The sequence below is a fragment of the Narcine bancroftii genome, chromosome 9 (genome assembly GCF_036971445.1).
Source record: "Narcine bancroftii isolate sNarBan1 chromosome 9, sNarBan1.hap1, whole genome shotgun sequence".
NCBI lineage: Eukaryota > Metazoa > Chordata > Chondrichthyes > Torpediniformes > Narcinidae > Narcine > Narcine bancroftii.
In genome coordinates, this window is record NC_091477.1 from 51,641,069 (window position 1) to 51,785,247 (window position 144,179).

Below are 144,179 nucleotides of genomic sequence, written 5' to 3' on the forward strand. Positions count from 1 at the left end.
GAGACCACCAGCTTTGCCTGAGGAGACCCCACTCCCAGAGGAAGGTCACCTGAGCCTGAAATGCTGCAGTTCACCAAAGTGGTGGTCATGACAGATGAGGCTGATTGACACTGGATTGTAAGGATTGCAAACTGGAGTCTCCAATATGATCCAATCATGAGGATTAAAACAGCAACCCTCAATGGGAGCCGTGTCAACGCACGCGACGATGTGTCAACGCACGCGACGATGTGTCAACGCACGCGACGATGTGTCAACGCACGCGACGATGTCTAAACGCTTGGCAATAGCTTGCCAAAGTCCAGGCAAATGAAAATTTCATACAAGAGCATGGGCTGCCACCACACCTCAGGAACTATTGGAGGTGGTGGTGAAGGTGATCTCATGGGTTGTCTGTATGGTTGTAGGGAGGTGACTTGATAATCACCGAGGTTAAGGAGGTGGTTGCATCTCCTCAATGCTGGATCTAAAGTAACGTGACATTTTGCAGCAGCAGCAAACTCCCTGATTTATGGGTTGTTCCCAGGGACACACATGGAGTCAGAGATCTAGAACTGCAGGAAGACCATCCTCTCGATGAAAGAAGTCATTTGGTCTGTCTGGTTGCTATTTCAGCATATGAAGTTGCTGGTGAGGGAAGGCTGCTGACTAGCACATTCCAGACTGCATGAGGACATGCCGAAGGGCGCACTGAGGCTTGGCGCAGCCAATGTGAGGGCTCGGTGGGGAAGGAGCACAGTCAAGACTCCTTCTGTTACCAGGCTGGGACCAAGAGAAAACCCCTCAACAACAAGAATGCAGGGAGTAACAACAACAGTGGGGTAAATAGAGCATAGGCGACAATCTTTAATGATAGGAAAGTATGGACACCTCACTAAGGGTGCAAGAGATTTGATCAGTTTGTAAATAATTTAACGTGAATTAACTCTATTTTTGGTTTAAAAAATAGTATGGGCATGATGCATGTTACTTGCACCAGTGGTTGCACAATTGGCAGATGTGGTCTCACGGTCACAATGGAAAGTGAGGAATGGGTCAAATTAATAATGTTGACTTTAGACAGCTGCCAGATATCAGTTTTGATGCCAGCATGTCCGGGACTAATTCAGATACCCGACATTAATATCATCGTTAAAGCGATGGAGTTTTACAATCCTTACACTGTTATCAATGAAAGCACATGAGAGGGGTTCCCAGAAAACATGTGCCAATACTGGCATGACTGAGCACCTCAACAGCATTGCCACTGATATCAGATTAAGTGGCATTGACTTAAATGTAACCGGGATTGCCCACACTCCTGTCATCAGGAGGGATCACTCTTGAAAGGTTTCAAGAGCAGGTACAATTTTAAGTATTCCTGCAATGTCCTGAGAATGCACAAGAATTTGCAGTAATTAGGTCATTTCTTATTTCTTCCCCTCCCTCACTATAAATACCTGGTCTCCAACTGAGACATTGCAGAAATGATGCCAACAGAGGTCTCTTGTGTTTTATGGACTCCTGTGTACTGATTAAATCAGTGATCATTTTATCCCCAAACTGTGAACCTTCCATTTTTACAAAAATTTAGACACATAGCACGGGAACAGGCCATTTCGACCCACAAGTCCGTGCCATCTGATTAACCGACACCCCCAGTAGATTTCAAACAGTGGGAGGAAACCTGAAACCCCAGGGAAAACCCACACAGATGCAGGGAGAATGTACAAACTCCTTAAAGACAGTGCATGATTCAAACCCCGCTCCCGATCGCTGACATTGTAAAAGTGTTGTGCTAACCGCTACACTAACCGTGCTCCCCTTGAATGCTGCTTCCAGAAGTAAAAGTCATGTATATATTGTTCCAAGGTTTGTCCATATTACAGTAAAACCCTTGTTATCTGACACCAATGGGGATCGCGAATATGGTAGGTGTATTTTCGGTGGCCTGAGACTCACTCTGAAAATACTTAACTAATACACCTGCTTTAAGAATAAACAGTTCAAAAGACAAAAGACCGTGCAAGATGTAAAATAATTAGAAAAAAAAACAGTATTGTAATTCTTATTTATGTCAAGTTCATTTTAATTAGGTAATTCCCGTAACTTACAAAATGTAAATTTAAACTTGAACGTTGGTGCTGTAACAGCACTAACCGCCGTGTTAACCGTGCCACTGTCATAATTAACCCCAACTCCCACATGTTTACAGATAAAGCCTTACTAATATACTTAATACTAATAAAGATAAAGAAATAGGGAAACACTTGGGAGAGTCGCCCCAGGGGCGAGTGGTATCAGCGGGCTCTTCATCCTGGACAACACCATTTTATTCAAACACAAATTTATTGAAATGTTATTCAAGCTGCTGTTACAGGTAGGGCATGTCTGGGGCTGAATTTTGCCCTATTCTTCAGCGAAGATTTGTGTGTTGCTTCGGAATATTTACTTTTGCAATTTATAAACTTTTATTTACATTTATTCTTATTTATCTTAAAAAAAAATTCATTTTGCCAATTGCATGAAGTTACCAGTTGTTTGAATCCTGGATAATGGGGATTTTTCTGTAAATGTGCCTCAAGTCCACATGTGCTCATAACAGAGACCTTGTTTTTCCGTTTTTGGGCTCGATGATAGGATGGAAGTGATTGAATTGACCACACCTGGCCAATGGGCTGACTTTTGCATTACACAATGCAGTAAGATTGGATACACTACTTCCTGTTTAACATTCACCAGGAAAAACACTGAGCACATGTGAGCTCAGGTCAAGCTCCAAGGCAATGTTTAAATAGGCCAACACAAATCATTGTGCTAAAATGAAATCGAGAGAAAAAATAATCCAGATCTGTAGTGGGAAAGGAAGGTCGTGGGAACCAAAATATCCAGTGAATGTCAGAGGGAGGAAATAATTCACGACCTATTCTAAGTGTGAATAGCCTCCTTCCCTCACTCATTCTCTCCATGCACTATAATTATGTTTATATTGTATAATGCTTCTAAGCACATTCAAATCAATTCATTTTAAGTTGAAATGCATTTCCAAATGTGTACTTCATTCTACTTTTAAATTTGCTTGAAATGGATATTTAATTCTTGAATATAAATCAGGAAGATTAAACTTTCTCAAAGCTGTTGTATCAATTAAGATCTCTTTGAAGGGCCATTTATCCTTTGGCTTTAAATGGGGTATTCCAGCTTTCTTCCCATTTTGAGAGCACAACAACAACAATAACAACAATCACAGTGCATGTATACAAACAAATTACAGCTGCAAACCCCTGCTAAGCAGAGAACAGAATAACTACTGCTGCCATATAAATCAGATTAACTTGAACTCAGCAACTAAGAAAAAAAGTTAGGCTCCTTTATCAATCGGAGTGCAGACTTGCTGCCACCTTGAGGTAGACATTGGATTCTGCAGGATCAAGTGACAGGAAAAAGCAGATGACATGGCAAAGCAAGAATTACAGTACAATGTAATGGGACATATTACATTGCAGGTTCAATAAAGCATGATCTCAATCCAAATACCATGAAGAACAATTTTTCATCATATTAATTTCATACAATTTCCATAATTACTTTATTTCTGTTTACATTAATTTATTCATTCTTTGTCAGTGGTGTATCTTGGTGTGGCTGGAGCAAGTGAGAATTTCAGTACATCTCTACATTGTCCTTGTGTATCTAACAATGAACTCTCATATTCATTCACAAGTGAAGCACATTGAGTTTATGCCGGCTCATGGCCCAATTCTTGGCTCCAGTCATTTTAATTCTATCCCATTCTCTTTAGGTTCCACACGTTCCATTACCGACTTGCACACAATCAACTTACTGAGCCACGCAGCTCTAGATGTGGGAGAGGAGGAATCACCTGGAGAAATCTGATGCAGTTCCTAGGAGGAAGTGCACCCTGACTACCCCAGAGGTTGGGGATCAATCCTGGCAAGCTGGAGCAAAGAGGCAACATCATGACTTGCAGCACCAGAGATGAAGGGCCCATTGCTCCACCAACTCGGCACCCCAGGTGCACCTCTCCTAGGTAAGCAATAACTACACTTTCTTTTTCTGTGAGTACTTGTGTAGCTTTTTAAAAAATTCAAAGCATTGCATTGACTATTATGGGGTTCTGAAGCCCTGTATTAAAAGCAGGTGCTTTCAGGAACTTCTGGACTGTAGGCCAACAATTTCACTTGCCATATGAAGTTTTAAATCAAAAGACTGGGTTAAAATGTATCTGTGAGGATTATAGAATAAAGTTCAAAAAGCCAAGTACTATTGGCAACTCTGGAAAGGTAAAACAAGCACAGAAAATGGTGGAAATATCTCTCAGGTCAGCCATGAGGGGGAAAAATGCAGTTCAACTCTTGGTGAAGGCCATTTGACTTATTGACAGGACTTAGAATTAGTTTTTATCGAAGCAGACTCAACTGGGAGGAGCATAGAAAGGCTCCGAAGAAGCTGGGCTAGAGGCTGCTACCCATCCTAGATAAGCTCAGCTTTTGTGGACCGTGCAATCTTTAGGGAAACAGATCCAGTCAAAATATTGTTGCAGGTGCCCTGCTCAGAGGAGAATAGGCAGAGAAGTGAGGTGCTGGTAAGCTGCTCTCCAAAAGGAGGAAGTTTGGCTGGAGTCCTGGTAATTCCTGATACCTGTGCAAACAACATATTTCTCTTGTGATGATAATCCACGAATGGGACATCCTCTAATAAGGATGCAAGAATGTCCAAAGGGTTCGGGTCCAGGGCAAGGTAGCCAAATCGCTCCGAGTGGACTACGTACAATGCACTGACCTACTGGCTTATCCCACACACAGACTAGGCAATAGAATGGAAACTAGTTTTCACAACAGGGATGTTCCAGAGTCAAGTTTATGAAGTACTGTCGCACAGCAACGGGCTGCAGCTGCACACTTTCAGTCACCCAGGCGCAACCATGACTTGCCGTGCTGTTCGCCCTATGACCACGAGCATTTCCTTAGGGGGCTTAATATCCCAAAGACATGGGAAGTGGTAGATAAATTGGCCAAATTAAAATGATCCTAGTATATGGCAAGGGGGAGACTGTAAGTGAATGCGATTTTTCTGTTAATCAGCATAAGCTCAAATGGCTTCTTTCTATGTTATGAAAATAAATGCCGGTCTAAACTATTATTCCCTCCCATCTTCTGATTTTAGTTATCATACAAGGAAATTTGAAACTGGTTTTGTCAATAGATATAAGTAAAATAAAGAGAACTATCCCTCGATGTTTAATGTTCTAACAGATTGTCTATGATAAGTCTGCATAGGAGTTAACATAATCTGTTTTACATTGATCATTTTTTAAAATGGTATCCAATCTGTATCAGCTCATCAGTGCTCAGAGTACCAAGAATGTCGGAAAATCATTACTCTTGCTAATGTTTACTTTGGAAACACTGTCTGCACCATGTTTTTCTTGACCAGGAGTCTTGTGTACAGAATTCAAAGGCTCATCTCTGGCTGACAGCCAATCATACTGATGTCTGTTCCACACTGAAAGTTAATTAAAGGAATAGACACGGTTTTCCCTTCCCCCACCCACAACGTCCAGTTCTATTGCTAAAACAACAGTGGAAGCTGCAGTAACAACCTTAACAGAACATTTCATAGCCCACTTTAGCAGCAACATTCCAGGGATGCATCGAAGGAGGAAATGGGAACACATGACACAGCATAGATCCAACCCCAGGGACAAGCTAATAGTTGGTGAAATTGACATAATTTATTCCAGCAACAGGCCAAAAACAATGGACACAGTATGCTGGTTCTCAGCAACCATTCAGATGAATAAAGTGATTTTGGAGAGTTAACTGTTGCAATCAGATGGAATGTGGATGCTGTCAAACTTTCAGTGTGTTACCCGGGTAGTGAGTGTTGACAAATCGTTCCCTGGGATCATAGCCATTTGTTTTTTTTAATTGTGCAAACAAAGGGACAGTTTAAGGTCCAGTCTCAAATACGGTACTTTTGCTCTGGCTTCGCACTCCGCAGAGGCACCAGATCAAACCTGAGAACCATATCTTGTGATGTCACATATGGCCCAACCTCAAGTACCATATTGTTTCATTGCAAAAACCACACTGAGCAATGTTAACAGTTGAAGAGAGAGAATAAGATTCCCCTCTGTAATAACATGTGTGTAATAGTCAAATTTTGTGGACCAATATTTAGGGTAATATTTAGGGGGTTAAACTATTACACACAATACTACTTTTGACTGTGTTAAATACCTGCGTCATTTGGGGCATCGGAAGCTCAGATGTCCATGGTCAAGGTGTTGGGAGCTTGGATGGGCAGTTGGCCGGGGCCTAGGTGATAGGCTGTGGTCAGGGTGTTGGAAGCGTGGATGGGCGGGTGACTGACACCAAGTGGTAAGCCCGTGTTCAGGGCGTCAGTAGCATGGATAGCTGGACAGGTGGCCAGGACTGGGTGGTAAGTCTGAGCTTAGGGCATCAGGAGCTTGGACAAGTGGGCAGTTGGGACCTAGGTGCAAGTCTGCTGATGGGGTGTCAGGAACTCTGATGGATGGGCAGTCGGGGCCTGGGTGAGAGATGGAGGTCTGAAGCTCTGATGGGTGGGCAGCTTGTACCTGGGTGATAGACAGTGGTCAGGACTCGGGTGAGTGGCTGTGGCTAAAAATAGAGGGTTGACTTTCACATGATATCGACTATTATACTATATGGTAAAAGTTCCAATCACTCTCTGTCAAGGAAATAGATTTAAAACAATGTCACTGGTTAGTGCAGTGAACTAATCACCAATTTCAACAATGTGAGTGCCTCCACACAGAACGATGTGCTAGGATTAATGTGCTAGGGACAACTGATAAACAACAATCAATATAGCAATCAGAGAACTGATACTATTTCATCCTTTGAATATGTTAAAACTATGTTTCATCAAAATTAGTGTTCACTTCGCTCTTTGTCCTTTGTATATTCTACTCCCCCAATCACTATTGATCTCAAGCTCCATGTGTTGTGACTACAGACAATGCCCTACTTGTCAGTATTTGAGCCACAGGCTAATTTTTACTCTCTTTGCCTGAACTTCTTGCATAGGAAGTTAGGAAATAAGGGATAATTCAGCCCTGTCACCCGGTTCTGATATTTAGACCCTGACTGATCTCCACCTCCTTCCCTTAGTTCTATAAATCTTGAAATTCCCACTTAACTAAAAACTAGAAACTGGGTCCAAACCTCAGCATCTTTTTTTTTTAATAGAGTTCCCAGATTTGTGCAAAGAATATCAATCCACACACAAAAAAAATGCCATTAGTTTGAAGACTGAGCTGTATTTTCTGATTTCTTCTACCTTTTGATATACTTTTTTCCATGATAACTATTAATGATCTTAAACATTCCACGTAGATTGCATTACATTCTTCTGGACTTGAGTGTAGTCCCTGCAACCTACCTTGCAATTTCACCTTCTAAGTCCTGTCTCTGGTTATCTCCCAAATCCAAGACTGCTAACACCAAGGAGGACATGGGGACCCGGCAAATAGGACTATCTCACCAACAGGTTCCACTCCAAATAGGACTTCATTCTTCCCAGAAATAACTTATTGGCCCTTCATGACCAGAATCCTCCCCACTTCACGGAGGAATTGTCAGAGGATTGAAGAATGTCAAATGTGGTCCCTATAGTTTTTAAAAAAATGGTAATAGAGATAATCCTGGGATAAAAAGCAGAGCCAAAAGTTCAAGAGAGCCGTGATTTTCAAGGGAGATTAGAAAGATGGTTCAAAACAAAAAGGAGACCTACATTAAATACAAGAATGCTTTGGAAATACATGGATTGTAAAAAACTTAAGAAAGAAATTAGGATAGTGAAAAAAAGATGCAAGGTGGCTATAGCGAATAGGGTTAACGTAAATCTGAAGGGTTTTTACAAATATATGAATAGCAAAAGGAGAGTGAAGGATAAAATTGGTCCCTTAGAGAATCAGAGCAGACAAATGTGTATGGAGCCAAATGAGTTCTTCTCTTCAGTATTCACTAGGGAAAAGGATATGAAATCGTGTAGGCTAAGAGAAGCAAAAGGGGTAATTATGGAAAATGTAGGGATTAGGAAAGAGGGGGTATTGGAACTTTGGAGGCATATAAAGGTGGATACGTCTCCAGGTCCCGACGGGATTTTCCCCAGGACCTTGAGGAAAGTCAGGGAGGAAATAGTGGAGGCTCTGGCAATGATTTTTCAACAGTCACTAGAGGTGGGCATGGTGCCGCAAGATTGGCATGTCACAAACGTGGTTCCTCTGTTTAAAAAGGGCTTCAGGTGTAGGACCAGCAACTATAGGCCAGTAAGTTTGACATTGGTGGTCGGTAAACTAATGTGTCTAGAGAGGCAGGGACCAATCAGGGACACCCAACATGGGTTTGTGCAGGGAAGGTCATTTTTGACAATCTTGCTGAATTTTTTGAGGAGGAGATTAGGAAAGTTGATGAGGGTAGAACAGTAGATGTTGTCTATATGGATTTCAGTAAAGCCTTCAATAAGTTTCCACATGGAAAGATAGTAAGGAAGGTTCAGGTGCTAGGTATTAATGTTGGGAGAGTCAGATGAAAGAAGGTAGATGCCAGAGAGTCATGGTAGATAACTGTCTGTCAGGATGGAGGCCGGTGACGAGTGGTGTGCCTCAGGGATTGCTGTTGTGTTCCTTGTTGTTTGTCATTTACATTAATCATTTGGATGACGCAGTTGTAAATTGGGTTAGTAAATATGCAGACAATACAAAAATAGGGGGAGTTGTGGATAGTGAAGATGGTTTACAGGAACTGCAGAAGGATTTGGACAACTTAGAAGAAAGATGAGAGATGGAGTTTAATGTAGATAAGTGTGAAGTGCCTCATTTTGGAAAAAAAAATCAAAACAGGACATCTGAAGTGAAAGGGAGGGCGTTGAGGAACAGAGAGATCTTGGAATAACAGTTCATCATTCTTTGAAAGTGGAATCTCATATGGATAGAGTGGTAAAGAAGGCTTTTGGTATTCTGGCCTTTATAAATTAAAGCATAGAATATAGGAGCTGGGAGGTAATATTGAGACTGTTCAAGGCATTGGTGAGGCCAAATTTGGAATAGTGTGTGCCGTTCTGGTCCCCAAATTATAGGAAAGATATCAATAAGGTGCAGAGATTTACTAAAGTGTAGCCTGGACTGCAGTATCTAAAATACAAAGAAAGACTGAATAGACTGGGTCTTTATTCATTGGAGTGTAGAAGGTTGAGGGGGGGGATTTGATAGTGGTATTTAAAATTATGAGTGGGATAGATAGAGTGGATGTGAATGGGGTCTTCCCCTTTAGGGTAGGTGAGATTGGAATGAGGGGTCATAAGTTAAGGGTTAGGGGGCAAAAGTTTAGAAGTAACATGAGAGGAAGCTTCTTCACTCGGAGAGTGGTGGCTGAGTGGAATGACCTTCTGGAAGAGGTAGTTGCTGCAGGGTCATTTTTTTTCATTTAAGAGGAGGTTGGATGAGTGCATGGATGTGAGGGGGTTGGAAGGTAATGGACAGGGATCAGGTAAGTGGGACTAGAGGAGATTACTTAAATCGGTGCAGACTAGAAGGGCCGAGATGGCCTGTTTCTGTACTGTAATTGCTATATGGTTATAATATTTTTAAGGTAGATAAGTGTAGAGTAGAAGTTGTGATCATCTCATCCATGATTTCAGTGAATGGCAGAGCTCGAAAGACTAGGTGGTCTATTCCTGTCCCTAATTTGTTGTCTCCTTCCACAATTGTACAGGTACACTATCCTTTATCTGGAACCCTTGGGGGGCAGTGTGTTCTGAATTTTGGATTTTTCCAGATTTCAGAAAGCCAGATTTAAGCCCCCTCACCTTGCCTGCCCGAGTCACGCTGACATCTCTCCCCCCCACTTGCCGGATTTTAGATGTCCATATAAAGGATAGGGTACCTGTAGTACCCCTACATTTATTGATTCAGCTAAGGGCCTTCACGTCTTCTCCCAGCAGTTCACTTAATTAGTGAACTTTTATCATTTTGAGTTCTTATCCTGGCTCCATTCGCCCTTTTTTTCTTCCTTTTGTCTGTTTCCACCTTCTTTCCTACCCAGTGATTATCTTTCACCCCTTCATAGCTCACTCCCCTCTCTTTACCTCTGGCTGTCTTTGCTCTTCGATCTGCCCTGAAGCAGGGCTTCAACTCAAAATTGAACTGTCGTGGATGCTGCCTGACCTACTGAGTTCCTTCACCAGTTTGTTTTTAGCTCTTGAATTCAAGAGTGCATGAATCGAGTTATCACACCACAGTGATCAAGGAGTGATGTAGAAAGGACCATTTATAAAATGCAAAGAAAGGGCCAGGTGAAAGCAAAATTATAGGAAAAACATGTTTTTTTAATTTCTTTATACAAACTCCAACTAAATACTTGTTTAAATAGTGTCAATAATAAATTAAAAAAATAACCGTTCATAAACATAACATGGCATTAATATTCCTCTACACATTAATACATTTTGTTACATCTTCTCACAGAAGCCCTCAGGTATTATTCAAAGGGTTTGTGGTAGAGTTTCTGCAAGCCATCAATCAATTAAATTTTGCAAAATAATATTTTCAAGTTTTCATAATTTGTCCAGCTCCTGCTGGATTTGTTAACTCATTCCTCACTGGAAGTGCCTGTTTGAATGGAGGAAGAAAAGTTGCAAATCACCTGATAAATTCTGAGCCAGAGATTTCACCCTGTTGGGCCAATAAAATAGCAGATGGATTAAAACCCCTTCTCTTTCTCTTTTAAAGTTTCCTTTCCTACCTCGGGCAGGCTGCCCAAGGTTCCGGGAGATTTCATCCCCTATTTGATTAAACAACTTTTTATTTGAATTTTCATTATTTCTGCAACTTAAAAAATGAAAATGTTTAAAGAACATTTAACTATACATAACTCTTAAAAAGCTTTCATGAATGTTTGCAGCATGCAAGAGACAAAATGTGCATTGTAGAAGACTTCTGGGCACTAGTAGTAAACTTAAGTGCCAGTTAAACATCAAAGTGTGGAACGTGGGTCAGTATGTCAAAACATACTACAGATCTGTCAGTCCTGTTCAAGTATGTTTCCAAGGTGACCTGATGTGATGGTGTTTATGAATAAACTATTAGCAATTGACTTATCTCCATCTTCTGAACTAAAACATTTTTATCCAGAGGTTGCTGATGGTCTGGAACTTAATGACTGAAAGGATGGGATAGGTAAAAACCCTCACCATCTTTAAAATGTGGCTCATTAACTACATGGTATGCAGAGTTACAGATAAACTTTACGGAATGTAGTTGGTCATTGGAGCTCAGACACATGGGGCTGAATGGCCTCAGGCATTGTAACTATCTATGATTCTATTTCAAGATCGCAAACTGTTGTATCATCTTGAGAATGCAGTCAAAGAGCCTCACCTCAGTCCCTTGTTCAGGGTTGCAGATGCAGCATGAACGGTTCAGTATTGTTGCAAAATTAGACAGTCTATGGAATTGCATAGAATTGTTCAAAGTGGAAAACCTTTCCAAAGAAGTTCATTAGCTCTATTGACATACATTTTGAGACCAGAGTCATCTCTTCCTCAGTCCTGACAGCCTGGAGTAAAATGCACGACAAGCACCAAAGGGCTTATACATGATGATGTTGAGGAGTGGAAGAATTCAATAACAATGGAATGGATTGCTTCCTGCCTGGTAGCAATGCAAGCCTGACATGCACACGCATACAGGCACTCGAGACCAGTTCTCTATCCAAGTTATTCTCATTAATCCCTATACAATTCTTTGCATTAAATAGTATAATTTATGATCTTGAAATGATTTACAGTGCTTGGAGTGACTTTTTTTTTAATGATGGATATGGAGCAAAGATGGGAGATTAAAATACAAAAAGGACCCAGAAAATGAAATTATAGAAAGGAACAAATGTCATTTTGAAAAGAAGAAGCACAATGCAACAAAACGTATCTAGAAAAAGGAGAGGCAGGCAATACATCTTTGGTGATCAGCTGATGACTTTTCCACATTCCATTCTGCTGATGTTACACTTTAGCAATTGTAAACAATGCACAAACCTTGGCCTATTCTTTAAATAGGATCCAGGTCTATCATGTGTAGCACAACTTTCTTGTCTGCAAGTCATGTCCTCTACATTCTCATAAAGGTTCTCGTTTCTAGCAGGTGATCAAATCATTCCTTTCATTTTATTATTCACCCTCATGTCAGTTATGTTTAATATTGCCCAGGTTTCAACAGGATTCTGGTCAGTTTCCTGACATCTGTCTGGGAAAACACTCCAACTGATTCAGCTTGTGAGTCAGGCCACCCTATTACAAAATGTACAAGGATAGGGCCTATGCAGGTCCTCCAGTGTCTGAAACTGATCGTTCCTCCAAACCTCACATTAAAAGAACTATTAAATTAAGCAGCTGGAAATCTAAGTGTCAGTGGGGCAAAATGAATAGCAAGATCCATGCAAATTAAATGAAGTGATGCAAGAAGATCAGAGTAGAACAAACATTTTTACAATTAATGGGTGTTGTTATGCATCAATTACAAACAGGTCATCAATCATTTACTGCTCCATTCACCATGATACTCTGGGAAAGGTGACAACGAGGTTAACAGGACCATGCATTCCTCAAAAAATTAGGTAATGTCAAGTCAACTTAACATTACGTCCACAGTGAAATAATGAAAGGCATCTGCGTGATTTTTACCACTGGTGGTCAGGATTGCCAAAGGCTTCAATCAGAGCCTAGGAACAAGTAGTGAGGAATGAGTTAATAGATTCACAGCTTTGAGGGAAGGACCTAGATGGACAGCTCTTGTATCATCGTAAACTTACACAATGGGTTCACATTAAATGTTGCCACAGCTGCACACCTGGGTCCAGGTATGCTTCTTCTGACGAATGACTAATCTCCCCATGGAGGTCTCATTAGTTTTTTTTTTAGTCCCCAAGTATCATCCAGTCTTCCTTCTGTTCTTTCCAATGACCTAACATGTCTTCCTTGGTCAAGAAATGCCCTCATCAGTGACACCATTGCTGAAGAAATGAATAGAATCCCTGCACAGTTTTAGCTCTGTTAATCACCCCTCGCCAATTCCTCGTTGAGAAATTTAATTACAAATATGTAATCTTAAGTTATTCCTTGTATGATGTCTTCATTCTTCAGTCCTGAATACAGTGGTGTTCTGATAGTGTTCCCCTGCACAGCAGGGATAAGTTGATTTTCTTCACTTTGGTTCCATGTCGAAGACACTTCTTTTTGTGTAACATTCCCATTAATGTGGTTTTCTTTTGCTTCAAAATACTCATCATTTGCAACGCAGTTGCTGTTAAATGCAACAGGTACTGTGACTTGCAACTTCCTTCAACAGGGAGAGTCAAGCAAAATAAATCTCGGGTAATGGTTCTGGCAAAGAAGGCAGACAACTTCAGGTGTAATCCTTGCTGCTTTCCTTCACTTCCATTTGTCCCAGATACAGGGTGATTCAACATGAACTCTTTAGTGATGTGGAAGCATTTTAACCATCCAGTACCCTGTAAAATGTACATTACACAGTAAGTCAAGATTAGACTCTTATGGCAAGTGTTTTCCCCCATGTCCTTAAATTTAAAAAATTTAGACATACAGTACGTTAACTGGCCCATGAGCCCACGTCACCCAATTTACACCCCCCTCCCAGTACCTTTTTGAACCGTGGGAGGAAACCGGAGCCCCCGGGGAAAACCCAAGCAGACATGGGGATATCGTACAAACGCCTTACCGACAGCCCGGGATTCAAACCCCAGTCCCAGTTGCTGGAACTGTAAAGGTCTTGCGCTATGCTACCACTACACCAACCGTGCCACCCTTATTCCTGCACCTCAGATTACTGAATGCACTTTTAGGCAGTACTTAAAAGTATTGTGTGCAATTCTGAATGCCCCATTACAGAAAAGATGTGGAGGTTTTGGAAAGGATAGAGAAGAGATTTACCAGGATGGTATAAGGATAGGTTGGACCGATTTGGGTTTTTTTCTCTTGAGTGTCTGAAGCTAAGGGAGACATGATTGAAGTTTATAAAATGATGTGAGGCATAGATTGGATAGATTGTCACTATGTTTTTCCTAAATGTTACAAACTAGAGAACATGCATTTAAGATAAGAACGGAGAATGTCTAAAGATGTGCGGAGCAAGATAGTCATAGGTACCTGGAAGGGTGCTGGGACAATGGTGGAAGTGGTAATGTTTAAGAGGCTTCTAGCTGGACACATGATGCAGGAAATGGAGGGATAATGGATCACATAAGTCGGAAGAGGTTTAGTTTAATTTGATATCACGTTCTGCCGACATTGTGAGCCAAAGGTCCTGTTCCTGTGCTGCACTATCCCATGAGCTAATAAGATGGCAAGAATTATAGGGTCTCTTTTTACATGACATTACAAATGAAGCAAAGTTCATCTACATCTTGTGTTCCATTTTGACTAGGAATTTGGATCATAATACTACACAGAATTGAAAACTGATCAGGAAAGTTAAAATAGATGTCAGTGATAACACTGTTCAAAATTTTGTGTTCACTGCCAAAACAAATTGGGAATGACAATACCTCCCCTCGGGCTACCGTGAGATCAGATGGAGTTCAGTGGAGGAACTATTTATGAATCACATGGCTCCACCAATACAACTCGAGCACAGAACGTTTACCAATTCATCTAAGTAATGCACCAATTCTTCCCTTTTTCTGCTCTTCTCCAAAACTGTCAAAAGAATAAGTCACTGTGTTGAGCAGCTCCTCAATACTGGTGAAAATCAAGCCTCTCCTAACAGGAAATAACATTTTATATAGAGATATAAGAAATAATGGCTAAACCAAGGAAATGGCTCTGTGGATGGCTTGACTTTGCTACTCTGCTAGAGAGGGAAGCTGATTATTGGCTGTGAACTGTAATAGCTGCACTGGTTACTGGATGGCAATATTTATGAATAGGCAGGAATACTCTGAATCTTAGACAACAGTGTCTGGAAATATTAACCAATTGGAGTTGCTTTGATCTTTGTTACTTGTTGATGGAAAGAGTAGTAAAAAAAAATCTGGACCTGAATCATGTCTGAACCATGTAACTCTGTCAATAAATCTGAACATTACAAAAAGGCTCAATGAAAGACTAACTATTAATATTTATCAGTGCAGTCTACCTGCCATAGGATTTTGTGAAAACATTCTTTGAAAATATATCTGTACTTTTGTAATGTTAGTTGCATAATGGAGTGAAACAGATAAAATAAATTTCAGAGGAGATTTCCAATATTCCACATTGATGAGCAAAGGATTGACTGAAAGGAAGGGACATTAGGATACAGTGTCTGTCCAACCTGACACAAATTGGCAGGAAAAAGTGCCAGGACCTTGGTAAGATTGTTGACAAGGGAATTCCTTGCTCCCCATTTCAGACAAGGTGACATTCTGGACAAGCAATTTGAATGCATTTGCTAAATAAACAGCTGTAGAACTCACCAAACTCTTCCTGTCTAAAAACAAGTGAACAATGATAAAATTTCCACAGCTATTTGTACCAATCATCTGCTCTGATTTCAGTGGGAAGTTGATGACTTCTTAGCCGTCACTCGCCAAAATTAAAGGAGATCAGGAGAATGGTCTGAAAATGTTAACTTGCATCTTTTCCCTGCCTTTTGATTGACTTTCCTTGGAAGGCAACCACTAAAGTGCATCTGTTCTCTTGACCACGATTAAATGTTTCTTCATGATTCATTGACCCGTCCCTGCTCCCATGTTTCAACCTGAAACTGCACACTGGTTCCAACAAGTAGGCAACATTACATCTCTCCCTCCCCTGTGTGAACTGGGCATTAGCAACAATTTCTATTTCCCACCTTGTGAATTGATGGGCTGGTTGTTTTTTTTTTGAGAGACTGATGAAAAGTTGAGTGTTTTACAAAACTTTGAATTATTAATAAGACATGATTTTAGTAGGAGAACCCATCAAAAGAAAAATTCCCCAAAAAGATCATCACTTATGTAGCAAGGGCACAATATTTCACAGCCAATTAGAAAATTAATTTCCTTTATACACAGGGTACTTGCAAAGTCTACATGCTGCCTGTTCATCAGACATCTGAAAGTACACTACAGTAAAAAAATTCTGATATAAATTATTAAAAATGCCAATTTGGTTCCAGAGGTTTTTCCATGTTATGATGGGTAAAAGCTATGATATGCTAATTTAATTCCCTACATGTATAGATTTCAATATAGATTCTGTTGCATTATTTGGACTTTACCAATAAATACTATTCAAATTATTTTGATCTCTCATAAGCAAATGAACAAAGCTTAGAATGATCAAATTAAAGCTTCTTCAGAAAATAAACCTGGCTTGACTGAATCATCTCCATGAATAAATTGGAAAACGTCATGTTCTGTGAAATGTCCAGTTTACTTTTACTGTTAATATCTGGTCATCTCATTATAGGAAGGATGTGGAACCTTTAGAGTGAGTGTACAGGACGCTGCCTCGATTTGGAGAACTTTGGAGGAAATGAGAGCCACAGCTTTTCTCTTCGGAGTGACAACTTAATAGTGGTGTACAAGATAGTGAGAGCCAACATTTTTTTTCCCCCAGGATACCAATGGCCAATACCAGAGGACATCTGTTTGAGCTAAGTGAAAATAAATTTTAAAGAGAAATAGAGATAAGTGGTGAGTGCCTGGAATGCTCTGCCTGGAGAGGTGATGCAGGCTAGTACAATAGGAACTCTTAGGCACCTGAAGAGTTATGAGCTATGAGGGAGGTTAGATTGGTGTGAAGTACTGTATTTAATGGCATATAAGATAGATGGGCATATAAGCCAGGAGGAATATTTTTTTTAGTGTATTTACATGTAAGCATTTAATATTATTGAAATATATAGCTGCAGTATAGCAGAAAAAAAACTTGGAACAAACATGCAACTAGGCCAAGAGGAAAAATCTTTTTAATAATAATATTGCTGTAACTTACAAGAGAAAATGCAGATAGGGTGGTGAAGAAGGCTTTTGGTATGCTGGCCTTTATAAATGAAAACATAGAAATATGGGAGCTGGGAAGTGATGTTGAGACTGTTCAAGGCATTGATGAGGCCAAATTTGGAATATTATGTGCAGTTTTGGTCCCAATATTATAGGAAGGATATTAATAAGGTAGAGAGGGTACAGAGAAGATTTACTAAAATGTTGCCTAGATTGAAGTATCTAGCATACAAAGAAAGATTGAGTAGACTGGGTCTTTATTCATTGGACCATAGAAGGTTGAGGGGGATTTGATAGAGGAATATTTGAGGGTAGGTGAGATTGGAACAAGGGGTCATAAGTTAAGGGTTAGGGGGAAAAGCTTTAGAAGTAACATAAGACAAAGCTTCTTCACTCAGAGTGGTGGCTGAGTGGAAGGACCTTCTGGAAGAGATGGTTGCAGCAGGGTCAATTTTGTCATTTAAGAGAAGGTTGGATGAGTGCATGGATGTGAGGGGACTGGTGGGTTGTGGAGAGGGAGCAGGTAGGTGGGACTAGTGGAGTTCACTTAAATCGCTGTGGACTAGAGGGGCCGAGATGGCCTGTTTCCATACTGTAATTGTTATATGGTTAAAACAAAAGCAGCTTAGCTATAGTACTATAGTAGAAAACATTATATAAAAACAAACTGCTGCCTTTGGTTTCCATGCTAGTCCCACTGCCCCATTCTCTCCCAGTAGCTCACTGTCAGTCCTTGTACTGTTCTCGCTGCTCTGCTCTCTCCCGGCGGACTGTTGTTGGTCTCCCCTGCCCCACTCCCTCCCAGCGGTCGGCTGTCGGTCCCTGCACTAGTCCCAGTGCAGGACACTGGGTGAGTCATCCGACACACTCGCCACCAGCCCCTAACGATAGATGGCGGTGTAGCTAGTGAGCCACGCAGCGACGTCACTTACCATCATCACCCTAATTTCAACCTTGCATAAATGACCCAAGGGATTTTTTGACCCATTTTTTGGGGGGAAAAAAGTGAGTCCTATATGCCATCAAATACAGGTAAGTTTATATAGGATTGTACAACATTATGGGTACTGTGAAATCTTGAATCTATTCAAATTCTCTTATTCATCACGTTTCTTTTTCTTGAAAGAGTAAAAGCAAGTTATCACACTGTGGATATATTTTCTTGCAGCCTCACAATGGAATTGTAATGACTTTCAAGAGTTCTGACAATCTTACATGGCAATATGTGACAGGTTGTTGGAGCTATGATATTCTGGTAAATGGGAATTCCTCATTTCTTTAGTGAAAATGAGAACATGCCCCAACAACTAGAGAAGGGTCTGTCCTTCTCCTGCCCTTTATAAAAAACTAGGATAAGTGATGTGTTGTCTTCCTGACTTCTGACAGGGAAATGGAGAGGTTTGAAAGAATGATCACCAAGGCATTAAAAATGGCACGATGAAAGATTCAGTTGTCTATCAGTCTCGTATCAACAAGAGGACTTACCTTCTTTAGGAAGTCTCATTGACATCAAGGCCAAAGGATAAAGGCAAGGGAAAAAAACAAAAATAAAAACAAAAACTGCAGATGGAAAAGAAATGGAAAGACAGAAGAGCAAAATGTTTAGAACAAATAGAGTATGTGATAAGCAGCATGCATGGAACAATGTTAAAAACACAGCTTACAACATTATGGAGTTATTCTCATCAACAAACATTACATTCTCTCATCTTTGCAGTTAAGTTAAGGGTCTGAGGAACATCAGAACAAACCAGTTATCAATATTAAACACTTATTTCCACACAGTTACAAAGATTTTTTTTTTGTTTTGTTTAACTCTTGTAGCACTTCTTGTTTCTATTTCAGTGTGTTCATCTAAAAATTGGGCTTCTGAGGGGTGATTGAACATGGAACATCAAGCATTGGGTGTGCATTTTGTGAATTTCTGCGTTAAACCCCAGAGAACTCTCTTGGCAGTGATCAAAATATTCACTCTCGTGAATTCTAACTGTATCCTCCACAGCCACATGAAATAGCAAATTCGCAGAATTAGCTCGCCTATATTTCTGGGAGAACTGCAAACTCACCTTCTCCTCCAGATCTTTGATTTGCCGATTCTGAACATCAGTCTTGTCTTCCAGGTCTCGTATTCTCTGGAAACACCAATCACACATTAAATAGACAACTTCCATAAACACCAAGCTCTGGTTTCAAGTCAGTCATTAAAGCAAACCCATCAATGTCTCTTTCCCTGATTTTAAACCCGTGGTTCTCAACCTTTAAGTATGCCATAGATGCTCTGTAATTAGTAAAGGATTTCTTAAGGTGGAAAGAAAAAGGTTGTGAACCAGTGTTTTAATTGTCCCTAAGTGACTCGTTATGTACACTGTTTCATAACTCCAAAGGAAGGAAATGGGATAATGACAATTGTTCTCAAACAGTAACAATTGGGTCGAGAGCAGTGGTTCTCAACTTTCCCTTCCCACTCACATCCCACCTTAAGCAATCCCTTACTAATCACAGAGCACCGATGGCATAGGGATTACTTAAAGTGTATGGGAGTGGAAAGAAAAGATTGAGAACCTTTTAAACCCCCAGTAGAAATTCCATCACCATTGATCAGAAGGTTCAGCTCAGCCACAGTTCAGAAGGTGATTACATTAATTCAAAACAACATGAAGTCAAAGGTAACCAAAGTTTTGGGCCTGAGCAAAATGTTGGTTACCCTTTGCTTCCTGCTGAGTTTCTATAGCACATTTGTACGTTACTGATTTCCTCAGAAACCTGCATATACGGTGACACATACGGTGTGTGGCTGACTGGTTTGAGAAGTTTGCTATACGTGCCTCACCAGAAATGCACGTCTCTGGTTATCAAAGGCTCAAACATTTTGAGGTTGGACGGCTTCGATAGATGAACAACATTTTCCCCTAAATGCACTGGAAAAGCTTATGGATCAAATTAACTCCTCAAATTCAGGTCGAAACCCCTTTCCTCCTGCAACTCACCCACAAATCTCTCCTCCTTCTCCTCCCTGACAGTCAACCTGCTGTTTAAAACCATGCATTCCTGCAAAGTATTGCTTATTTCAAGCCTGCTCACCTGATGTGCTTGTTGCAGCAGTTCCATTCGCTCTTGCAGGATCTGGCAGTCGTACTCCCTGCTCTTCCTCAGCATCTGGCGTCGCAGCTTCTCCACCGCAGCCCGCAGGTCATCCTTCTGCTTCTCAGTCAGTGATTCTCCCAGCTTTATCACGGTGTCCTGCTGGAGTGCATTGTACAGTGTGGCCTCCAGCTCCTGGATGTGCTGAAAGGTCAGGGATCCCGAGGGAAGGGAGAACAAAAAGTCAATATTATTTCTTCCCAAATGGCCATCGAATATATTTGGCCTTTGTTTCCGTCCCCCGCCCCCCCCCCCCCCCCACCCAGTATTTTCCACCTTTGGGTGTTATAATCCCGTTAGTTTTGACTGTCACTTATGTTGCATAGAAGTTTTGAAGCCTGTCAGCAGAGTGGACTTTTCAATATGAATCAATGGACAGGGTGGAAGGACCAGGGTTACTTTCTAGCCCAGAGACATCAACACCTTTTTCAACTGTACCTTCCCGTCCGTACTCCCTACTATCAGCTGGGTGGAGATCCAACATGGGCATGGGCTTGAATCTTGATATCTTCAAGACCCCACTACTTCAATATTCCACTGACCTATCAAGTGGGGACCATGTCTCCATCTACTTTAAGATTTATTCAATTTCTTTTGCCTTAGCATAATACATCAGATACAAAAGCATCCAAAGCTTTCTGCTTGTGTTTATCTGCAAGACATTGCACAAACTTCTGCTGGAATCAGGGATCATTCATGAAGAGATTTACTGCAGAACAAATGTATATAATTAACAGGAAGGGATAAATGAGCTATAATTCAATCATCTGAACTCAAGACTGGTCAAATTTAAAAAAAAGCCTGATTTCCACCCCCCCCCCCCCACCCCACCTCTCCCTGTTTGCAGACATTAAATGAAAGCCTATTGATAAAGACAAGAGCTGCCTGTGGAGCAGGAGCAATAATTCAACCTATGAAATGGGCAGGTGTCAGGCAAAGGATGTGTGATGAGCAGCGGGGAGACTAGCAATTGAATAAAGTCGCTGCTTGAAGATTATAGAGTTCAGATGATTGATCTAGTCCTCTAATTATCCCCTCAGAACCTACGGTCTAAATAATTTACGTGGCTTCTCAATGGAATGAATCACAGTCTTAAAGACAACTTGGCTCATTAGGAGGAGGAGATCATGAACAATGTAGGCACTTTTCTGGAGCCTGTGTAGAAAGGGAAGTACCGCAACCTCTTCCGTCAGTAATCGACGTAGAAGTTTTAAATAACAACCTCTCCATGCAAGCAGAAAAACTGTACTGTATATTTTTGATTTGAAGGACTAAGGGAGCTATTCTTCAATCATCTCAACTCTAATCTTTATTCATTTGTTAGTCTGTCTACACTCCCCAAAGTCAACACAGAACTGCTTAACTTTAGAAACAGGGAGCTTAACTAATTGAGACAAGAATTTGTGGGGCTACATAGGATTAAGTTAACATTGGAATCACTAGGGGGAAATGGATTTTTTTACTCCAAATCTAAATACTTTGTTTTGCCTTTCCATAACATCCATAGGCTGCACAATTGGTGTAGCGGTTAGCACAACGCCTTTACATCACCAGCAATTGGGACCGGACCCGAGTTTGAATATCGTGCCGTCTGGAAGGAGTTTATATGTTCTCCCCACGTCTGTATGGGTTTTCTCCGAGGGCTCCAGTTTCCTCCCACCCTTCAAAAACGTACCGGGGTGTAGGTTAATGGGGTGTAAATTGGGCAGTATGGGCTCGTGAGGTTGAATTGGCCTGTTACAGGGCTGTATGTCTAAATTAAAACGTAAATAAATGGACCCCTTACTAACATATCTCTTGCTTTTTCTTTCTCTGAGACATGTCCTGATGCACTTTTACCAGTGTTTCCCCTATCTGACAGGGCAAAGGGCACTTTGCTCAGTAGGGTCGTACTGTGATTTATTTGCACATCGATGATACCCTCACAAACCAACCAATTAACTTAATTTCGCCTTCAATCAGTTTGCCTGCTCAGTAAGACAGGCAGATACCCAGAGAGAAGCTCCACAATGAGCTAAACCTCAGCAGGGGACAGTGGAGTAACAGGACTTCAAATATAATTTACTTCAAATCATCAGACTGGGTGGTCACATGAGCTGACTGCTTAAGTTCACTTGGCTACCATTTCACACAATCAAATGCTTCTGTGTATTGCACTCACACTTCCAGTCATTAAACGATGAAGATGACACAAGCCTCATCATATCTTCACGTGTAATTAACAATATATTAGTGACACAGTGAGTATTTTGTATTCAATTCAAATATTTTTATGCATGCCTTATAACCTACAGTTTATGTCTGGCCTAACTAGTGGATACTGAATCCATGCATGCCTCCATATTACACCTTCAAATACAATACTGCGAACTTGACGACAGTGACACTTTTACAGAGGGAATAAACCAAATCTCTGAACACAACATTCAGATTTATTGTCAAAGTACCTATAGGATATCACATACATTTTTTTCCTGTGGGAAAGGCAGAATTTCTACTCATCGTCAGTGCAAAAAACTGGACTGAAGAAAAAATACATATACAAAAGAGAGAAATGTAAATAAAGGGCAAACGAACTGACTGCGCATTACAGAAAATAAATATTCAATAATTAAAAGAAGAACAAGATTCCTCACCATGTATGCTTGGTCCAGGGCCTGTTTCCGATAATCTAACTCTTCCTCTAGGTAGCCTTTTTGTTTGCAAAACATATCCTGTGAGAGAAAGACACTTGTTTCAGAACATCCTTACAAAACAAGAAGCATTTTTAATAATGATGTACTTTGGAACCATAATCGAACAGAATTTCCACTCACAGTTTATTGCACCTGGCCGCTCAAACATTTTTTTCAAATGAGGAAAAATAATGGGAACAAGATAATGAGCTTTGAAAGCAATTCACTGGCAGAGACCAGAGATTCCAACCGAAAACCAGTGACACATATGATAAAGGACTCAAGACTATGTATCACTGGCCACCATCATCCGACATGGCCATTACATCTCCAGCAGCAGTTGGCAAGGATACATTAATTTCTGAAATGACTTGAATGTTGCTGCAAGAGGAAGAGGAGAAAGTTCTGACCCTGGTCCTGTTCCCCTTCTTGCTGAAGAGATTGACAGTGATGGAAGGAACCAAGACCAGACTCGATCAGAGATAGTTCCAAACCGCCTTTGACGTTTATGCCAACAAGCAACTGTTCCTTCACTGTGGATGCAGAACTGGAGGCCAGACCCAACAATAGTGAAACTGTGACCTAAAACCATAGTGTCAAAATTCTACCAGACAATTGCGAAACAAAGACTTCCGCAGTTGAAAATTAGTCTAATCCTGAATGGAAGTACAGGTATTACATCCATTTCAGGGCTTCTTCCCTCCTATTCTTCCCTCCTTAACTGCTGCTCATTAGAAGTGTAAAGCCACCTCAATGACATCAGCAATGAGATTTTCAACCTCTCTGATCTCAGAGACATTTTACCTTAGAGTAATTCTTACTAATGCTGCTTTCTCTGAACCCATTGTTATTTAAAGAGCCAATTGGCTCTTTGCCTCAGTCTTTGCCTCTAGGAGACCTCTGACCTCATCACAACTTTATGTAGGTCAAGGTTATGGTTCCTCTCAACTTCCTGACTTTGGGACTGCTGGTACTTACTGCCATATTACATGCTTGATACTCACCACTGAATATGGTGGTCACATTTTCCATGTCCAAGGAAATAAGACTTGAACAATCACTCTCTCAATGTCAGTAAGACAAAGGAAATGATCTTTGACTTCAGGAGAAGGGGCAGAATCCACAACTCTGCCCATATTAATAGTGTTGAATTCAAGAGTTGATAGATTCAAGTTCTTAGGAATAAATATCACCAATTGCCTGATTTGGGACAAGCATTGGTCAAGAGAGCATAGCAAAGTCTTGACTGTCTCAGAAGATTAAGGAAATTCAGGATGTCCCATCATAGTGTGGTGTGGGAGCTGCTCTGCTCAAGATCAGAAGGTAGTTGATGCAGCTCAGAACATAACCAGAGCTTCCATCCCCTCCATCAACATCAGGCAAGAAAAGCCAGCTAACATACTGAAGGACTCATCACCCTGTAGACGCATGCTCTTCTCCCTCCTCCCTTTGGTGAGACGGCTTGAGAATGTGAAAGCACTAACCGGTTTCAAGACAGTTTCTTGCCTGCAGCTATCAGGCTCCTGAATGAACTGATACAGAACTATCACATTGCCCTTGGTGCCAATTGATCTTCCTTTTCATTGTAATCCTATACTCCAAATTGTGCTCATTAGATAATTGTGTGAATGTTAGAGATAACCTGTTAGTCTGCTCACAGAAGAACATTTCTCACTGTACCAAGTATAATGCAACAAAATTCTTCACCCCACAGGAACTGGATCAGACCATGTGCTTCACTGACAACCTCCTGCAAAGACCCAAAGGCTCTCACCCCCTTGCCCGTGGAGGATGCCTCCAGTGGAGTGTTCTTTACCAATTTCTCCAAGAACACTGTCCCTTTCCTCTCCCAATATTGGAACAAACAGTAGGGTGGCCTGGAAGAGTGCTGCACATGGCTGCACCTGCTCAATGCTAGTTGCTGAGAGAACTTGCAAAGTGTCAGTAAGGTGATGTTAGTCTTAACATTGGGTTCAGGATGAACTTAGTAAATCTGTTTCGCAAATTTTCCAAATGATACAGGAACTTATCCATTTATGCAAGATCCTCAGGACCAGACACTTTTCAGTATTTAGATTATTCCAGATTGTTAAAATGGCAGCGGTACAGGTTCGCGCAAAACATAAGCCTTTTTATAGAGAGACACCACATTGAAGCCGGCTCAATGAACAGAGTGGTTCCAGCTGCATGGGAGGTTATGGGTAATGAAGATGGCTATTGATCCCACATTAAAACAAAAAGAGGCTCATCTCTCCAGTCACCTCTGTGCCCTTGTCTGCCTCCTTCTGGTCCGGCACGGCTGCTCGCTTCCCGCTTGCCAGCCGAGCCATGTTCTCGCCTCGCTCTCTCCTTGCTTTCCCACTGGACTTGTGTTGCTGCTCTCTCCCCGCTCACTGCCTGCGCCGTGTTCTCTCCTCACTTTCTCCCCACTCTCCGCCCAAGCTGTGTTCTCTCCCCAAGCCACATTCTCTCCTCACTTTCTCTTAACTCTCCGCCTGAGCTGCGTTCTCTCCTCGCTCTCTCCCCGTTCGCTTCTCAAATGCTCTCTCCAGAATACCTGAATATATATTGTATCTGCAGAAAAATAAATCTTCAGCTTTTGGAGGTTTTCAGTTTTCAGAATCACAGATAAAAGGATAAGGACCTGTATTCTGAACTGCAAGCAGTTTTCAAAAACAGTGAAGTGTGACTCACACAATGCTATTAGTCAGGAGTAAAATAATTTTCAGCTCTCATTTATATTCCCAATAAACTTCCAATAATCAATACCCTCTTATCTGACAATACCAGTTGTCCAGAATCTGACTCATCAGGTTCTCATTTCCTTGGTTTCCTTTAAGTTCCTTCAGTCGTTTCACACAAATACACCCCTTTAAACTTACTGGGGTCCTGTTTCCCACAGTCCCTGTTACCCTATTGGTTTTGATGGAGAATTATTGGAATGTAATTAGAAGTAATATCCCAATAATCTATAAACGCAGTATCACTAAATTCCTGAGAGTGCCTGATTATTGGAGTTTTACCATTTTAGCCAGAGCGATATCAGTTCAAATTGTTCAGTCAGGCACAATAAAAATGTTGCTACTTACCATCTCAATCTCCAAGTCAATCATTTTCTGATGGAGAGCAGCCTCGGTGCCTTCAATCTGCTGTAGCCACTTAGCAAACAAGAAATGTATTAAATAGCATTTACACAATAAGCCATGAATCCACAGCTGGTGAGGGTAGAGTTCACTATCAGTTTATCACTCAGCCATCAACCATAACTTTGCTTATCTGTTTATTTCAACTTAAAAGTGGCATTGTAATGGCTCAAAGCTTCTCCACATAAACCCCTTCCTGAAATCCCACATTTAGATTCTCAGCTTTTTGGCAATTGTTTGGATCTTGGTAAAATTTTCCTAAGGATGGATGATGTGTTTTCATTGTGGCTAACTTGAACTGGGCACCATTTAGAATGAGCACCGCCTCTCAGATTGTCCAATAAATCAAAAATGGATAAAATAACATAGCCTGATTTGAAATTATATCAAAGTTCAGTATTTTAATGAATATCCGTTGTAAACCTCCAAGCTAATTCCAAACACAAAGTGCGTAGTGAAGGAGCAATGAATTCAAAGAGGCACCTACTCCTTTCCCTTATTTTTTGAAGCCATATTGCAGTTTGTTCAGTGTGCACTGCAGGCACAATGCACTGTCCTTTTATACACAGCAAATTGAGCAGAAATTCCAAGAAATAATGGCATTAAAAGGGAGGCAAGGAACTGAGAATAAGGCGATGCCTTTGCCATCATTTGCTTTAGCATTGGAGAACATCAAATTCTAAGTGTGCCATCCATCAAAGGACATATCCACCTTCATTCTTTTCACAGTCGGCCATCATTCATCAAATGCAGCTTCTTTAAAGGAATGCAGTGTGCCAGAAAACAAAATGTTTGGCAAGCCATTACTGCCAGAGAGTTATCCAAGGAGACTGACCTCAACAATGGTAATAGACAAGTTGTCAAACATCTGTACTTAAAACAGGGTCAAACAACACAAGGAATAGATTGTCACTGGAGAGAAAACCACAGGAACCACTTATTAATTCGATGAGGCTTTATGCTCCTACTAATGAGCAAATTGAATCTTATGCTTCATCGCTTTTAATGACCTTGAGTCATTGAAGGTACAGTACTTCCAAGCACAAGTTAAAGGCCAATGTTTTCAGCAAAGCCTTGTCCTGTAACAACCATCTCCTTATTTGTACGAATGTGGTGACCTGAGTGAGGCAAAATTCACCATTAAACTTATTACAACTTGTTCAAAAGTAATTAGGATTGATGTACACAAAGTTTAAAAGTAATGAAAATATGCCTCAGTTATTCTGAAAATCTGAATGCCCTTGTTTGCCTTCTCCTGGACAATTGCTCTGTCCGGTTTCCCACTATTTTGACAGAAGTCACGCTGATGTACAGTTTTGTAAAGTTCTCATGGAAATGTCACCAAACTCTGTGTTTTCTTGCTTGGATCATCACCAGTTTCTTCTTTTGGGCTGAATTTTGTTAACAGATTATTTTCCACATTAAACTCTAAACTCCACTGACCTTACAAAAGAACTATGGCAGCCAGAACAAACAAACCACGCTCATGATTATAAGATTTCCTTTCCTTTCTCTGTTACAGTTACAGACCAATTATCATGGTCAGAATTGAACTATTAGAATTGTTTTCACCATGGGAAACTAATTGGCAGAATTAGTTCCCAAACCAGCCTCTAATACACATCCAATTAAAAGGTGGCAGGCCTCACATCTGGGTAAAGTGTCTTACATGCAACGTGTTCTGAATTAACTCAGCAGAATTCCAAGAGCCCACTGGCCCACGCCGGGTATCGAGATTTTGAGAGATATTAATTAGCAATTCCAGAGCAATGGGCAAGATGCAGAATGTGACATCATTTAAAACTTTGGAAGGGCCAAGTTCTCTCGAACCCAGAAACAGGTGCAGCAAAGCACAAGGAACTCAAACGAGAAAGTCTGCTTCCTGCTGATGGTTCCTTTGCTTGACTGTTAAGTGCAGGCAAATCTAACTTCACTCTCAGAGGGCAGCCCCACTTACCTAACCTGATCACCAAAGGTGACCTGCACCACTCAGAGCGAAGAAGCACTCTGCTAACATTATTTCCAGTCTGTTGTTTGGATCAACACTGCCGCAAATAAGTACATTTAACAGCACTCATCTACTCATAGTCATACACGTAGCATGGGCCCTTCAATCCAACTCATTCAGACTGACTAACAGGCTGGTCCCATTCACCTGTATTTGACCCATAAATGGTACTTCTAAACCCTTCCTCTCCATATTTCTGCCCAAATCATTTTTTGAATGTCAAATGTTGAATATTGCACAAAAATGTTTCATAAATAAAATACCATTGAAAATAGAGGTAAAAGCCTATTTATTGTATTGGATGAAGCGGTTAGAGGTGAGAGGTCATATGATAAAACTTGCAGGAACACTTCCAACCAGAGCTCAAGAAACAGTTCCACAGTAGAACCACTGGAGAGCAGCAGATCATTATTTCTGATATTTCCATTTTGCTGCATGAGAAAAGACCCCATCTGGGTACAAGCAGTTGTCCGTCCTATTGCTTTGTTTCTGAATGTAAAACTGTACAATAGATTCTCAAATTATTGGAATTTTTCAACCAAGGTCAACACTGAGACAATTTCTTATGGTGCTGAGGAACTGATAAATGGGAAGGGCCTTCTCATTGGCAAAGGAGAGGAGCAGTGAATAAGAACGGGGAGGTGGGGGGGAGGGGGGGGAGGGGGGATGTTGAACGAGGAGGATGGTCAGTGATAATGAGGGGGAGGCATTTTATCACCAGTTGTAGAATTTTACCCTCATTTGATGGAGAGTTGAGACCGAGTTTACCTCGACAAACACAGTGTATGATCTAATTCACAGGTCACTGGGAGCTTAGAATGTTTCAGATGGGCAGTTATAGAAGCAACTTGTATTTCCGCCAACAAGTATCAGAAGGATTTGTGTTTTGTGTTCAGAGATATTACAGACCAGAGAGAGAGAAAGTGAGAGAGGAAGAGGGAGAAGAAAAAAAGAGCCAGGGATAGGAGGTGAGGGGAGTTGAGGGAGATGGGGAGTGAGGAATTGGTAAGGGAATGCGAGTGGTTTTCACTGGGAACAAGGGGAGAGGAAGGTTTTCCCCTGGTACAGAAGGAGGTGGTATTCATCATGAACAGGCAGAGGGAAAGGATGGGAAGTGGGAGTGGTATTCATTGGCATCGGGCAGGGAGTGGGGGTGGTGTTTACATGGAATAGGGTGAAAATGGGGTTCACCAGGAATGGGCAGAGGGAAGGGCATGGTGGTTACTGGGATTGGGCAGGAGGAAGAGGTGTTGGGTAGGGGAGGGAGCAGTGTTCATCAGGAACAGACGGGGAGGGGGTAGTGTTCAGAGGGAGCGGGCAGAAGGAGGAGGTGTGGTGTTCTCTAGGCCTTTTCACACCACCATATTTTCCCAGGAACCCTCCCATGAACTAGTGGCAAGGATAAATTTTGTCCAGGATAATTTCTCCGGACCACCCTCTCCCTGCATTCTAAATCGGCAAATGGCCAAGCAGGGGAGGCGGCATGATGTCAGTGCTTGCGTGCTGCGATACCGCTTGTGGCCATCTCCACATTTGCTCTGCAAATATCTGTTCTTGTTTCTTCAGTGTTCGCAAGATGCCATTCAAAATTATGCTCACGGTACTTGCCTGCCTCGTTATTGCAGAGCAGAATTGTCGAGTCACTGTCATTAAACTAGTCTTGTCTGCCATTACTGTGTAATCCGACTTCCGGTAGTACATCCTGTGAGTGCACAATGCATCACTCACTACCTAATCACTGGGGGTGGGATTCCCCCATAATTTGCCAGGGAGGGAAAATTCCAGGGAATTTGGACCGCGGTGTGAAAGGCCCAGGTGGCCTTGTCCTTCTGGGAATTTTACTTAGGTCCAAGTAGGGTCACCGCTCATCAGCGATGTGAAAAAGCCTATTGGGAATGGGCAGTGGGGAAGGAAGTACTAGTCATTGGGATTTAGCGGGGTGATGGGGGTGGTGTTCAGAGGGAATACACAGTGGTGAGGAGGTGGTGTTCACCAGGAATGGGCAGAGGGAAGGGCGTGGTGTTCACTGGGAACAGGCGGAGGAAGGGAAGGTATTCACCAGGAATGGGAATGTCCCACTAGTGTAAAGATGTACAGGTATTCACCTTGCTGAAATCAGTCGTGGACAATCAGTCAGAGACCGTCTGGCAGGTAAACCGAGAGGCAGGGCTTGTAGAAGCTTTTAAAAGGTGGGAAGAATGGGGAGGCAAGAAGAGACCAACATTCCCGGGCATAAAATTGGGAAAGTGGAAGGTGAGGACAGGGACCAGTGAAATGGGAGAAGTCACACTTTGAGGAGAAGGAGCAGATGAGTTAGTGTTCAGTGAGAGGCAAGGTCATGTGAGTAACTGATGAATAACACTCCAGGTGGCATCGCTGTTCAACTGGAGGGAAATAAGAGAGGTTGTTTGCTCCCATGTGAAGGTGAGTGGTAGAATCAGGAGAGAGTTAATGAGAACAAGGTGCAAATAAAAATAAAATGGGTTCAGTGTGAATGGTGGGTTATTTGTTGGCGTGGAGTTAGTGGGTTGAAGGACCTGTTTCCGTGCAGATTCTTCAAGTGTTCAACATGGCCCACTAAAAGTAACAATGAGGACCCTTTTGGAAACAGAACTTCAAAGGGTGAATCATGCATAGTTTGCAGAAATGAGCACAAATTGTGCATCTTTGACAGGCTGAGATGTGTTCCCTCTGAACACTGCTCAGAGAACAATACTGTAGGTGTCATCCAGCATTAGACCCCCAGGACCAGGCCTGCTCTTGCGCACATTTTGCCATGGAAATTAGGAGTTATGGTTGAGGATGGGAATACCTTAAACCGTGGCAGATTTTGGAGACCCAGGAGTTCCACAGATGTTGGATTCTGGAGTAAACTCCAGTGTGCTGGAGGAGCTTGTGTGTAGGTTTCTGTGAGGGGCACTGGATAGAGTGGCAACTCTCTGTCTGCCCTCACGTTAGATAAAAGTTAAAGAATTTCATGCATGTTACATTTAAATGTAATATTACATGACAATGAAAGCTTTACCTTTACATGGGACAATGAAGGTGCTGAAATCCCCTGAAGCTAAACTCAGTCTACTGAAGGGACTCAGTGGGTCAAGGGAGAGAAGGAACGGTCAACGATTTGGGCAGGAACAAGGGTCAATGAATACTTGATTCTTTCACTCATGTTACCCGAGCCACTGAGCTCGTCCAGCAACCTGAGCCTTTCTTCTCCATTTCCCCACCCTCGAGCAAGTGCTTTGTCTTGAAACATCGACCATTCTTGGTCTCCCACTGATGTTTTTTTGAGCTGAAGACTGCCTCCAGCAGATGGTGTTCAGCTTCAGATTCTTTGGAGCCATTGCTGATGAAGTTCATCAGGGTGAGTTGCAGGTGTCAACTCAGAATAATGTTTATTGATAGTGCAGTCAGATACAACTTTCTTATGGAAAGAAACAGGTCTACAGAGAAGTGATTGATTTACCTTCTCAGCCAGAGACAGGACGGTGCTTGCCTGGATAATTGCCACTTGCTCCTCATTTCGGAGATTCTAGGGAAAGAAAAAGAGGAAATAAAATACAACTCCACTCAAAAGACAAGTCATCGTTAAAAGAAGTTCCCACAAAAATACATATGATGCTGGATACCTTTTGGTAAATTAAAATAAAATACCAGGCCTATTGTTTAACATCGCAAATAGAATAGTATTTTGAAATGCAACCAACACACTCTCTGATGGAGTCAGCCTCTGGCCTTTATTAATTCAAGTTGATGGATAGGATTGGAGTTACAGCCGGTGATTTTCTCACAAATGCTGGCAGTCATTGCAGTCCCAAAGCTCGGAATGTGCTGGATTTTTCCTGTCTTGAATAAATACCATTTACAGCAAGCACACAATACTCTTCATGGGAAATATGTCAATAGCCGCTTGCTCCATCAAATTAAAAACTCTCGTCAACTTGCCGGATGGTTTGGTGCCCACAGCCGCACAGGGCAAATTCAATTTTCACTTTCATTACTGGATGAGTAGCTGGGCTTAAACAGTACAGGTCCGAGTATTCAAAAACGGGTTCCAGGTGACATTCCCAACATCATTACAACTTTCATTACAACCACTGGTAATGGTGCTTTAGAGGGGAATTTAATCACCGCACACTGCAAACTGGGGGAAAATTAACACCCTCATGGAAAAACCATCTGCTGTGTTCCTGGCACACACAGTCGCATATTGTACAACCACAGCTACAAATTACACCTGCATGCCACAACAACCCATGACCATATGCACACAAGATGGTACAGAAGTATGTATACACACACACACACAACACACACACACACACACACACACACTCACACACACACACACACACACACACACAGTCAGAGAGATAATTGGCAAGCACTTTCTCCACAATTCTAGGGAAAGGATGCAGTGGAAAATTTTCTTTGTACAATCTCCCACAACCCCCCCCCTCCCCACCACGACCTGCCTAGCTACGCTGGGGAATGACGTGATAGAATGCCTGAGAGGACTTCCAGCCTGCTGATTCCCAGCTCTTAACCGTGGCAAAGGTTGGAAGTAAATCAATGATTACCCTGCCCCCCACCCAAGGAAGGAGTGGTGGATTGGTTTAAGGAAACAGAATTGTTCTTTATAACATCAAACGATATACCAGAAGAAAATATCCTCCGGCACACCCGATGATGAAGAGACAAAAAGAAGGAAAAATCTCGTCAAAACGTTCATCAGTTTTTCTTTTTTAAACCATTAAAGGTTCTGTGGTTTGGATGATTTTCTTTTGTTTTCTCAGGAACAAATCTTCCTGTTCCTGTTCCAAGGTAAGACCTTTATTGTTGGAATTAACAAACTTGTTGGAACCAGTTACAGGTGTTGTATTCCTGCAAAATCCAGATTTATTTTTTTATTATGAAATATTGAAGAAACAAGACTGAAATTAAAATTGTCAAAATACCAACTAGAATTTGTTTAAAATTGCATGAGCAGTGGCAAGGAAATGTATTGCAGTCATTTGGAAATCAGATACCCATCTGAGTAAGGCATGATGGAATGCAGAAATTCAACATTGCATCCCTTTCGAAAAAAATACACTTAATTTAAGAAATAAATATGCTGTGTTTTTACATATTTCGCACCTATATACCCAAACATTGGGTCTGAATTTATAATGTTGGGCTTCCTGTACCTCTGAACCCATGAGAAAACTCCTCTAGAAAGTATTTAAAGATATCGGTAAAGTAGGTATGAAATCCTGAAAGTCCCTTCCTTCTATATTTTACTTTCATACTGATTATTCTGAGGGGTTGAGGGGAGGATTTGGGGGGGAGAGGGGATTTTGGGTGGGTGGGGCTATGTACCATCATGTATGTAGTTTTAGATTGCTATTTGTTCATATTGCATTAATATATTGAAATTAATCATACATTTTTGGAAACATTTTAAATAAAACATTCAAAGATAAAGGGACAAAATTCCCCCTCTGGAGTGCAGTGAGGCTTCTGGTTTTGCATTGGTGCTGGAAACATCTGTATCATTCTCTGTGTGTTTCAGTGCTCACCATTCTCAGTCTCAATGAATTCAAAAGAGCCAAATACATTCCTTGAATCTCTCATTAGCTGTATAATTATTAACGCAGCACTCCAATGCCGTTCTGAAACTGTGTATAATGAGCAGAGCCCTTGCTGGAGGAATCATTATCCACAATCATCTGCACCCGGTTTTTTTTAATGGATGCTTTTTTAAAAAAAAAGATTTGTTCACTGTGAAGGTGCCAAGAGCAAGGTTTACATCATAGTAATACACGTACAATTGCCAGCTGCCCTGTGTGATTCCTGTTCTCGGCATGAACAGCCCAGTATCATATTGTCATTCCATGCAATGAGCCACCTTTTACTGATGGCTGGTCATTTTAGTTTCTCAACTCCCCTTACTTTCAAAAAACCACCTGTGACTGTGCTGGTGTGGAAAACAAATGTTGACAAAGTGGCTCAGATATCCAGGATGATTCTGTTTCCAGAGTGGCTCCCAATCATGATGGAGGACAGGCAGGGGACAAGTAGCATGGGACACAGTGTTGTCTTGAAACCTTCACCAACATTATTTACTTGATTCAATTAATAGGTTTCTAACAGGTTATAACTCTTGTGACACAACATCAAAAAAAATTTTAAATGTGTCAAATTATTTTTTGAAAAATACAGGAGGCAAAAAAAGTTTCCGGTGGTCTTATTTGAATTCCCTCCCATTCTAGATCATCGAACACTACAGCATAATGCAAGCCCTTTGGCCCATGGCATCGTGCTGACCCCTATATACTAATTTAAAAAACTAGACCCTTCCTATCTGATAAACCTCTATTTTTCTTTCATTCATGTGCCTTAGAGTCTAAGGTTCCATCCTCCACCACCATGTGGCAATCCATTCCAGGCACCCATAAATCTCTCTGCATAAAAAAACACCCCTGATGTCTCCCCTAAACTTTCTTCCCTTCACTTTGTAGCAATGTCCTCTGGTGTTTGCTACTCCTGCGCTAGGAAAAAGGTGGTGACTGTCCATCCTATCTATGCCTCTCATCCTTCTTGGCTTCAAAGAGAGAAGTCCTAGATCTGTTAACCTTGCCCCGTAAGACTTATTTTCCAATCCAGGTAACACTCTGGTAAATCTCCTCTGCACCCTCTCCATAGCTTCCACCTCCTTCCTATAATGAGGTGACCAGAACTGAACACAATATCCTACGTGTGGTCTCACCAGCGATTTATAGAACTGCAACACTACCTCGCAACTCCTGAACTCAATACCCCAACTAATTAAGCCCAGTTTACCATTGGCCTTCTTAACTGTCCAGTCAACCTGTATGGCAACCTTAAGAGATCTATGGATTTGGACTCCAAGGTCACTCTATTCTTCCAACTCCCCCGCCCTCCCCTCACCTCCAGCATGGCAGGAATTCAATGGCACCAGCTACTTAGAAAATATTAAGCTATTCTGGCAAAGTGTGAGGCTAGACAGTGATTATTGATGTGTCACTCAGCAGTTCCAGAAACAATCTGATCTTCTTTCCCATCAGCTTGGCACTGGAACTGTTTTAGACACTCCACACCAGCTGTATACATTTGGAAACAATCCAACCCTGCATCACACCCAAGTTCAATCTGATTTATATTTGCCATCTATATTTTTATATCAGGGTGTTGGAAGGATAGGGGGAGAGCAGTAAATGCTCTGTGATCCATGTGTGTATCTGACCTGATGAAGAGCCCGGTCCCAAAACTGTAATTTATTTTTACTTCCTATAGAACCTGCATGACCTGTTGCATTCTCCAGCACTTCCTCTGTGTAGCCCAGTTATTGGTAGCCCCTTTAACCAATATCACCTGGTGAAGAGGATCTAAGTGGTTAGAACAGTATGTCTGGGGGCCAGGAGTCTTATCTCCATAAGACTCTGGGCCATTGCTGTTCCACATTCCCCCTCACCCCCTCAAACCTACATGGATCTACACTCTTAAAGTGAATGCATGGATTTAGAGATGTGCTGTGGGGAGCTCAATCTCAAAACACTATTCTGCATCCAGATGCTAATGAAGTTTGCCAGGTAACAGTTGCTGGGTACCCAGGTCACCATTTCTGGCAAGAATACTTGTTCCTGTAAATTCAGATGCCCATTGGGAAACAGGAGAAGGTGTGCTTACTCACTGCGCAACCGACTATTGTGGAACAAACCCCTGCAGAGAAGCACATGGCAAACTTGAGGCAGGTAAGGAGCATAGGAGTCAAAGGGAAAACCATCCCTTAAGAACTTGTACTTATGAAGTTTTGTGCACATACATAGGGTCTGCAAATGAAACAAACTTACCCCATTATCTCCAAGGATATCCAGCTGTTTGATGAGTTCGTGGATGGACACGTCCTGTGAAGTAAATTAATCCACAGGTATTTCGCAGGTTAGGTATGGCAAAAGTCAACTACAAATCAAGCAATGCAAAGTAACAGTGAATTATATCTTAAATGATGAGTGTTTGCTTTCAATCAAGCATAATCCTTTCAAATATAGCACAGAGATAACAGGTTATGGTGAGAATGGAAAGAGGCAAAGGGATAATGTTTCTGTTGCAGTCAGGAACCTCAGTGACAGATTAAAGGCCACACGGAGTTAGATTCACAAAGGTGGAGGAGGTGTAGAGGCTATTGCAGACTTCTAAAGTCTGGACATACAGCAATGTGAAGTTAATCCTTCTATAGACATCAGGGTAGAGATGCAAATTAAACCTCAGAATGCCACAGGCACAGAAATTTGGTAAATATGTTAGTCAGAGATAGGCTGTCGCATTATTCTGGTCCTGGATTTGAATTGAGCATGGTTTAAATTCAAGGCTTTCTTCAACTGGCAGCAGTTCCCAGCAGGCAAGGATACCACAAACAGTTCAACAATAATTGCAAATCTTAGACAGGCAAGCACAAGTGATGGCAGAATAAACCCTGGTTGGGAGCATTCAGAATACAGCAGTTAAGAGACTCCTTGTGTAGGTCTCCAGCTCCTGACACTTCTAACCCACACTGATAACTCTTGATAAAGGGTTGAGAGACTACTCCTGTACTTGGGTTCCTTTCACTGAAAACGGCTCTCAGGAAATGAGAGGTCAATGGTAATTATTTAATTAATATATTTGCGGAATAACTGATCGTTCTTGTGATTCAGACAGCATCAGCTTGTTGGCATTTGCCTCAACTCCAAAGCTTACTTTTATAAATAAAATATTTTTAAAAAAACTCCAAAGCTTGCTGCTTTTGTCTACATCACAACTACCTTTCAAACTCTCAAGTCAGACAATTTTACGTGAAATCCTGAGATGTGTGATGAGGGGCTGTATAAGCGTCTTCTTCATTGTTCTTTCTCAACAGACACACATTTGATTGATACAGAGAAACATTAAATGTCAGTGGATGAACTTGAATGTTCAATTGTCATCTGTCAAGCAATCAATGATGCAACCTACACAAACTGTGTGTTGGGGCAATAGGTGTTCTTCTTTTGGCAGGACTGGAAGAATCCAATTATTTTTGATAAAGGAGAATCAGAAATTCAAGGTAGCAATTAGCATACATTATCAGACAGGAAGGCCTACAAGTAGAGGCAATTCAAGACATCCAGAACTTTGAGGGATGGGTGACAATCATATTTCTGGGGAACACAAGGAAAATTAGAATACTAAATGCTTGGTAAACAAATTCTAAATTAAACTGGCCATCACAACCTATGCCAATTTAACCTCTACACATATTCCGAATCCATTTAGCATCACAGTTAAAACTAAGGTTTTGTTTCTAAATATGGACAATTATTTAATATTTTTTTAAAAATTTCAACATACAACAGACCATTTCAGCCCTTGCTGCCCAATTACCATACAATCCTGGTACATTTTTGAATGGTTGGAGGAAACCGGAGCACCCAGAGGAAATCCACGCAGATGCAGGGAAAACGTGCAAACTCCTTACAGACAGTGTGGAATTTGAATTTGAACCCTCGATGGCTGCCACTATGCTAAATGCACCACCCTTTCTTTTTTTTAAAATTTCACATCAGTAAGTATGTCTGTAGACAATGTGTGTATGCATATGTATGTGTATCATTTAAATACACATTTCACACCCAGCAGAATACATGTCTAATTTAATTTGTTAAGTGTGGGAGGAAGGCAGGGACACACAGGTTGGTGGTACAGATAAATACATGAAGGCTCTGGTAGTGACTAGGCATGATGCCAGACAAAAGTGTGGGAGGGCATTGATTGACAATCACTTTGTTTTTCAGCAAGATTGGTGGTGGTTTCCAGGCAATCATCAGGGAAATTGGAATAGGATGACGGGAGGCACAGACAGTTGAACTGCAAATGACATTTGGATCATATCGCCTGTGACAACTCTTAGCTAATTAATCCAAAACCCATCAGAAGGCTTGTTTCTCCACAACCCTGCATGGCCACCCAAATGTAGTGGGAGCCCACAGATCCAGCAGTGGTGATTATAGCATTGTACGTTTATGATACAGCACAAGAGCCCATTTGCTTGGTTATGCTTATGGAGGTCCGAGAAAGAGCCATCCAATTACATCCACACCTTTTCTTTATCCCCAATGGCCTGGAAATAGTTCAGCCTCAAATATTTATTCAATTCCCCTTTAAAACCTAGTGTTAAATCTTGCTTCGTCCTTCTAGATCATAAACTTGAAATGTGACAAACTGACCAGAGCTAAGGCAGTAAAATCTTAGCCTTCACAATGATAAACCTGAAGGAGACATCTTGCAGAGATTAGACATAAAGAGAATTTATTCTTTAGCTGTGGGGAGGGGTGAGGGGGAGGTGCACACACATCTTAAAGGTGCAATAATGTCCCTATTCAATCAGTAATATTCTGCAGATTAAAATAAAATTTATTTTATGATTAATAACAAAGAACTGTCTCTTCCTTTGGCTTGTCTCATTATTTTTCTTGTAGTCTAATTCTCTCCTTTGCTGTCGCTCACCTCTTGCTTTTCTTCCCAATCTCCCTTTCACTGTGTTTGCTTAGAACCTTTCAGGTCTCTAATATTTTGCAAAGATCATCAATCTAAAGCAGCTCTCCTCTCTCTCTCTGGATTCTGCCTGTTCTTGTATTTCATGATAGCAATCTTGATGCCATTTTCTGAGAATAACTGTTATTTTTAATCGGATTTGGACATACCTTGACACCTTCCTGCATGCAGTAGATCTGAAGAGCACTCACACCATCAGAGAAAGGTGTGATCTGGAGGTTAAAGGCAGGAGACCTCCTTTCCCTTTCCTGTAAATAGAAAGGACATAAATAACACATGACTAAGCATTTGGGCAAGTTCAACAGTGCCACATACATGTACAAGTTCATGCTTTTGATGGATTAATCTTTGATGCTTGCAATGTCAGGATAGTATTAAAGAGCTTTTGCAACCTATTGTCAAGTCCTCAAGATGAAAGGCTAAGATGCAATTAATAACCATGAAAGCATCTCGTATAGTTCAGAGTAAATCATTGCACATAATGCAATGCTTAAAAAAACATGGTAGATGCAGGCTTTCACAGTTCTCAAGTCAACTTGACAAGGATATGAACCCACATCTTCTTTTACTGTTACATTCTGAGACATCTCAATTTCTGACATCTAACATCACTGTGTTATCTTTGACCGAAGTTCAGAAGTTTCACTTATGACTAATTTTCTGCCTGCCAGAATTATAGCTCCATACACTCAAGATGGACTGGGACAGTTCATCTTTGCGGTTCTGGGTGGAGTTGGAAATTCCACCCTCTGCACCCACCTTTTATCAGTTAGACTTGCATTCTCTTTAGGCAACATGGCCAAATCCTCAAGTTAAATTAATACTAGGGCTACTGTTCTGTGAATTATGTCAGCCAGGTGCAAAGCACAGGTATGAGATGGCAAGGAAAAACTGAATTTCTCAACTTGAGATTTTCCAAAGCAACCAAGTGCTGTATAGAAACACAGCTGTTATTCTAAGAGAGGAAATTTGCAAATTCTTACAAATAGGATGCAAGATTGACTAATTTTGAGTATACTTCCATTGTTAGTTGATTTAACAAATGCATATCTGAGATGCAAAAGATTGCATACATAAAATACATTTTTTTAAATGAATTGCAAGGTGTGTGTGTCACAGATGAGGTCAATATTCAGTGCATATTCCTACAAGCTGTGATTGCATGGTTTAAAATATATTGTGGCTGTGTTAAACTTCTATCTACATAATTGCACTGCCTCTGTGTCCCACCTCATCTTGATTGGGAATGTTCAATTAATGCTGGCCTTGTCAGCGACAGGTTTATGTCAAATTCAGAGGGAAGCATGATCAGAAGAAGTGACCAAAGTGTTTTTTAAAGATATTACAAGGGCTTGATGGGGTAGAGAGAATCCATTCCCTTCGGTTAGAAGAATCTTAAATTCAGCCACTCACCTAAGCACATGGAACAAATTACAATAGCCCATTAACCCAGTAACTTGGACTTCTTGGGATGTGGGAGCAAACCTGTGAAGAGTCATGGCTGGAATACGTGAACACGAATCAAGAGAGTACCGCTCTCAGGTCAGAATTCAATCCAGGTCACTGGAACAGCAAGGATGCCACTCAGGTAGCACCACTATCCCCCTCCTTACCCCCTCTCCCATCAAAAAACAGATCCTTGTGGACTTAGCCCGAGACTTGGACTTTGCAAGACAAGCTTAGAAAAATGGACAAACATAGAAAAATAGAGCCACGGTGGAGATTAAACGTTGTCTAGATGAATAATGGAACAGATCCAAATGAATGTCACTTTCCTTTTTCTAAAGTACCTTATTTGACATTTATATTATGCTTTTAGATCTGTACCAGTGGAGAAGGTTTTAACATTGATGTGTTCCATGACTGGACGTCCCTCTAAGCTCTCTTACAACTTCACCTTACCTCCAGTTCCAAGATGCGGAATTCTAACAATTCATTCTGATCCCGAGAATCCTGAACCTCTTGTTGCAACCGGTTTAACTCACCATCCAGTTTCTCAATCTGTAAGGTAGGACATTCAAAATTAAAAACTGATGACTATCCTTAGTAACCTAGCCTCAGAATGCTTCAGGCAAATTATTTTGGCAAGTGTGCACCAACTTCCTCACAGAAATAAAATTCAATGGAGGAAAAATGGCAGTAGCAAGACTTTTTTTGAACTTATTTATCTATCCTATAATATGTACAGTAAAATCCCTGGTATCTGGCACCTACGGGGTTTGGAAGATGCTGGATAAATATATTTGCTACATGCTTGAGATTGCATAATGCGTGATTGGTGAACTAACTGCTAGGTGGCACCAATTTTAAACTTCCATATTTTTTACTTATTTATTTTCTGTGATCTTTTTGCCAGTTGTTTGAATACAGGATATTACAGAACTTATGCTAGATGGCGGTTAACACTAGGGCAGCATGGTTAGTACAGCAGTTAGTGCAATGCTGTTTCAGTACCAGCAATCGGGATTCGAATCTCGCTCTGTCTGTAAGGAGTTTGTACGTTCTTCCTGTGTCTGTGTGGGTTTTCTCCTACCGGTCAAAATGCACCAGATGTTGTAGGTCAGTTGGGGGTAATTGGCATCTCAGGCTCCCCCAATAGAAACAGGCTGCTCTCATTCACTTTCACGAAGGAAGCAACCCTTCCATAATATCATAGTTTTTAAAAGCAATAAACTGTCTTAAAAGATGCATCTTCAGTCAGACTACAACTCTACTTTTGTTCTTCCAGCAATGAACACTTTTGTTGAACCTTCATTGATGACTGGCATCACTAGGGGGGTATGAACCGCACTGGGTGACACTATCAGACTGGTGGAGGGGGGAGGAAACACTAAAATGACAGGTTATAAAATTTCTATGCAGTGTTTCAGCAGTAATTTGTTATTTTCTATAAAAATATCCCTTAGAACAACAAAAACATTTTTCGTGAGCCCAGCTTACATGTATCAATATACCTACAAGACTAAAACTCAATGCTAATTTACTTTTTGAACCTTCTAATGTGCTCTGATCAGAGCTGCCATTATTATCCAATGATACTTTGAATCACGTGGCTTTGTTTACACGCGATACAAATATACACTGTTATTTTCATTACTGCTGCATGTATTTTAAAGGTATAATTTTAATTTTGCTCGTGGTTTATCTCACTACGATTGCCATTACATTCAGTGATATACGAGAATTACAATGTACGAGCAACATTAGTGAAAAAAACATTAATGATGATTCTGCATCGTCTGTTATGGGAGGAGCTTGGGGGTGGGGTGGTGGTGACACCATGATTTACCGCACTGGGTTACACCAACCCTGGTGACGACAATGTCATTGATTAATAGTAAATATCCATGGAGCATCTTATTGAATAATGAAGCCTTGCTTTAAACTGAATCATGATGAAGCAAATTTGCAGAGCGTACAAGCTCTATCACCTGCTGAAGATGCCCTGTCAGCTCACTGGACTTCAAAAAATAGTCACTAACACAACAGATAATCCATGAAGCACGTTTTCTGAACTTTGTCTAGCTTATCCTTCCCCCTGGGTGTTCCTGATTTCACCACCTGCATTTCACACCTCTCAATCACATCTCCCACCCCAACCCTCGCACCAGTTGCATTAAATTTTATCTTGAATTTTAGAGATCCAGTACAGCAGCAGGCCCTTCTGGCCCACAAGCCCACACTGCCCAAAATACCAATTCACTGACAATCTCTTACATTTTTGGAAGGCGGGAAAAATTCAGACTGGTGAATACATGCAAAAACATCTTCAATTTCATTCATCTAAAGTAACAAATCCATATTATAGATGCTAACTCCTCTTGGATGTTTCAATTTGGATTCATCCTGACACTCAGGTGACAGCTCAGAGCGGATCTCTCCATAAAACCCAAATGAAGGGTTAGCTCTTTTTATTGAAGAGTTAGAAAAGTTAGACCTGAGAGAGCACCACAAACGTCACACACACATCCAAATACACATTGCAAGTTGAGAAATCGCTGATTATAATGATAAGTTTATTGTCCTATCCATTGCTCCATGTACATAAGCTCCAAAATTCTCGCAAGCTCCAGGCGAACATGCATTTAAAATTTAAAAACAACTCATTTTAATTAAAAAGACAGTAAGTACATAAGACAAAGGGATAAAAATATTCAGTGATCCTTGTGCAAAACAGGGATTTGCATTTGTGCACAGTCTGTAGGTGGTGTCAGATTGTGATTAGTGTATCAAGGGGAGCATCTGGAAAGAAACTGCTCTTGAGCCCAGAGGTGCTGGTCTTCAGGGCTTCTGTACCGTCTGTCCAAAGGTAGCAGTGAGAAGAGGGTGGTGGGGGTCCATTATGATGTGTTGGCTGACTTCTTGAGGCAGCATCCCACAAAGATGTCTGAAGGGATTGGATGGAGAATGTGAATAAAAATACCACGAGTTGGTCTGAAAATGAAATCCTGGCTCAGAAAATACAGTGGAACCCTGATTTAATGTGAACCCAGATATAATGCGATCTGTCAGTGGACCATGATTTTTTTTCCCCCCTCTTTCTGGAATTTAAATTGTTTTCAGATCAAATAAGCTTCACACTTGACGCGATCAAGAATAAAAGTTAAACCCAAGTTTCACGCGACATCAGCATACCTGAATCAACACTTCGTGGCTTGAAATCTCTCGAAGGTAAGTTACGCGCATTTCTTTGGAAAGTTGAGGAAGAGGCGGAACTAAAGGCCAAACGCATGAAGACAGCCAAAGATGTCACCCTCGATGACTCCCTGTATGAATGATTCATTCAAGTGCGCTCAGAAGGCCTTCCAATTTCCAGGCCTCTTCTCAAATCTCAAGCCGAGAAGTTTGACCAGCCAATCAATGGAGAAACTTCACAGTTCAAAGCTAGCAATGGATCGCAAGACTGGTTTAAAGAGTGTCATGGGATTTCTCAAGTGTTCCTGTCTGGAGAAATTCACTCAGTCCCCAGTGCCACCCCCAATGAATACCTGGTAAAACTAAAAACTCTCTTAGAAGAAAGTTGGATATATCAAAGAACAAGTGTACAACTGTGACAAAACAGGCCTCTGCTACAAGATGATCCCAGACTAGCAAAGATAATGTCCATCAACATGAGGAGTTCAAACAACGCAAAGATTACGTGACATTGTTTTATGTTAATGAGACTGAACACACAAGTTAAAACCACTCATGATTGGCTGTTTCCACCATGTCAACATGAAGTTGTCACCGTTCAAGTACACATATAACAGTAATGCTTGGATGACCAGTGTCATCTTTGAGGATTGGTTTTACGAAACTTCTCTCTCTGATGTCCGCACTCATTTGCACACGCAAAACCTAGAACCCAAAGCTCTTCTTTTGCTTGACAACTGTCCTGCCCATCCACCAGTTGCCAGTCTATCAAGCCGCGATGGAAAACTGAGTTTCTTACCTCCCAAAGAGCACTACACCTAAGATTCAGCCCCTAATCAGGGAATCATCTCCGTGTGTGTTCAAGCAGAATTACAGGTGTGAATTAATTCATAGAATTGTAGACAAATCAACAACGCTGGAAGAGTATCTGAAAAGCATGAATGTTAAGGAAGTTTGCCACTTGGGTGAGAAGGGCTGGGTAGCAGTCAGCTCCTCGTGTATGGAAGAATGCTGGGAGAAGGATCTGGGTCCAGACAATCCACCAAGGAAGATAATGATGATGACCAAGAATTCTATAACTTCACAGATGAAGAGGTGGGTGAGGCACAGAGGTTGTTTCAAATTAGCAAAGAGGATTTTCACTGATGATTACTGCCCAACCTATGAGCATCTGATGGACTCCGAGATCGTCCTTAACGTTATTATAGAACCAGTTCCCAAACCACAGGAGGATGTCAATGAGGAGCCTCCTCCCCCAATTGTCTGAAGCCTATGTTGGCTGGAGACCCAGGACGTGGACCACATAAAAATCCTCTGGCTCAGAAGCATTTTGGATTTCACTCGCAGCCAGTGACATGCTGCTTTCAGGCAACGAATATTCGATCGTTTTTTTAAGAAATAAAATGATGATTGTAAGAAATAAAAAAGATGATTGTACATGTGTTCTTTATTTTTTTGAAAACACTGTTTTTCACAACCTTGCTTTTCTCATGATCTGAATTTTTGATCCCAAACCATTGCGTTATAATGGGGTTCCGCTGTACGTTTTAAAGTAGATACAAAAGGTTCTTGCTTGATATTTCTACTTTTGAAACTTTTTTAGACTTCTAATTAGTATTAAAAGCTTCATATCATTTTCTCAATCACTTGCTTCACAGCAGTAAAAAAAAATGAAATGAAGGACTTCTAATTAAAGACCTAATTACAGGCTCTAATGTTTAAAACCATGCTTTAATTTGTAATTACTATTGACATTATTGTGGATTATTCATTTTGATTGAATGGGTTTTGCCAATTTTCCTGTACCCTATTTCCAGTGATCTGCACAGTAGGAGCCACTTATTCTGCCTTACTCTCACAACAAGTCGACCTAGCTTCATCATTATAACAACAGCACATCCATGGTCAGAAAAGGATTGTGGAGAAAGAAGTCAGAAGAAAATGCAACATGTTTACAAGGTACGATACTCAATAATTGGAATGGAGGTCATTATTTGACAAATGGATTGAAGTAGTGAAGTAGTTGATGAATTGTTATCCAGAGCTGTGACACAGCAGGTAGTGCAGGTGCCTCACATCTTTGGAGACCCAGGTTCAATCTCCTTCCCCATGCTGTTTGTGTGGACTTAGCACAATCTCTCTGCAACTGTGTGAATTTCCCCTGGGCAGTCCACTTTTTAAAATTTAAATTAGAAATACAGCATGGTAGCAGGCCCTCCGGCCCATAAATATGACACCCAAATGCACCAATTGACTAATTAATCTATCAATGCCGTGAGTCAGGAACATGAGTGGAAATCACATGGTCAGGGGGAGAATTCACAAACTCCTTACAGACAGAAGTAGAACATGAAAGTCTGCAAACATCACAGTTGAAGTAAAAACGCAACGCTGGAGAATCTCAGCAGGGTCAATCAGTGCACTTTATATAGCAAAGTGCAGTGCACTGTTAGCCAGAATCAGACACACACAAAGATAGAGACTGTACAACAGACTTTAATCCACAAAGACTTTCACAGACCCAGGCTGGCTGTGGCTGCAGCAATTTTGAGTGAGGCCTCAGGAGGCTTATATACCAGAGGGTGATTGACACCCGACCGGGTGGGGCTTGATCCATTCAGGCCAACTGATTGACAGCCAGCCAGGTGTTGTCCTGTCCCCTTACACTCCTGCAGGTACAGAGGTTGCCCCCTGCAGTAGGCCAGTGGTTCACCACAACACAAAGATAAGGAATCATAACCAACATTTCAGGTTTGAGCCTCTCATCAAGATGTGAAGGGTTCAAGCCCAAAATATTGGTTGTGTGTCATTATCTTTGCGATATAAAGAACACAGTTTGACCTGACGAGTTTCTCCAGAATTGTGATTTTACTTTTTCTCCCGTACAGACAGTTCCAGATTAGAACCCAAGTTGCTGGCTCTGTAATGGCATTGCGCTAACCATTACTTTCTTCCAACATTCTCAATGCATGTGGGTAAAGTGGTTAACTGCAGATTATAAATGACCCTCTGTATGTGGCATAAAGATCAGGGTAGAGCTAATCTGCATGAAAGATAGACTGGCAATAAATGGGGAAATGAAATTCATGGGATTGATCTGAGAGACTGCATGGACCCAATGGGTCAAATGGTCTCATAAAAAAAAGTGAGAAATACATGGAAATACTAAAGGGGGAAACAAGCTGAAAGAAAAGAGGCTATTTTGCAATCTGGTGAAGTAGACGGAAGATGTTATAGAGTTTTTCGAGGAGGTAACCAAGAATGTAGATGAAGGAAAGGCAGTGGATGTTGTCTACATGGACTTTGACTAAGTCCAACATGGGAGGTTAGTTCAAAGGTTATGACACTAGGTATCCATGGAGAGGTTGTCAACTGGATTCGCAATTGGTTGTGTGGGAGAAAACAGAAAGTAGTACTGGATGGTTGCTTCTCAGACTGGAGGCCTGTGACTAATGGTGTGCTTCAGGGATCCATGTTGTTCAATGATCTGGATGATGATGTGGTAAATTGGATCAGCAAATTTGCTGATGACACAAAAATAAGAGGCGTTGTGGACAGCGAGGAAGATTTTCTAAGCTTGCAGACCAACTGGAAGAATGGGCCAAAAATATAACAGATGGAGTTTAATGGAGACAAGTTTGAGGTGATGCAATTTGGAAGTATAAACCAAGGTAGAACATATACAGTAAATAGTAGGGCACTGAGGAGTGCAGAGGAGCAGAGAGATCTGGGAATTGGGAAACATTGTTCCCTGAAGGTGGTGTGCAGGTGGACAGGGTTGTGAAGAAAGATTTTGGTATCTTAGTCTTTATAAATCAAAGTATTGAATATAGGAGTTGGGATGTTATGTTGAAGTTGTTTAAGATATTAGTGAGGCCAAATTTGGAATATTGTGTGCAGTTTTGTCACCAAACTACAGGAAGAATATCAATAAGATTGAAAGAGTGCAGAGAAAATTTATTAGGATGTTTCCAAGTCTTCAGGAGTTGAGTTACAGGGAAATATTAAACAGGTTAGGGCTTTATTCCTTGCAGTGTATAAAAATGAGGGAATATTTGATAGAGGTTTACAATATTATGAGAGGTATAGACAGAGTGGATGTGAAAAGGCTTTTTCCACTTAGATTGGGGGAGATAAATATGAGAGGACACAGTTTTAAGCTGAAAGAGGAAAGGTTTGGGGGAACACTAGGGGAAAGGTCTTTACTCAGAGAGTGGTGGGAATATGGAATGAGTTGCCATCTGATGTGGTGAATGTGGGCTTGATCTTGTGTTTTGAGCATAAATTAGATAGATACAAGTCTGGAAGATTATGGAATGAGAGAAGGTCAATTGGACTAGTGGAATAATGGTTGGAACAGACTAGAAGTACCGAATTAGTTCTAAGGTTCAATGTGATACAATCTACACATAGGCACTTTGAAAAGAGAAAAGATCAGATCTGACACATCAGTTATATATCTTTACCTCCACTGGGCTTGCTAGACCTGCTGAGTTCATTCATCATTTCTGTGTTCTTACAGAAATGAGGAATGTTTGCAGACTTTTGTGTTTCACTACATTGAACCTCCATCCTAACTGCTTTGATCAAATGTCAAGCTGGAGACTACAGAAAATTTGTGATTAAGCTAACAGTCCAACTCACCAAAGCTTAAAAAGTGATATGGAAGAATTTTAAAACAGACATCCAGAAACAATTCTCACCATGAGTTTCAGAAATACCTTATCCAGAAGTTCCTGATTTCTTTTTATAAATAGTTGTTTTTCTTCAACCCATTTTGAATCCTGTATTCAAATAAAAAGTTAGAAAGGCATGAGGGCAGTAGACCTTCATTTTAATAAATCTAGGACAAGGTCATTTACGAAAATTGGGGTTCACAACATTGCTTTGAAAGGTTTGTGAGAGCATCATTTAATACCCTCACAGTAATGGTTATGATACATGAAGCAAATCTGTTAACCTGGTGCATAGATCCAATCACATAAAAATTATAACAATTATTCCAATGGTAGCTGAAATCTCTGGAATCAAGTAAAAATAAAACCAAACAAACGTGGTTTACCAAAAATAATTATCCATGATACCTGCTGAATTAATTGTCTTTTTTATGGAATGAGATCCAATGGAAGCTGGCAGGCTCTCTTCAGGGCAGCTGCCCATAGCTTTAATATACAGTAGTATTTGTAAATTAAAGCAGCTGATTTTAACTGAAGTTAAATGCAACACAATTTCTCATGGCATTGGCATCAAGAATTGCATTTCATGCACAATTGAAACAGGTGACTGTTAGCAACCAGGGAAACTGCATTAAGCAGGGTGGTTAGATTATTTAACTCTATCTCATTGACAGGATTCCCAACAGTAGTCCTCAAGGACAAGATAGGTAACAGCCTTTTGCGCAAAGGGGCAGATGCATCAATATTTGGGTCTTCCGGCCTCGCCAGCTCATACTCGATGGGGTGAAATGTGAAGCCGGTTGGCACACAACAAACTGAGCTGCCAAGCTCACTTCAACAGTGCACAAGAACTCTTCCCTATGGCTCTCAGTCTGATCCACACTTCCCCTCCTCCTATTAGAAAGCACAGGGCCATGGTCAAGCAGCACAAACCTGCCTCTGCTCAAGGGCCTTTTCCTCACCATCTGCATATGTGGCCTCAACACACACCCTTTGAGATTAAGGCTGCTATAAGTGGACACGAGTGGAAGCTCTATGGCAGGAAGACTAGCATCTGGCAGAAGCCGTCAATGGGTTCCTTGTCACAGACCCAAGTGGCTGCCAGCCTAGATTCATAGTGCCAAGTCATCTGAAATTTATGCTTAATGATTACAGACCAGGCAGGGATCTGGGCAGCTAACCAACACCAATGAATTCTCTGAGATAACCTAGCCTGTGGCACAGTCCAAGCCATGATACACTGTGTGAATTGGTGCCCGTTGATCAAACTGTCTCTATCCATTACACATGGTCATAGAGAATATTACTGCTTGGTTCTGTGAACATGCAAAATGTAATGCACACCAATGTCTTTAGGATATTCTATGTCATATCATGGGATCATTTAGAGCAAGGGGAAAAAAAAATTTCTGTCAAAGCTCGAAGGTGGGCCATTAGTGTGTTCAACACCCTAATCATTCTACTGATCTTGCTGTTCTTCCACATGTGAAAAGGTAAGGTAAGATAGTTCACATCAAAACTGCTCAGTTAAGAAACAATGGAGCCTTTTAGAGGCCCGGAAGAATGTGTTGTGTGCAATTTTCTCAGTTCACACCAGGGATAATGATTTATGTCACCATCTCCTGACAAAGATTTACAAATACAACCAGACAACAATTTATGCATGAATGCTACACTTAATTATCCCCCCCCCCCCCCAGTATAAATTGTAGGAGCAATTGCACTGAACCAAGAGTCCAGACCTATGGTGATCTCTACAGGTGTACTGTAGAGATCATCATGGTTGGTTGCATCAATGTCTAGTGCCAATGCAAGCTAAGGACAAGAAAAAACTCCAGAGGGTTGTTAACTCAGTCTGCGACATCACGGGCAGCAGACTTCACTCCGTCAAAGACATCTACAAGAGGTGGTGTCTTAAGAAAGCAGCCTCTATCCTCATGGTCCTCCACTACCCAGGCCATGCCCTCTTCATTCTGCTACCACCGGGAAAAAAGTTCAGGACCTCGAAGACAAGCTTTCAGCGGAACAAGGACAGCTTCTTCCCCACTGCCATCAGATTCCTGAATGATCAATGAACCAAAGACACTGCCTTTCTATGACTTTTCACACACTATTTTTATTTAAATTTTTTTGTAAGGTGGCTTATATGAATGTTTGCCCTGTGAGGCTTCCACATAATGACATCATGCCACATTGTGATCTGCTCATGACAATAAATTCTGATTTGGAATTCTGATCAGCATCAGTCAGAAATATCAGACTGTGTGTTCTCTGTTTATATATGATGCTTGGACTCTTACCTGCCCTTTCTGAGCCAAGGCTTTTTCGAGGTCATCAATTTTAGCTTTATACCTGAGAACTTCTGTTTGTAATTGTTCGTGAGCCTAATAAAATTTGGAAAAATATAATTAAAGCTGAGTGTAACATTCATCAGCATAGAGTACATAATAACTGACTGGAATCCATTTTCAAAAAATGTGTAACTATGTATCAAAAAATGTGTATATAATTCAAAAATTTGTACCACAGTAATTTCAAGTTTTACCTCAATAGCTCGCTTATTTGAAATTTGAGATTGTGCATTAAAAAAATACATTACAAATTAAACACATTAGTAGAAATAATTAAAGTTCATGCAACTTTTAAATTTAAAAGTAACACTGCAAGAGATGTCTTGGAACAGAATACATCATTATGTTAACACGCAGATAGATCTACAAAAATAAATATTTACTGCTTTATCCTACTGCCCAGCAAAACACTTCTTATCCAATGAACTCTTCTCTAGATCAGTCATTCCCACACTACAGATAAGCAAGGCTTCAATTTTAAAAAAAATCTACAGCAAAATCCATTTCTAGATATTATTTTAACTCGAGTTTACTTTTGATGATGCTGGCTGAAAGAATTACTCTAAATCTCCCAGCCTTATTTCAAATATTGCCCTGGGCTTTTCAATGATTTTTTTAAAGTTTATTATAACAATGTGTAACAGCTACAACACAGTGCAAAGTATCCCAAGGCATACACCAGCCTCCAGGCACAGTGTTCCTTCATCCCATTGACCCATTCATCCAAGTTGTGAGCAAGGGTAACCCTCAATTTCAATGCAAGGTCCCAGTCAACTGACTAACTTATCAGAGGAAGTTTCCATGTCAGGTACATCATGTCTAGACCAAGGCTGTAACTCATTCAGCTCTGACCCACATCACAAATGCGACATATTTCCAAGCTAACTGTCCCATGAGGTCTGCGAAGAGGACCATCAACACAGGTGCACTTCTGAGCTGTGTCAAAGCTGGAGTGCGATTTATCCTCCAATTACTCCAACTTTCAAAGCAAAATCTGATGAGTTAAAATTAATATGCTGAGCTGAAAGCCAGTGTTTAATAACAAATGTGCATTTCCAAACAGCTGTATTCCCAACTCACCATTTTAAACAGCTTATTACTTGAGCAAATTATTGAAAACTTACCTTTGCTTCCCGTTCGGCATCCAGGATCCCTCCTGTCTGCTCCTGAAGTAATGCATAAGCCCTTTGGAGTGCTTGATACTCCCTCGTTAACTGTCGGAAACGAAGCTCAGATTCTTCAGCTGCCAGACTCTTATGGTGAATAAAACATGAATTAGTCTCGTAATATAATGCCCTGAAATCATTGCTTCTACTGCTAACAGGAGGTAGTGTTGGAAGAGCCTTAATGCTTCCTTTGTACAATTGGTAGAAGGTTTCCAAATCATTTGTGCATCAAGCAGAGGCCTGCAGATTGGATCAGAGCAGAACAGTGTAGTTGTATAGGACATTACCAAACAGTCCATGCCCCTTGGCCTACAATGTGACATCAACCTGAGCTTAAGAAAGCCTTTTAAGATAAGGAGTGAAAAGGAATGTGAATAAGGGATTGTACAGAGATGACTGTAATGGTTAGGCTTGTTCACCTGCTACGTCTCAGCTCCAACTGATCTGGGTTCAATCCTGACTTTTGGTGGCGCGAGTGTGGATTTTGCACAATCTCACTGTGACCATATGGGTATCATCAACATAGAACACAGTACAGGCACTTTGGTCCACAGTGGAAAGCCGACCTAATAACCTACTTAAACAACTGCCTCGAATTTCCCAACTGGATTACCCTCCATCTTTCTCAGTCCCATATACTTATACAATAGTCTCTTGAAAGATCATATTGTTCCTGCCTCCACTGTCATTGCCAGCAGTGCAGTCCATACACCCACCATTCTCTTTCATTCCCCCTGTACTTACTCCCAAGCACCTTAAAACTATGTCCCCTCATGTTAGCAAATTCAATGACCTCTGCCCATTCACATGATCAATGCCTCTCATCATTCAATAATGTTTGGTCAACCCTCACCTTCCATTGGTCCAAGGAGAAAAGACCAAGTTCACACAACCTATTCTCATAAGGTATGCTACCCTGTCCAGGAAGCATTCTTGTAATACAAATGTTAAAACATTATGAACATGGTAATCAAAGAGAACAAGGCTGTTTTTTTTTATATCTGGACTTGAGTGCACGAGTGTAAGATGTCAGTTGTATCTTTGTTTTTACAACTTTACAAAAATCAAGTACCCAATGATGTGATCACTCTTCCCCAATTTCTCTTTGCGTTCTTTAACCTGCAATGAGCCAGAAGGGATTCGGCCTGAAAAATTGGCTATCCATTATCTTCTATGAGTCAAACACAAAAGTCTACAGGGACCTTGATTGAAGTAAAAACACAATGCTGGAGAAACTCAGCAGGTCACACAGTATAAGTTATATAGCAAAGATACATAATCAATGTTTTGGGATTGAAGGGCTGAAGCCCAAAATGTTGGTTATGTATCTTTATCTTTGCTAAAGTGTATACTGTGTGACTTGCTGAGTTTCTCCAGCGTTGGGTTTTTCCTTTCATTGCCTTCTATGGATGTTGCTGCTGAGTCATCTCGCTCCTCCACCACATTATGTGCTGCACCAGTCCATCTTTGTTGAGAAAGTTCCACAGAAAATGTAGTGTTGATGCAGGAAGTATTTGTTTAATAAAACAGCCTTTTGTTTGGTATTTCCAGTTCCCACAATCTCAGAGAGAGATACTGAAACCATAGAAACTAAGACACAACTCTTTGAGCATTGGTCTGCCCACATCCAATTATGCACAATTCACCCTTCAAAGGATGCATTTATCTTGGTGAATGGATAGATCAGTGCAGTTCATCTCCAAGGGGTAAGCCATATGAAGAAATTATGTAAATTTAATATTCCCCACAAGTGAGAAAGGAAATAAGTTATATGAAATGCAGGTGTGGTCAAATCAAGTCAGATAAGCATCAAAAGATGCTGTAAACCTGAAATTAAATTAAAAACAAAATGTCGCAATTACTCAATTGATCAGATGTCATCTGCAGAGAGAAAAAGAGTGTTCACGTTTCTGGTCAATGTTCTTGAAATGTTACAGTTCTCATAAAAGGCCAATGGCCTGAAACACTGCTCCTTGTTCTCTTTCCATTGGCAATGCTGACCTGCTGCTTACTTCCAGCATATTTTGTTCTTGTTTCATGCCTGGTCTGCTTCTATCCACATATTCCTCAACTGAAGGCAAAGGGAAACAATTTATGACCTGAGTGAAGATTTCCAGCAAACGTTACTTTAGAAGTCATTTTTCTTGAAAGGATTCTGTGCCTCGTGAAGTCTGCTGGGAAAATACAAAATGCTCAACATGCACTTCATAAATCAGTCTGCAGGTACATGAATCTTGATTCATATCAGGCCAGAGATCAGTTAATTTATTGTGCACTGGTCAGTATCAGGCTAACCAAGCACTTTGCTTATGTGTGGGGAACAAACAAAAATGGCGACGCTGCCGGAGCTGCTGTCATGGTGACGCCGCCACTGGTGCGGACCAGGGAGAGCAGGGAGCAGAAACACAGCACTACTCCACAGGGTCCTACTGCCCGGTTCTATAATGAGGGCTCCAGTACAGGCTTTAAACAGCCTGATAAAGGAGCCGATTAAATCCTCCAACCTCAGGGTCTATAAAGCAGTACCTGAGCTGGATAGGATATCCTGAGGATTGCTGATTCCAGCTGGATGAGCGCAGGTCAGCATAAATGGAGAGAACACCACATTTCCCCCCCCCCACCCCTATTAAGAAGGAGAAGCACAGGAGATTACCCTGGTAGCGAACCAAGGAAGAGCTCACCGGCTGAAGGATCCACACAGGCTGTTGAGATCTTGCGGTCGAAGGACTCACAAAGGCTGTGGGCTGTTTGAGACTGCTCGTGGGAACTAACTAAGATTCAAGAGAGTGCTGAGGGCAAGAATGGCTCCCGTACGGCCTTGGGTGCAGAAGGCCTCCTGATCATGTCAGAGGTTTGGATCGGGGGCTTGGGCCTACTGATGATTGAACTGAGTCTGTGTGGTTCCAGAGGCTAGTGGAGAACAGGAGGCAAATCCATGGACTCTCAGTGACTCTGAATGAACTTTCTTTTGATTCTCTTTCTCCTGTTGTTAGGGGCTCCAGGCATTGCTAATGTTAACTCTTCGTTTGCCTCAAAAGCTGAAGTATATAATGTATATTGCATTTTTAATGGATTATTACGTGACAAAATAAATTTCTGAGCTTTTGATTTATTTAAAGATTAAACACTATGAGCAAATTATCTGTCAAGATGAGCTATTTAGACTCCACGACTGCATCCTGCGGTCTATTTGCAGGTGTCAGGTTCCCTTGAACCGATAAAGCTCCCAATTGTGTAGACTCATTATTTCAGGTTCAAAAGGTAATCAGTTATAATTAAATGAAAAGATTTCTGGCAGTTTTACTTGTATCATTTTTCAGGACATCAGTTCTAAAGTTACCAGCTCAGTGGATGAAGACTTAAACCAGGCTGGAGACTGTATTGTGGGATCGTATTGAAAGTACAGGTCTGGGAGCTTGGGTTTGCCATTGGATTGGACAGGAGGCCGACCGGCTGCAGATGTTGGAGGAGAACTAGAGGCAAATTCGGAGTCTCTGAAGAAGCTCTCTTATGCTTTTCATTCTCTTATTGTTTGGGGGCACCGGGTAATGCTGGTGGCACCTATTTGTGTGTCTTTATGGCTGGCAAATGTTGATGAATTTTGTGTATTTCTACTTTTTGTGCATTAATACATGACAATAAAGGAATCTTGAATCCAAGTCATGGTGAAGACAAGGAGAAGCTGATAGAATGCAAACTGCACTTAACATTAAGCATTTATTCCTCTGGACATTGTTAGCAAAACCATCCGAAATCCCTGATTTCTCTTGAATTCAGTCGTTTTCTATTCTGTCACATGTGCGGGTCTGGAATCACATGCAGGTCAGATAAGGCAAGGAGAGCAGATTTCCTTCCCTGAAGGACGTCTGTGACAGATATCAGTTTTTAATGACAACCCAATGGACTTTCTGGTCATCATTACCAGGATTAATGCGCATTTTTTTGCCATTAACTAACTTACATCTTGACTGATTTCAATGTGTACAACTATGAAGCCATCCAATTTAAAGCTGTAAAGTGACTTACAAATGGTGAAGTGCAAGGAACTAATTAAAAAGTTATGAACTGGTGCAGCAAGTAATCAGCAAGGCTGTCAAAATACTGGCTTGTACACATAGAGGATGAGAATACAAAATGGGACAAAATGATTCATTAGCAAAACAAAGCCTTGTTGACTGCTTCTGGAGCACTAATAATCAGTTCCCAACACTTACGGAAAGTTATCTTGACCTCAAGGCAATTGCACTGGGTAAAGTTCAATAAGAGGTTAAGGTGATTATTCCCAGAATTGCAAAAGTTATGAGGTGATAACAACTTTCAAAATACCTGTATTAAGATGAACTGTTACGATGGGTTTCTGTTGCTTATTAAAGTCTAAGGCAGTGATTTTCAAACTTTCTCTAACCACTCACATCCTTTAAGTCATCCTTATGCCATCGGTGCTCTGTGATTAGCAAGGGATTGCTTAAGGTGGTATGTGAGTGGGAAGGGAAGGTTGAGAACCACTGCTCTAGACCCAATTGTTACTGAAATATTTGGCTTGAGAAAAATTGTCATTGGCCCATTTCCTTTGGAGTTATGAAAACGTGCACATAACGAGTCCAATTAGGTGCGATTAAAACAGTGGTTTTCAAACTTTTCATTTCCACCCACATCCCACCTTAACAAAACCTTACTAATCACAGAGCACCTATGGCAGAGGGATGGTATGTGAGGGGAAAGAAAATGTTTGAAAACCCTGGTCTCAGGCTAGCAGGAATAATCCAGTAATTACCTCGTTGAAATGGGGTTAGGAAGCATTGATCCAGAGACAAAATGGAAGAAATTTTGATGCTTGGCCAATTATTCTGTTTCGATCTGAAATTACCCATTCATCAATTGTTTTACAGTATCTGGTAGAAAATACTGAACGCAAAATATTTGTCATCTTACTGTAAGAAAAGAAAATAAGGTAGAGCAGCTAAATGGTTTATCCCTGATCCAGAACAGGATAAACATAGTGGCAGTCAGTAATCTATAGAACATGAGCAATCAGAAAGCAAATTGATCGTGTCAAATATGCTGCAGGTGAGATGAAGCCTCGGGTCAATGACATTACCTCACCTCATCAAGTGAAGTCAAGCACAGAACCAATGGTTGGCAGCAATAGGGAGTGTTGGTGATAATGGAAGATGGAAATTTCAACAGTAAGGCTTAAGTGACTTTGCTCAGTAAATATGAAGTGTTTTTTTTAAGAAGGTAAAATCAAAAACCATAAAGGAACTGAATCAAAGGCTCAGTTTTTGTAGTAGTTGTCAGAAAAATTATTGGCACTGACCACTTCATGAAACTGGCAGCAATTTCACCAAGCATTAACATGGAAATCACGAAGCTGTGCTTACTTATTCAGTCCGATACCACAGGCTGCACTGTTTGCAGCCTTCTCCAGAATTAAATAAAGTACACAACGGGAATTAATGGATGAGAGTACGGAGTTTAGTGGTCCTGGGCATAACTCAGAGTACAGTCACTGGGAAGAATGTAGAGAGATGTATGTGTTCGTCCCCAATTCTTCCTTGCTCTGAGACAGTCATACTTCCTGATTATTTATCTTATTAAGAATAATAAACATGTTTCATAAATTTTCAGTCCCCAACTTAGACAGGATCATCCTCAAAAATCATCCTTGTTTTGTGAACAATCCCAGAGACTCTGGTGTTTTGAAAAAGCTCTGTATGATCTCTGTGCATCAAATGGAAAACTCTCTAAGCATAACCACACAGTTAGATGGATTGGTTTGGTATTAGGATGGTAGATAATTTTACTAGAGATGTTTAGCAAGTTTCCTCTTGCATGCTACTTACCCTCATTCTCATACCTATTCCAAACAGCTGATTAGCTTGCTAGAACATTCCAGAAGGATAAATCTAGTATTGTGGTGGGTCAGAAGTCATGCTTCAGTCAGACTGGGCTAGGATAATCATTTAGCCTTCCCTCTTCAAAGATTAATAGAGATTAATGCGGAGAGCATAGTGGGCATAGCTGCTAGTGCAACGCTGTTACAGTGCCAGCAATCGGGACAGGGGTTCGAATCCCACGCTGTCTGTAAGGAGTTGGTACATTCTCCCCAACTCTGTTTGGGTTTTCCCCGGGGGCTCTGGTTTCCTAGCACTGTTCGAAACATACTGGAGGTGTAGATTAATTGGGTGTAAATTAGGTGGCACGGACTCATGGACAGAAATGGCCTGTTACCGTGTCAGTAAGTCTAAAAAAAGAACCTGCTGGGTTTTAACGGCAGTCACATTTACTACAAACAGTTAATTCCATCTGATATTCTGAAAATGTGATGGTAGAATCAACTTCTTGTTTTCTGGATTACTGGTTCAGTAATATAACTACTGCAGTATGGAAGCCATAAATGTACAAAGCTTTGATTTATAGCTGACAAATGTGGGGCAGAAAAGTGAAAGAAAATGGGCCAATTCGTGATGGTGATCCATTAGTCTTGCTGCATAACTCAAAATGATTACATATATTACCTCCGTCCTCGATATAAACAAGACTGCTTCATAATTTATAACGTGGCTTGACTCGTGCTGAGAGTCGCCACAAAGATTGAAGATATTTGCAGATCCATTTTCCGCATTCAAGTGTCACAGGATAGGTTAACATTCACTTCAGTTGCCCTTGGACTTGGTGTCTTGCTGGCAGCTGGGATTTAATCTGTGCCAAACTGCATAAGCATGGAAGATTTCCTTTCTGAAAGAAAATCAGCTAATCCAATCGAGTTTTTACAGCTACAGTATTTTCATGCCTACTGTAACTAATATCGCATTTCACTGCAGAACATGCAATTGAAATTAGAAATCACAGCAGCTTCCCTGGAAGATCTCAATTCATATGTCTGCATGATCAATCAGGCCCTCTGGATTGCTGTGGCAGTTGTTTTATCAATATGCTTCCATGCCCATTTAGTTCTGAATTATGCTGTATGATTTGGTTTTAAAGGACATGGATTTGAAACAGAAGTTGATCTCCATTCACAATCAAAATATCCCTGGAAGAACCTGGACCCATTGCAATTTGGTATCACCACAACAGGTACCCAGCAGATGTGGTATCGCTGCGTTAGTCTTCTGGATCACAACACCACGGATGTTAGCCAGTTGTTCATTGACTGCAACTCGGGGTTCAACACCAACACAATAACAAAATGCATACTCAAACAAAAGGATCTGGTACTTGATCCTCAACTTCCTCACTGGCAGAGTCCAATCAATGTGTATTGGCAATATCACCTCCTCGCTGACCATCTACACAAGGGCACCACAAGACTGTCCCTGCTCTCTTCCAGTACATCAATGGTTTTCAACCTTTTTCTTTCAACTCACATTCCACTTTAAGTTATCCCTATGCCATCGGTGCTCTGTGATTAGTAAGGGATTGCTTAAGGTGGGATGTGAGTGGGAAAGGAAGGTTGAGAATCTCTGCTCTAGACCCAAATGTTACTGAAATATTTGGCTTGAGAAAAATTGTCATTGGCCCATTTCCTTTGGAGTTATGAAACTGTGCACATAATTACATGGAGGGGAGTGGATTGGAGGGGTATGGACCAGGTGCTGGTCAGTGGGACTAGGAGGGTGGGGATTTGTTCTGGCATGGACTAGTAGGGCCAAATTGGCCTGATCTGTGCTGTATATGGTTATATGGTTATAATGAGCCAATTAGGTACAATTAAAACAGCGGTTTTCAAACTTTTTCTTTCTACTCACATACCACCTTAAGCAATCCCTTATTAATCACAGAGCTCCTATGGCATAGGGATTACCTAAGGTGGTATGTGAGTGGAAAGAAAAAGTTTGAAAACCACTCCTGCACACTCATGATTGTGTAGTCAGGTTCGACTCCGACTGGAACTACAAATTCGCTGAAGACACCACCATTTTTTGGCTGAATAACAGGAAAAGATGTTGCAGAATGGAGATTGAGAATATGATAGGGTGGTGCCAGAACAATGAATTTGCTCTGAATGCCAGCAAGACCAAGGAGCTTCAAAGGTTCATTTTAATGTTATGGAATAATACAAAAAAAATGTAATATACATGATATACTTCAAATTATGCTTGCTGTGGGGGGGCGTGGCAAGATGGCGTAGGGAACAGACGTGCCTTCCAGACCTCTCCTGACTCTGATTTATTGTTTTGTCTTTAAGTGCCCGTTAAAGTTCTTTTAAAAGTTTATAAATAATAAGAGGTGTTGGATTAGTGCCTAATGGTTTATATGCAAAAAAAAAGTAAAAGAAAATATCAACAGACTGTTAAAAAACTACATTTTCCGAAATTGTCTGAGCCTACTTGTTTTCAAGAAGCCAGGACTCAGCGTAGAATGGATCCAGAGGAGGACGTGCAGAGTTCGGCATTGAAGCTCCGTTTTAAGCCGGTGAGGCTCTCTGAAGGTCGCACTCAACAGCTTTCAGAACAAGGGGCTGGACGGGTGCCAGTGTTTCGCACGGTGGCCACTGCAGGTGTTGTTGCTGAGGCTTTGACAGTTGAATCAGCTGGGGCGCCACCAGCTGGAGAGTTAAAGAGCTGTCATTCGACTGCTACAGTGGTGGCGCTGCAAAATGCATCTTCAATTACAACGGTTTTTCCAGACATCGATTCAGTGAAAATGATTAAAGAGATTTGGCTTAAAGATAACCCTGATCTTCAGTCTCCTGGCATTGCTGGGGGGGGGGGGGACTTTGAGAGGGATTTTTATACGAAGTCAAACTGCTAGAAAAGATACTAAATTAAGGGAAAGGACAGAAGATCCCGTGGTCTCTAAGGAACAGCAAGACCCCATTATGCCTGAATCTACTTCTGTTGAAATGTCTGTTAAGGATCTTGAAGATAAGATATATTCTGTATCGAGTCACTTAGCTAATTTTGTGAACCTGTTTATTTCCAAGTTTAATGCGATGGCAGAAGTCATTAATGGAGCTTTTAAGCTTGAAACCATTGAAAGATTTGAAATGTGTGATCAAGGTTTAGTCGATGCACAGGAGCAACTGCAAGATGAAAATAGAATAATTGAAACATTGCAGATCCAAAATAAAAATTTAGCAAAGAAGGTTGATTATTTGGAGAATCAATCTAGACGGAACTACGTGAAGATTGTTGGTTTGCCAGAAGGCGTAGAAGGACCAGATCCAAGAAAATTTTTTACTGAATGGATTCCACGAGTGTTAGGACTTGATAAATTCCCTGAAGGTTTAATACTGGAACGTGCTTATAGAGTTTTAAGAAGAAAATCTTTTTCAGGACAGAATCCAAGATCTGTTTTGATCCGTTGTTTAAACTATTGTGACAGAGAGACAATTTTACGTATGGCTATTAGAAATGCCCAGCAAAATGCATCTCCTTTGATGGTTCAGAATAATCCTGTTTTCTTCTATCAAGATTTGAGTCAAGAAATTATGTTTCAACGACACAAATTTAATTCTGTGAAAGAACGGTTGTGGAAAAAAAGACATAAGGCAACATTCAGGTATTCTGCGGTACTGAAGATTTTTTAGGATGGAAATTAGCCAAAGTTCTTTGACAATCCTAAAGAGGTTATGGACTTTGCTCAATCTCTACCAATCATGCAGTTTCAGGAACGATGTAGTCCTTCAAGGTCTCCAAAGAGAGTAGAGATGTAAGGTGGGATCCAGTTTTTTAAAAGAAATGGAAGCAATGGTGACTGAAGTGGTAACGTTGATTTAAAAAAATAAATCTTTTATCTTTTTTTTTGAGAAGAGTTTAAATAGTTTAAATAATGATGATAGTTTACCTCCGACCTGTTTTTTTTTCTTTTTAATTTTTGGGTTAAGAAGTGAAGGTTTTTCTTTATTTTTTTTTAAATAAATAATTTTTTTTAACTCTTTTTGTTTTCTGATTGTAATTGAGAGGGAATTAGGAGGTTTTTTTCTCTCCATTTTTTTTCTCTTTTTTGGGTTTTTTTTTCTCTTTTTTCTTTCTTTTTTAAGAGGATGATGTCACAGAAGATAATAAGTCAAAAATTGAGGATGTTGAATTAGATGAAGAGGAAGATGAGGGGAAAGGTGATAAGAAGAAAAAGAAGAAAATTAAGTACAAATACATTGAAGGAGAAGAGTTTAATAAAATTAAGTTAATTTCGATAGAGAATTTTGAAGATGTTATAAATGAAGAATATGGAGAATTTTATAAGAGTTTGAACTTTTTTCTTTTTTTTCTTTTTTTTATATAAGGGGAGGGGAAGGGAATAAAAAAGTTTATCTGATTGTTTTTCTAAGGGATGTTTTTGTTCTCTCGATGAATTATAAAGGAAACTTGGTATTAATGGAAATTCTGTATTTATGTATTATTAATTATGATTTTTTGTATAACAGATATGTGGTTGATATATGATTTTAATATTTGGACTTAGTTTTAAAGTGGATTTCATTTGTTAAATACATGTATTATGTTTGATTATACATTATTTTAGCATTATTTTAGTATTGATATTTTTTGTTGTTGTTAGTAATTGTTTTTGTTGTTAAGTTTTATCCTTTTTTTTGTAAGTGTGGTTTTTTCTATTTTATTTACAACATTGTTAATTAATTCTTCACTCTTTATTTTGGGGGGAGGGTTGGACTAATTTTAAATTAGATGATTAATGTTGTGTTATAATTATTGGGGGGGTTAATTTGTGTAGTTTAATGATGTAGTATTCTAATTTTTATTATCTTATTTTTTTATTATTTCTTTAAATGTAATTTTTATTTTATTCATGTCATAAAATTTTAAATAAAGGTTAAAAAAAAACTTATGCTTGCTGTAAAGGCAAACTAAGTGTCACCATGAGCAATGCCAACGCCCCCAGTAACAATTTTTTATTTTATTGTAAATTTAGGCATACAGCACAGTAACAGGCCATTTTGGCATGATTCCATACCACCAAATTTACACCACATTAACCTACACCCCCCAGAAACCGGAGCCCCCATGGAAAACCCACACAGACATGGGGAGAACAAATAAACTCCTTATAGACACCGCGGGATTCAAACCTCGGTCCCGATCGCTGGTGCTGTAAAGGTGTTGCACCATCCACTATCCCAACAGTGCCGCCCAAGGGAAAGAGAAGCAAAAGAACACACTCCCAATCAATCCATTGGCAACCTGAGTTCCAGATCCAAACCTTCTGATATTTTATTGTGGACTTGAAGAAGGGGAAGTTATGGGACATTACAGAGGTGGAGAGGGTTTGTAACTTCAAGCTCCTGGATTCCATTTTTCAGAAGACTTCTCCTTGTCTTCTTTAATTTTATTTATGTACAACAAGGTAGAAGCCAATTTTGTGCCATGCTGCCCAATTACACCCAATTATCCAACAACCCCATATTTTTTGGAGGATGGGAGGTAACCAGAGCACCTAAGAATTATCCATGCAGGTCATGGGGAAAATCTGCAAGCTCCTTAGACAAGTGCCGGATTCATACCCAGGTCACCGGTGCTGTTTTAGCTTTGTGCTAACTGCTTCTTGCGACAGAAATTAATGCTATTGCCTCTCCACATCAGGAATCTAGATTTGAATGGCACCTCTTGCATAATCTGTGTAGGATTTGCACATTGCCCCAGTGTTTCATGTGGACTTTCCAAACAGCACCAGGTTTCCTTCTACAACTCAAGAATGTGCTGGTGAATACAATTAATTCAATGAAATAACCCCATTGCATTGGTGTGTGACAAAGTAATTAAAAATGTTGTTAGTGGCTCTATGGAGTGGGAATGACTCGGCATACAAAGAAACTATGGGTGAACTGAATTGGGTATTTTGCTTCAGTCTTCACCGTGAAAGACAGCAGTGACGTGCCAGATATTCGAGAGAATCAGGGGGTAGAAGTGAGTGCAGCCACTATTAAAAAAGGAGTAGGTGCTTGAGAAGCTGAAGGTGGATGTCACCTGGACCAGATTGACTCCAACCCAGGGTTCTGAAGAGGTAGCTCAAGAGATTGTGAATGCTTTAGTAGTTATCTTTCAGGAATAACAAGTCAGGAATCATTCCAGAGGGCTGGAAAATTGCAAAAAGCACAAGATAAGAAATGATAGGCAGTTAGCCTGATTTCAATGGCAGGAAAGATTCTAGGGTCCATTATTACGGATGAGGTTTTGGAGTACTTCAAGGTACAAGATTTTTTTTAAATGGCCAAAATCTGCATGCTTTCCTACAGCCGAGATCTTGTCTGGCAAATTATTTGAAATTCTTTGGGGAAGTAGTAATGAGCAGGACAGACAAAGGAGAGTCATGGATATTGGTGACTTGCATTTTCAGAAGGCTTGTGACAAGGTATCACATATAGGGCTGCTTAGTAAGATAGGCATCCAAGGGAAAAGAGTGAGCATGGATAAAAGATTGGCTGACTGGCAGAAGGCAAATAATGGGAATAATTAGGTCCCTTTTTGGCTGACTGCTGGTGACTAGTGATGTTCTGTAAGGGTTGGTGTTCATGTTGTATGTAAATGATTTGAATGACTGCATTGATGGCTTTGTGACCAACTTTGTTGATAACACAAAGGTAGGTGAAGTTATAGGCAGTACTGAGTCTGCAGAGAGTCCTGGACAGGTTGGAAAAATGGGCAAAGAAGTGGGAGATGGAATATATCTAAGGGATATGCATTTTCATAGCACTTTGGTAGAAGGAATAAAGAAGTAGACAATTTTCTAAATGGGAAGAGAATTCAGAAAGTGGAGAACCAAGGGGACAGGAGAACAAATGTGGATTTCCAGGTTGAGTCAGTACTAATGAAGGCAAATGCAATGCTGGCAGTCATTTCAAGAGGATGAGAATGTAAAGGTAGAAGAGAAAGGCTGAGGCTTTACAAGGCATTGGTCAGACCACATTTGGAATATTGTTAGCAGTTTTGGGTCCAATATCTCAGGATGGATCAGCTGGTATTGGACACAATCCAGTGGAGGTTTACGAGAATGATCCCATGGATGAGAGGGTTAACATATGAGAAATGTTTGATGGCTGTGGGTCTGTACTCACTGGAATTTAGAGTATCGAAAGGACTTGATGGAATGAATGTGGAGAAGATGTATCCAATGCTGGGTAAATCTAGGACAAAAAGCCACAGCCTCAGAATAAAAATACTGTACATCCCTTGAAGGGAAATTTATTCAGTCAGAGAATATGCATAATTTGTTGCCACAGTTGGCTGTGGAGGACATGTCATTTAAAGCTGAGGTTGATAGATTTTCGATTAGTAAGGACATTATAGGGAAAAAGCAGGAGAATGGGATTTTGAGGAAAAATACATCAGCCATGATTTAAACGATGGAACAGACTTGAAGGGCCAAATGGCCTACTTCTGGTGCCAAGTCCTATACTCGAGCCATGTGGAAATAAGAATGGGGCTGATGGGATTGCTATGTTGGTACCTGGCAGAGACCCAATAACCTCCTGTGTTATACTAAGTAATGTACACTCTTTCCCCATTTAGCCTGCATGACGTGAACTGGGCATTAAAGTGATCAGTAATCTTTCCCTGAACTGGCCATGAAAGCCAGTTGTACTCCTCAGCTGAAACAAAATGTGATACGCAAATGGAATGATTCAAGGTGGCTTCCCCCTCCCATCTTCTCCAGGGCAGAAAGTAGTGGTGTTTTTCAGCCTTTAGAGAGCGAGTGCCATACTTCTCAAAGCTTTCCAGCTAAAGTTTACACATACAGCATGGTAACAGTCCATTTCAGCCCACAAGCCCATGCCACCCAATTAACCCACAACCCCCCAGTAAATTTTGAATGGTGGGAGAAAAGGAGAAAATGGAGCTCCCGGAGAAAACCCACGTGGACATGGGGAGAACGTACCAACATCTTTATAGATGGTGCGGGATTCAAACCCAAGTCTCGATCGCTGACGCAGTAATAGAGTTGCACTAACCACTATGTTAACCGTGCTGCCCCAATAAAAATGGGTATTCACCACTTTTATTTAGAATATTATACATAAACAAAAATAATCTTGTTATGTATGCATGCAGACTGGGAGATGGTTTCATTGAGCTCCTTTGTTCTGTTTGTTGCAATAACGGGGACCTCCCAGAGGCTAACCACTTCAATTCCACACCCCATTCCCATGCTGACATATCTGTCCATGGCCTCGTGCACTGCCAAACTGAGGCAACCCGTAAATTGGAGGAACAACATCTAACAATCCATCCAGGGACTCTCCCTCCAGATCGGATTAACATTCTATTTGGCCCTTCCTTGTATCTCTTTGTTTCTATCCCTCTGCCTCCTTTCCTCTAGCTCTCCACTCACTTCCCTCACCATTCAGATAGCTACCCCCTCCCTCTACATCTTCGAAGCTGTTTTCTCTTCTGCCCTGCCACCATATCCATCTATGATCTCTTGGCTGTTAGCCTGTGCTGCTTTCCCTGCTCCTTCTTCCCTTCAGGTGCCTGTCTGCATTTTGCTCATACCTTGATGAAAGACTCAGGGATTTGCTTCCTATGGACAATGTGTGACCTGCTGACTTTCTCCAGCACATTTGTGCATTGCTTTGCTATATTTGTTACAGGGTTTTTAACCAGTACAGAGTACATCATGACTTTTTTTTCCCCCCGAATCACCAGGAAAGGAAAGACCATCTTTCACAATCCAGCAATTTGCCGTAAATGTAATCCACACACCCAAAACAGATGCTCCCTGTCGCACTGACAGAATTCTTCCCATTGTCAGTCTTTCCAAAATATCAGCATGTAATTTCTCAGACCGTGCAGCTCATCAGAATAACCAATGGTTGTACCTGATAAGATATGATTTAACAACTTGGAGAAATCCTGGACAAGCAGAGAACGTGGTATTTTGGTTTGTGACTATAAACGTCACAATCTTTTGCATTGCAGTAAACTCTTGCCACCTTCATTACATGTCCAAACAAAATATCAGTTGAATCTAGTCATCTACTCACTTCATTCAGATCATCTTCTGGTGTTGCTGGTGTCCTGTCTGTTCTGTAAGAGGCCAATGAAGATGTTTCCGAATCCATTGATTCTTCATCAAAACCGAAACAGGTTTCTACGACGTGTCTCTGTAAGGAGATGTATTGAGATGAAAAAAGTGATAAATATCTATTTCTCAAAATGGATGCAAATACAAGATTAAAAAGTAAGTGACATAGTTTATGTCTGGTTATGATTAGGTTTTTTCCTCCCATGGATATGGCTGAAATTATTACACTTCATCGACACACTTGAATGACCTTAACACTGCACACTTTACAGGCATTTGAACTTTACAGGCATTTGAAACTTTGCTCATACTTTGCAAATCAAAAGGAAATCAAAAAGATACTGTGAATGCTGGAAATCAGAATGTGGAACAGAGAAATGTTCGAAGCTCTCTGTAAGTCAGACAGCATTTAATGAATAGAATAGGTACCTTACAATTATAAAATTGCTTATATGGATGAATGGATGACATTTTTTTGGATCTCGACAAGGGACAATGGGAACCAGCTATGAGAGAGGGGTGGAGCGAGTAGGATCCAAGCAGTTAAATAGGCAGTGGAATCAGTAAGTGCTCTTTTGGATCTCTCCAATTAGGTCCAGCCAATAAATAGAGGGGAACACCAGCTGAGTGGGCAATGTGGAGCAGCCGATGTGTGAGTGGCTCAGGTTAGGAATGGGACTTTGAAGCTAGCAAGGTTTCAGCAAGCAGAGGCTAAGATGGTCGTGTGGGAGTTGATGTAAGTAAAGGTAAAAAAAAATACAGCAGATACGTGCGCACGCTATGTGCATGCACCATGGTCTGGAAAAAGTGCTCTTTCATCTGATTATATATGTACAGTCAGATATTAATAGACTTTATTAATAGTACATAGAAATATGTGATCATGAGAAACATTATTGCTGATATTTTTAGTTAACATTCCTCAGTCTGAATACCAAAGAGAAGCAAAATTACATTTCAGGTCAAAGACTTTTTTGTCAGAGGAGCATTGGATCTGAATCATTAATTTTATATCTCTTTCCACGGTTTCTGCTGATTCCAGCACATTCTGGCTTTATTTTGGGTTTCCAGCATCTCCAGTTTTTTTTTACTTCCACCCTCTAATAATTCAATTTGGTGAATGAATACATGGAGAATGAAGTTTAGTACATTTTCTGTGATACATTACATCATCACAGTAACAAACTTTGCAAGGAAATTTTGGAATAAAGAGGTTAAAAGCCATCCCTCACAGAGCCAACCAATACGATTTACCTTGATATGTTTTGTATTTCGCTTGTGCCTCTTGCGGCGAAGAAGTCGTTCACGGTCCTATAAAGACAAGATGATCAAACAAAACTGAAAGTGGACCCCACAGAACAAATAGCGGCTTCTTGGAAATAATGCATCAAAGGATTAACAAAAATGAGAGGCAGAGAGTTTTATTTGAAAGGAATATGCCCTGTTTAAACAATTCATTTGCATGCATTAAATTGTAGAAATAATTTATTGCTCTATTGAAAGAAAAAGTCCTTCAATAAAGGACAAAAGGACTAACAGGCTAACACTTGCATTTGTGTCTTCATAATATTGCATAGCTCTGCATTTATGACTGCTAGGGGACCTCGCCAGCTCTGCACTGAGTGTGTCTGAAGGTGCAAACCAAATTAATTTCCGTAGAATGTTCCACTTGGATGGATTTTGAGAGGCGTTTGAAATGTGTGTGCTTTTAGTATTCTCCCTAATTACTCCACACTATTGATTCCTACAGGTTCTTTCTTCTTTTTGCAATGATATGTAGCATTTTTGCACAATACCCAATGAATAGAGCAAAAAATGTAGTTTATTCAATGGTTTAGTTCAATGTATTGAAAACGCAAATGTTTCTTTCAAAACAGAATAGAATCCTCTCTTACTCAAAGTTAAAATTTGGCCAAATGATAATATGTTTTGCCAGCATGGGCCCTGTTATTACTTCCTTTTTTAACAGCTGGAACTCTTTGCTGGAAATTCCACCCATTTCATGTCTGTGGTCCTTCCCTCTAGCCGCTTTCAGGTATGTTCTCCACCAAGAATGCACTTGCAGAAGTGGATGCAGAGCTTTAGAATCATTGTTCAGATGACAGCCCTGAAAGCGCTGCACTGTCCACCTGAAAAGGACAGCTGGATGGGAGGCGTCTCGGAACGCACTCCGGCTCCTGCCTACTGTGGCTGTACTCCTGCCCACTGGCATGACATCATTTGAAGCACGACAAAGGAGAAGCAGAGGAACACAGGACTATGGCAGACCCGGAGCAGGCAAGAGAAATACTGATGATCGTTTCAGCCTTTCTCAGTGTTCAGAATGAGATACTCTGCTTGCACACTGTGTTTCCAAATTTGCACCAAGCTTCTCGGGCTGACAACACCACTACAGTGTCATCAGCCCGCCCCTTAGCAGTTGCTTTCAGGCAGCTGCATTCAGATGCCTAGGGGGACTTCAGTGCTCCAGCGATTATCCCTCCCAGAGGAGGGTTGGAAAGTGCTCCTTGGAGGCACCTCCTGCTCTTTCAGGTGGTTACTCCAAGAGCCGCATAGGGGAAGAATATGTGGCTTTACATCAGGGTATTCTGGCCACCTGAAAGAGCCTTCTGTCAGTATTTCAGGATTGGGATAATTTCCATGACAAAGGTGAATGTTCAAGTCTGTGTTAAATGGCTGCAGCAATAAGGCACCAATAATTGTAGCTATCGGCCCCTGACTAAAATTGATTGAATAGATGCAGCAACTATTGATATTATAAAGGTGTACAAAGCCAACCCAATGCCAAACCAAGTCATATTGTTCACGTATGCAAATCTCATGCATTCATCTAAAATTCCCTGATACACTTTTCTTCAACCTGAGAAGTGAGCAAAATGTATATTGGCTACCGCCCACTAGCACAACCTTTTACTGTGATTACATGATTTGAGAAGCTGGTCGTGGCCAGAATTAACAGGTACCTAAGCAAAGATCTGGACTGCAATTCACCTATCATCACAATCGCTCCACACCAGATGCAATATTGTTGACTCTCCAGCTCTTGATCACCTCGAAAATAGCAATTCATACATACGGCTGGTCTTCATCGACGACAGCTCGGCCTTCAATACCTCAGTGCTGATCAAGAAGCTACAAACTCAAGGCATCTGTGCCCCACTCTACAACTGGATCCTTGACTTCCTCATCGGAAGACCACAGTCAGTTCGAACCAGAAACAATGTCTCCTCCTCGGTGATTATCAACACAAGCACACCCCAAGGATGCGTGTGCTTAGCCCATCGCTCCACTCATTATAGACTGTGTGGCCAGGCACAATTCCAATGCTATCTATAAGTTTGCTGATGACACCACAATTGTTGGCAGAATCACAAACGACAATGAGGAAGCAGACAGGAGGGAGAGAGATAGGCTCGTTGAATAGTGTAACAACAACAACCTTGCACTCAATGTCAGCACAACCAAGGAGATGATTGTGGAGTTCAGGAGGAAGTCAGGGAAACTCAATCCAGTCCTCATTAAGGGCTTGATAGTGGGGAGGGTCAAGAACTTCAAATTCCTGGGTGTCAACATTTCCAAGGATCTATCCTGGAACCTCCATGTCAATGCAATCACATGGAAGGTTCACCAGAGACTATAGTTTGTGAGGTCTTCAAGGAGGTTCGATATGTCACCAAAGACTCTTGTAAACATCTACAGATGTACCATGGAGAGCATTCTGGCTGGTTGCTTCACTGCCTGATATGGAGGCGCCAACTCTCAGGACAAGAATAAACTCCAGAAGGTTGTTAACTCAGCCTGCGAGATCACAGGCACCACATTTACAAGAGGCGGTGTCTTAAAAAAGTCTCCCCTATCCCCAAAGACCCCCACTACTCAGGCCATGCCCCCTTCATTCTGCCACCATCAGGAACAAGGTACAGGTGCCTAAAGATGAACATTCAACAGCACAAGGACACCTTTTTCCCTGCAGCCATCAGATTCCTGAATGACCAATGAACCAAAGACATTGCCTTACTTTTCGTGCACTATTTTTATTTGCACTATTATTTTTATTTCTTTATAATAATGTCATAAGATGGTCATAATATGAATGTTTGCACTATGACGTTGCTGCTAAACACTGAATTTCATGACTTGTTAGTGCTGCAGACTAATGTTTGCACAGCTTGCTAATGGAAAATATCTTTTCAAAATTGTCCTTGAAATATATGTGGTAAGGGTAATTAAATAACTGATTTTGAAATCAACTTTTTGACATGCAGATAGATATTTCACAAGTTCTTTGGAAAAGTATCACCTGGAACAATAGCTTTTGTGAATCAGTTCAAGTGGAATAGGCTCTAAGTCAACAAGTGTGATAAACAAAATCTGGTAGGAACAGAATGGTAATTAGAAGTGGTGAGAAAGATTGTGTGCAATACAAATCCGATGGACTTTCCTGCATTGTGCCTGACTGTATGGGGTTGACTGTCTGCCCACGATGTCAATGAAAATTGGCTCAGCAGCATCACAGAATCATATTTATTTTTCTGCCGCGGAGATATAGCACGAGAGACAAATGTTCATCACCCACAGATGGGTGGTTCCCCCATCAATAACAGAATAATGGTGAGTGCAAGAATGGGTTGGATCTGCTGCAGATCTGGAATATACTGCAGCTAATCAAAAGCCAACTACCCTTCTTGACAAATCCCAACCCCCCCACCCCCCCAGGGATCTTACTGAGCTTCCCACTAAGGTATTGTTCAGCACTTGTGGCGGCAGACTGTCTCCACTCCCAGTGGTTCGAGCGAAGTCGACGTGAAGCGGTGCACACTCTCTCCCTGTGAAGCTTCATTTAAGCAAAGCAGGTGCTGAAGAGAGTTGAGCGTTGATTGAATTAATGGTCACTTTATTACAGGAAGGATGTGAAAGCTTTAGAAAGGTTGCAGAGGAGATTTACCAGGATGTGGCCTGGATTGGAGAACATGTCATATGAAGCATGAGCATTTCCCTTTGGAGCGATGAAGGGTGAGAAGTGACCTGATACATTATGAGACGCACAGATAGGTTGCACAGCCAGTACCTTTTTCCCAGGGCGACAATAGCAAATACCAGAGGACATTTGTCTAAGGTGAGTGGAGAAAAGTTTAAAAGAAATGTCAAAGGTAAGTTTTTTTTAAAAATGCTTTGAATGGTGGATGTCTGGAATATATTGTTGCAGGTGGTGGTGGAGACTGGTACTACAGGAACATTTAAAATACTCTTAGATTGGTCCATAGATGTAAGAAAAATAGACGGTCATAGACTGTGAGGTAGGGAAGGATTAGATTGATGTGGAGTGCAATATTTTGGGCCAAAGGATCTGGACTGTGTAATGTATGGTCTCATAACATGGTGTATGTTCAGTAGCATGAAAGATATTATGAGCCATGATGGTGTTAACACAGGATGTGTAGAAAAAATTTTCATCCAACTTCCAGGGATGAATGTAATGTGCTGCCTTCCCCTACATTGCCTGTCTCTTCCACTACTCCCATCCCCTCCCCTATGTCCACCCTTGCTCAGCTCATGATATATCTGCTAGTTTCCCCAGTCTTCAGCCACCAAGTCAGAAAGACCCCAGGCTGTGCAAACCTTTGTGCTCCAGAACTTTCCCAAATGCCATCAGCTGGTGAACTTGGGCAGCATGTTGCTTATCAGCAGATATCCCAAATCCCTCAATAACCTGAAACCTGAAAGTCACAGAAGCCCCAAGTACTCACCCTAGTCAAATCATCAATGATATTTTGCTGTTCAAGGACTTGAAGCTTTAAAAATTCGATTTCTTGCTCTTCATGAACTTGATCGAGGTCATTCAGGGAGCGCAATTTCTTCAGTGGCTGATGGGAGACAATCTTCTCTTTCTTCAGAATGAACGAAATTTAAAAAATGCATCAATGGGAAATTCTATCACAAGTAATCCTTTGAGAGGCAATTATTCTCTTTATGTTAAAGAACACAGTCAAAAGGCCATCACAGTTCACAGACCATAACCACCGGCTCTTCCACTGTATTTCAAGTAATGTTTTAGGATAATGAAAGAATGTGCACCAGATACATTATTAATATATATCTTCAGCTTCTCCCCTCTCTCTCCCTACTACTCAATGTTATTGCTGTGACTTTACCCTGAAGAACTGCCAAATATGTCCCTACTTGACGCTAGTCTTATCTCATAACAATCCCTTGGTGTAAAATACAATTTGCTTTCCTTCCAGTTCTGGAGGTTGTGGGCCAACCAATGAAGGCAATGAAAAACCTTCCATGACTGAAAGATCAGCAGGTTGGCAGTTTGTGAGATGGTGGACTCCTTCTGTCAATTATGCTGGGCTTCTGTGTGCTCCTGACACAAGGGCCTGAAGTTCCTAACACCATCCCAAATACTCCTTCACCATTTAGAGTGGAGATGGGCCAGAGGTTCACGGGAGTCAGGGAGCAGCTTGCATTGATTCAGGTGAGATTTGAAAACATCTTGAATCTTTGCATCTGTCCACCTGGTGATCTCTTCCCAAGACAGAGTTGCAGTGTGCCTGTTTGGCAATCTGTCATTGGGCAAGTGAATGATGTGCCTTGTCCAGGAGAGTTGTGGATCAGCACTGGGAGTGTTGACCTGAGAGAAGACAGTAGATTTAGTCAAGACAGCTTTGAGGGTATCTTTGAGATACCTGCTGTGAGAAGTTCATATCCCAGACTCATGCTTAGGTGCAGGGATCACAGCTGCTCAGCAGACCTTGAGTTTTATATTGGGCCTGAGGTTTTGATCTTCAAATAATTCTATATCACGTGACAAAAGGCCATGCCTGGGCATTGAAAGGTGATGATGAGTTTTATCGATTATATCTGCTTTCACTGAGAGCTGTCTCCCACAAGATTGGAAGCAGTCCAGGGTCTCAAAGTTCAATCATTTTTGTTGAGGGCCAGTGTTGCACAGTAGTAGCTGTCAAGCACCAAAGCCATGATTCTCCGAGATGATTTGCTACCCATTTGCCTTTCCTTCATAGGCAAACAGACCAGTGATAAGATCGGAAAAATGTGTGGAGATAATTGTGCAAGTGATCTTGTGCAGGATTGAAAAAAAATGCAACATCAATATATGTGCTGGGCTGATCTAGGAACACTTATCTTCCACTGAACCCATGCCATGCACATTCTGCACTTGAATAATGACTTCACAGTACTATGATTTCCTGCAACAGCATTTTCTCACTTTAGATGCACAATGTTATAATAATGGCTTGGCTTCGCGGACGAAGATTTATGGAGGGGGTAAAAAGTCCACGTCAGCTGCAGGCTCGTTTGTGGCTGACCAGTCCGATGCGGGACAGGCAGACACGATTGCAGCGGTTGCAAGGGAAAATTGGTTGGTTGGGGTTGGGTGTTGGGTTTTTCCTCCTTTGCCTTTTGTCAGTGAGGTGGCCTCTGCGGTCTTCTTCAAAGGAGGCTGCTGCCCGCCAAACTGTGAGGCGCCAAGATGCACGGTTTGAGGCGTTATCAGCCCACTGGCGGTGGTCAATGTGGCAGGCACCAAGAGATTTCTTTAGGCAGTCCTTGTACCTTTTCTTTGGTGCACCTCTGTCACGGTGGCCAGTGGAGAGCTCGCCATATAATACGATCTTGGGAAGGCGATGGTCCTCCATTCTGGAGACGTGACCCATCCAGCGCAGCTGGATCTTCAGCAGCGTGGACTCGATGCTGTCGACCTCTGCCATCTCGAGTACCTCGACGTTAGGGGTGTGAGCGCTCCAATGGATGTTGAGGATGGAGCGGAGACAACGCTGGTGGAAGCGTTCTAGGAGCCGTAGGTGGTGCCGGTAGAGGACCCATGATTCGGAGCCGAACAGGAGTGTGGGTATGACAACGGCTCTGTATACGCTTATCTTTGTGAGGTTTTTCAGTTGGTTGTTTTTCCAGACTCTTTTGTGTAGTCTTCCAAAGGCGCTATTTGCCTTGGCGAGTCTGTTGTCTATCTCATTGTCGATCCTTGCATCTGATGAAATGGTGCAGCCGAGATAGGTAAACTGGTTGACCGTTTTGAGTTTTGTGTGCCCGATGGAGATGTGGGGGGGCTGGTAGTCATGGTGGGGAGCTGGCTGATGGAGGACCTCAGTTTTCTTCAGGCTGACTTCCAGGCCAAACATTTTGGCAGTTTCCGCAAAGCAGGACGTCAAGCGCTGAAGAGCTGGCTCTGAATGGGCAACTAAAGCGGCATCATCTGCAAAGAGTAGTTCACGGACAAGTTTCTCTTGTGTCTTGGTGTGAGCTTGCAGGCGCCTCAGATTGAAGAGACTGCCATCCGTGCGGTACCGGATGTAAACAGCGTCTTCATTGTTGGGGTCTTTCATGGCTTGGTTCAGCATCATGCTGAAGAAGATTGAAAAGAGGGTTGGTGCGAGAACACAGCCTTGCTTCACGCCATTGTTAATGGAGAAGGGTTCAGAGAGCTCTTTGCTGTATCTGACCCGACCTTGTTGGTTTTCGTGCAGTTGGATAATCATGTTGAGGAACTTTGGGGGACATCCGATGCGCTCTAGTATTTGCCAAAGCCCTTTCCTGCTCAATTACAATTGAGTTACAATTACAAAATTCATATAAAATTCCAGATGTAAATATGATCTTACTAGTTATTTATTCATTGATCATTTTATTTATTTAGCAATACAGCATGGTAACAAGCCCTTCTGACCAACGTGCCATGGCACCCAAGAACACCCCTAAACCAATTAACCTACTAACGCTGTGCATCTTTAGAAAGTGGGAGGAAACTGGAGCACCCAGAGGAAACCCATGAGGTCATAGGGAGGACGGACAAAATTTGCCTAGACTGCGGCAGATTCCAACCAGGGTCATTGGCGTGGTACTAGCGTTACACTAACCACTACACACTCCCTGATGCTGCAAATATCTGGCAAATGTTTGGGCATTTGACTTTTTACTCACTTATCCCAAAGAAGTGCAGGTCAGTAAAAGAATTGTTTGCTGTATTGCACTCCACTGTGAAGGCAAGTTAAATAACCCCGTGTGCTCAATGTAAGGAATAGTGTAAATGGTGTTGTGGACATGGTGGTTGCATTAGTCTGTGATTGCAAATGATGTGGTTGCATCATTCCAATTGAGATAGATGTCCCGACACAGCATTTCTCACTTGGTTCCTTAGTGTTGCCTCCTCTGCTCCAGCTGAAGTCCATTCCACATATTAGTTCCATTTTCATCAAGAAAATGAAATAGGTTCATTTTTATGGCTCAAAAGCTGGGGATGTCTTGCCTTCTTCTGCTCATTAATTTTTTGGAGTCCCCTTTTCTGTACAAAGTAATCATACGACACCACAAGGCCATTTCCAGGGTATGGCTTTTCAATGAAGTGTCTACGCTTATCCAGTCTTTTCACTTCCTCGCCAGTGTCCACATCTCAGTGGTCAGAACTTGACTGAGGTACTTGCTGAGCTGAGAACTGATTAGCCTGGTCATTTCCTCCTGCTGTCATTTGACTATAAATTCAAGAACCCCTTCACCAAAAATCATAATTCAATTAGCTCATTCAAACAGTTACACTCATTCTCATAATGCTACCCATTGGATGTGAACTCCATTTTAGTGTTAGTTTCAAAATATTTAGCCCACACACAAAATAAATTGAGATATTCTTGCTGATACAAACTTAACTAATGCTTGCCATTTTCTGTACAAATTTCTTTTTCATGTACTACATGAGAAATATTAATGAACAACACTATTAACCCATTGCTCAGATAATGGTTACAATAGTAAATTCAAAACTTTGTGCATTTCAATAATAAAAACAACTGCACGGGAAAATTGTGGACATACTACACACTCTCAAAGTCCATGATTCTCTTCTGTTTTCTGACCTGTGAATAAATGGAGCACTCTGATTTTATGTGGTGGTGCATGCTTGCACGCACCACACGCCAGGATACCAGATCACTGATTTTAGAGCAAGCATGTTTGATGCATGGGTGGCACTGGTTACTCCTGCAGAAGGAGACTTTTGGAGGAGTTGCTTGGCTTTCTGTAATATTCCTCAGTTCCAAAGTCACTTCCATTTTAGATAAATTGATACAAATCGCAACAACCTCCTCCATTCTCCTACCATGCACCCGAAGTGTCTGCATGCCATCCTCAGTTTGCAAGCTTTATCTAACTGCCCAACTGATCTGACACCCAAATTCCTGGTAGCCACTAATTTTATCCCCCACATTCCTTAATACCCAATAGATTTGCCTCCTGATCAACCCTGCCAATCCTTCATCTAATTTACTGCTCCTTCAATTTTTATGTCACCTGACTATCCCTCCTGATCCATCACCCAACTACACCAACAGTCACCGCTGCTGCATCTGCCACACCGCCACTCCGATATCCTCCACTGCTACATAACCCATTCTTGCTTTTTCACTAATTCTCTACCCCTCCAATCCTTCATTTGACTTCATTGATCTGTTGCTCATTTCCCTCCAGCTTACCAATTTGTTGAGCCTCACCATATCCATATCTTGGACCCAATCCACACAAATTTTCCACCAACACTCCCCATCCTCTCAAATCAACTATCTGTCACTCACCCTCCACTGCTCAGTCACACGAAGTCACAGCTCGTGGTCAGCATCATTGATGCACCTTTACAACTCCTACAATTCTCACTTCTCCATAAGAGATAAGAGAGAACATATGGCAAGCTTTTTTTTTGTTTTCATTGAACAAGCAAGTCCATGTGTGTGAAAGGAGCAGGACAAGATGGATGTTGAAATGTTTCCATGAATGGGAGAATCTTGAACAAGGGAACTTGTTGCAGATGTAGGGGTGGAGGGGACAGTCATTTTAAACCGAAGTGTGTAGGCATTTCTGCTCACAAAAGTTTCAGGAAAGCTTTACCCCAAGAAGGATGTGGATCCTGGATTATTCAAGAGGGGCAGATGAAGTTCTGAAAGATAGAAAGTGGAATGTTTTGGAGAGCTGGCACAGAAGAGGAGTTGAAGCTCAGGGTAAATTTGCCATATTAAATGAGAGAAATTCAACGAGTCAGGCATCAATCCATGGAGGAAAATTAGTAGCTGACATTGCAGATACAAATGATAAGAGACTGGAAAAGGGAGTCAAGATCAGTGGGGAAGAGCAAGCAGTTTATGCGGGCAGTCATGTGTATGAATGCTGGGTGGGACATATAAACGGGCAGTACAGAGTTGTGTTTTTAAAAAAATGTAGATATACAGGACTGTAATAAGCCATTCCGGCCCACAAGCCCAAATACACCAATTAATCTATAAGCCCCGTATGCTTTCTTTCAAAGGTGGAAGAAAACCGGGGTACCTGGAGGAAACCCACCCATGGGGAGAACTTACAAACTCCACACAGACAGAGCAGGACTCAAACCCAAGTCACTGGTGCTGTAATACCTTTGTGCTATCTGCTATGCGTATTTGGGACTCGGGGGAATATGAGGTTGGAGATCTCCTGAAGCAATGAAATCTGTTTGGATGACAGTAGTCACTGACAGATTGTGATGCAGTGTTGGGTTGAAGAGGTATTGGGAGTGCTGCCAGTGAGGTAGTGGTCAATCCAGCAGACAAAATAGCACCATTTGTTCAGACTTGGGTGAAAACAGATTGTGCTTTGGCGATACTGGCAAGCAGTCTGTTGTTGATTCAATTTAGACAGTGTGCGGTAGTGTGAAGTAGATGAAGCTTGACCTTCCTTGTGATAAACTCCAGGATGCTACCTTTACACTATGGATATGGCCAAGACAGGCAACAGTCTCAGCTTCTTCATGAATGGTCAAATTCATGAAGAAGCTGAGACTAATGTACTTTCATGCATCATTAGCTGTATTATCGGTGAAAGGTGCAACTGTAAATAAAAGAAGAACAAAAGTCAGGCCCTTGGCAATTAAATACTGAGGGAAAGAGGTCACTGCTGGAGATTTGGACAAATGACAAATTAATCCAAATGAAGTTAAATCCAAATGAAACAAATTAGGAAAGCCACAACATGACAGCAGCAGAATTGAACCTTCATAGGGTGATCTCATGAATACAGGCCCATTACTGGGACAGAAAGAAATGGTTAACCATTTTAAATATCTCAACAAAGTTAAAGATACCTTTGATCATTTGTGTGATTTGTGATGGATGGAATTAGAGCTGAAGGGTTCAAAGTGCAAGAGAAGGCCAGTGCTGGAAGGGCTGAATTGGGACAAAAGAAGGTTTCAGTGGGAGTTTTGAAAGGGGAAAGGATGAATATGCACTTCATAATTACAGAGAAAAATCTGCTATCTTTTTATCAAAGGATCAAAACCAAAGACCTTCAATATACAATATCTATATTGGGAATATAGATAAACCTGTGGGTAAATTATTCAGGTAAGAGGTCTGCTTCACACTCTTTAATTAATTGAAATAAAACTTACTTGGACAGATTTTTAAGAAAATAGAGATCCAATTTTACAGTCAGAAACAGGATGGGGAGGATATGTGTAATTTGACAGGGAAGGGGGGTGTCGCCCATTAAACATCTATCTGAGTCTGTCCTCAGGAAGGACAGGGAATACTGCCTAAAGGCAATTGAATAAAATCCTCATGGGGAAATAAGAACTTTTAACCCAGATCTAAGGTGGGAAATCACTGTCGCCTTTGTAAGGAGTGTATCAGGTCAGACGAGGAGCTGCTGTCAAACTGACAGGATACAAGTCTGAGAATTTCAAACCCTTGAGTATAAGCCTCCCAAACAGAACCCAAAAGACAGCCAAGGTAATAATTTTCTCTCCCAATGGGTGTAGGGGAAGCAGCTGTTCTTCCTACAAGAACCATAAAGAAAACCACTTTTTCGGCCTGGGTTGTTCCTTCTCTTGCACTCACCCTCTTCAAAGTTCTCTCAAGAACTCTTCCATGTCATTGACTGTTTCCATAGTCCTGGCAGCGAGTCAACCCACAGGATTTAAATGGACCAAGCCAATGCTCCATTATTCTATATGCTAACAAGATCAACAGCCCTTCTTTCCAAAATCTGCTTGGGGCACGTGGTGGCTTTTTGGAAAATTGGAATGCATCAATTAATTTTAACAACTCAAAATAACTGTAACCAGAAGCTGAGCAAGGCTTGGTTATTATTTTATAGGAAGCTGTAGAAACAAAGGCATGTCATACTTGGAAATTACCATTTCTGCATTTTCTCTGGTAAGCACTTTGAGTTTCTCTTCCATGCGTTGCAAAGACAGAGTCAAATCATCATTTCTCTTAGACAGGCACTTGTTCTTCTCCAGGAGTGGTTTATATTGTTTTTCAGCTTCCCGAATTCGCTTCAGCTGGAAATACAGGGTCAAAATTAATTTTGTTTGACCTTTTGTCTTGTGACTGACACCTTGCACAACTGTTTGCTGTCTTCAGGCAACTGATTGTAGAATCATGTCAAGTAGTCACACCCTTGGGTCTAGTCAGTCAAACAATAATAAATTACAGAGAGTGACAATATTCAGCCAATATACTATTATCCAATTTAAAATTTCTCCATGTGAAGTGCTAATACAGGGCACACACATTGGAAGTAAATAACGTTTAGATGTGCTTAAACATAGAAATTAACTGTGGTGTTATTTACGATCATAACAGTCTGACTGCCAGGTCAAGACTTTGCAGGATGTTTGTCTTTCCGTAAACCATAATGGGTCAAAGGTCACTGCATTGAAGCTAACATCCCACACTTCATCAAATCTGCTGTGGGCACTGTTGTCTGAGGTCAAGCAAGCTCAAATGTGATGTGGCCACAGAGTGTCATAAACTGTTTTCTGCAAACCTTGCATAATTTAGGTGGGAATACATTGTGATTGAATGAGTCTTCAAATAGATCCTGGTTCAAGAGGAAGAATTCTTAAGTTGCTCAGAAAATGGCTGTTTGTAAATAATCAACCACAAAGGGTGCAATGTGGATATTTTACTTGGGAATAGTTTTATTGATATCCTTATGTCAAGGACTTTTGACAAACATCTGCTGTCTCCTCCCTTTAACTTAAAACACTTACTATTTCCCTCCAATTTTGCCATTGCAGAACACATTACAGTAAGCTTTCCAGATACATAATTGAAATTAACTTTGTTAATTGTTTCTGATATCATAATTTGTTAAAATATTTTTTTTCTGTTGGATTTGGAGCAGTCAACAGACATTTTATTCACATAAAATTCTACAAATGTCCGACACAGAGGGAAGCCATTATGCTCACTTGCAGTTCATGGTCCAGAACTCTGCAAGATCTGACTTCTGAAATGGCCATTCCGGCCTGTTTTAAATGCAGCAGGGTTGATTTTCCCTTCGCCCTTACCACGTATGATATTCTTTCCTCATGCCCTTACGGATCCATCCACCATTTAACTTAAATTGATGACCCTGAGTTACTGAGGAAATAGGTCATTTCTGTTCACTTTAACTCAAATAGTTCTGTACATCTCATTTAAATCTCCTCCACCCCGACTCTGATTCCTTTGTTCCAGAAAAAAACAATGAAAACATAGACTCTACTCATAAGTTATCATACTCCACTCCTGTAAAGAATATTATAAATTTCTCTGCAGTCTCTCTGGTCCAGTGGTATTTTCCTACATAACACACTATCTGTGGCCTTAATTAGCACTTTGTATATTTTGCGCATATTCTCACTACTCTTGCAGCCTATGCCCCACCCAAGAAAGATGTGCATCCTGTATGGCTGCATTAAGTAACACGAGGATGCTAATTTGTGCTGCTTCCTGCTCCAGAGTGGAGCAAACAAGTTCCTTATGAAAGGTTCAGGTTGCTTTAACCTCCTACAGATTCTGCATGACCTGCTCAGCTTCTCCAGCACATTTCTGTATTGTACTTGACCCCAGCATCTGCAGACTTTCTTATTAAATTAATTGCCTCTGCCCATTTCCACCCTGTTCACATTTTCAACAGTCTTCACCTCCTTGATCTTCACCTCAGAGGATATAAAGTACATAACCAAATCCATTCCAAGCTACAGTCCTTGACTCTTCCTCTACACCTCCTTCATCCCTGCTTCCTAAAAGGACACCATTCCATTCTCCCACTTTCTCCTGCTCCATTGCATTTGTCCTAGTGAAAGCACAGAACTGATGAGGAACTCAGCAGGTCTCGCAGTGTCCAGGGAGTTAAAGATATGCTGGTATCACCGTCGTTTTGGGCCCAAGATCTTCTTCAAGATATTCAGCACCTGAATATAAAGGCTGAGGAAGAAAGGAGGAAAGGCCGAAGGGATGTGCACAGGCCAACAGACTAAAGGCAATAATTGGATTTAGATAGGAGGACAGGAGAGGGATATATATTGTCAGTAATATATCTTTACCTCCTCTGTGTGACCTGCTGAGTTCCTCCAGCATTTCTGTGTTTTTACTGCAATCACAGTGTCTGCAGACTTTCATGTTTTACTTTATTTGTCCTAGTGAAGACAGATTCCATACTAGAGCTTCCTTTACCCTTAACCATGGATAGTTGTCAGGGTTGATATGTTTGCTCCATACCCACACTTCTTCTGTAATCCATTTACACACCACAAGAGTTTCCGCCCTTTCCTCCTCCTACCTTTTTATTCATGCACCTGACTTTTTACACATACCTGATGAAGGGCCCAGGTTCGAAATATTGGTCACCCTTAACTTCTTATGGATGCTGCACGATATGCTGACTTTCCCCAGCAAGTCTGTGTAATGGACTCGACTGCAGACTTTCTTGTTAATCATTATTTCCTGTGTTCTCACCTCCCAATTCTGCTCCCTTCAATGGGAGGCCACTCAGTACATCCTCCCCTCTCTTCCCAACTCTCCAAAGGAGCGATTCAATCCAAAACTTCTTGGTTTTCACAGATCTCCATTGACATGCACTTCCCCTTCCAATGTCCCTTCTTATGCATGCATAAGAAAGACAACATCTGTTCTTTTACCTACTTACCATTGAAGGAGCCTGAAGCATTGAATCCCTGACACTTCCTCCATGTTTGTGTTCTGCATGCAGTGATCATAAAAACAACATGACAATTGAGAAGTTGCTCTCCAAACTTTCTTCATGCAATCTGCAAGGGATACCTCAATCTCCTAGTTGCCTGTCATTTTTTGTTCACCATTACATTCTCATTCTAACCTTTTCATTGATCTCTTCTGCTGCTCCTATGAATCCCAATATAGAAGAAAGAACAATACAGCACAGTACAGGCCCTTCAGCCCTTGATGTTTTGCCAACTCGTGTATTCCTTCTTAAAAATTAACCCTCCCTATCCTGCAACCCTCTATTTTTCTTCCATCCATGTGCCTCTCTTAAATGCCCCCAATGTTTCAGTCTCCACCACCTTTACCAGCAAGGCATTCCAGGCACCACAACTCTCTATGTTAAAAAAATAACTTCCCTCCCTTGATTTTGTACCTATATCCTCTGGTGTTTGCTAATCCTGCCCTGGGAAACAGGTGTTGGTGGTCCACCCTATCTACACCTCTCATAATCTTGTAGACCTTTATCAAGTCTCTAGACCTTTATCAAGTCTCTGCTCATCCTTCTACACTCCAAAATGAAAAGACCCAACTCTGTTAAACTTGCCTCATAAGACTTGTTTCCCAATCCAGGCAACATCCTGGTAAATCTGCTCTGCACCCTCTCCATAGCTTGCACATCCTTCCTATTATGAGGTGGCCAGAACTCAACACATTAATTGTGGTCTCACCAGAGATTCTCTTAGGTTAAAAGGTCTCTCTCTCTCTCTCACTCTCTCTCTCTCTCTCTCTTTACACTTATTTGTATCCTACCATTTTTTTCTTGCTTTCATTTACAGAGCCCATCTAGATTACCTCACACAAAATCTGGATTGAATTTCACTGCTATTTAGGTGTCAACTCAAAAACTCCGTTGACATATCAGAAGCTTCCTTCTTCACCATTGATTATACTTTCAGAATGTTTACAATTAAAAGCAAGGGGCTCAAAACAGAACCCCACTGCAAACATCCTTCATTCATGAAATTCCCTGTGACGACTACTTTAGCTTTCCACTTCTGCGTCCGTTAGATCCTGTATAACATTCACAATTAATTGGCATAGAACTTCATAAAACAGGAAATTAAATCAAGACATCACATTTCAAATTAGGGTTTTGCTTGAGCATAAAATTAGAATTTGACCCAACTGAATCCAAGGACACTAACATCATCATATATAACCCAAATAGAACCCAACATTTATTGTCAGGCTGCCTGGCTCAGACCCTCAACAACATTCCTTGTTAACTTCTCAAAAAAAAAATCAAAAACAACTTCTTTCTTAACAAATCCACATTACATGTCTTTTGCATATCCCATCCAAATGGCCAAACTCCTAGTTTCTTCTAATGTATGTTTCAATTAATTTACCATTCTCGCATCCCGTAAATATATAATGTAATAGAATCATAGAACACCATGGCCTTGAAATAGGATCCTCGGCCCAACTATTATTCTGCCTAGACCCACTGACCTACATCCAGTCCATATCTCTCCATACCCCTCTCATCAATGCACCTATCCAAATTTTTCTTAAATGTCAAAATTAAGACTGCATTTACCATTTCATCTGGCAGCTCATTCTACACTCCTACCACTCTGCGTGAAGAAGTTCCTCCATATATTCCGTCTAGCATTCTGTCTTTCACCCTTAACCTATGTCCTCTAGTTTTTAATCTGAGCTAACCTCAATGAAAAAAATACGCTTGCATTTATTCTTCCTATATCCATCATAAATTTTTATGCCTCTGTCAAATCTCCTCTCATTCTGCTATGCTACAAGGAATAAAGTCCTAATTTGACTTTTCAATGTAACTCAGTTCTTCAAGTCCCAAAAACATTCTTATAAATCATCTCTTCTGCACTCTTTCAATCATATTGATATCCTTTCTGTAGTTATGTGATCAAACCTGTACTCCAAATTTGGCCTAATCAAAAATATGCTAACTCCTATATTCAATACTGATTTATGAAGGCCAAAGTGCCAAAAGCTCCCTATACAACCTTATTTATCTATGATACCACATTCAGGAAATTAGGCACAGTAAACTCCATGTTATTTGAAATTCAAGCAACTGACAGCCTCAAGTAACTGTCAAAAAAGAACAGCGAGGAAAATAAATGGGTAAAAAATAAGTTTTAAATTGGCACACCTCGCTGTTAGTTCACCAATCAGACAACATGCAATCTCAACCAACCACAAAATACACTTATCTGGCATCTAACAATACCTATAGATGCCAGATGCCAGGTTTTTTTTAATCGTATCTGTATTTCCAGATCCCTCTGTTCTACCGCACTCTTCAGCGCCCTACCATTTACATACATGTCCTATCTTGGTTTGTCCTTCCAACGTGAAACACCACCTCACATTTGACTACATTAAATTCCATCTGCCCTGTCCCATTTTTCCACCTGGTTCAAATCTCTCTGCAAGCTTTGAAAGCCTTCCTTGCTGTGCACTGCACTCCCAATCCTTCTGATCATTAAAACAGCTGAGAGGATCATTGCAGATTCCTTTTACAGATGACATTTAGTGAGATGGCTGTCTAAAGGGGTCCCAATGAATTGTATAAGATCCTTTTCTTCTAGCACTCAGTATCTTCAACCCATTAACAGCAAAAATATGCACAGGAGCATCAAAATCAGGACCACCAGTCTGTGGAAGAGCATTTTCCCCACAGGCTGTGAGAGTGATAAAATGTATCCTGTAACCATAACAATCATCCCAAATATTTAAATATATTTATTTTGATTACACTGGATAATGAAGATTTTGGTACTTGAACACTTTTGGGAGTATTTTATGGATTTTGGGCAAGAAAATCACATTTAAATTTTCCTATCATACACCATTTTTTAGATATAGCCTATTTATTTGATTTCCTGTCACATTTTAAGTCTACAAGTATATTACCCTCACAGCAAGCTGTTTTGGTCAGTCCAAGCATGCCTGGGCATGAACTCAGTGCAAGTGCTATGCAAAAATTGTCTTAGACTGGGCATGCTTTGTCAGGATAGATGCAGACAGACTATAAAAGCAGCCACATTTATAGAAGCTGTACATTACATGGATATAGATTGAATGCGTGTTGATGCATGTGTTCTTCAGGCAATAGCATAGTGAGTGTGCATTTATTGTCTTCAGGAATATTCAATACAGCAGAAATTTATTGAAAATGTCATAACAGTTGTGATACATTCTGTTACATTTGTGGCAAGTATGCGTTTAAGACTCAAAGATGCAGCATGACTGCACTTATTAAGAAAGCCTATGAGCTCTGTAATGATAGTGTTCATGATTGCAGTGCAACTCGTAATGCCTTACTGTTTGATTAGACTTGGCTGCCAGCAGGGGGCTAACACACAGAGCAGGGCACTACAGTATGTTTGAGCTGTAATGGAGGCTAGCAGCCTCATGGCATTCCTTATTGTGCCATTTTCAACAACTTTAAAATAAAGAACCTTTTCCTTCAACCATGTGTTGTTTAAGAACTCACACATACGAATACAAGATGAAACATGGTGTCAGAAGGGAAATACTTTAAAAGGAAAATCTAAAGTCAGCAACTGATCAGTGAAGAGAAGCTAACACAGTGAAAAATAGATTACATCGACCAGTGAAACTTCTGCTGACAAGTGATGTGGCTGAAAACTGGAACAGATTTAAACACCATTTTGGATTGTATTTAGTGCCAGTCAGAGCTAATGAGAAAGGTGATAAAGTGAAAGCATCAGTTTTCTTACATGTCATGGGTAATGAAGCCCTAGAGGTGTACAATAACTTCACATTTGCTGCTAAAGGAAACAAAATGAAATTGGAAGAAAATAATGGAACAGTTTGAGGCATACTGCATACCTAAACATAACATGATGTTTGAGAGGCACAAATTTTTCACCTGTATATAGAAAATGGAAGAAAGTATTGATCAGTATATGACTGAATTGAGAAACGGAAGCAAAATGTGTGAATTTGGTGGACTAACTGACTTGATGATAAATGACAGACTTGTGTTTGGTATTCCAGATAATAGTCTACTGGAAAGATTACTAAGAGAGCAAAATCTAGACCTGGAAATAGCCATAGCACTCTGTAGAGCTACAGAAACTGTAAAAATGCAGGCAAAAGAACTGTTCAGTGAAACTAGCTGCAACATGATTCAGTGAGCAAGAATAGACATAAACTGTTGAAAAAAAAGCTCACCCAAGAGGAAAGAGAGGTGTGACCAGCGAACAAAAATGAAATGGACAATTGAAAGCCATGTCGTCAATGTGGTACACAACACCTACCAAAAAAGTGTCCAGCATATGGTAAAACATCCTGTATGCGCAACAAAAGCAACCATTATGCACATTTTTGTAGGAACCAAGTGCAACAAAGCAAGGTTCATGCAGTAGATAACAGGGAAATAGACAAATTCTATGTAGATTTTGTGACTGAAAACAAGAAAGAAAACAGAGACTGGATGTTGAGATTAAAAGTGAATGACATGTACATTTCAGTTAAATTGGATACTGGAGCACAAATTAACATAATATCAGAGACTGATTTTAAGAAGATTAGACCCAGACCAAAGATGTATGGAACAAAAGTGAAGGTGACAGGATATTCGTGTACCGATATACAAGGAGAATGGATGGTCAAAGTGAAACACAAGGACAAAGAAACTGAACCTGGTAAAAAGAGTCCTTGTTGTGGAAAGTGAAAGGGAGACAGTCTATGATGAACTTACGAAAGGGTCTAGGCTGCCGTCAAGGAGAACACACGATCAGAGTGGATAAACATGTGCCACCGATAATACATACATGCAGAAAAGTTCCATTTGTGCTTCAAAAGCAACTAAAGGCAGAGTTGGACATGATGGAAAGCCTGAACGTGATTCAGGAGATAGATGAGCCAACTGAATGGGTGAGTTCACTTGTTATTGTAGACAAAAAGAATGGAAAGCTTAGAATTTGCTTGGATCCAAGAGATCTAAATAGAGCAGGGGTGTCAAACTCAAATTCACGGAGGGCCAAAATTAAAAACTTGGACTAAGTCGAGGGCCAAACTAAATATTTATTGAAAATTTTCAACAACATCTGCATGTTTTCTCTTCTTTCAACATATGTAATGTTAAACTTTAGGATATAACTTTAGGAGGATAATGTTACAGGTCAGGAGTAGGTAGCTCAAGTTCACCCTTTGCTTGACCTGAGGGAAACATATTTGGTCCCTGTGGAGATGTAGTCAGCATTCACAGGCTGTGTCCATTTTGGCCTGCATCAGGACTCAGCATTTCCTGCTCACTCCTCAGGCTCTAGGCCTCTATTCACCCTCGACCCACCATCCCTCTACCTGACCAGTCCTTTACCCAACCTCTACTCACCCCTCACTCCACTCGCTCTGCCTCTACCCACCCCATCCTATACATGCCCCTCTACTGCCTCTCCCCTCAACCTGTTCTTCCCTCTACCCGTCTCTCACCCTCTAATCACCCCTCCCCTACTCGCCCTGCCCCTCCCCTTTTACCTCTTCCCTATCCACCCCTCCTTCTACTCATCCCTCCCTCTAACTGCCCCTCGCACCACCATAACTTCCCCTGCCCATTACTCCTCACCTACACTCTCTGCCCACCCCTGCTTACCCACCCACTCAGGCCCAGCGCGCTGCCGATCAGCCTTTGCGGACAGCCACCATCTCTCTCTTCACGTGCAGGGTTGAACCAGCAGTCCCTGGGGTCCGTGCGGGTGCAAGTGCTGAAGGCCGTGGCGACTGGGAGAAGTGCGCTCGTGCTGTGGAAGGGCCATCCGGTGCCAGTCGCGCGGGGCTCGCGCTGCCCGGGTGCCGTGTGCAGCCTGCCATGTCCGTCGCGCCGACAGGAAATCACAGGCACTCGCCAATCCGCCACACCGCTCGACAGGTGGGAGAAGTGACTGGTTGTGCAGGGAGCCTTCCAACTGGCTTGCCGGCTGATGACATCGACAGACTTCTCGTGTTACAATTTCTCGTGTTACAATGGGGAAGGATGTGCAATGAAGGGGGAGGATGGTGGGGGTGACATTACCAAAAAACAGCATCGGCTCTCGCTGCAGGGCGGGCCACCTCTAATACATTTTTGAAATGATCTTGCGGGCCAAATATAATTATATCGCGGGCCAGAGTTTGACATGTGTGAAATAAAGCAATAAAAATAGAACACTTTAAGTTTCCGATGCGTGAAGAAATCATGTCACAGTTTGCAAATCCAAAGTTTTTCAGCAAGTTAGATGCATCATCAGGCTTTTGGCAGTTAAAATTGGATGAAGCAAGTAGAAGACTGTGCATGTTCAACAGTTAATTTGGCAGATACAGATTCCTAAGGTTACCACTGAATCGCCTCAGCTCCTGAAATGTATCACAAAACTATCCATATGGTCTATGAGCGCCTGGATGGAGTTGTTACCTCAATGGATGACATCATGAGAATGGAGCATGATGAGAGACTAAGGAAAGTGCTGGAAAGCAAACCTGAAGATGAATAGAGAGAAATATCAGCTCAGGGTGACAGGAGATATTATTGGCAGTGAGGGCATCAGACCAGATCCCAAAAAGGTGTCTGCCATTAAGAACATGCCAAGGCCACAATGCAAAAAGGACGTACAGAGGTTTAATGGAATGGTCAACTACATGTGTAAATTCCTATCCAACCTCTCAAAAAAGATGGCTCCATTGAGAAGACGAACAGAAAAGAACATTGAATGGGAGTGGAATCATGAGCATGAAAAATCATGGAGTAAACTAAAGGAACTGCTCACAGAGGAACCAGTTCTGAGGTTTTACGACCCAGCGAGACCCATCAAGATATCATCAGATGTATCACATAGTGGGCTCAGTGCAGTTCTTCTGCAAAAATATAATGACTGGCAACCCACTGTATATGTGTCACCCTCAATGACAGATGCGGAGACGCGATACGTTCGATTTGAAAAGGAGCTGCTCAGCATCACATACGCCTGTGAAAGATTTCATCAGTTTGTGTCAGGACAAGCAATCAGTGTAGAGACTGACTATAAGCCCTTGATTGCATTGTTCCAAAAGTCATTAAATGAATGTCCACTTAGACTACAAAGAATGATGATTAGGCTGCAACACTATGCAATGAATGTAGCGTATACTCCGGGTAAGCTAATGTACACAGCTGTAGAGCTGTTGACACGAGAGAGCTTGAAAACACCAAAATGGATGAAGATGTGAATGCCTTCGTGGACATAATCACAAGTACACTGCCCATATCAGATGCAAAAATGGAGCTCATAAAGTCAGAGACAAACAAAGATGAAACACTGAGACAACTTAGAAAAAAACATCTTGGATGGATGGCCCAACATGAAGCAAGACTGCTCACCTGACATTTCAGAATACTAGGAATGCAGGGCAGGGTAGATATAATCTACAAAGGAAGTAAAATCCTTATCCCAAAGAGTCTGAGAAAAGAGATGCTAAAAAGGATCCATGGAGAACATCTCAGAATCAAAAAGTGTTAGAAAAGAGCACGAGAGGTGATGTACTGGCCAAGAATCAACAATGATATAACAAATGAAATGTCAAACTGTAAAATATGCCAGAAATATCAAGGAAGCAATCCTGCAGAACCACTAAAGCCACACCCAGCACCATACAGGGCTTACCAGAAGGTAGACGCTGGCCTATCGAATGTCAAGGGAAGGACTATCTTGTAATCACAGACTATTACTCCCTGTATCTAGAGGTGCGTAGACTGAACACCACCACTGCAGATGCTGTAATAACAAGTATGAAAACCATATTCTCCGACATGGCACGGCAAGTGAGGTCTTCACAGACAATGGGCCCCAGTTTTGCTATTTAAAGTTCCAACAGTTTGCCCAAGAGTGGGACTTTGTACACATCATGTCAAATTCTTATTTTCCACAGTCCAATGGTCTAGTAGAAAAATCAGTACAGTCAGTGAAAAGACTGATAAACAAGGCAAAAGACAACGGAACAGTCTTCAATCAGGGCATGCAAGTTTACCACACAATGCCACTCAAGTGTGGTATGACACGAGCACAATTCCTTATGGGACATCGGCTAAGATCAAACCTACCCATTCAGGAGAATCTCCTCAAAACAAAAGAGGTGGAGAAAGTGAGGAAATTCAAAGAACAACAGAAAGAAAAGCCAAAGTATTATTTTGACAGAGGAACAAAAAACCTACTGGAATGCTACACTGGTCGCCAAGTAAGACCAAAAGACAAAACAAACTTATGGACTCAGAAGGGAACTGTCCTTAGTGAAGTCCAACCAAAATCATACACCATTCAGACAGATGAAGATGCCGTCTGTGAAGAAATCATCGAGGCCTTCAAATGGTACCAGCCACAGTAGATGGAAAGACGAATACTGTTGAACAACCTGAATACACAGCTGAGAAGACATTGTCTGAGGCAACAACTCAGATTCAAGGACAATCAAGATATCGTCAAGACATGCGAATCCTCCCAATAGACTCATTGAGCAAATTTAAAGATTCCTGTTATAGAATGAAGTAGTGTTATCTTATTCGCTCTTCAAGTTTTAGTGTATGTAAATGTGAACACACAAAACAAATTTAAAAAATGTTAACAATGTAGAAAATAATGCAAATGTGTTCTTGGTGTTAAAGATAAAATTGCAGAGTTATTCAAAGAAAACATGTGAGTTAAAAGTAAGCTACTTTTGTTTTAAGGAAGGGATATGTAATTATAGTGATCGTGGTTGCAATGCAACTAGCAATGCCTTACTGTTTGATTAGACTTGGCTGCCAGCAGGGGCTGACACAGAGAATGGCACTACACTATGCGAGATCTGTAATGGAGGCTTGCAGCCTCATGGCCTACTTCATGGTGCTGTTCATATCAACTTTAAAGTAAGGAATCTTTAACTTCATCCATATATTGTCTAAGAACTCACACATATGAAAGATGAAATAAGCTCTACTTTGGTTGTAAAACTGGTGACCAAGACAAACTCTGGCTCTTCACATTTGTTATGTCATGTGTGCAGTCAACCTGAGAATACCATTATGCGATTAAACAGACTAAATGTAATAAAAGTTAATTTAATGTTTCTCCAACTTCCTACATGATACAGAAAATTTGAAATGATCTTTGTAGTCAGCTTGAAGCTTTCTATCATACTACTATTTTTTTTCAAGAAGGGAACATTTAAAAAAAATGTGGTCAAGTGTTATTTATGCAATCTTTATGCGCTGTATATTGTGTGCTTTTGTGTGTGCACCATGGTCCAGAGAGATGCTGTTTTGTCGGGTTTTACATGTTCATTCAGATGATAATAAACTTGAATATGAACTTTAATTTGATCTGCAAACTTGCTGATCCAATTTACTACATTATCATCCAGATCATTAATATTGATGACAAACAGCAGTTAACCAAGCACCCATCCAGAGTCATGTGATGGAGTAGTGGCCGGTAGGGTAAAACCAGCCCTCTCCAGAAAACAAAGAAAAAAAAGTCAAGAAAAGACAAAGCTTAACAAATATAAAGTATAAGAAATAGAAGATAAAGTTGCAGAGAAGAGAAAGAAGATGGCACCGAAGAAGGAAGAAGTAAAAACAACGGGGAAAAAAGAAGAAACATCACCGGAAAAGAAAGAAGAAGGCCTTACCTGCAAAAAGGAACAGGGAGCCTGGGTGGAGAAGAGCGTCCAATCTCCGAGGTTGGTGCTGGCCCCGTGGAGACGCGACCCCCTGACCAGTGGACTGCAAAAATTGCTCTCTGAGCCAATCAAAAGTGCGCAATCAAAGGTAAAAGGAAACTCCGATCGGAGGGGGGCTCAGCCGAGGAGCAGGCAATCACAGTGCGACCAGCTGAGGGGTGCCCGACACCAGGGCTCTCAGCTGGAAAATGAGGAAGGTGGCAGGAGAGGGAGTGAGGAACCAGGCGAAGAAGAAAGTCGACGGTGCGAATGGCAAGAGGAGCAGCAGCAGGAGGCCCAACTAATGAGCAGCCCAGGAGGGGAGGATCAACAACAAGAGGCCAAGCAAGAAGAGGCCCTACAAAGTGATACAAGCAACTAATCAGGAGAATCAGAAGAGACACAGATACAAAGAAGAGAAGAAGAAGACACAAATACAGGTACAGACACAGAAGAAGAGGAAGAAGAAGACCAAGATCTTCACAGAGAAATAGAAGGTAAAACAGATGGACAGAATATAGATAAAGCCTTTTTTGAAGAACAAATGAGAGCATTAAAAGAATGGTTGTCATTAGAATTTAGTGCAATTAAAAGAAAAATGAAAAAAATAGAAGATAAAATGCAAAGTTTAGAACTAGTCATGACAGAAATAGGGAAAAGAGTAGAAACTGTGGAAGAACAAGAAACAGCTATAGAAATGGAAGTAAATGACTTAAGAGGAAAATTGGAAGAAAGTGACAAAAAAATTACAGAGACACAAGAGTTGTTATCTCAGAAAATTGATATGATGGAAAATTATAGTAGGTGAAACAACATAAAAATAGTGGGCCTGAGGGAGGGTGAAGAAGCCACAGATATGAAGGAATTTATAAAAGGATGGATCCCAAAGGTCCCGGGAATGACAGAAATGCAGGAAGAAATGGAAATAGAAAGGGCCCACAGAGCATTAGCTCCAAAACCACAGATACATCAAAAACCAAAATCCATCTTAGTAAAGATTTTGAGATATACGACAAGAGAAAGTATACTGGAGTGGGCAAGGAATAAAGTTAGAGAAGATAATAAACCATTGGAATACAAAGGTCAAAAAATATTTTTTTACCCAGACATAAGTTTTGAACTCTTAAAGAAGATGAAAGAGTTTAATACAGCAAAATCGATTCAATGGAAAAACGGTTATAAATTCATGTTAAGAGATCCAGCTGTGCTTAAAATATTTATACCCAGGGAGCAAAACAGACTGTTCTCAGATCTGGAGGAAGCACAAGAATTCTCAGAGCATTTGCAGGTTAGAAGGAGAGATGAAGAGATGTAATAAGAATGAAGAATGGTGATAAAGTATATATAAAGATGTAAAAACAATGTAAAGAACTAAAGAGGAAAAAGAAAGGGGGAGGAAGGAAGTAAGGGGGGGAAAAAAGGGAGAGATTTGTTATATGTGTAAAAAAAATGTTTTCTGGGGGTGTTGGGGCGAGAGAATAACCATCACTGTGAAATCAGTTGACGCTTGCGAGCAAGATCGCAATCCAAATTGGAAGGGGAGTTGTGGTTGCTCAGCAAGGGATAAGGAGCAACTCAGACAGGGGGGGATTTTGGGGTTAAGGTAATATTGGGTATGGGAATTGTTGGAGTATTTTATGTTTTAAATGTGTTATCATACATTGAGTTTAAAAAAGGAAAACTGAGAGATGAAAATGGGAAAAAGAGTGATGGAAGTGGTGAGGAAGCGGAAAAGAGTTGTAAACAAGATATAAGATGGCCACGTTGAACTATATGACTATAAACATTAATGGAATACATAACCAAATTAAAAGGAAGAGGCTATTAAATTTACTGAAAAAAAAATAGATATAGCATTTGTGCAGGAAATGCATCTAACATATTAAAGAGAGGTTGAGGTAGGGCACGTAGCGGCAGCATCATATAATTCAAAAGCTAGAGGTGTAGCTATATTAATTAATAAAAATGTACCAATCAAAATAGATGAGGAAATAATAGATCCAGCAGGGAGGTATGATAAAGTGTCAGATATACTCAGAATCTTGGAATTTGCTCAATATATATGCACCTAATGAGGAGGATCAAAAGTTTATGCAGGATATTTTTTTGAAGATTGCAGATACACAAGGAAATATATTGATAGGAGGGGATTTTAACCTTAATTTGGATCCAATGTTGGATAAAACTGGACAAAAGACAAGCAAAAAGAATAAAGTAGCCAAATTTATGGTTAAATCAATGCAGGCAATGAAACTTATGGATATATGGAGGAGGCAGCACCCAAGGGAGAAGGAATACTCATATTATTCGAGTTGGCATAAAACATACTCAAGGATTGATATGTTTTTGTTGTCAGCCCATATTCAAGGGAGAGTTAGGAAAACTGAGTAGCTAGACTACTATCTGATCATTCACCCCTGTTATTAGTAATAGAACTGGAAGACATCCCACCAAGAACATATAGATGGAAGTTAAACTCCATGATACTTAAAAGGCAGGAATTTAGAGAGATTATTGAATGTCAAATTAAAGCATATTTTGAAATAAACACGGAATCAGTGAAAGACAAATTTATATTATGGGACGTAATGAAAGCCTTCATTAGAGGGCAGGTAATAAGTTATGTAACTAAGATGAAAAAGGGCTACAATCGTGAAATAGAGCAGTTGGAAAGGGAAATAGTAAGTACAGAAAATGAAGTAGTAAAAAGGGATGATATAATGAAAAAGAGAGAATTGGCGGACAAAAATTAAAATACAAAACATTAAAAACATAATGAAAACAAAGCAAAAGTATTATGAACTGGAAGAAAAAGCACATAAAATATTAGCCTGGCAACTTAAAACAGAACAAGCCAAAAGAACTGTACTGGCATTAAGGAAAAAGGACAAACAAATTACATATAACCCAATAGAGATTAATGAAAACTTTAAGAAATTTTATGAACAATTATACCAAACTGAGAATGAGGGGAAAGATGATAAAATAGAAGACATTTTAGCTAAAATTAAACTGCCAAAATTTCAAGAGGAATTTAATAACATTTATTAACATTTGAACAAATGAAGTACAAATATGGAATAACTCATGGTATAATGTTTCTATATCACCAGCTGAAAGCTTATTTAAAGGATAAATTGGGATACAGATTGAGATTACCAGAAGGAAGCAGCTTTGAATATGTGATTACAGACACAATGATAATTAAAAGATTTATAACTAACATATACATTAAGCTGCAAGATAAGGAAAATGATGAAATAAGCTATAAACCTAAACAAAAGTGGGAAAAGGATTTAAACATAAAGATAAAAAATGAAATATGGGAAAAGTTATGTTCTGGAACTATGAAGAATGCAATAAACACAAGGTTACGCATGATACAGTATAATTGGTTACACAGGTTATATATCACTCCTCAAAAGTTAAAAGAATGGGACCCAACATTATCAGATAGATGTTTTTGGTGTAAGAAGGAAATGGGAACAACAGTACATGCAATTTAGGCATGTACGAAAGTGAATACAATTTGGGAAGATCTAAATCAGATATTAAATAAAATCACAAAAAATAACATACCAAAAAATCCAGAGATCTTTCTTTTAAGTAACATAAGAAGTAATGAATTTGGCCTCAAATTGGATAAAGTGCAAAAAAGATTCATTGTGATAGTCTTAGCAGTAGCAAAAAAGTGTATAATGTTAACTTGGAAAATGGAAGAGAGCGTGAGAATACAGCAATGGTGCATAGAAATGAATAAATGTATTTCATTGGAAAAAATAACATATAATTTAGAAAATAAACACATTATTTGAACAAATTTGGGAACCATACATGGAACATAACATGGAGAGATTGCCTCGGACATCCACCCAAAAAAATGATAAGAAGACAAAACAATTTGATTCAGTGTATAAAAGCAGATGATGCATTTTTCTTGTTTATTTTTCATTGTGTGAAGACATTGTTTTATAGTTTTATTGTATTGTATATGTTGAACATTGGTCTTGGAGTGGGGTGGGAAGTGGGGAGGGAGGGTAGGGGGGGGAAAAGAGAGAAAATGCCACTGTGTATATTTAATGAGAAACGTTTGTATATATTTAGGTTGATATGGTTCTCAGTGTGAAAAATAAAAAATTATTTAAAAAAAATCAAGCACCCATCCTTGAGGTGGACCACTAATTACAAACCTCCAATTAAAGATCCAATGATCCACTATCACTCTCTGGCTTCTCCCATAGAGCTAATGTCTAATCCAATTTACTACCTCACCATGAACACCAAGCAACTGCACAACCTTCCTGACCAACATCCCATGCGGGACATTGCCAAAGGTCTTACTAACATTCATGTTGACAACATCCATGGCCTTTCTTCCATCAATTTTCCTGGTAACCTCTTTGGAAAAAAATCTAAATGTTTTGTTATACATGACCTACCATCCTTAATATTGGGATTAATTTCTTTGGGAGCATTGTTTAAACTAGTGGTTCTCAACTTTTTTCTTACCACTCAAATATCACTTTAAGAATTCCCTATGCCATAGGTGCTCTATGATTCGAAAGGGATTGCTTAAGGTGTTATGTGGGTAGAAAGAAAACGTTTGAAAACTACTGATTTAATTGCACCTAATTGACTCGTTACGTGCACGGTTTCAGAACTCCAAAAGAAATGGGCCAATGACAATTTTTCTCAAGGAAAATATTTCAGTAACAATTGGGTCTAGAGCAGTGATTCTCAACCTTGCCTCCCCACTCACATACCACCTTAAGCAATCCCTTACTAATCACAGAGCACTGATGGCATAGGAATAAAGTTGAGAACCACTGGAACAATCAGTCACATTTTTCCTGTAGTCATATACAAAATACAGCTCAACTGTCTGTTGAAGTCAAGTAATCTTCCCCGAATTAGGATCGCCAGCTGATTTCCAGAGGCTCTTCATTTTAAAAAATTGTGGCCAGAAAGGAGAGAAGTTGTCCAGCAAAAAAGTCATTTGATGTTCATCCGTATGAATAAAAAGAAAAGACTTCTCTCACAGCTCTGTTGCCATTAATGTCTCACATGACATCACAGCCTACAATTTCTCAGTTACTTGGGATCATTGGTTAAGAATGGTAGGACGGACTAATAGGGTCTTCCTACAGGATTCTGAAGAACAGTGCCTGAGGCAATATCGCTGTGTGATAGAGCATAGAACACTACAGCACAGTGCAGGCCCTTCAGCCCTCAACATTGTGCTGACATATATATTCCTTAAAAAAATAAGTACTAAACTCTCCCTTTATTTTATTTCCATCCTTGAGCCTGTTAAGAGTCTGTTAAATAGCCCTAATATTTCAGCCTCCATTGCCATCCATGGCAAGGCAATCCAGGCACCCACAGCTCTTTTCATAAAAAAAAACTTACCCCTGATTTCTCACTAAACTTCCCTCCTTTCACTTTGTACACATGTCCTCTGGTGTTTGCTATTTCTGCCCTGGGAAACAGGTGCTGGCTGTCCACCCTATCTATGCCTCTCATAATCTTGTAAACCTCTATCAAATCTCCTCTCATCCTTCTACGTTCCAAAGAGAAAAGTCCCAGCTCTGCTAACCTTGCCTCATAAGACATTTCGAATCCAGGCAATATCCTGGTAAATCTCCTCTGCACCCTCTCCATCGGTTCCGCATCCTTTCTATCATGGAGATAAACAGGAAATTTTGCAAACACCATGATTTTAATGCAACGCACAAAATTGCTGGTGAAACACAACAGACCATGCAGCGTCTTGAGGAAGGAAAAGATAAGCATCGTTTCAGGAAAGAACCCTTTGGTAATGTACGAACAAGAGGCAGCCAGGTGCCAGAATAGTGTGTGAGGAGGAGATGAGAGGAGGGAGGAAGGCAAGAGGATATTTGTGGTGGGGGTTGAAGAGAAAAAAGCTGGGAAGTGATATGATCTCTTACCTGTTAGGTCCTCCTAATCTTCCCCTTCCTCCCTCCTCTCCTCCTCCCACATTTTGTTTCAGATGCCTATCTGTATTTTGCTCATAACCTGACAAAACATTAATTACCCTTTATTTCCTACAAGATCTGTTGAGTTTCTCCAACACTTTTGTGCATTGCATCCCAATGTAAAGAGCTGTCAGGGCAGCATGTTGCCTAGGAAGTTACAGCAAGGGAATGCTTGGTCTTTTGAGAACCTTGCAATGCAGCCAAATGCCCCTGACTGCAATAATCATGTTGAGCAAATGTTAAAAATAAAGAGCAAAAGGAAAACCCTAGCAGCAGCATCTGTGGAAAGACGAGCAGAGCTAATATTTCATGCCCAGAGTACCATGTCAGAAAGAGCAAAAACAAGTTAGTTTTCAGTAGCTGGTGGAGAACGGATGGGTAGAACAAAGAGAATCTCACTGGTGGGATGAGACCAATGTAACAGTTAGATGCAGATCATGCTACTTTGATTCTGTTACAATTTGAAAATAACAGGGGTGTGGCATATGTCCAGCAGGCCAGCCTCTCCCAATAGAGAAGGAACAAAAAATGAATTTCTAGTTGAGAACCTCTGAATTTCTGCAATGCAATGGCAAACTGCAAAATGTCCCCTGAGGCACATCCCAGCCTAAATGCATAGATCCTGCAGCTGTGGCTTCCATGTTATGAGCACTGCAGGAATGCAAATTCATCTGTAGTTACATAGCAAAATAGGTTCAGGAGTAGCCTTTTTGGCCCTTCAAGCCTACACCGCTATTCAATATGATCATGGCTGATCAGTACCATTTCCTGCCTTCTCCCCATACCCCTTGATCCCCTTCGCCACAAGGGCCAAATCTAACCTACTCTTAAATATTGACAAGGAACTGGCCTCAACTACTTCCTCTAGCAAAGAATTCCACAGATCCACCACCCTCTGGGAGATGAAATTTTTCCTCATCTCAGTCCTAAAAAGTCTCTACCTTATCCTTAAACTGTGACCCCTGATTCTGGTTTTCCCCAGCATTGGAAACAACCTACCTACATCTAGTCTGTCTAAACTTTTAAGAATTTTATATAATTCTATAAGATCCCCCCTCAATTTTCTAAATTCCAGAGAATATAAGCCTATCCAACCTTTCTTCATATGCACGTCCTTCCATCCATGGTATCAGCCTAGTGAATCTTCTCTGCACCCCCTCCATGGCGTGGATGCCCTTCCTCAGATAAGGAGACCAAAACTGCATGCAGTCCTCCAGATGTGGTCTCACCAAGGCCCTGTAGTTTAAAGGGCTTCAGAGTTGGCAGATAAAATTGCAAACAAACCCAAGAACGTGCCAAGCTATCGAAGCCAGAGTCATCCTCGCTCACAGAACCCTTACCCTATGATCCTCACGGACCATCGTTGTTGATACCTGCAACACATGACAACTTGCTGCTCACTGCCACAAAACCTCCACTCGAAATATGGAGAATCCTTGATTTTTGTGCTCTTGCACACATCGCTGAAGCAAAGTTCTGCCACATCTGTCCTTTACACAAGGAGGCGACCTCCTGAACTTACTGGTTTTCAGTAGGCTGTGTGGATTCCTCTGCTCCCTGGGAAAATGTTTTCATTCCTTTCCCATGGTTGTAGCTTGCCAACAATCCCATGTGGAGCCATAGACTCAAAGCCGAGAAACCAGCCCTTCATGCTGACCTTCAAGTACCTATCTATACTTATGCCATTCACCAGCACTTGAGCAACAGACTACTATGGCAATTCAATCATTAGGATGTTGTAAGAGTGCTTGTCAACACCAGTTCTCGGTCAACAACAACATTTCCCAGACAGTGTGTTCCAAATTCCAACACCCCTCTGGGTGGAAATGTTCTTCCGCAGAACCCTTGCTCTTCATGTTAAACTAATACCCCCTGATCTTGAGCACCACTGCCAGGAGGACTTCTACCATGCAAAGTACGAGAAAATGCATTTATGAACTGGGAGAAGGACCAGTTCACTTGAGCCCCCTGTCAATCAATAATATAACAGCTGGCCTGACACTAAACTTTGTGTTCCCATCTATGTTACATAGACAGAGATCCAACACACATCATGCCACACTGTCACTGGTAGCTTGTTTCAACAAGCTATTTCTTAGCACATTTTATGGGCTTTTGGTAAGCCATGTTGTCATATTTAATTTCTGAGCTACTATTAACATGTAATGCAGTCATTCCTCAGCTTGGTAAAACCCCTCGTGCTTTATGTTTACCGTGCTACTCCTGGGTTGTGCTACATGGTGGGCACAAGATCAAGGACATTCAAGAGCAGAGGTGACACTTGCCCAAGTTAGAGATTAAACTTGGCAGCACATCAAAGGAGAATATTCCCACTGAACTTAATCAATAGGCTTGGTCGGCCTGTGGTTTAGCCAAATGCTCCCCATCTTAGGATGTCCACAGATAGCTTGAACCTGGGAATAACCACACTTCACGATGCAATAGTTTCCTGAAGCTCAAGAATGAATTTGTCTATGGGTCAGATTCACTACTGGAGGATAATGGCATAAAATCTTAAATCCATTTTAGAGCTTCAGACATAAATTCCTTACCAGTTCATTCCTTTCATCCACCAGCAATGTGTTCCTATCTTCGAGTTTCCGAATTGTTGAGTTAAGATCTGCAATCCTGCGTTGGTTTCTCCGCAGGTCCTGGGTGAAAGAATGAGATTAACTGTGTGCAACGTACTTAAGTTCAGTGAGTGCTGATAGGACCAGCCTTCGGCCATCAATGGCTATTCACTGCTTTGTTCAGCTCATTCCAAAGCAAGAACAGCAGCTAAAGGCAGAAAATAAAATAACAATTTAAAAAAAATGAAAACAAGTGTTCGTTTTAGAAACTGCAAATTGCTTTGGATGTAAAATAGAAATGCAAGATGCTGAAAACTCTCAGATCAGATGCAGTCATCAAGGGTCCCTCATCCATGGCTGCTGTCTGCCCCACTGAGTTCTTCCAGCTTCCCTTTGCTCAAGAACCCGGGATCTATAGTCCTTTTGTTTCTAATTTAATCTCCAACTTTTGGTGGAGAATATTTATAATTAAACAAATTATGCTTTTAATTATTTAGCGATATGTTCTAAATTGAAATTTAGACATAGAGCACGGCAACAGGCCATTTCGGCCCATGAGCGCCATCCAATTTACACCCAGTTTAACCTACAACCCTCTGTACATTCTGAACGTGGTCAGCTCAGACTTTATTGTCAGCTGATAAGGAAACTTAATGTTCTACCTTTGCCACAGAGAGAAAGATAAAGAAACATGGAATAATGCAGGAGATGCAAAAATTAGTAAAGGTTCCATTATTGTCACATTTACAATGTAACCTACATAAAATTCTTTAACTTTGTCTACCGTAAGGAAGACAGAGAGTCGCCACTTTGTCCAGCACCTCTCCCAAAAATGAGGCCCCAGCAAGGAACAAACTCATAACCCCTGGTTTACAAGACCAGTGCTCTAATTACTAAGCTATGGAGCTATAATGCAGCAAAGATTATTAAATCCTTTACAGAGAAAAACAAAGTCTTTACACAGAGATATCTAAACAAAGAAGATTAACTTTTGGAAAGGACTAACTAATTCTTCACTCTGAATAATTGGCATGTTCCAGAAGTCCATTGATCATTTTTTTTTGCTGTGCTTACTCTTTCAACTTAACAGACCTTTGTTTCATGACAGATACAGATACAACAGATAGTGGAAATGAGAATTTTTTTACAAAAACACCACATTTGGGAAACTGACGATATGTAAACATAGCATTCATTAAAGATGGAAGACCTAAATTGAATGAAAATAGTACCCTTCACATCTGCGGGATATCCTGATGCAGGGAGTCCTGTAACTGATCCTACCCATAAAGACAGCAATGATCTTTTTAGCTTCTATAACTTCCTGTCAATGCATGAAAATGTAACAGTTGCCCTATGCACAATTAAGAGTAAATGAATAAAAACTCTTCTCCAGTCAGTTGTGATTTATTTTTAATGCTAAGTTTAAAAGAACTCTTTTCATTGTCTTGAGAATAACAGGCAATGGTGGGAAACTTGCACTTCCCTGAGTCAGTATGTAGAACCACAGTTTTAACATTTCATCTCAGAGTAGGTACACTTAACCATGCAGCATTCTTAACTCCACCACTGGCTGAGAGGTGCTGGCATCATTTCTGTAGGAGCTTCAATTCTGAAAATTGTGGAGAAGTTTCTCTGCTGTTATCTTTCTCGGTCAATTGGACCATGAATCATGAAGCTGGGAAAAGGGCTCCCACTGGATCACACTAGAAGGAATGATGTGCTCTCAGTGTGAGTTCTGTCTCACTGATTCAGAGAAAGCAGCATTAACCAATGAGCCCAGGTGATGCTATTAAATTTAAATTTAGACAGAAAGCATGGTAAAGGCCCTTCTGGCCTATGAGTTCACTTACACCGAATTGACCTACAACCATGTACGTTTTGAAAAGTGGAAGGAAACCACGCAGACACAGGGAAAATGTACAAAATCTTTACAGACAGCATTGGATTCGCACCCTGGTATGCTCACTATATCAGTTGGAAGTTTGTACAAAACATTTTCTTTCACATGCACATTATGCTCATTCAGAGGGCTTGGCTCCTGCTACTTTGCCATTTGAGTATGTAAATTTGTCTGACATTTCACTGCAGTGCTGAGGAAGTGCAGTGAAATGGTAAACAAATCCCCCATCTCCCTGTTCAACTGAATGTAAAGGTTTTTTTGTGAAATAAATTAATTCTGCATGATGCGGGACAAGACTCTTTCCTCCGGATGTGGCGGTAAACACAGATTACTCAGTTATAATTTATAGAATCTTGTTAACTGCAAAATACCCATTAATCTCACTCAACACCTGAGTTTAAGAGCTCTTACCGGACTACCTGGGTGATCAGTGCTATCCCGTGCACTCCCCGGAACTTCCCGTTTTGGACTGCTGATGCCCATGTTGCACTCTGCTTCCTTTACCAGGAAGAGTTGTTCATCCAGAGCCTCCTTCTGTAGTTGAAGCTTTTGCGTATAACCAGTTTGTACCTCCAGCTCCTTCTCCAGGGAAAAGATTGTTCGATCTTTAGCTTTAATCTCATCCATCTTGAAATGCAAATCAAAGCAAAAATAACTTTTAATCACCAATTGTCTCCTTCTGTCATCACTCTGTACTGAATTTGACCTCAGCCAGCTCATACAATACAAACTTTTTGCTGGAATTTATTGTCTCAAGAACTGTTATCTCTTTTCAACCATTAAAGTTTTTTTTCATAAACAGAAATGTTTTATTGTAATCATTTTTATTTAATTTATTTTAATAGAGAACACATATTTATAGAAATCTCTCGGCAACCTTTGCATTGTCCATTTGGTTGTTTGCATGCAGAGGACAATATGGCTCTTGGTAAGCTGCATAATTTGTTCAGTCGTGAGAGTTTGGCTGGGAGATGACAAGTTTAGGGTTTAATATGATTGCCTTTCATGGGTCAACTAGTACTTTTGCTAATGTCTGGCACTTTCTGTCCTTAATTTGGACCCTTTGCATATGGAAGGTATCCCAGTCACAGGGATGCTTCGAGCAAGGTAGAAGAGTTGGCTTCCAAGCAGAGTATGTAATTTTCTAACAAGACATGGATGAGTTCTTGAAGAAGAAAGCCCTGCAGGGCTGAATGCCTCATTCTGTCTCCTAATTTATCGACAATCTTGCATTAGAATTCAAACCAATATCTGAGCATCAGGAAAACTGCTTGATTGCCTTTCTGCCTTTTTTAGTGAATTGACAATTTAAATTTAAATTTAAGGCTTACAGTATGGTAACAGGCCCTTCCACCATAAGACCCCATGCTGCCCAATTACACCTAAATGACCTACAGATCCTGTACAATTTGAACAATGGGAGAAAAGTGGAGAAACCGGAGAAAACCCACAAAGGCACCTGCAAACTCCTCACAGACAGTGCTAGATTAAAACCCAGATCATTGGCACCGTATCAACATTGCACCAATTTTGTGGACAGTAAGTGAAATGTTGGAGCCTCAATCTGCAGCTTTCTCTCTTTGAAATTTGCAGAGTAGGATAACTGCTAACCATGCTGGGCTTTTTAGTAAATTGTAATGCTTACCTGACCAAAAGAGATTGAGTCTGGAATCTCCCAACCCCAGACTGCTGTCATTCCAAGGCATACACTTTCTCATTAAGATAACTTGGCCCTGACCAATTAATTGTTCTGAAAAAAATCATTTCTGGTGGGTTGTTTCCCCCTTATAATAAATGTTTTTAATCTGGTTTACAAAGGTGTTGCACTGGTTAAAAAAAAATATGCCGTATACTGACCCCTATGAAATGAATACAGTTCATGGAAGAGATTGACATCTATTCAAAATGAACACACAGATGTGTGTGAACGTTTTACTCCTTCTCATTACCATTCATGTCCATATTGGGCAATTTTTCATTTTTAAGAACCACAAATAAATGGAAAATAAAATAGGTCTGGACACCATGGGATAGTGAAAGGAAGAAGGCAAAACAAAAGAATTGACACTTCACCACCCATTACTTGGTTTCGAGTTAAAAAGGAACAAAAAAAAACATCAGCCACCTTGAAGGTGAGATTATGCACTGCATATTCCAGCATGAGCTACATTTCTGTGTCTTAACTTATACGCAAATATTGGGAAGCACAAGGTTTCAATTCCTATTAAAATCAATTATTGATTTACCAATTCTGGTAAAAATTCATTGTAACTTCTCATTTGTTTTGTGAAATGCATTGTGGTCCATTTTTCATTGGATAATTCTTTTTCACTGATTAAAAGAAATTCTCTAACTGGAAAATGTTTCTTCTGGAAGAGTCCATTTTGATTCGCAACAAGCTCTTTGAATGTAAATTTAACATGATTCATACAGTAAAACAGCAGTGGCAAAAGGTATGAATTTTTATTATGACATTTTGTCCATAATTGTTAATGTAAAGCAATGGTTCTCAACCATTTTCTTTCACTTACATACAACTTTAAGTAGTCCCTATGCTATAGGTGCTCTGTGATTAGTAAGGGATCGCTTAAGGTGGTATATGGGTGGAAAGAAAATGTTTAAAAATCACTTTCTACCTCATTGACTCGTTATGTTCAGGGTTTCATAACTCCTAAGGAAATGGGCCAATGACAATTTTTCTCAAGCAAAATATTTCAGTCACAATTGGGTCTAGAGCAGTGATTCTCAGCCTTCCCTTCCCACTCACATCCCACCTTAAGCAATCCCTTACTAATCACAAAGCACTGATGGCATAGTGAATAATTAAGGTGGTATGGGAGTGGAAAGAAAAAGGTTGAGAACCACTAATCTAATGATTCAATGTGTACTACTGCCAAATTGTCATCTAATGAGGCATCTACTTTAGTACACAAAAAAACAAATCCAGTTTTATTGGGGTTCATCAAAGGTACATTACTTATTTAGTAATTTTAATCTCAACATGGTGAAAAATGTAAGAGGAAAGTGAAGGAGAGTTCTTAATATGTGGTATGGCATCTCCAAATGTACCATGCAAACCTTCTCCTGAAACGACAAGGATATAGAATATGTCCTTGATTGGTTGTATTCATAACACAATGGTCAGTAGAATGTGGATCCATTGTTGGTTTATTTCATTTAATCTCAGGTTATTGATTGAAAAGGGGATGTTCCTGCCATTACATTTCAATGTGGATAATTGGAAGAGAATCTAATTATGTTCAACATCGCAGTATTTTTAAATTAGTTATGCCTTTGAAAGTTAAATATTGTACATTTTTTTCTATGTTCTGTTTAGCTGATCCCAAATGAAAGGAACTTTCATTTATTATGAATGAGTTATTATGAATAACCGTGAGTTATTCTAAATCTCTTTTGAGCATCTGAACTGAGAGGTCATTTGTCAGTGAATATGCTGTACAAATCAAAAATTGTAAATGACAAACCAAATCCTACTCTACAAATTTCAAAAAGAGAAAGCTGCAGATTGAGTGCTCCAACCTTTCACTTACTGTCCACAAAATGTTAATTTTAAAATCTTGCTATTTTCAATTAAGAAAACCATCAGGAATAACTTGCGCTGTCACTTTTAACCATGAAAATTCATCTGTCTCTTTCAAGATTTGTCCAGGTTACAATATCCTGGATTTAAAATGGAAAGGAAACCCATTCAACACCCAACAGAACATTGGTGCCAGTCATACCCCTGAAAACAGTGCTCACCAGCCTGCGAATATCTTTCTCAGACTCCCATTTGATTTTGGCAATGGCCTCTTGATGGGAATGATGCTCGCTCCTCAAGCTCCCAGCTTTTATCTTGTCTGCATGAATCATATTGCTAAGTGATTCCTCCACCTGTTTCTTGGCCGACTTCAGTTCACTCATTTCCTGCAACAATTTAAGGCGCTCAGAGTCAAATGCTTTCCGGGCCTCGTCCCGAGCTTCATTAGACAGGGCTGTTCTTACTTTGTCACTGCTGCCATCACGCAATGCATTGACAAGAGACTTCAGCCGCTGAACCTCCTGGTCTTTGATCTTGATCGTGCGCGCGAGCTCCTGATCGTGTTGTTTTATTAATGTCTCTCGAAGAGACTGGAGTTCCTTCATTTTATCCTCATGCAGTTTGCTTTTCAAGTCCGTGATTGTTGCCGTGTGTTTGTGCTGCTCTTGCTCTCGAATACGCTTCACTTCATGTACCTTCTCTCGTTCAAGCTTACTCACCTTGAGGCAGAATAACACAGAAAATTAGAATAATAAAACCAAAAGAATAACACCTTCTCTCCAAATGTGTACTTCAGTGGGAAAAAAAATGCAAGGTTAATGATCAAAATGATTAGCGGCTGTAGTTTTCATTTACATTCCAAGACTTTCTGATAACACTGGACAATGAAAATTTTTCTTCCTGAACATTTCTGGGTATATTTTATGGATCTTGGGCTGCTACACATGAAAATCACCTTACATTCTTCCTATCAGGTAGCGTTTTTAAGACATAATGTATTTTTTGTGATTTCCTGGCATATTTTAAGTCTATTAGCATATTGCCCACAAGGCAAGCTGTTAAGCATGCCTGGGCATGTTCTCAGTGCAGGTGCATGGCACATCTGGTCTTATGCCTGGGCATGCTTAGTCAGGATAAATGTAGACAGGCTATAAAAGTAGCTCACATATACAAATGCTGTGCATTACACTGATTATAGATTGAATGCACATGTTCTTCAGGCAATAGCTTAGTGAGTGAACTTAACAATAGGATTTATTGTCTTCAGGAAGATTTAATAAAGCAGAAGTATCTTATCAATGTCACAACAGCTCTGATACATCCTGTTACATTTGTGGCGAACTTTCACCAGAGCACTGAAACCATGGAAAAGTAGTATCAGGGCAACTGGAAGAGATCAATGCTGGTTAACTATTGTTGGGCATTGACATGAGAGACATCAAATGCTGAGTACAACAAAAATCAGGGACAAAACATTTTTAGGTTAGTTGAACTAATGCAATGTGTCAGTATAATTTTGCAATAAACATGCTAACTTCAATGAAAGTTAATAATTCTCCAACTTCCAACATGATACAGAAAATATGAAATTATCTTTGCGTTCAGCCTAAAGTTTTCTATCATAATTTCCAATGTAGTTTCAAGAAACAAACAAAAATAACAAAAAAAAAATGTTTTCCAGAGTATTATGAAAGGTCATTTAACTCCTTGGGCCTTTATAAGCTCTCAGAATATTCCCATCAGTTCCATTTCTCCATTGATTTTCCTGTAACCTATTCATTACTAAATGCCCATCAAATCCTGTGCCCTACATCTGATTCTCCTCACACTCATCTATAACACTGGCAATTAACCCACCAACCCACATGACTTTGGACAATTTTGGACACCAACTTCTCACTTTAATGCTTATCAAAAGCATCAGCTTATGGACTATACATTATTGTAGATTTCCTTTGCTCATCTTGGAATCAATTGATGAGGCATCACTCACCTTGCATTTCTCCTGATGAAGTTCTATTTGTATGTCAGTCAGCTTCGTCCTGAGATCTTCATTAGCGGCCTGTAAGGCAGCTATCAGGGCCTCAGGCTTTTCAGCCTTCCCACGCCCCTTCTTAGACATCTTCAGTTCTTCCCTGTTGCACTTTTTAATTCAAGAATAAACTGCCATTTTATTTCAGTGCAAATCCATTAGCACATTCTGCATCACATTCTCTGGCTCCCTCCTGCCACCAGCTGGGCTCTGCAAAGCCTGGTTCACAGATACCAAAGGAAATGATTCAGTTAAAATGACAAAGACGAGGCACTTTATTCCCATGCATCCAATACAAAACTAAATTTGTCAACATAGTTTGGAAAGGCAAGAAGATAGATAGGCATGGAAATCAGCAGACAGAATTAACAAATAATTTTTTTTTAGATACTTGCAGATCAGAATTTTTTTACGTTTTACCAAATTTTCCCATTGCTTGTGAATCTAACATGCTGGAAGTAATTTTCATATTACAATCCTCCCAGAAGGGTTTAATAACCTTTATATAGGATATGCTTTCAACACCGTGTCAGGTTTCCCACGATAAGATTATGAGAGCATGATCTATAGTTTTTTATCTGGGATTTGATTCTTAAATTAGTTAACACTTCTTCACTACTTGCTTGATATTCTCTTATTCAGTTCAAGGTTGTACATTGGACTTGCATGTCTAAAGACAAATTATCCCATGTATTTCCTGATCTAAATCCCTGATGGGACAGATGTAACGACAGGAAAGCAACATTGATGCCCAAGTTTTTGTCTTGTTGAGCTCTGGAACGTTATTTGAGGGAGGTTTTTTGTGTTTTGTCAATAATATTATGTGTTCATCTTGAAGCTAGTCCTTTAATGGCTTTTTTTGGAGTGTTAGATGATATTAACAAGCTATTTTCTTCATCTGATCATCAAGTCCTACTATTTACAACTCTTATGGTAAGAAGAGTTATCCTGCTGAGATGGAAAGATCCTGTTCGACCCTGTTCATGGTTATATCATGTCATGTCTTGCCTTAATTTAGAAATAATCAGGTGTTCTGCATTGTCTTTTTATGGATTATTTTTGAGCTCATTAAATCTGTTTGACTTGATCGCTGAATGTATTTATTTACGAATGTAGATTTTCCTTCAGCTAGCAATGTTTTATAGATAAGCAAATCTATACTACCTTTAATTTTACTTTAAAACATCCCAGGTTTTTTTTCTGGTAGGGGGTTAGAGTTCTTTTCTTTGTTTTTGTTTTGTCACTCTGACAACATTGTCTGGAGAAGGGGTCTCTCGCTGTTGTTTTATTTTTGGAAATGTACATACATTCTTCATACTTGGTAACTTGTGTTCTCTATGCAAATTTGATAAACTCAATAAAAAGATTGAAAGAGAAAATTAACAAAACAAAAATTGAGCCTGTGTCAAAAGTCATGAGAATATGTACTATTTGTAGTTACATGATACCTTGGAAATCCAATAATTTTGATCCAGGGACTTGAGGTTTGATGGGAGCAACGGCTGTTCTACATTATAACTGGTTACTTATATGGTTCTTCCCTCTTTCAATTGGTTAGAGCAGGCAGTTGCATGTAGCAGCGTAACTGAGGGACATGTGTGACAAAAATAGCAGCAATTTAGATTGATGCTACATCAGCTCCTGGGCACTGTTTATAGTCAAACGGCAAATGGTTCAGAAATGTGTTTTTGGTTCACCTCAGCAAAGCAAGACTGAATTTACTCTGAGTTTCTCCTCAGGTCACATAGGAGACACAAATGAAAAGGATTAAGGCATCACATCCACCAGAATTGCTGACGATAGTTTGGAAGCAGCTGGAGGTGAGGATCAGAAACTCCCCACCAAGAAGGGCAGTGGAGGCAGAAATATGTGCATTTTGATGTTCTGTAACCCAGGAATCAAGGAGTTGGGGCATGGTGGAAATAACACAGAAGCAGTGATCCAAACTAAGACTACCCTCCTGTTTGTAAGTTTCTGCAATTTTTGCCCTGATTAGTTCTCCTTTATTCTATGTATTCTGAGCTCTTTCATACTTCCTTCATCAATGAACAAGCCTTACTACCTTGTTACCAGTGCTGAAATTCAAGGTTTGACTCCAACCACTCAGATGGAGAAAGGAAACAGCTGCAAGTTAGCCTCCATTTTCTACAGCATCAGAACTGGTTGTTACTTTGTTGTCACGGCAGTTAATTCTGCAACTCCTTGTACGACATCGCATTGCAATCTCCTCACCACCAGTATTCCAAGAAGAGGCCTCATTCAAGGGGAATAAGAGACGAGTAATAATTCTTGGTCCACTGGCTCTGCTCACATACTATATTTTTTTTTAAATCTAGAATTGTAATATCTCTTAATGGAACAACAAAGGATATCTTCAATGTAAGTGATTGTTAATTCCAGTAACTCTGCACTCAGCATGCATGTTGAAGAGTTCTCATTCCATGGCTGTGCAAATCACTAACTAAAAGCATTGCAAACATAAATAAGACCAAAAGAACAGGAAATCCTCTTCCATCAAAATTTTCTTAAATTAGCCTGATTTTAAAATGGAAAATGATATGTAATAATTATGGATATAAAATTGCATTAAAAAATAAAGCTGCTTCTGTTGCAGGCAAACTGAATATACAAGGTGAGCTTGTGTGAATCAACTGATCTTACAAACAAGCAGTTCCTCAATTATTTCTAAATTGTACAACAGTGGTGTTACTACCAAGTAGTCTTTAATCTCATCTCCATACCTTCATCCATCCATATCCATCCATTTATTCAATGAAGAAGCAATCTTCTGTGAAAATTAATGAATAAAACTAAATGTTAAGGTCTATTTTCAAGTCGCATTTAACAAATGATTTTGTCTGTCTGCTTTGAGAATAACAACAAGGTTCAATATTCCAAATTACATTACACAATTCACACCACCAGTTGACTCTCTTTGCCCAAACATGGGCAGCATTCATTCATCGAAAATGAAATTCTTCAATTGAGATCAATAGCTTTGAGAGTGAAACACGAATGTCTGCAGACGCTGTGATTGTAATCAAGTCACATAGATGCTGCAGGAACACAGCCAGTCTCACAGCATCCATAGGAGGAAAAGGTGTATTTCCAACATTTTGAGATTGAGTCATTTGTCAAGGTATGAGCAAAAATAGACAAGCGTCTATGTTAAAGGCTGGGGAAGAATGGTAGGGAGAGGGATGCAGACTAACAGACAAAAGGCATTAATTGGATATAAGAGGACAGGAGTGAGGAAAGAAGAGAATTGATTTTGGCTCCGTGAAGTGAAACAGGGAAAAGGGAAGAGTGAAAGAGTGAGAGAGTAAAGGAGACATGGGGAAAGACAAGGGGGGGGTTGTTCTAACTGAAACCAGAAAGGTTGATGTCAATGCCATCTGGTTGGAGGGTGCCCAGAGGAAATATGTGTTGATCCTCTAATTTGAGGTTTATCTTAGTTTGGCAGCACATGACACCATGGACAGACACATCAGCAAGGGAATTGGGCAGGGAATTGAAATGGGTGGCCACTGGGAGACACACCCTATTGCAATGGACAGAGCTGATGGGCTCAACAAAGCGATCTCCCATTCTTCGTCCTTTATCTCCAATATACAGGATACCACAACGAGGGCACCAGATGCAATGGATGACCCATGCAGATTCAAAAGAAAGTGTTGCTTCACTTGGAAGAAGTGTTTGGGGTCCAAAATGGTGGTGAGGGTGCAAGTATGGCTGCAAATGTAGCACATCCTGCAGTCACAGGGGTAGGTATCAAGGCTGCAATTAGTGGGAATGGATGAGTGGACATGGGAGTCACGGAGGGAGCAGTCCCTGCTGAAGGCAGAGAAGGAAGGAGATGGGAGGATGCGTTTGGATCATGCTGTGGGTGGTAGAAATAGTGGAAGATGATATGTAGGATGCAGAGACTGGTGGGGTGATGTCTGGATAAGGGAATCCTGTCCTGGTTGAGTGTGGAGGGCAGAGGGAGCCAGGACAGATGTGCGGATAATTGAGGATATGTAGTTGAGGGCCGAGTTGATGGTGGTGGAGGGGGAGCCATGTTTTTTGAAGAAGGATATCTCTGATGATCTGGAATGGAAGTCCTTGTTCAGGGAGCAGATCAGCTGAGACAGAGGAATTGGAAGAAATGGAATCTTTACGGGGGCAGGATGTAAGAGTGTAATTAAGGTTGTTGTGGAGTTGGTGGGTTTGTAGAAGGAGAGTTTGTCTCCTGAGAAGGAAACTGAGAAATTAAGAAAAAGAGAGTGTTGCTAGAGATGGATCAAGTGAATTTTAGGTCGGGGTGGAAGTTGGTAGCAAAGTGGATATAGTCAAGGAGCTCATCATGGGTGCATGAATGAGAATCAAAAACCAATGTAGCGGAGGAAGAGTTGAGGGGCCTTGCCCACGTAGGGTTGTAGCATATCATGTACCTTAAGCTCTTACAGACACTGTGAGAGATCCTCCAGCATCTCCATGGATTTGAAAGGTTTTCTCCTCTCCCTGAAGGAAAATAGTTGGCTCACTATTTGTGTGCAATGGTCACACCTCAGTTACCATCAGCTCTCCCTTCTTTCTGCATGGCCAAAAAAAAATAACGTACAGCATTGATGCTGCAGAGAGGTCAATAGCAATAATCCCTGAATTACTATTCAAAAGCAATTATCAGCAAATCAAATAAATTTAAGCTTGAAATTGAACAAAGTGTTTTGAATTCAGATAAAACAAATACTTTATATCTGAAAGTCACAATTTATGCAATGGGCATAAGAGTCTGGCTGACTCTTTCTGTCCCTCGTTCAGGGACAATTAAAGCCACTAAATGGCATTGTCACCCTCCCCTAGATCAGCTACAGTAGCAGAAACTAACACCTTTGCAGCAAGTACCTCTCACACAAGGACATTTGTCTACTCACGTGTAGGGCAACTCAAATCTGGCACATTCAAGCTTCATTCTTTTAATCAAGCACAATGCAAATTCTTATTACGAGATTCTAAAATTATGCACTTTCGTGAAACTAATAAGCTGATGGATATCATTAATATCTATTGGAGCAGACATATTATTATCAACTTCAGCCATCGCCATCCACTCTAATACCCTTGAGATGTTATCGGTGAGTTATAATCTTGTACCATTATGGTCTGCAGTGAAAAGGTAATCACCTCCAGAATACTATTAAATAGTGATCCCCAGAGTTTTGGCCTGGGGGTAATAAAGGAAACTCCAAGTCAGGAGATGCAAAGGATGGAAGGAAACTTACAGGCGATGCTGTTTCCTTAAATTTGCAGTATTTGAACATCTTCGGGGTTCAGGTGCAGAACAGGATGCTTCTCAGAAAACCTTGTAGTTTAAGCAGTATCTTGGGAAACAGTCAAAGAGTCTGCAGACACTGGGGTTGTAGTGCAAGACACAAAAGTGCTGACGAAACTCAGTATGTCATGTAGCATCTATAGGAAGTAAAGGGTAACCAATATTTCGGGCCTGAGCCCTTCATCAAGTGGAGGCCATGGTCAGACATGTTGGTGTGGGAATGATGTTTGGATATCCAACCCCTATAAAGAAGCCTATGTCTTCTTGATGTCGAACTACCAAGCTCTTCACTGCTTACCACACTGGCAACTTTTGTTTCATCCACGAAGAGGACAGTTCTATTTTGCATTCTAAGGACCAGTGCCAATCCCTGGCACTACCTTCCTCGAACATGAAAAACAACCATTCACCATCGTTGTCTGGTTTCTGTTCTTAACTCTTTTAGTCAGAGTTCACTTTTGCTAATCTTCTATTTAAGTCAGACTTCACTGAGCACTGTTTGAACATCCATTTCATTGACATCTACTGGACAACTACAAGACTCTTTATTTACATTGCTGCCTGCATTGATGTTGCCTCATCCACCCACAATAAGCTGATCTACTTTATCCGCTTGCTGCCAACCTTCTCCCCAAACTCAAATTCACTTGGTCCATCTCTGGAAACACCCTCTCCTTTCCTAATATCTCCCTCTCCATCTCAGGATACAAGCTTATGACATTTTATGCAAACCTACCAACTCCCTTGGGTCCTTGCTACCACATCCCAGCTTGCTTAGCCATGGCACACGAACCATGGGTGTAAAGGGTGGGACCAGTACTGCGCACACTGCACTCCACCTAAAAGCTCCTTTGTGCAGGCCCGAGGACAGGTCCACGTCCTTCCCCTCAAAAGATGCACACCAACTCCCACATTTACCTCCACTAGACCTCTATTCCTTTCTCTCAATGCCTCAGCCTCTTTCATATCTGTTCCCAGGATATGGTCTTCCATTACAGATCATTCAAGATGACCTCCTTCTTCAAAAGATCTGGTTTTCCCTCTACCGCCATCAATTCTGACCTTACCTGCATCTCCATTTACCACACATATGTGCTAGCCACCTCAGCTCCTAGAAGCAATGAGACCATCTGCCTTGTCCTCATCTACCATCCCACCAGCCTCCGCATCCAACATGTAATCCTCTGCACTTTCTGTGTCCAATAACACAATCCCACCACCAGACACGTCTTCCCATCTCCTCCTCTCTCCACCTTTAGCAGGGACTGCTCTCCCTCCATGACTCCTTCGTTCATGCCCCTAATTGGTACCTACCCATGATCGGAACACTTGCACCCACACCTCCTCCCTCACCACCATTTGTGGCCCCAAAAAGTCTTTACAAGTGAAGCAACCCTTCATTTGTGAATCTATGGGGATCATCTATTGCATCCTGTGCTCCCGTTTGTGGCCTCCTTTACATCAGAGAGACTGAATGTAGTCTGGCAGATTGTTTTGTTGATCAGCTCTGATCTATCCGCAGCAAAGGCGGGGATCTCCCAGTGGCCAACCATTTCAATTCCGTGCCCTACACCCAAAAAGATATGTCTATTAGTGGCCTCATGCACTGCCAAACCTAGGCCACCCACAAGTTGGAGGTGCAACACCTAATATTGTCTGGGCACTCTCCAACCAGATGGCATTAACATCGACTTCATCGAAATCTGTTAGGGCATTCCACATCTCCATCCCTCAGTATCCTTTCCTCCTGCTTTTCACCCCCTTCCCTCTCCAGAGAGCTATCCTCTCCTTCTATCACTTCTCAGCTTTTTTTCTCTTGTGCCCTTCCTCCTTGATCTCCCCATGACCTCTTGCCTGTCCTTGTCCCCCAGCGCCTGCCTGCTTTTTGCTCACACCTTGATGAAAGGCTCAAGTCTGAAATATTGGTTATGTATCTTTGTCTTTGTTCCAAAAGACTCTTTATTACCTTGTCAATAAAACTCAAATCGGGTTATTCAAACACAACTGGCCTTTCACAGACCAGTTTAATACACAAAAGTGCTGGAGAACCTCAGCAGGTCACGCAGCTTTCTTTCTGGGAATGATACGTAGCCAAAATTTGGGGCCCGAGCCCCTCATCAAGGAAGGCAGGCACTTAAATAAAATGGTAGAGGGGAGGGACAGAGGGAGGAGTGCAGGCCCACAGACAAAAGGTGCATATGGGTGGGGGGATGGGGCACAATTAAAATAAGCTGGCGAGTGATAGGGCGAGCAGTTAGCTCTGTAAATAGAGAGGGAAGTGAGTTATTTTTTGCCGGTTGCCAATTGCTTGAATTCTAGATATATATTTTTTGTTGATTTGCAAACAAATGAATTAAGAGTTCTTCTCCTTGTGTTCCCTGAGATGTTTATGGGCCCGAAGGTGCATAGAATGGTGCTTCTGTATTCTCAGAAGCCATGGGTATAAAATAGCATTCGGGTTACTGCAAACTGCTGAATCACTCACTCGCAATTTTAAAAGTGCCTTGATAGCCATTGCTTAGAATCCAAGAAAAGCAGATTTAATAATGGAGAAGCAGAGGCCCCACTGAACTCATGGGACTTCTTCAGCTACAATAACAGGTTATAATTGCTCCTGGATATCCAGCTGGAATTATTCAGTGGAGACAAGAAACCCTGTCAAGTTCAAAGTTCAGCATGTATTTCACAGTATTTGCACCACAATCATCTCAATGACCACAGAATAACCTGACAGGTCTGTGCTTGCACAACGTTTTGATATCTGATGTGATTTCCCTCTAAAAAACATGGGAGTCTTGAGATTTCCCCATCCCCCCCCCCACCACCCCTCCCCCCCGCTTGTTTTCACAGCATGAATTGGACGGCTTGGTTTGCATAACAGTTAGCACAGCACCATCAGCGTGGTGCCAATAAGGGGTTTGCACGTTCTACCTGCGTCTGCGTGGATTTCATCCCGGTGCTCCAGCTTCCTCCCACCCTTCAAAAACTTGCAGGTTAATTGGTGAATTTGAGGGTACGGGCTCATGAACTGGAAGGGCCTGTTTCTGTACTGCGTGTCTAAATTTAAATAAATAATTCCCAGACAATGACATTGAGATGGCACCAATCTTATAAATTCCAGGAACAAAAAAGAATTCATTAAAAATACTTCATTTAGTCAATAAACTGATTCCTTGGAAAAGCAGGCAAAACCATGCAACTTAGCAGTCAATGGAATTTAAAATGGTTTTAGCTTGCTTCTCAGTGAGGAGCTGCCCCATCTAAAGAATAATGACCTGAGAAATGTTCATAACTGTGCATAGAACTGTCAATATTTCCTCCAGAGCTCGAAGCTTGGGAATCTCATCAGGAAGTGCAACTTTTAAACTTCCTGGACAGCCGTTGTCCTGCTGTGCTCCGAAGTTAGATTCCTCAAGGAATCCAGCTGCCAAATGCCATTTCCTGCACATTTTCAACAGTGCACTGAAAGATGCCATTGTTATGAGCACAGAGGACCCCAAACCCAGCAGCAATAGATATTCACCAAGACAAATGGTCACTTAAACAAAAGTTGATTTTAATTATCTTTAAACATGAAAACAGAATCACACTTTAACTTGTTACTATTAACTTAGCTAACCTAACTTAACCCCCTTCTAATATGAAGCACATGTGTATGTAATGTGTGTGTAAGTTGAGATAAGTTATTTGATTCACAGTCCAATCTCACTTCTCATTCCTCCAAGTTTACTGGTTGCAGGCAATTCTTATTCTTCTTTGGCTTGGCTTCGCGGACGAAGATTTATGGAGGGGGTAAAAGTCCACGTCAGCTGCAGGCTCGTTTGTGGCTGACAAGTCCGATGCGGGACAGGCAGACACGGTTGCAGCGGCTGCAGGGGAAAATTGGTTGGTTGGGGTTGGGTGTTGGGTTTTTCCTCCTTTGCCTTTTGTCAGTGAGGTGGGCTCTGCGGTCTTCTTCAAAGGAGGTTGCTGCCCGCCAAAATGTGAGGCGCCAAGATGCACGGTTTGAGGCGATATCAGCCCACTGGCGGTGGTCAATGTGGCAGGCACCAAGAGATTTCTTTAGGCAGTCCTTGTACCTTTTCTTTGGTGCACCTCTGTCACGGTGGCCAGTGGAGAGCTCGCCATATAACACGATCTTGGGAAGGCGATGGTCCTCCATTCTGGAGACGTGACCCACCCAGCGCAGCTGGATCTTCAGCAGCGTGGACTCGATGCTGTCGACCTCTGCCATCTCGAGTACTTCGACGTTAGGGATGAAAGTGCTCCAATGGATGTTGAGGATGGAGCGGAGACAACGCTGGTGGAAGCGTTCTAGGAGCCGTAGGTGATGCCGGTAGAGGACCCATGATTCAGAGCCGAACAGGAGTGTGGGTATGACAACGGCTCTGTATACGCTTATCTTTGTGAGGTTTTTCAGTTGGTTGTTTTTCCAGACTCTTTTGTGTAGTCTTCCAAAGGCGCTATTTGCCTTGGCGAGTCTGTTGTCTATCTCATTGTCGATCCTTGCATCTGATGAAATGGTGCAGCCGTGATAGGTAAACTGGTTGACCGTTTTGAGTTTTGTGTGCCCGATGGAGATGTGGGGGGGGCTGGTAGTCATGGTGGGGAGCTTGTTGATGGAGGACCTCAGTTTTCTTCAGGCTGACTTCCAGGCCAAACATTTTGGCAGTTTCCGAAAAGCAGGATATTTAACATTTATAAAGTTCACCAAGCTTTGGTGCTTGAAAGGTAAATGGTTACCATCCCCACAATTGATTCCTTTTTAATCAGCCAGTTCAGTGTCTTGCTGATGAAACTTGGCCCTTCAGGGTTCTTCAGATGGTAACCTCTTTCTTTCAGGTCAGAGTGACTTTTCTGTTTCTTTTATTTCAAGTGAAATATTAGGCAGCCAGTCCTCTCCTATTGAAAGAACCACAAGGGCTTTGACCCGGCAAAACTAAGCACTCACAACCAGTCTTCCAAATGGGGTTTCCACAAGCTTGCCAGCTTGTCCTGTTCCAGTCCCATTTGCTGCTGCTGACTGTAAAACTGTAGAACTAATCTCTCTTTCTCTCTCTCACTTACAGAGAAAAAGCCTGTTTTACTATCTCTCTCTCTCTGCTTGCAAAACTACATGACCCTCCTAGAACAGCAAGTTCCACTCCAGGCAGAATGTGGCTCCAACAAGTTCTTTCATCTGTTGAACTTTTTGTAAACAACAATCCATTAGTGAAGTCTCCTGAGCACTCTCCAAAGCTCTGCAAAGGTTCTGGGACTGATATGTTCTGCATTAGCAGAACTCCAGTATTTTAAGTAATATCTATTTTAAAGTGTTTGTATATGACCTACACTAGCAAACCCTACCCCAATTTATCTCCAAAAAACATATCTATATTCTGAAACACCATCCAAACTTGTGCCAGCTTAGACCCATGGTAGGATCAACAGTTCCATTCATTTCAATGGAGAACAGCTACCAGTGATACAGGTGATATTAAGTTACTTCAGTCAACATATTAAGTCATTATTTAAATATTAAATTATCGAGTTTTTTCACTTTTAAAATAATTTTGAACAAAGTGACTAAATATCTGTGCAGTGACTTATTGAAGACTATTCAATACAAGTATGAGAACAGCATATGCTTGAGAACGGAGTGTAGGTTCCTCAACACTATCAGACAATTCTTCTACTCAGTTTCTCATGAGTTTCAGCTTCTCAGGTGCTTGCAAATTGAAATTGGTCAAAAGTGTCTTGATGAAACAATAACAGACAAGTTTTGCTTCACAAAAGGTTCACAGACTGCAGCGAGGAGAAGTCCTGCCTGAAATACTCTCTGCCCTCCTCTCTGTACCTTATCATCCTTGCTTTTATGATCTGAAAATTCCCCCTTTAGGTGTCTTAAATCTTTTGCCATCTTTAAAAAACTTCTTGAAAACTGATTTCTTTCTTTGAGCTTGCAGCCACTTCTTCTCCCACCCCCCAAGTGATGTTTCTTTTAAAACAACTATACCTTATTAGCTGCACTACTAATTTATAACCATGTGGAGGCATCCATTTTAAATCCAACTGAACTGCTATAAACTAGTCTCCAACTCCCTCTAGTGATCAGGAGGATCACAAGCACTCTATCATTACATCCCCTTTCCTTGAGATGTTTATTCTAAAAACATGACATACTAGTACAGTGTTCATTTCAATTTAAAGTTCAACACAATGTAAACACAAGTATCAGCAGCATCAACTTTTTAAGTGTGCAGTTCTTTTTCTTTTAAAGATTCATTCTGTCAGGTGCTTTGATAAAATGTGTGGATTTTCTTAACACAGGTGCATGTGTCAGTTCTGCTGGTCCACGACTGTCTCACACTAGTGGTGTAGTGTTTCCTCTGTTGCTGTGCTGTGCAGGCTGGATCTTCTGCACTTGTCTGTTCCAGCATCTCTCTTGTGCTTTCAGTAGGTTTTTTTCCTATTTCTCCTCAGTATTTGACTGACTTCTGTTCTGACCATGTAGGATCTTGGATTTACTTCGCCAGAACAGTGGCCTTTTTGTTGGAATCTCTGTATCCCACTCTGTCATGTTGTGCTAGTGGCCCTAAGCTTCTCTCAGACTTGTTATAGTTTGCTTTTTGTCTCCATTACATACACTTCTGTTTCCATTCAACATCTTCGATATCTCTGTTGTTGTTTGGGTCTGCAGAGTAGGGAAGACTTTTACGTCCCATCAGAAGCTCAGCTGGTGACAATGCCATGTTCAAGTGGTGAAGCTCTGTAACTCAATAGAGCTGGATACAGTTCTGAGCCTATTAGTGGTTTCTTGAGCAACTATTCAACACTCACTGACAAAAGGCAAAGGAGGAAAAACCCAACACCCAACCCCAACCAACCAATTTTCCCCTGCAACCGCTGCAACCGTGTCTGCCTGTCCCGCATCGGACTTGTCAGCCACAAACGAGCCTGCAGCTGACGTGGACTTTTTACCCCCTCCATAAATCTTCGTCCGCGAAGCCAAGCCAAAGAAAAGAAGATTTAACACTGTAATCTCTTTTTGCTGCTTTCCTGTTTAACTGTAGATGCAGAAGATTTGAAGACACATGACAAAAATCGTACTCTTCTGCAAAGTTCTGGAATCCTCTACAGCTGTAGCATGGTTCATTGCCACTGTAGATAATTTGATGATTTCAATCACTTGCAAAGATCGATTTCATATACTTGTTCACACAAGGAGCGGACATGCTAGGAAGCAGCACCATTTCCAGATAGTTGGATAGATACCATAAATATTCGTGTATAATGCAACCCCCCCCCCCATTTTTGAGGGAAAAAATTTTACTCCCCTGTATAATGTGACCCCTCCCACTTTTTATTGGCCCAAAATCACCATGGAAGGGCCAATTTGACAGGTTGTGGAAGAAAAATGATGTGCTGAATTAAATTACAAAATCTCAAAATAAACGTAATCCTCACCTGCCTGAGTCGCTCTGCTGTCTCTCTGCCCACCAGCCTGCCCGATTCGCGATGTCATCTCTCACAACCCCCCCACTCACCCGCCCGCCCTGCTGCACAAGTCACGATGCGACTACCGCCCGCCCAAGTTGTGCTGCCAATTACCGCCCGACCGCATGAGTCACACTGTTGACCACCTCTCACCCGCCCGAGTCACGCTGCTGACTACCACTCACCTGCCCGAGCTGCCCTGCGAGTTGCAGGAAAAAAAATTTTAATTCTACTCCCGTGTATAATGTGACCCCCCCTTTTTTCTGAGGGGAAAAAGAGGGTAAAATTGTTCACATTATACATGAATATTTATGGTAATCAATAACCAGCAAATAATTATTTCCATCCATGTGGAACAGATCAGTCCCAACTTTCTGCCATGGTTCTACTGATAAATCAGTTATTATCATGGGTTCCTTTGGCTGCTTTGCATGATGTTCCAAACAGGTCTTGCAGCTTGAATTCATCCTGTCGATGTCAGCATTTATCCCTGGCCAATAAACAGCAGTTCTGGCCCTCCTCTTGCATTTTTCCATTTCAAGGTGCCCCTCGCATCTCATGTCTCAGTGATTGAGGAATGACAATTCTGCACTGAGTAGAAGCCAATTGACAAACACTCAGCTCAGCTCTGATGTGGTAGTATGGCTGACATTCACCTCTAGGCCATCCTTCATTCAGATTCCTGATCACCTTCTGTGGAACTGTGTCCTTTTCTGTTTCAGCTGCAAACTGCTATATGTGTCAGATATGGGAAGAGATTCAGTGATCAGCTACACGTGGAGATTCACATCTGTCTCTGTGGAACTCTCATTGTGTGCTTCACTCTGGGTTGTTGCCCTGGATAACGCATCAGCTAGCACAATAGGTTTCCCTGTTGTGTATACCCTATTAAATAGGCTTAAGTTTTGCTTTGTCCCCAAGTAATGAGTCATGTGCATATGGGGCTACTGCACACCTGAGGTGGCGCTCTTTATCTTTAACTGTCACCTTGAGTTTACATGTACCTTTCGTATCACTGCTCTTTCCATTGAAGGCTTTGAGCTGCACAGTACTTGCATGGATGTATAGCTTGATCTTCATTGTCTTGATGTCATGCTCACAGATCAAATTGACCTTTGCCCATGGGTCCAGCTTGAAAGGAATATTTGTTCCAATTGTATGTAATGACTCAGTTCACACTGGTTGTTGGTTTAGAGTTAAGAGTTAGGTGGCAAAAGTTTTGAAGTAGCATAAAGGGGAATCTCTTCACTCAGAGAGTGGTGGCTGAGTGGAATAACATTCTGGAAGAGGTGGTTGCAGCAAAGTCAATTTTGTCATTTAAGGAAAAGTTGGATAGGTATATGGATTGGAAGGGATTAGAGGGTTATGGGCAAAGTATAGGTAGATGGGACTAGAGATCACTTAGATCGATACAGACTATAGGGGACAAGATGGCCTATTCCTGTACTGTAATTATTATATGGGAAAAGTGCAGATAGGTGGGACTAGAGATCACTTAGATCGGTATAGACTATAGGGGACGAGATGGCCTATTCCTGTACTGTAATTGTTATATGGGCAAAGTGCAGATAGATGGGACTAGAGATCACTTAGATCAGTACAGACTATAGGGGCCAAGATTACCTGTTTCCGTACTGTCTTTGTTTTATGATTATATGGAACTACCATGCCCTCAAAAAGTGCTTCACTGAGGGAAGTTTCTTCTATAGTGTGTACAGGGTGCACACTTATACTTCTGTTTTGTTTCCCTGTGGAAAAACATAGCTTTGAGTTGTGATTCTGCCCTTTGCATTTATTACAGACTTTTCCATTGGCAGGGCATAGTTTTGGTGGATGTTGAGTGCCACAGCCTTTACAATTGAATGGCTCTCCATCTTTTTGTTAATTCCTGTATCTCGTTTTTGTTTGTGTATGTGCCCCGACACTGTGGCTATGATGATGGTTTCATTTTCATTGGCTTTTGCACTATCACTTAACTATTTTTGCATGCTGCAGAGCTAATTCACTGGCATGACATATCTTCACAGCTCCAGCTAAGGTAAACTCTGTCTCTCATAGTAATCTCTCTCTCATTTTCCTATCCATAATTCCAAACACAATTTGATCACTGATCATTGAATCTTTCAGCAATCCAAAATTGCCTGTTCTTGCTTTTAATTTCAAGTTAGTTAAAAAAGTATCAAAGCTCTCTCCCTGCAGCTACGTGCGCAAGTGAAGCACGAACCTATTGAACATTTCATTTCTCTTTGGTAGACAATGTTCATTAAATGTCTCAATAATCTTGTCATACTGGCCATGGTATTCTGCCTCGGCAAAAACAAATTTATTGAACACTTCTAGTGCTTGAGGTCCCACCATGATAAATAGCAGTCCAATCTTCTGTGCATCAGGTTTGCTATCGAGTCCAATGGCTCCACTTGTCAACATTTCCAGTCAATTTACAGCATCAGGATCCTTCACACTTTCCATTCCTTTGCTGATTATGATTGATACACATTTATTGTAATAAAGAAACTTGGGTTCTTTTAAAACAACTATACATTATGAGCTATAGAATTCATTCATGACTGTGTGGAGGCATCCATCTTGAATCCAACTGAACTGCAACAAACTAGTCTCTGACTGCATCGAGTGATCAGGAGGATCACTAGCTCTCTATGGTTACACCCTGCTCAGTTTTATCCATACAAGTGAAATCTACTGCTGTGCTGCACATCCGTATCTCCAACTCAATGCAACCGCACTGTTACCTGGAAGATCTAATTATATGCTCTGTCCACAATTATAAAAACTCTGTTGAGTTGCATCAAGTAAGAATTTCAATGCATATGAACATTATTCGATGGATGTGACAATAAATTCATTATAATTTTCCAAATAGTTTGTCCTTTAAAAAATAAATATTTCAGATATCTTGTATTTAAATCTGAATTGATACATTTCTAATTAATTTTTAAAAAAATCAGGGGTCATGGGAAAATTCAGGAAAAAAAAAACAGGAATATCAGATTAGCCATGATCTTATCCAGGGGTCAAATAACCTGTTCATGTTCTTGTTTCTTTGGGAATTAGTTAATTCCTTGAATAAACCCTTCCTTAAATAATGCCTAAACCCCATGGTAATCCCAACATTCTTCCTCAGACTGATAACTCAAACTTCATATTATACATAGCCATAGCACACTACTGTTTCAAATGACGACCACCAACAAATTATCATGTGTTGTCAAACCCCCTCAGTGTTTTGGGTACAGTGATGGTGCAAATGATTAAATTTCTGGAACAGTAATCCAAACACCTGAATTCAAATCCCACCCCAGCAACTGTGGAATTTTAATTTGAATTGAATTCAGACTTCAGATTATTGTCAGAGTACATACATGACATCACATATAACCCTGAGATTCTTTTTTCTACAGGTTAGGCAGAATTACTTTTTGGTAGTGCAAAAAAAAGTGTACACAGCATATACATGTAAACAAACAAAAGAAATGGAAACAGATAATGAATGTAAGCAAACTGACTGTGCAACACAGTAAAAAATTTAAAAATCAATAAAGTGCGCAACTAAGAGTTCTTAAATGAGTCTCTGATTGAGTTTGTCATTGAGGAATGTGATAGTGGAGGGGTAGCAGCTGTTCCTGAACCTGGTGGTGCGAGTCTTGTGGCACCGATACCTCTTTCCTGATGGCAGCAGTGAGAACAATGAGTGTGCTGGATGGTGTGCGTCTCTGCTGATTGCTGCGTTTCCTGTAAATATTTTCCATAGAGGGGACGGATTTGCCTGTGATGTCCTGGGATGTAACCACTATCTTTTGAATGGCTTCACATTCGGGGGTATTGGTGTCCCCGTACTGGACCATGATTCAGCTGGTCAGCACACTTTCCACCACACCTCTGTAGAAATTTTTCAAGGTTTCTGATGTCATATCAAACATCCGCAAACTCCTGAGGAAGTGGAGGCGCTGGCGTGCTTTCTTCACGATGCCATTAGTGTGCTGGGTCCAGGAAAGATCCTCTGAGACAGTGACTCCCAAGAACTTAAATTTGCTCACCCTCTCCACTTCTGATCCCCCAATGATCACTGCATCATACACCTCTGGCCTTCCATTCCTAAAGTCAACAATCAGCTCCTTAGTTTTGGTGACATTGAGTGCAAGGTTTTTGTTTTTTCCAATTGTTGATTATCACATGTACCAAAATACAAATTAAAAACTTTGCATACCATGCTATTCAGGAAAGTCAACATGCCCACCTACAGCAGGTAGTGCAAAAATTTAAACAAAGTGTTATAATAAAACAAATCTTAAGATTTATCTTAAGATAAAAGTGTTGGGTGTGGTGATACGACCACCAGCCTACTGCGGTGGGGGGAGGGGGGGGAATATCTCTGTACCAGCAGGAAGACCTGAATAAACCACCTAAGGAGTTGACTGTGCCTGGCCGGTTGTCAATCAGCCAACCTGAATATAAACCTGAGCCATCCCCTCCTGAGCCAGTCACACGGTAGCCACCAAGTCATGAACTGGTGTTCAGACTTTTACTGGAATAAAGCCTGTTGTACAATATTTGAGTTTTGTTCTAGCTTGCTACTACGTCAGTGCACAATTTATTCCAGTAAAAAATTTAAAGAGGGACCACGGAGAAGTTTCTGATGATTGGAAACATGGAGATCGACCCCTGACACCCAGATGCCCAAGTACACTTCGAGATCTGGAAGTACGCGATTCAAATGATCATCCTACCACAGTCTGAGATGATCAACACCAACCAGAAACGGCTTACGGTGCTTTGTACCAAGCTGGGCCCACACAATTTCCAAGCCATCAAGAACTGCACGGACTACAAAACTGTGATGGTCAAAATGTGTTCCCAATGGGCCTTGGGCATTGAAGGCATTCTGATCAGAGGTTTAAATCTGGAGCTCGGGTTGCTGATGGATCGAACCCGAGTCTGTGAGGCTGCACAGGCTCTCAGTCATTCTGAAGGAACTCTCACTTGCTTCTCTTTCTCTCATACTCAAAGGGGCGCCAGGCAACACCAATGGCAATTCTGTCCGCCTTGGTAATTTCGTGTAATACTACAAGCACCTGACAAATGTAGTCTATGCCTGCTCAGCTTCAGATCCCAACAGCCAGGTGAGACGGCAGATGCATATCTGGGTGGTCCTGCATGAGCTAGCCCGCCCATGCCTGGTTGAGTCCGGGGTGACCGAAGGGGAAGTGGAGCCACTGATCTGGGATGCCTGCATGCAAGGGCTGCGCTCGAGGAGCACCTAACAGAAACTGCTGGAGGAAAACATTGCCTCACTTACCAGGACAATGGAGGTAGTCCACTCTCTGGAGGCTGTAGCCCATCGTGCAGAGGTCTTCGATGCCCGACTCCCCCAACCCCTGGCCTGGCAGGTGCAAATGACCGCCGTCATCGAAGGGCCCTATGTGGAGGAGACGATCGCAGCTGCTGGTGCAGCTCGCCCCTATAAGTACTGTTGGTCAGATAAGCAAACCCACAAAGGCTGTCTAGCAAAGAACTCACATTACTTCTGATGCGGGAAGAAAGGCCACTTCACTAAGATGTGCCTTTCTAGGCTTGACGGGAGCGCTGTGGCCCTCTGCAACCAGCTGGGAGCCCTCCCAAACATTGCCACATACGAGGACCAGGCAACACCATTACTCGCCCCACCACTCTCGCCCTCACTGCCGATGTCACTTCCGGCCTAGTCATCGACCCACACCGCTGCAGTGTGCTCATCCTGGGCACCGCCATCTTCTTCCACTCACACTGAAGACACTACTTCCGCCCACTCCAATGGTGTCACCTCCAGCTTCACTGCCGATCGAGTCGCTCGACTGCATTGACATCACATGTGTCCACTGGGCACCGCCATCTTGGGCCAGCTGGGCCCCGACTGGCACAACGTGCACACCACATCAACAACATGGTTAACATGATCCTGATCACCCACCCGACACACCCCATGCCTGGAAGGAAGCTGCTACTCACCTCATCTATCGGGGAGCAGCAACTCGGACCACAAAATGATCCTAGCATCCACCACCTTAAAAAGGGACATTCTCCATGGACTCGGGCGCTCAATAATGGGCATCACTATCATGGGAAGATTACAAAATGCCTGTTTGATAGCGGTAATACTGAGAGCTTTGTGCACCCGAATGTGGCCCGGACACTAAAGCTCAAAAATCTATCCCACAAACTTTTCCATCACTTTTGCAGCCCAGGACTACTCGATCACAGCCCTCGGGCGCTGCTCGCTGGAATTGACAGTGGGGGGAGGACATACCAAGTGTTCAGCTCTGTGCCCCAGTCCTCTTCGGACTGGAATTCAAGTGCCACCTCCAAAGCCTTACCCTCGCCTTCGGTGGACCCCTCACCCCTGCTCACACTCCACAGCATACAGCCCAGCAACTGCTCACAATCCACCTGCGGCCTCTCCATGCTACGGGTAACCCCTCCAACTCTCTTCAACTACCTTATGTCAAATTACAAACCCATAGCTGCCAAGGGCAGACACTATTATGTGGCCGACAGGGCCTTCATTAAGGCAGAAGTGAGGTGGTTACCAGTTCCGTCGGTCCCGTTTGGGGTCACTAACGGGGTCTCTGTTTTTCAGCAGGAGAAGGACTGGGTGGTAGACTGGCACAACCTAAGAACACCCCTCCCATACTTGGACAATGTCACTACCTGCGGCCATGACCAACAGGACTACAATGACAACCTGGAGGGATTTATCCGGATGGCTGAGGAGCTGAACCTCACTTACAACAAGGATAAGTGCGTGTTCAGCACCACCCGCCTTGCGTCCTAGGGTACATCGTGGAACATGATGTCTTTGGTCCTGACCCAGAACGCATGGTCCCCCTAATGGAACTGCCCCTCCCCCACATGCTCAAGGCCCTCCGCAGGTGCCTTGGGCTTTTCTCCTATTACTCCCAGTGTGTCCCCTGTTTTTTGGACAAGGTCCATCCATTGGCCTAAGCCACCACCTTTCCCTTGCCCCTTGAGGTGCAAGCAGCTTATCAGGCAGGACATCACCGATCCCATGATACAGGCCGTGGATGAGGACACTCCATTCTAGGTGGAGTGAGATGCCTCTGATGTTGCCCTCGCAGCCATGTGCAACCAAGGGGGCTGACCTGTGGCCTTCTTCTCCAGGACCCTCCACGTTTCCGACTTTGGGCACTCCTCCATTGAAAAGGAGGCCCAGGCAATCGTGGAAGTGGTCCGCCACTGGCGCCACTAGCTGGCAGGTAGGAAGTTCACCCTCCTCACTGACCAGCGTACAGTGGCATTCATGTTCAGTACCACCCATAAGGGCAAGATCAAGAACAATAAGATCTTGCGCTGGAGATTCGAGCTGGCCATGTTCAACTACGACATCCAGTACAGACCAGGAAAATTTAACGACTCCCTCGGCACTCTGTTCCGGACCTGCGCCACTGTGCAGTTTGACCAACTGCAGGCGCTGCATGACACACTTTGTCACCCGGACATCATGCACCTGTACCATTTCATCAAATTCCGGAATCTCCCCTTCACCGTCCAAGAAGTCCGGACCATGACAGAATCATACAGGGTCTGTGTGGAGTGCAAACTGCACTTCTTCCGCACACCACACCCCCATGTTGTCAAGGCCATTTGGCCCTTTGAACAGCTTAGCATCAACTTCAAGGGCCCCCTGCCTTCCATCAACAAGAAAGTCTACTTCCTCGCGATTGTAGACAAATTTTTCGTTTGCCATCCCTTGCCCAGACATCTCCACCTCCACCGTTATCGAACCACTGACACAGGTCTTTACCATGTTCGGATACCCAGCATTCATCCAAAGTGATCTGGGATCCGGCTTCATGAGTGAGGAGCTGTGCCAGCACCTGGTTGCGCGAGGCATTGCGAATAGTCACACGACAAGCTACAACCCAAGGGGCAACGCGCAGGTTGAGTGCGTAAGCAGGGTGATTTGGAAGGCAGTCCTCCTGGCCCTGAGGTCCAAAGGCTGGTCCATCGACTACTGGCAAGAGCCCTCCCCCGCCCCCCCCCCCCCCCCCCACCGAGGTACTCCATGCCATTAGGTTGTTCTTGTGCACGGCCACTAACCAGAATCCTCACGAGCCCCTTTTCTTGTTCCCCAGAAAATCGGCAACTGGGGTCTCCCTCCCAGCTTGGCTCACATCTCTGGGACCAGTGCTTCTCCGCAAACATGTGTGGGCCCATAAGTCTTACCCGCTGGTCGAGAAGGTGCTGCTCCTCCTCCATGCCAACCAGAACTACGCCTACATCAGGTACCCCAGTGGCCGTGAGGACACCATTTCGACCAGGGATCTGGCACCAGCAGGAGCCCCACCCCACCAGCATCACGACTACCCAGCTCAACCTCCCCACCATGGGTTCCCTTGGCCCACCGAGGATCAGGACCCTACCTCCTTCCTCCTCCCCTCCAGAGAGCCCCACTCCTAGTGGACCACACCCACATGGCCACCGCTCCACGGATAGACATACAGATGGACACCATGTTGCCCACACCGATGCCCGCCATGGCTACATTGGACCCAGCCAACCCTGAGGCAACCACGGCCTCGCCGACTTTTGACTAGGAGCCAACCCTGCGATAGTCCCAGAGACTCCAAAGGCCACTAGACCATCTAAATCTGTAAATACCACCTTCCGTCATTTTACACCCCCCCCCAGACTTAATTTTAAGGGGGTGAATGTGGTGATATGACCACCAGCTTACTGCAGGGGGCAATCCCTGTACCTGCAGGAAAACTACCTAAGCAACTGACTCCACCCGGCCGGCTGTCAATCAAGCGACCTAAATATAAACCTGAGCTGGTCCCTCCTGAGCCAGTCACACTGGGAGCCACCAAGGCATGAACTGGTCTTCAAACTTTTACTGGAATAAAGCCTGTTGTACAGTGTTTTGAGTTTTGTGCTTGCTCGCTGCTACCTCAGCAGATCACAGTGTTAAAGAGAAAGTACACTTAAATAGTCCAAGGAATCATCTTATATTAAGGGGAGGTCCATCCAAGGATATGACTAAGAACTATCCTTGAATCTGAAGATATGTGTTTTCAAGCTCAAGCATCTCTGAAATAATTTGTAATTAAAACAAAAATCAAACTAGAATTTAATAGTGATATGTTCACTAATGTTCTTTTAGTTGACAAAATCTGCCATCATTTGGTTCAGTTTGAGGCTCCAAAACCACCAAAGGAGGCTTACCCTAAAAGGCCCAATGAGATACCCCAGAAAGGCCTAAAGTGCCCTCCATAATGTTTGGGATAAATACACTTTGTTTTCTTTATTTTCCTCTGTTCCCGTGGACCAAATAATTCCAATGTAATTATTGCTGGTAATAATTTGAAATATTTGCGCACTGCAGCAATGTATGATTTGAAGTTTTAGTTAGCAGTTTGAGGAAAATGGTTGGGATTACCACGGGGATTAGGAACTATTTAAGGAAGGGCTTCTTGAAGGGATTTTAAAAAGTAACAGGAACAGGAGCCAGTTCCGCCATTTGATAAGATCATGGCTAATCTGATGTTCCTAGTTTTTGTTGATTTTATTCAAGATTATTTGTATACATTTTGGTTTGACCATGTAGAAACATAATGGCTACAGTTCCCTCATTTCAAGGGACCATAATTTTTGGATAATTGAGCTTCACAGGAGCTTGTGAATACAGTACTCAGAAATGTTTAATTGCTTCATTGGTGCAGGTATAAGAGAGCTAATCATACTTCTAAGCTTTAGATCATTTGTGGAGTCTGTAATTCTCATTTGTCAACAAGAGGACAGATGTTGTGCCAATGAAAGTCATTGTGAGGCTGGAAAACAATAATAAATCAGTAAGAGGCACCACCCAAACGTGAGGATTACCAAAAATCAACTCTTTGGAACATCATTAATAAGAAAGAGCGTACTGGTGAGCTCAGTAATATCTAAGATGCAAACCACTAGTTAGCCACGGAAGAGATGGCCAGATTAAAGTTTGCCAAGTAGTATTATAAAAAAAGCCTGTGGAATTCTGGAAATTTGTCTTATGGACAGATGAGACCAAGATTAACCTGTATCAGAGTGATGGCAAGAGCAAAGTGTGGAGGGGTAAAGGAACTGCCCAAGATCCAAAGCATACCACCTTTTTCATGGTTTGCATCTTGCAGTGTTGCCTCTGTATTTCTGTTCACAAAGTTTTCTGTGGACAGTCAGCATTGACACATCCACATCTGCCTCCTAAAGAGTGTTTCTGATCTGTTAGACATGTGTTTGGGGATTTTTCTTCATTATGATGAGTATCCTTCTGTCAGCAGCACTGGAGGTCTTCCTTGGAATACCAGTCCCTTGGCGAATTCGGAGCTCACCACTACGCTCTTTTTCTCTTAATGATGTTCCAAACTGTTGATTTGGGTAATCCTAAGGTTTGGGTGATGTCTTTTACTGTTTTATTCTTGTTTTTCAGCCTCATAATGGCTTCTTTGACTTTAATTGGCACAACTCCTGTCCTCAAGTTGAAAAATGCAACGAAACTCCAAAGGTGATCAAAAGCTGGGAAGTAAGGCAAGTTCTCTTATATCTGCCCCAATGAAGCAATTAAACATATCTGAGTACTCACAAACACCTGTGAAGCCAAATGTATTAAAAAAGTGCTGTCATTTCTGTATGATCAAACCACATTGTATACAAATAACCTTGAATAAAATCTGGAATATGCACTTTAATTACATGTGAATTGTTTGTTTACAAATTTAAAACTATGTGAGCACAGGGGCAAATAAAGGAAAAAAAGTGTATTTGGCCCAAACATTATAGATGGCACTCTATATACAATAGAGATGAGTAATTAACACTAGCCACTCCAGGGATAGATAACAGAAAAAATAAATAAGCTTCCCCGGTACTCTGGTCAACTTTACCTTTAGGCAGCATTTGGGACAATTTGGATAAGGGGATCAAACTTCATATTTTCAAGTTTGTTGAGCCTGAACAGAGGCAAAGTCAAGCGAATGGGTACGACTCTGATTGGTGATGTACAACGCCAAAAAAATGTGAAGTTATCCACTTAAGTACATAGGCAGAGTTTTTGTTTCAACAGTGAAAAGTTGAGCAGTATTAATGCTAAAATTGTGTTGCATTAAATGTTAAAATCACCCAAGGTAGAAGAACTGTAAACAGCAGGTGATTAGGACGGCAACTGGTCTGTCAGCTTCAATTACAAGAGGATTTGAGCACTGGAGTAGAAATGTCCTGCTGTAATTATTTTCAGGGATTGTAACCACTGAGGAGGCAAAGCCACCAGCCCCGACATTAACAGGAGCACAATTGAGAGTTATCAATTCTCCCTTCTTCACCTTTCAAATATTCCAACCCAAGAGTCTTCCAATTCTGATCTCTAGATGCAATGTGATTTTGCCTACCCTATTCACTGTTGCTTTTCTGACCATTTTTTGTAAATTTATGAGGCAAATATTGGGAATTCGGGCAGGTTTTTTTTTTCTCAAACTGAAAATGTGAAATATTGAAGGACCTGCACCTAAGATGGGGCAAGGCGGTTTAAAGGAGACGCGCAGGGGAGGGTTTTTATTTTTCACAGAATGGTAAGTCCTTGCAATGGCTGCCAAATGGTAGTGGTGGAAGCTGATTTAGTGGCATTTGAGAGGCTGATAGACAGTTGAATAGGAAGGGCACAGAGGGATATGCTCAGGTTTTGGCGAGTGGATGAGAAGGGAGACAAGTGGCCTGTATGCGGAGAATGGGAGGAGTGAGCAGATGCTATTTTGATGAGGGAGAGAGGTCCGATCACAGGAGGAGGAAGGATTGGTGAGTTACCTGGCTGAAGTGGAATGACGAGGATTCCAGGCCCGGTGAGACGCAGTTGGAGCAGCAGCAGCTGCAGGGAGAAGCCCAGGCTGGTGAGACCCAGAGGGAGAAGAGGAGAACAAATGTTCTTTCTTTTTGTTATTGGTCTAAATTGTTACACAGTATTAGAAATAGTCTTGCTGGTCGTACATCACTATTTTCAGTGATCTCCTGGAGCTTTGCTCAATTGCCACTAGGGAGTCAGGGAGAAATTTTCCAGTTTTTTTTTCCTTGAAATTGGCCACAGGTTTTTTCTTTGGTTTTTCGTCTCCCATGGGAGACACAATCCCAACATAGTAGGGAGAGAGTGGTGGTGTATTGTGTTATGAACTAATAAAATCTTATTAGTACTAACAAAGGAACAGCAATGGAAGATTCACCAGACAGTGGTAAACTCAAAATAATAGCTTTTATTAAACTATAACCTTTCATACTTATCTCTAACCTTAACCTTACTATGCACAAATGTAAATGTGTGTGTGTTAAAGTCCAACACAATTACAATTTAAACTTTATTCTGAAAAAGTCAATTTTTAAAGTCCAGTTTCAAATATCTTGTTGACTTCAGGATCCTTTTAAATCGCAGCCCAGAAGTAATTATGAAGCACTTTTAAACATTATATTTTCAGATCTCTTTAAACTCACAAGATGAGCCGTCTTTCAGAGAGATATTCTTCAAAATGAGGTGACCATCTTCTGGGCACAAATGAAGCTTCCTTTCATTTCTTAAAAGAGCGGTCGGAGTGGCTATTTTCTTTTAAAATGCCGCTGGGTGTTCCTTCTGTTAATAAGAAGAATACAGGTCCATTACAAAGGATTTGGAAACTTTACTTCTTGGAGGTAATCAAAAATGGTCTTTCTTATCTCCTGTGATAAGAATAATACAAGTCCAGTCTTTACAGGATGAGAGGGCTCTGGTTATAAGGAGAGGCTCAATTGCCCCCTTCCCTCGAGAACATAGGTGGCTGAGGGGCCAACTTGCTTGAGGTATATAAAATCACAAGGTGGAGAGATAAAATGATCAGTCATGATCCTTCCCCCAAGGTATAGGAGCCACAAAATAAGACGCCATGAGTACAAGATGAGAGATTTAAAAAGGGCCAGTAGGGCAACATTTTCTAACAAGTAGTGATGCGTATGTGTAACATGTTGCCAGGAAGCTGGAGAGATGGTTACAAATATGATATTTAAAAGACAAATTGACAGATACAAGTAGATGGGGAGTTTAGAGGGATATGGGCCAAATGTAGGCAAATGGGTCTAGGTCAGATAAGCAACTTCATTTGCATGAATGAGATAGGCTGAAGGGCCTGTTTCCACTGCTGAAGAAGACCTAAATGCCAGCATGAACTGGTTGGGCCAAATGGATCATTTCTGTACATTATAATTCTATATAATCCAGTGCTGCTTCAAAGAGCAGCTTAAGTACAAGAATGCTTTGTGTTTCTTTTACTTTATTGGTGACTTGTTAGAATCAGCTTAATTACTTTTTGGCTTCAAGTCAAGTAAACAATTTAAATCTTACTCAGCCTCATTTACTTTCCAATACTCGTGAGAAGGACAATTTTATATTTCAATTTAATCAAGAGAATTTCCAAGCAACTGAAAATCAATGTATGTTTAACATTGTATGTTAAAGTGACTCATTGTATATTAAAAGCAACAAATTTTTTGTGTGAATCCAATAGAACATACCAATATAGAGTAGATTAGTGTTGAACTACAAGTGAACTGAGTGCTGAAAACTTCAGTGAAAAGACTCTTGCCATTAACAGCACAACCTTCAATTGGAGGTTTGGGCAGGGATAAAACAGGTCTCCTGGCTGAATATGTGATGTTTAGTAGTGGAAATAAAATGAAAAGGGAGAAATAAAACTAAAAAGAATAAACTATTCTCACTTACAAAATTGCATTTGAAGGAGTGTCGCAGCCTTAAGTATTTTGTGGCAAATACAACATGATCTGGTGAATTAGGCCTGAAGCCCTTAATGGAGTTTGAATCCAATTTGAAACTAAATGAACTAAAGAATATTCTGTCTTCTGAAAAATTTTGTGTGGAATAAATTTTGCTTTATTCAAGCACTCTGTGGATTCAACTCTGGTACCACCACAAACTAACTCAGCAATCCAATTTTGAAAGACCACAAGACAATCAGTGTAGAAAATGTTAAAATATCCCACTGTCACAGTAGGAGAGGTTTTTGAACAGTGACCATGAAACACAGCAAGGGCAGAGTGCTTATTGCCTAAAATTCAAAATGTTCCTCATACTAGAACCATCATCCATCATCTTGATGAGCTGATGAACATAACATTACAATTATTTCCTTGTCATGTTGGATTACTACCAGGCCAATTTTGAAATGCACACGCTTGTACTGGAGCAAGTCACACAATAAGCAAAATCAATCCTGATTGTTTCTTTAACAAATATTTATATTGCACCATCAACAGAGCAGAGTTTTAAAATAAAACTTGGCACTCAGAGACCCGAGTTTTTTTGTGCAGATGTCTAGGAATTTTGTTAAAATGGCAACATACAGAATTTCTGTGGAGGAAAGTATTAGAGAAACAAGGTGAAGAAATGTCAAAGCTTAGGGTTTTCATCCCCCCCCCAATGAAAACATGGACAACATGAGTAGAGTAATTAAATTTCAGGTGGATCAAGTGGAAGATAGCAGATATCACAAAAGGGGTTGATCTAGATATTTCACAGATAGGATTACTGCAGCAATGGAAAGATTAAAAACAAAGACAAGTACTTTAAATTAACATGTTGTTTGACTAGAAGTACTGGGTGAGTAAACAGAACTTGTTGCTTCGTGGGCAGCATGTATGTGTGGCAGGTTCTCAGAGAGTACAAAGACCAGCAGTGATAGGAATGGACAGGACTGGAGCTTGGAGTCCTATGGATGCTGAAAGACTGGCTGAGTTTTTCCTGTGTTTTTCCTCATAGAAAAGGAACGAGGTGAGAGAGGGTCAGAGTTGGGCAATGTTAGCAAGGTGGAAGAAGGTGAAAATATTAAGAATGTGAACCAGAAGAAAGATGATCGCTCAACATAAAATCTAGATCAACTCAAAGTCAAAGCTCAAACAGGTTTATTGCATTCCAAACAGATGTCATGGAGTAAGATCAAATTGTTGACAGATTTCACGATTAAGACCAAAGACAATATGCTTGTTTTTACTGATATTTTCTTGGAGGAAACATTTTCACCAGTGCTGCAAGTTGGAATTAAAGCCTTCTAAAAATGTAAAATTTTACTCTGAAGTTTAAAAGGGATGCTTTGATGTGAAATTTTTAGCTTTGCTATTTTGTTCATTATATTTCTAAATGAAGGTATGCTTTTGAAGATTTAAAACTCTTCAAGTTCTTGGCGAAAGATTTCCTGGCAAGTCAAGATCCAAACAGAAGTAGAATCACCAAGATTGAGAAATGTCAGAAAACTTAATGTCCGCATGCATAAGAAATGGGAGCTAGACTCACCATTCAGCACCTACAACCTATGCTGATACAAATTTTATTTAGGTTAAAGCAGTGGTTTTCAAACTTTTTCTTGCCACTCACATACCACTTTAAGTAATCCCTATGCCAGAGGTGCACCTATGGCATAGGGATTACTTAAGGTGGTATGTGAGACAGAGCCGTTGTCATACCCACACTCCTGTTCGGCTCCGAATCATGGGTCCTCTACCGGCACCACCTACGGCTCCTAGAACGCTTCCACCAGCGTTGTCTCCGCTCCATCCTCAACATCCATTGGAGCGCTCACACCCCTAACGTCGAGGTACTCGAGATGGCAGAGGTCGACAGCATCGAGTCCACGCTGCTGAAGATCCAGCTGCGCTGGATGGGTCACGTCTCCAGAATGGAGGACCATCGCCTTCCCAAGATCGTATTATATGGCGAGCTCTCCACTGGCCACCGTGACAGAGGTGCACCAAAGAAAAGGTACAAGGACTGCCTAAAGAAATCTCTTGGTGCCTGCCACATTGACCACCGCCAGTGGGCTGATAACGCCTCAAACCGTGCATCTTGGCGCCTCACAGTTTGGCGGGCAGCAGCCTCCTTTGAAGAAGACCGCAGAGCCCACCTCACTGACAAAAGGCAAAGGAGGAAAAACCCAACACCCAACCCCAACCAACCAATTTTCCCTTGCAACCGCTGCAATCGTGTCTGCCTGTCCCGCATCGGACTGGTCAGCCACAAACGAGCCTGCAGCTGATGTGGACTTTTTACCCCCTCCATAAATCTTCGTCCGCGAAGCCAAGCCAAAGAAAGAATGTGAGTAGAAAGAAAAAGTTTGAAAACCGCTGTTTTAATCATCCCTAACTGACTCATTATGTGCACGATTTCATAAGTCCAAAGGAAATGGGCCAGTGACAATTTTTCTCAAGCAACATATTTCAGTAACAATTTCAGTAACAGTCTAGAGCAGTGCTTCTCAACCTTTCCTACCACTCACATCCCACCTTAAGCAATCCCTTACCAATCACAGAGCACTGATGGCATAGGGATTACTTAAGGTGGTGTGCGAGTGAAAAGAAAGTTTGAAAATCACTGGGTTAAAGTATCCCATGGTTACAGTTATATGAAACTCTGACTTCCTTATTCTTACTGAGCAATATTTCTCTGCTATTATTCCAAGGCCGATAAACAATTTTCACCAATGTTTCTTCTCCACTTACTTTTGGCTCCACTCAGCTTAATCAAATTCTATGCAAGGATCTGCCAATCCTTCAATACTACTACTAGGAATTTATCCTATATCAACGCACGATTCCATTCTGCCCACCCTTTTTGATTCTCAAATATCTGGAATATTTGGCTCCTATCTTTGGTCATCCTGTGACCTCATCAAGATTCTGTTTGTCAGGACACTTCAGTAATGGCAGTTAATCATATTCAGACACCATTACCTGTGTCATCATTTCATCCACCTTGATGTAGACATAGCTTGTATTTAGATACATTACCTTTAGATTTGCCCTTTTATTCATTTTCTGTACTCTAACATTCTTAGTTGCCTGCCTTTGTTTTCACTTCCTATTTATCTTGCTCAGCACAGATTTAATATCTACTTCCAGCTTTAATCTCCCCTTCCCATCCCTACTCACATTCCCACCCTATATCTAGTCAAGTTTAAACCCTTCCAAAAGCATTCCCAAACTTCTTAGTCCTGGACCTACTGCGATGTAACCCGTCATAGAAAATGCAAGAACATGAGGATTAATGAAAGTCAGTAATTCTCCAATGTTGACTGGAGGCCTCCCGAGTGTCAGGGGCTTTTGACAAGGCAAAATATTTACATTCACCCAAGAGGGTTTCTTGGAACAACATGTCGATAACCTAACTATTGAAAGGGCCTTACTGGTCAGGCATTTGAAGTTTCAGTGGGGAATTATGATAATTATTGCATAGTTTTAAAAAGACAATGGTTAAGAATAAGATTGGTCCTTGGGTGAAAGGGCTAAGATGGGAGAAAGCTAATTACAATAGTATTAGGTAGGTGGATTGGGAGTGGGTTTATGGGACAAATGGAACTCTGGCACAAACAGGCAATGACCTCTGAACATTGCCCTCCTACTTCATGCTACATTGTACCCATTCTGTAACCTCAAGATGCTGAAACCAAAGAGGCAACATACCATCCTGGAGTCACAATTACAGCCTCTTAGACACACATCTTCCTCCACAACTAATCTTTGGCTTGGCTTCGCGGACGAAGAAATCCATGCTTATTAACACTGTCTAACCACTCCGCCTCCTGTAGAGCCAAGCTACTATGTGACATTGTCTGCTTTTGGCTGAACTTGATAAGGCATCATCATTCTCCCCGGGATGATCTGTTGTTAGTCTAAGTAGACTCGGAGGACTCCTAGATGATTTTCTTGCTCCATCTATTCTACCTTGGAGGCTCCGATTATTAATCTACGCAATTAATGATGTGACCAAATGCACTATCCATGAAGTGTTCACCCTCACTGATCTGCTTCCTAGCTTCTCTCCCGCTTCAAAACCCTCAGCTTTAGCTGCTTGTGCTGGAGGCAGATCCTGTCCAAGTGATTGCCCTGGTGTGTTCACAATGACTCATCCCATAGGTGCACTTGTAGTTTTAAAGCTTTATTACCTGGCAGTGCAGCCAATATTGTGTCTTCTTTCATTTGTGTTAAACATGACACAAACAGGAATATGCATCAACAAAACAGCATTAGATGTTATAATGTTAACAAGAAATACATTTTCCACCACATTCATATTTTATAAAACATATTTCAATAAAATGCTGATAAAGACTCAGACCTAAAATGTTAACTCTGTTTCTGCTTCCACAGAAATGTGCCTGACCTGCTTAATGCATTGCTCACTGTAGAATGGTTATACAATAGTTTATTTAAAGCAACTCTCATTGATCAAAGTGCTGCACAGATCATAAATTGTATCTTAACTTAAATAAATAAATGCAGTATAAAACAGGTCCCTGAGGTTTAGAATTGTACATTCAACATGGTAACATTCAGTTCAAAAAGTCTGCAAGCAAAAATACAACTTCAGCCTGGATTTGAAAGGGTTAAAGGATTTAACAGAGGGAGGAATGCTGTCCCACAGTTTGGGGGGTGCTATCAAGAAGGCGCAATCTCCCGAGTTTGCGATTTGAGCATGGAACAACCAAGTAACCTAAATTGGCCGACCTGAGGGATCTTGAAGTGGAGTAGGGTGTTAGGAGATCGGTAATGTGGGGTGGGGTACTTGCCATTAAGGGCTTTGTAAACAAACTGGACAACTTTAAAAATCTATTTTGAGCCATTCTGGCAGCCAGTAAAGGGCGGCGCGAATAGGGGTGATATGGTCTTTTCTCTCGACTCCTGTTAGGAGCTTTGTTGCCGCATTCTGAAGCAGGTGCAAATGGGATAATGACAACTAATTCCTGTATAATAGAAAGTTAGAGTCTAAAGAGAAGAAGATGAGGGTATGGATATCTTTCTCGAGGTCTTTCAATGACAGGAATAATTTGATTTTGGCAATAGTGCGGAGCTGGAAAAAGCCAATTTTTACTACTTCATTAACTTGTTAGTCAAACTTGAAAGTGGAATTGAATATCACACCAAAGGATTTGACATGTAATTTAATGAGGGTGGATAAGTTGCCAAGGGTATTGACGATAATTTTGGTGGAGTTGAGGGGACCAAATAAATTTGCCTCCGTTTAGCCGCAGGAAGGTTTGAGCCATCCAGCACTTTATATCCTCCAGATAGTCATTGAGACCATCGTAGGCCATCAGGTGGTGATAGAGCTGAATATCATCAGCGTAGCAGTGGAAGGAGATGACGTGTTTTTGGATTATATGGCCAAGGGGAAGGATGTATAAGGAGAAGAGAATGAGGGGGAACAAGATTAGGACACATTAATAGATCATCAAGACTGCCAAAACTTGTGTAAAGAAGTTATGATAAATACTTAATGTACAATATAGACGAATTCATTATAATTTTTTTACACCAATTGTATATTTACTCCTCAGAAATTGAGAAGATGGAGATCAAATTTATCGGACCAATGTTTTAGATTTGGAACAGAAATTGGAACTTTTCTTCATTCTACGTGCTCTTGTTCAAAGGTCATCCCTTTTTGGGTCTCTATTCGTAAATTTTTGCAACAGATAATGGGGGCGGGGGGTGGTGGGGGTGGGGGGTGGGGGGGGGAAAGAGAAACTTTCCTTTAAACCCTGAATGACTTTTGTTAGGAAATTAGGAAATTTTGAAAGTGTCACTCCTAAATTATCGCTGTCAGATTTTCAATTCTGTAGATGTTGGTCTTTAGGAAATGTGTTGCTGCAACATGGAAATCTGATGTTTCATTGACATTAGATAGACGGCATGCTGAGATTCAAAGATGCATTCCATTAGAAAAAAATTACATACAATTTAAGGGATAAATGTTCTTTATTTTTGAAAATTTGGGGTCCATATGCTAAAATAACTAAATTAAAATTATGATTTAAAATTTTTTTTTCCTGATCAGTAAAGTTTACCATGAAGGTATAATCATTTTATGATGTTTTTGAGGTCCCTGAGTGTCAAATGATGCAATCTGAAATAATTATTTATATTTATTTTATAATGAAGTATCATATATATTTTAGTTTTTGGATTAGACTAGTTGGGGGGGTGGGTTAATAGGGGGTTTACTTTTTATTTGTAGTAGTTAGTTTTTTTTAATTTTAGATTTTAGATATTAGATTTTAGTTTTTTTCTTATATATAGTTTCTGCATATATTTGTTAACATTCTATTATGTTATTATAGTATATTATTGTTAATTACTTGTTATTATATATGTTGAATAAATTAAATATTCCAATAAAAAGTCAAGAGAATGAGGCCTAGAACAGAGCCTTGTGGGACCCCACAGGGAAAGGGAGCAGAGGAGGATGAAAATTTACCCATGTTGACTGAGAAAGTCCTATCACTAAGATAAGATTTAAACCAGTTCAAGGTCATGCCATTGACTCTTTGCCAGAGGCAATCTATGAAAATAGTGTGATCCACAGTCTTGAATGGTGCACTAAGGTCCAGTAGAATTAAAATGGCAATCCTCTGAGTCAGTGGCGAGGACCAGCTCATTGTATACTGTTAGTAAAGCCGACTCTGTGCAATGGTGGGCCTTATAACCTGACTGGAATTTTTCAGATAGGCTGTTTTGATGTAGGTAGGGCAACAATTGGTTAAGAACAACTTTTTTTGAGGACCTTTGACAAGAACGGAAGTTTAGAAACAGTTCTGTAATTTTTGGGTGTGCTGGGGTCTAGTTTGGTTTTTTTCAGGAGGGGCTGAACTACAGCATGCTTGAAACAAACTGGAACTGTCCCGATGGGTAAGGAACTGTTAATAATAGAGAGAATGCTAGGACCGGATATATCAGAAACATCCCTCAGGAGGGGAGTCAAGATAATGTCAAGGAGGCAGGTTGTCGGCTTAATGGCAAACACAATCTTTCTGAAGGTGCAAAGTGTGATTGGGGAGAAACAGTCTAGATTGGATGAACAGAGCTGTGATGCAGGTAGATTGTGGGTGGAGGGGGGAACGTTGGTCCTGAGAATTTAAAAATTCTTTGCATTTGGTAAGGGAAGCATCAGAATTGGTGTTAGGTGTGGGACCAATGATTGAGCTGATGGTATTGAATAAGACCTTGGGATTTTGGGAGTTGCTGGAATTTAGATTGGCAAAATATTTTGTTCTGTCAGTCTTTACTGTTTCTTGATACACGTGCAGGATGTTTTTCAGAATTGAGGGAAATTTGTAGTGCGTCTTACTTCCACTTATGTTCGGCTATCCTGCACTCCCTCCTCAGGGTTTTGGTGGTATTATTGAGCCAACGTGCAATCTTGAGCTGGGTTTTTTTTTTCTCCTTGATTGGGGCTACAGTGTTCAGGATAGAAGAGCAGGTGGTATTAAATAGGGACAAGAGCTCCTCTATGTTTAGGTGGGGAGGGGACACCCCCATGGTGGTAGTACTTGGGGATGCTACAAGGGCCTCTGACAACCTATTCGAGGTTTGTGAATTAATGTAGTGAGAGTAACATACAGAAAGTTTGTTTGGGGAGCGAGGCCAGGCTAGGTCGAAAGTAACTGCTGTATGGTCCGACACACAGGTATCAACTAATACCAGGTTAAAAGATAAATCGGATAAATTTATAAATCTACACTGTAACCTAAAAGTTTATCCAGGCTGAACAATCAAACGTCAAGCAGAGAATTGCAGGAAGTATGAACATGAAGACACTGATGGGTACATAACCAGCTTTTTGTAGTAGTATTGTCAAATTCTTGAAAAGAGCTTAGATTTTGTCCCAGTAACAAATCTGGTGACAAGATTCCCTTTACAGTCACAAATATAGTAAACAGTCTTCTTAAATTCCATATTCTCCATAATTTATTCTCTGTTGAGGCAAAGCACTATTTTTTTAAATTCCTTGATTGGTGTGATATTCATCCATAGATATTACTTTTTCTTTCAATATAAAACAGCTTAATTCATGTTGTTAAGTGCCATTCTTGTTGACTGCTATCATCAATTACCAGGAATACATTATTTTGCTGCTTCACTACCTCCAGTTAATAGCTTATTGAAAGGTCTGAAATGAGAAAGGCTCCTTGTGACTATGGAATGTTCCCCTGTCCCTTCATAGCGCACCATATCATTCATCAAAGTTCAAATTTAACAGTAAAATGTCAGAGCAGATTTCAAAATTTTCTAATTTCTAAAGAAACAATTCACACTTTCTTAGTCGTACTGTATGGAAATGGTGCCTTATACAAAGCTAACATAATAACTGTAGAGTAATAATGAAGCATGAGCTCTTGAAAGATTGCCTGGCTCTCAGAGAAATTTACATTAAAGTGAATGCTTTGTGTTTATTAGTCTATCTGAAATTGACACAAATAAGTTGATATGTCCAATATTTTTGAAGGCTTATTGAATCCCACAAATAAAACTACAAAATGATGCAGAATCGAATCATTAGTTTATTTAGATTAAGAGGACTCTGAACTGGTCTTGATCAGTTAAACCAGCTCACAGTACTGACTCATGGGTCATTGAATGAAGCCATTTTCATACCCATTTTTCTACATGGTTTGGGTTTTTGCCCAGTGAACGTCGACTCATCTGGCAAGGCCCACTTTAAAATAAATCAAATAAGTATTCTGTCTTTTTCATTTGCACTTAGTTTTATTCTCTTCTTCCAGCAAACTATAAAAAATTTTAAAACTTTCTTCACACTAGTTCAGTTCAGGTGAGAATCCAACAACCTAAAATAAATATTTAACATAAACATTTTGTTAAACACAAAGGAATGGTGTGCAAATGTGTCCAGGAATATGTTCCTTTCTGAATATTATGTATGAAATCATTTGATCGCCACATACTCATTAAAAACTTATGGAAGAATTGGATATTTTTTTAAACACTCCTTTTCCCAGCTTATTATATTTGGAACTGTGATGGAAATGAGCAAAATTCTAGGAGCAAGATATAGCATTATGAAGTTAAATTGGCAAGAAAATCTATTCATATTGTGTTGTTCATTTATTCACGTCTTAAGGGTAGGCATAACTTTCCCTCTTTCCTTCCTGTCAACCAATCTCAACCTTGGGCAGCTTAGGAGTTGACCAGCACATGGTTAAGCCTGTAGCAAAACATGCCGCAATATATGGATGACAGGTGACATATGTCGTTTCTACCCCTCGAGTTTCAGGAACCAATAAGACCACAATGAAAGATTCAACTGCAAAGCCAACTTCAATCAAGTACCTAAGAAAACAGATCAAATGTCTCTGCCTGTCAATCAGTGGATTAACTCCACCA

At 41.1% G+C, this 144,179-nt stretch overlaps 1 protein-coding gene across 3 annotated transcripts; it reads right to left on the bottom strand.

Moving 5' to 3' along the window:
- Positions 1 to 10,401: 10,401 nt before the first annotated feature.
- On the bottom strand, positions 10,402 to 108,241 carry jakmip2 (janus kinase and microtubule interacting protein 2). 3 transcript variants are annotated; one of them, XM_069897812.1, is made up of 20 exons: positions 108,113 to 108,241; positions 106,341 to 106,838; positions 102,990 to 103,205; positions 100,658 to 100,756; positions 79,575 to 79,721; positions 72,130 to 72,270; positions 67,637 to 67,693; positions 66,342 to 66,461; positions 51,356 to 51,484; positions 50,181 to 50,264; positions 47,926 to 47,988; positions 40,472 to 40,570; positions 38,719 to 38,817; positions 35,851 to 35,904; positions 31,461 to 31,526; positions 25,933 to 26,001; positions 22,805 to 22,882; positions 20,109 to 20,312; positions 19,094 to 19,159; positions 10,402 to 13,553 (listed from the first exon to the last, which is right to left on the bottom strand). In XM_069897812.1, the coding sequence occupies exons 1-20, from the start codon at positions 108,239 to 108,241 to the stop codon at positions 13,182 to 13,184; spliced, it is 2,790 nt and encodes a 929-aa protein (XP_069753913.1). In that variant the 3' UTR covers positions 10,402 to 13,181. The 3 variants fall into 3 exon arrangements, with proteins under 3 accessions (XP_069753913.1, XP_069753914.1, XP_069753915.1); XM_069897813.1 differs by lacking the exon at positions 10,402 to 13,553 and adding an exon at positions 18,537 to 18,587; XM_069897814.1 differs by lacking the exons at positions 10,402 to 13,553; positions 47,926 to 47,988 and adding an exon at positions 18,537 to 18,587.
- Between the last annotated feature and the right edge of the window lie 35,938 nt (positions 108,242 to 144,179).

What these genes read in the sequence shown, in the direction of transcription:
- jakmip2 (XM_069897812.1), bottom strand. Translation starts at nt 108,241, where the DNA reads ATGTCTAAGAAGGGGCGTGGGAAGGCTGAAAAGCCTGAGGCCCTGATA. An exon ending in TGGATGAAAGGAATGAACTG is followed by an intron (nt 79,722 to 100,657) that starts GTAAGGAATTTA and finishes CTGTATTTCCAG; the next exon opens with CTGAAGCGAATTCGGGAAGC. An exon ending in ATGCCGAACGGGAAGCAAAG is followed by an intron (nt 50,265 to 51,355) that starts GTAAGTTTTCAA and finishes AAATTTTATTAG; the next exon opens with GCTCACGAACAATTACAAAC.